Source organism: Perca flavescens, chromosome 5, assembly GCF_004354835.1.
Source record: "Perca flavescens isolate YP-PL-M2 chromosome 5, PFLA_1.0, whole genome shotgun sequence".
NCBI classification, from domain to species: Eukaryota; Metazoa; Chordata; class Actinopteri; order Perciformes; family Percidae; genus Perca; species Perca flavescens.
Window position 1 is genome coordinate 31,865,334 of NC_041335.1, and position 144,179 is coordinate 32,009,512.

A 144,179-nucleotide genomic window follows, 5' to 3' on the forward strand; every position below is an offset into this window, starting at 1 on the left:
TGGCTCCCAATGTGGGGCAGGCGGGCTAAGTTAGCGCGAAAGTGAAGTTGTCACTCAGAGACAGAGGAGGTGCAGTGCAGTGTGGGCCGGAGGAACGGTTTGCCTGCGCCTCGCCTCCAATCCAGACCATCTGTGGCCCCAGCTGGAGTGCCAGCGATGGTCTGGCACTTGTACCGCGCCATATTTACAGATCTAAACACAAATGGCTACTGCCTGATTGTTTCACGATTCATTAGTCAGACAAGCTCGGCTCTCGCGCCAGCCCAGCTGTTACAGAGTAAACCTTTGTCACTTAATAGGGCTGCTTATTGCCTCCCCATCAAACGTATTGATCTGTGGCCTCCTCCTTTTAAGGTGAGGTGACTGGGACAGACAGGAGGAGGAGACTGTGACACGGTGGGGTCAAGAGGATGTACAGAGGGTTTATTAAAACATGATCCACCAGGAGAGATGTGAATGAGAACGGAGAAAATCTACAATTGATTTTAAGCACATGGTGTCGTTATGTCCCTATGTTCTCAAAGGAACTTCACAGTTCACCCTGTACAAGATTTTACTTCCAATCTTGATTTTGGTTAAAGTTGTGTGAAATCAACTCTTGTAGTGTTTGATTGAAATACATTTGTACATACCTGCAGGCCCCAGGCTATGATGGCATATTTTGTGATTTTTTATTTGTTTTGTTTTTTCAGTAGGGCTTACTTGCCAACCATATCCGGAATTTGCACTTGCTGTTAGCATATATCCAATTGAGTTGGATGCCAACATTGTGATGCAAATGCACTCATATAGGAGCCTGAAGTCTATTTATTAAGCGGCTTTTTATAAAGTTAATTTAGCACATTATACAATATGGCCAAAAGTATGTATAATGTGCTAAATGGAAGGCCAATGTAAAAAGATGAGTGGGTGTACAGGGACACCCACTCATCTTTTTACATTGGCCTTCCCGGCATTTTAATTGTCTTATCCTGCTATGTTTTAAATAAAGTGTTTGTCTTTCAATGTCCTTTTTAGCCTAAATCACTGATTTGTACGTGTGTTTTATTTTTATTTTATTTTATTACCCTGTGGCTAATGCGCTATGTACAGCACTTTGGTCAGTGCGAGCTGTTTTTAAATGTGCTATAGAAATAAACTTTACTTACTTACTTACTTACTGTCCAAAGAAACTTTATGCTTTGGGTTTGTTTATGGTTCTAATGAAGGGAAATGTTAGTGCTGCATCATAAAATGATAATTTAGTGTATATAATAGTGTGCTTCCAACTTTATCGAAACTTTTTGGGGAAAGCCTTTTTTAGCATGACAATGTCCGCATGCACAAAGCCAGCTCCATAAAGAAATGTTTTTCTCAGTTCAGTGTGGAAGAACAAAAAAATTTACCTTTGAGGCCCTTTGGTATGTGCTTTACCCTAGTCCACAGTGCTGCGGAGAAGGGTCTGGCTAGTCCACACAGCATTACGGGATGGGAGAATAATGTGCTTTGGTCATATGCTCTGGTTTATTGGCATTTCTTTAAACCAATTATAATCGTCTTGGGCGATGCTAAGCGCAAAATAGCCTCGGGAAGGAACTTGTTTTGGTGGAACATGTGTACGTTCAAAAGTTGTTTTAGTCGTGTAACAGAATACTCAGATTGGACAGATAGTCTAGCTAGCTGTCTGGGTTTACCCTGCAGAGATCTGAGGAGCAGTTTACCATAGCTCTCATAAATCCACCAGAGTTTAAAATTACTACACAAAGAAAGTGGAATGTCCAAAAAGATTGACATTGGGCGGAATTTCCGGCGGCATCGGAGAAATCCTGGAAGTGAAACTTCGTGAATATAGACTATCTTTACTCTAACTACTTCTTTTTTGTTGTTGAGGTGAAAGTCATGTGATAGTCCGACCTGTAAGGTTGGTGTGAGGTTGAGCCCAGAGTAGCGAAAGCCCTACAGCGCCTGAACAGGAACAGCAGCCTGAGCAACATGTGTATCGCCACAAAATTAAAAGCTGTCCTCAAACTTACGGACTCATTCCTTTTAGAAGACAAAGAGAGGGGAAAAAACAAAGAAGGGCAATCCTCAGGTCAAGCGTTTTACACTGGTAAGTGGAAGAAGGTGTATTGATTTCACATTAAGAGCAGCGGGACGGGCTCCACACTATGAAAGTAATTCACGGATCTGGACCTCAAAGACAAGCTCAGCTATTGGCTTTCTGCCATTTTCCATCCTGCTCAGTAGAATCTATGAACGTTAGCGCGAGCGTGCGGCATATGGTGTCCTAAATGCCAACATTGATCCAAAAGAGCTTTTTGTGTGTAAATGTGTCACAGCTGATCACAAGGGAGAAGAGACTTGTTAAGGGTTCGAGGTGGGTGGGTTCAGGGGTCAGGTGGAGGAGGATAACAGTGGTGTAAAGAGGGAAACCCCAATGGAGCGATGAGGGTCGGATTTATCCAACACCGTGACATTTGTATTGACTCGCTGTCGTCCCTAATACAACATGCATGTACAGACATACTGTCTCTCTCTCTCTCTCTCTCTCTCTATGTCTACAGTAAATGACACATTTACGGTAGAATAAGCATTACACGTCTCAGAACTTTAAATACCTGATTTAATTAACACGTTATTAGCTAATTAGCGCATGTTGATTAATGCTCCTCAATGGCTACATTGGACATTAAAGTGGCAAACGGTGTAATTAGTCGCCCAGGCTGTAGTGGGTTTGCAGATGTGCGGAAGTAAGATGATTTTCAAATCAAACCCAAATTTCTTATTGTGATGTTCTTCTGGTTGTATTTTCGTTTATTTCCTGTTCGTTTGTTTGTTTAATGAACTTATTGTGTCTTAATGGGTCTTCCTATGTGTGTGTGCATTCTTTATATTGTTTTAGCAGTGGTGGAATAAGTATTCAAATCATTGCCTTAAGTAACAGTAACAATACCACACTATCAAAGTAATTGAATACTCAAAGTTTTACCAAAGTAAAAGTACAGTATTAGCAACTTAAAGTATCAAAACTAAAGTACTTATTGGGCAGAATGCAATTATTATATATTATTATTATAATTATTATTATTACATTTTTATTATATTTCATTTAGATCATTATTCTAGTAGTAGGACCCAATTTTAGAAAATAAAAAAGTATAATCTGAAAGGTAGTGGAGTAGGAGTATAAAGTAGAATGGCAATTCTCAAGTAAAGTACAAGCACCTCAAAATTGCTCACAAGTACTGTACTTTCTGTACGTTCCCCCACTTGTTATTCATTTTCCTACATATGTAGGTGTAATATGTGTGTGTCAGTATATGTGTATAAGACAAGGTGTTTATGCAAATGCGGGTTTGCATATGTGCAGGTGTTTGCACACGCATCCCTGGGAGTTGAGGGCGTGAATGCCTGTGTGTGTGTGTGTGTGTGTGTGTGTGTGTGTGTGTGTGTGAGTGTGTGTGAGTGTGTGTGTGACACACACAGAGACAGCTTAGACTTTGTACAGCTGCCGACCCTCAGAGAGGCGTGCTGGGGCAGCGTGAGCCTCCAGTGCATCTATCATCACGCTGACAGGGCCGCCGTCCCCACACACTGTTCAAAGTGAGATCTTCAGTATGGCTGCTTAGCAAATAATTGATGGGGTGCTTCCCAGTTTTTAAGGAGAGGAGCGGTTAGACGGCAGGCCAGCGACAAGCACTTTTAAAGTGATGCGTGAATCACTCTTTCATGACCCATAAAGCCATCTGGAATAACAAAGCACCCGGCTACCGTTTGGGTCTTTATTCTGAGTTTCCGAGACTCACCTCTGGAGTGGCTCTTTTTTTATTTTAAACAACGATGCTCTGTCCCTGACTACCTGGTTGTTTAATTTGTCTTCTCTTTCCACTTTATCCTTGGAAGGCATCTTGTCATATGTCTGTGAATAAGGATTGAAATAGGATATGTTTTTACTTCTGTCTATTTGTCTGTTAGCAAAATATCTATAAATACAGTTAGTGTCTGTGAATGAAAGATATCAAAAAGCTGGTGGACAAGTAGCTGTGCAACTTTGAGGTTTCTGCTACTAGATGCTTTTTGTATTTTTGACCAATAGTTTCTCCAGTTTGTTTCAGTACAGCTGGGAAAGTCTAGGATCTACAAGTCTTTTTTTGCATTGCATTTCAATGCTCGTTGATCAGAAAGATAAACAAACATTTATAAAACAAATGTAAATCAACACAAGCTTTTCATTTATCCAAAGTTCTGTAACATGTTAAGGCCGGGACACACCAGCCAGACGGCCGACCGTCGACAGAAAAGCCAGTCGAAATGATCAGTCGGGTCCCCGAGGTCCAAAAAACTGCCTCGGGACACACAGTGGTGACACCGACTTGAGAAACGTAATACATCTCCATAGCAGCAGGCGGTGCTACTCTGTATTGTTGCCCAAGAAATGAAAACCGGCAGCTGATTGGACGAATGCGTCACATGGGTTTGTTTTCTCCGGAAATTCAAAGTCAGACTGTCATGGCGGCTCGTTCAGAATATGATCTCATATTGTACTAAAATAGTTCACTGAAACATGTTTCTGAAAACATTTTAAGCGAGAAATAGGCCGTGCAGTTGCTGAATCTGTCTTCATTTCAGATCAACAAAGGTCAGTTTAGAAGATTTTCGTCAGATTTTGAGAGACTCTAGTCACACTCATTCTGCTTGCCATTTCCGGGTGAGTCCTGACTGCCCTGCCTCCAACTGAACATGTCAGGTCGGCCAAAATGAACGCCTTCAGCCCACTAAGACTGACGACGGCACAGGACACACCGAACAGACTCGAGTCACTGACCTCGCCAAACTGTCCAACGGCCGATTATCGGCCTACGAAAACCACAGCTGTAAAAAAGTGCAGTTGTCACACTTTGCCTGCAGGTGGCAAAAGAGTCGTGGAGCAGCATTTACTTACTTTGCCTGTAGATGGCAACATCAGCATGACTACGTCTGTAGACCTAAACTACTGCTGCTGCTGTTAATTTCCCTCTCCTTTAGGGAGTACAGGTTGACAGGTGTAGGAATGATCTGACAACAATGAACAGCCCCTCCCCTTGTGGGGAATCTTAACACAGTTTCGAATTTAAAGTATTTACTGGTAAGAAAATCAATAGATCTAAACTATCACAAGTTGCAACATACAGAACCCAAAAAGTTTTTTGTGTCCTGTTTCAGAAAAAAAGAATCCTCTTGGCCTGTATTGACAGAACATAGTGAACCGTGAAGTGTGATGCCTGTAACGTCTGCGTGCTGTCTTTTCACTTCCTGTTATTGTCCAGCATGTTTGAATGGCGTCTGGAGCCCACTGCACCTTCCCAGCAGATGGACTGCAAATATGGCCTCTGATTTATCTGGCCACTGATTAACTGTGAGAAAACAACACTCCACCAAATGTGTATGTGTGTGGTGGGTGGCGGTGGTGGGGCGGACGCTAATATATTCATGAAAATGTATTCATAAAAAATGATAATTGTGATCGAAACCCCTCCGTGGCTCAGAGGATGAGTCAATAAAAAGCAGGCGAAATTGACAGGCGCCTGTTATATGGACAGCACTTGCAATAACAGATGGGGGGGCAGAGGGATGGACTGTGCACGGGAGCCTGATTGATCACACCGAAGTGGGTGAGTGTTAAAATGTTACGCAACAAGCTTTTATTTCCTTCCTGTGCTCTACTTCATCATACATGATTATGATGATCACTTACTGTGAGAGGAATATTTTGTTAAATCTATTTTCAGGATGTTAACAACTCAGATCTTAACACGTTATATCATTATTCTATTGTTAAAGGGTTAATCTAAGGTAATTCCACTCTCTTCAAGTGGCAACTTGTTAGAAAAAACTAAACAAATCTTCTTGTTGTCTGGTAATATTAAACTGATCGCATGATGGAAGCCATAATACTGCTGACATACTCTCAAGAAAACTCCTGGGAGCCACTTCCTGACCTTGTGGGAGACAACATCAACTTTTGTGTTATGACTTCAGTTTTGCTTAGGAAAAGCTGCTATAGAAGGCTTTCGTCAGTCATTTCTGTACTTTGCTGTAAGTGCTGTAACTGACTCTACTTGCAAGTAAACCAACTTTAAGACAATTTCAGTGATTCTGTCCATCTCTTGATAAATAATTATCGTAACACAACTTCAGCTCAAAATGTAAACATTGACATGTATAAACTGACACAGGTTCATACTTGGAGATGAGTTTGGACTCTCTTTCCTCCAGAAAGGTTTTTTTTTTTTTTTTTTTTCACTCGTCAGACTTCAGCTCCCTCGTCTTGTGAGCGTTAAGCGGCGAGTTGGACAAGACTCAGACATAGATGAATGTCAGCCATTATCGCGGGCAGCCATTTGTGCTGGTATTTGACTCACTAATGATCGTCTTCCAGGCAGGGTTCATCAGCTTCAACGCAGACACACACACACACACACACACACGCTCTCAGACTCAAACTTGGGTCTAATTTGTCCCTCTAGTTTATCATTTCACGATAACAATCAGCTCATCCACGAATGCACACCCTCCCACTTTGCCTTTTAAAGCACTCAGTCAGTATATGTGTTTTGTGGAGGGAGTTGGCTACAGCTTTTGCAGTGCGGGAGGTAGATCAGTCCTGGTGGATCCTTGGCCTGGTCGGACTCCCTGTTGGTCCGTGGCAGCCTAGTGTGTTGGCAGGCCCACCTGGACCCAGCACCTGCTTCTGTCAGTGGACATGGCAGGGTGACGAGTATTGGGAGGAGGGTATTTGTTTATTTGCAAGTGCCTTAGGAATAAACCAACTCAAGCTGCACAGGGAAAAATCTTTATGTGAGAATAAACTAATCTTATCAAGCAACATCACAAAATTTAGTAGATCAGACTTATTTTCGCTATTAGGGTCATTTTTGGATTTATTACAGTAAATATATTATATATTGGACCTTTTGTGATTTTGGCCATCTGATCCAATAGTCACTCTCTTCTTTACTCTGTTTTAGTCTCCGAGATACTTTTTTTTTAATGGGAGATCAAAGAAACCAATCAACAGCCCTGATATACAATGTTTCCTTCATACTTTTATGCTACGTTTACACGTGGCCGGCTATTTTCATAAACGGACATTTCAACCTCTCCATTTTCAAAAATAACATTGTGCACAGCTGTCAGTTTTCAGAAAAGTGTTCGTTTACACGTACCCGTGTATATATGCCGTCAATGCCGTCAAGAGCACGCCAAACCTGTAGGTGGCGGTGTAACGAGAAGCTCAAGCCCACGTTAGCCAATCAGAATCCCAAAAATAGCAACAACAGCAACGAATCACTTCCTCTCTCTTCTCTTCCTCACTTCCTCAGCTGGCTTAACCGCCGTTTGTCTCACTTTACATGCAAACGTGCAAACGAAGTTTTCCAAAATCTCCACTCTAGCCGGAGGTTTTAGAAAGACTCTTTTTCAGAGGCGAATTCTCCGTTTGGGTGTAAACGAAGGGAAATGTCTCAGTTTTTCAAAATGACCATGTATGTGTAAACAGGGCCTTAAAGTAACAGTACAAAAAAGGATACTCCTTAATCTTAATGTGATAACAGAAAACTAATATACATTAAAAACTGATTAAGCAGCTGATCAGAGCTAAGCCTTTGGGTAGTTTAAATTCAAGGTGGTTCTTAATTAAGGCAATAACAACAGTTATAACATAGTTTCGATTGGTAGCTCTAACATTGCTTTCAATAGTAAATGTTGCCATGTGCTCACAAAACACTGGGGGTGATGAGAGGAGTGTGTGTTTGTGCGTGCGTGTGCGTGTGTGTGTGTGTGTGTGTGTGTGTGTGTGTGTGTGTATGTGTGTGTTGGCAGCACAGTCTGAGCCCTTCAGTAAGGTCAGCTCGCTTGCCCCACTCCAAAATATCCCTGGGAGAGGGAGAGAGAGAGAGAGCGAGAGAGAGAGGAGCGAGGTATATTATACCTAATGATGCCTCGCCAAGAGTTGCTGAGTGTTGGGCATGGGGCGAGAGAACAGGGGGAGATATATTGCCAGGACCCAGGAGGTGAGGGGAAGAGGAAAGGGGGAGTTAGTGAACCAAACTGTGAGTCCATGAAAGTAAGTCTAACTGCTCTGTCCGTACATGCAGACACACCAGAGACTGACTGAAAATGGCTTTCGAGAGTTTCTGTATGAATTTTCTCGCATCAAAGTCACTGCCAATAGAATTTATTTTATATTTTGTTTTTTTTCATTTCACCCAGGTAGTGATTCAGATGTATAGACACTAATGTGGATACATTTGAAAACACATATTTTTCTCTCTTTTTAGCACCCTATGTGTAATAAATGGGATTTTTACATCCCTGAACATGGGTATTTTAAAAACAGATGTATGTATGATTAGAGCTACACTATAAATTCAAATATTATGAAGTTGTTACAAAATTCATACATATCAGATTTCATGTTTCACAGTCTGGTGTGTGAGTGTTTGATGCATTTCTTTGTTTTTCCAAAAGCTGTTACAACACATTTTAAATGTTTTACCTTTTGTACCTTTTGACAGGTACTACATATAATAAACATTATGCAGAGATATAGCTAAAAGCTCATTTTCAGCCCCATTTCCCGGACAGGTGCCCAAATAAAATAAATAAATAGGTTTTATTCCCTTTCTCTTTCAGACAATCGTAGGATTCACTGCGGATCTGATTGAGGCTTTCGATGCAGCAACCCAGGAGTCACCGTTTCACTGGTAGGTCTTAATTATTGATGTAGCAATGGTGGACATGGCTTCAGTTTTACCCCAGAATGTGAAGCTTATCATGGTGGGAATAGTTTCACTTAGGGAAAGCCTCGCTTTTGCAGGAACGCCCTGATCACATTCACACAGTTACACATTCACACCTGGAAGCTGCCCAGTACAACCACAGTCTGAGCAGCTCCACTGGAGCGGTTGGGGTTAAGGGCCTTGCTCAAGGGCACCTCAGTGATGGTAATGAGGTAGCTTAAGAAACAACATTTTAGACCAACATGGGTTATTAAAACCTGCCACTGAAACCCAGACTAAAATGAAATATTTACTATATTATATACAAAAGTCAAGGAAACGTTAACAAAGTCAAATGTAAAAACATTGCATTGCAGGTCTCCAAGTTACCAAACTGATCTGCTGTTATCTGATGTTTAACAAAAGGCTAATATGAGTTCAATATATTTTGTAAACCCATGTTGGTACAATCCAATCCATGTACAATCTGTACACTCCAACTGCTTCAAATGAAACAACCAAATTAATTGTTTTATCGCCTTACAGAACAGTAGATTAAAAAAGCATTTTATGATCTCATCTGTGGCAAAATACGGTTTTCTGATCTGGCACCGCTAGTTAGGCAGGTTTAGGCACAAAACAACTTGGTCACGGTTAACAGAAACCACCGCGGACTGTCGGTATAGAAAACTGAGACTTTCTTGACTTGCAGAATTATTTTTTAAATTGATTGTACATCTACGTGTAATTCATGGCACAATCAAATACGATCAAAAATTATTTGTCTCCTGCCGTTTACTACCAAACATTTTTTCTGAAATAAGGTCTCATGGTGGTCCACCGTCCAAACAATACGACGTCACCACATCAGCATATTGTCATGCATGTTTCGTTTTGCCACTCTGCGATTCCGTAAGAATAGTTTGTTTTTCCCGTGCCGTCCAAAGGTTTGTCCATCTGCCATCTACTGTCTGCCTGATTCTATATGAATGCAGCATTAGACATGTGGTTCTCAAATAATGTCAAACTATTCCGTCCTTTGCTCCTAACAGACATCATACTAATATTCCTGCGGCCTCTAGAGGGCTTTGTCATTTCAACGTAAACATACAATGCTTTTGAAATATCTGATGCTGTCAGTTTTTTGGGGAGGTCAGTCTTGTACACACTCACACACATTCATATCCACAGCTGACTGAGAGCAGCTCAGCAGCGCTCCAACACAATTGAGATACATGAACAAATATGAATATTTAATATTTAAGTGTTGATATTAATTATTCATAAAACCGGCACTTTGCAAATGGATTAAATTAATTATGTTGATAGAATTAGACTAGATTTGGAGCTTAATATAATAATGTTTGTATTATATTTGCTGTAATGGATTCAGAGCCATCTCCTATTAATGGGATTGATGACAGTTCAAAGCCGCCAGGGTCATTTGTGCATCATCAAGGCTTTACATTAGTCAAGTTGGATGACATGTGTGCACGACTTTTAGAGAAGGAGAGAGTAGAGTAGAGTCTCCGTTCTACTGTAGTCCAAAACTTGTGACACTGTGAACAAAAGGATGACACATAATAGTGATTCAAAAGCATACAGTGTCAGGCATAGTGCAAATTCTCCTTCATGTGTCCTTTGTTAATGCCATAGATGAGGTTAATACCATTATTTTATTACACAGTAAAACCAAATTAGTGTTACAACTCTAATGTACCTCAAAAAACTGTACAATTACTTGCAGTTAATGACAGTAAAGATGTATGAAGCCCGCAAACCAGCAAAAGTAAGTGAAGTGTCATGAAGTCAACTATGTAACCAAATATAAATGACCTTTTACTGATTTTTGTTGGTTCAGGCTTAATAAAGACGAGCAACCTTGTTTGAAGTGCAGCAGAATATCAGCAAGCTAAAAGGGAATAGGGACATCTGTCAGAGAATCTAACAAAATATTTCAATAGACAGCTGATCTAAAAGAAGTCCTACTGCTAACTTACTTTGTTTTGTAATTTTACATTTTGCCTTTTGGCGGCAGCCATAGCATAGTCTGCAGGGACTTGGCTTGGGTTCAAGTCCCACACGGATCACAGTACGGAGTGTGGACTGGTAGCTGGAGGTGCCAGTTCACCTCCTGGGCACTGCCTTTGGGCAAGGCTCCAAATCCAATAACTGCCTGTAGTTACAAGTATGGGTAACACTGTACTTGAAGGTATCTACATAAGAGTGACATGACAGTGTCATGAACACATGACACTGTCATTACACATGAACCCTAATCCTAACCCTAACCCTAACTTGTCATGACAAAAACCGAATGACACTTACTAAAAGAAGCATTATGTCATAAACGTTTATGACTTGTTTATAATGTTTATGACACGTTCATGACACTGTCATGTCACTCTTATGTAGATACCTTCAAGTAAAGTGTAACCCAACTATGACCATACACTTGGTTTTAAAATGCGTCTTGGGCGAACGGTTCACTAAAATGACAATCAGTAACAATGACTACATTTACATGCATAACACAGCGTCTCTCTTTCAGTTTCCATCTGGGCAGTTTCCATCTTCAAAACATTGGTGTTGCAATATTTGCGCATATCTTTATTGATACCCAAGTCTTTCTTAATAAGTAATAGTTAGGGGTAAAAGTAGGGGTGTTCATCCTTCCGACCAGAGGTGTAGGCTTTTCTCTTAGATATGCACCTCTACCCCAGCCTTGCAAACTCTTGGCTAGTTGGTTTGTGAACAACAACCATAGCAATGCACAGAGCTGTCCGTAAGCTGTTAACATGCAAGAGAAACTGTAGCAAACTGCGGTAAAACACCCTGATTGAGACGCATATTTTGAATGTGCTGTATACATGTCCAAAGAATGCCTCTAAATCCCGAATAATATTGGCGGATCCCACATGTCTTAATCAAAAAATGCTAAATTTGGAAAAAAAGGCCTTATTCGGAATATCCAAATGGATTATGCTGTTTACATGACCTGTATCAAATTTGGAATATTGTCATATTAGGAAAAACAGTGGAATATTATTGTGCATGTAAACGTGCTCAATGGCATCAAATGTGAGGGTTTCTTTGTGTGTGTATTTTGCTTGTGTGATGTAAGAACTTTGCAACATCTTTCAAGCTGTGGTTCATGCTGAGAGCGCCTGACCTGCAGGGGGGCTGAGGGGGAAACACAGTAGAAGCCACAACATTAATTAGCCTATTAGACACCTCCTTTAACTTAGCAACAGCAAAATGTGTCCCATATCTGTCCTCCCTCCTCCTATCAAGATCACTGGTATTTGGGCTTTGACCTCTCAGGGCTGTTGGCAAGATAATAGGGAGACACGCTGCTTAAGGTCTTTTTCAATATTTGCCCCTAAATTGGGCAAATTTGAAAATGTAGAATATTAGCAGAAAGTACCAGCAATCAGCAGCTTCAATCTAAAGACATCAGCTCTTAAAAAACCCCATCAGTCAAACACTAGTTTCAAGTGGTCCTGTCCCTCCTTCCAGTCCTGTGCCAACACACTTACTCGCCTTTAAAATCATATTACATTTGCTGAAGCCTGCGTATAAATTTTCCCTGCGTCTCATCAGGGCCCCCCCGCTCAGTATGGCCTCTCCTCTGACTGATATTGGCTCATCATACTTAATCTAGGGTGAAATTTCCTAGTCTGTGCTAAATGACTTGCAGCCTTCACGAGAGAGGATATATTTATTTTTCTCAGGGCTAATGACCTGTCCCCCGGACCCACCCACTGATGGTTATTTACTAGGGCCCAGATGCTTGGGCTCAAAATGAGTGGTAATGTCAGCGGGTGCCATCCTTCATCGGGCCGCCTCTGATTGAATCCGAGTGATCCCATTGACATTGACTCTGTGACTTTTAAGGCCATTACCTTCCACCGCCCACAATGATCACCTCATCATCGCTTCCGAGCTGACAGCTGATTAGCAACAAATTACTGACAGGAGAAGGCTCTGACACCGGGTGCAAGAGGTTGGAGAGAGTGTGTGTGTGTGTGTGTGTGTGTGTGTGTGTGTGTGTGTGTGTGTGTGTGTGCAAAAGGGGGGGGGGGTGTTAACCAAGGAGTTAGATGCCTCCTCCTCACACACACACAGAGTCAGACACCCCATACACTCAAAATAATAGCTGTGTCTATGATGCAGCGGTGCCCTCGCCACTAAGCTCATGGTAATGTAATAAGTGTGGAGGGAAAACACCGGAGCTCATATGGTTAGCCCCTTCCTGCAACGAGTGCACAAGCAGCTGCTTCTCATTGGGGAAGAAGGAGCACATTTCATTTGTGTGGCTTTATGTTTGGACCTGATTTGGTTGATCCATAAAGTCACAGTGTAGAAAATGAATATTCACCACTAGGGTTCTAACACGTTTCATTCTTACATGTATACTTTTTACAAGACTGTTGAGCACCCCAGAACAACAACAAAAAATCCCCAAAAACTGCCTTTAGATAGAACTTTACAGATGTGGAATCAGCTCTTTGTGATGGTGTACCTCAAGGAACATTGTGTGGTTTGCTGTGGTTTAAGTTTAAAGATCACCTACTGTAGCTCTTTTACATTTTAAGGTGTAGCGAGCAGGTTAATTACATTTTAACAGATCCTTCTCAAGTTGTTTTATCTAAAACAAAAACAATATGGGGAACAGAAGGGGAACACAAATTCATAAATGTAATTTAATGAGTTAAAAATCAGAAATGGTTTATTTTACAAATGTATGCCCTTGAACCAAAGTTCATTTTTGTCTTGTTATTATGAAAAGTATTGACTGATTGAGTTGATCCTATGCCTGTATCAACAATATCTATGTAAAGTTAGCGGACATTAACTAACTTTAGACCATAAGTTACTAATCATACCAGAAAAGAAAGGCTGTAGCAGAAGAACCCCTGAGTGTATTTAACTGAGCATGTTCTATTACTTAGAAATTCAACTTTTCATTCATTTATTATTGCTGTACATCTTTTAGAACTGTCTTGATTCCACCTCCTGACAACAGGTCTCTAAATCCAAAAACCTGTCCTTACTTAAACGATACGACATGCTTAAATAAAGACAAGTCATTATTTAAATAAAGTTTAAGTTAACTAATAAGAACCTGTCATTCTTGGACTGCTGTTTCATCTTTCAGCAACAATATTCTGACTTAATGCCTTCAAGGATCCTCCAAAAAGGCTCCAGTCGGTCACAGACAGCCACTTCCTCCTGAGGCACAAACAAACCTTCCCTCGCCTCCTGGAGGAGCATCTGTCTGGGCCTCCAGCCCTCAAGGACCAGACAAGATGGCGGCAGATGAGCAGGGAGATGCTCCATTTGCTGCCGACAGGATCCATTTTTAATGCTTGGGGGCAATTTAAAGCCCCCTTTTAATTAGATTTTGGTCCCAGTATACCAGGAGTCATGGATGGGAAGTGTTTGAGTCTCACTGGCCTCGTAGGTGCTTTGGTTCTGGTCTGGGGACCTTAGTGAGATGCTGGAGTTGACGGCTGACCTCGGCACTGTGAGTTCTTTATGAAGTCAAAAGTGCCAGAAGGGAGGATGAAGGGAGGAGGTCCCCACGTGTGTCTCTCGGGGACAGATACACTGACTGAACTGGCTGGAAAAGCACTTTCCTGCAATTATAGAGGCAGAACAACTCACGCACGTCCCACCGGTGGATCACCATGATGGGTCAGGGCTGTAGACATGGAGAGATACTGACACGAGTGGATTGTTACCTCTCAGATGCTCACCTGAATGGATCCGGGTGCAGTAAAGTCATATAGAGCTGCTTAAGGTTTCAAATTAACAAATCATTGTGTAGAAAATGAAGGCAGCGATGACATAAAACATCTAAGAACTAGCTTTTGCATATGCGCCTGTTGAGTAACTTTTATTGGAATGAATGGATTGCAAACTTGGAACACGGTATTGAGTTCTCGTAACACATCCATGGTGTGTAATTTGGATTATCTTTTTAGTTGAGAGCATCTTGGTTTGTACTGGGCAAAGAATATATTTCCGCCCTGTACGATGAAGACAGAAGGGGAATTATTCGATCAGTGCTGTGGATTGTACACAGTTTACACAACATCGCAACAAGAGGATTCCAGTAGTTTAGTTTTGGGGGACTCACAAAAGAATGATCTAAAATTTAAGTAGCAGGACCGATATATATCCTGACTTTTAGACCATAGTACAAATCAAGCACCAAAAACACTGGATCCTACACTTCCCATAATGCAGTTCAAACTGATATATCCCTAATGACATGATCAGCGTTATTTTTTTAAGACTTGACAAAGCTCCCTCCAGAACCATAGAGGACATCAAAAAACTGTAGTAGTACTCCTCATAAACTGATCTTCATGTCTACATCCGATTGAATTCCCTTTTAAAACTCCCATAGACTCCCAAAGACTGTTTGTTTGCTTTTGTTTGTTGAAGAGTATTTTTATAACTTTTAACCATCAATTCAGTTTTCTACTGACAGCATTTTTCTTTCTTTTTTGTTGAATTGCTGTGATCTGTGGACATGGAATCTGTACAGTTTTTTTAATTAAAACCACGTATTTAATAGGTGAATGTTTTATCTAAATCATTAAATGGGCACATGTATTTAGATTTTGCAGAGCTACTTCATGGTTCAACTCCCCATATCTACTGTGGCTGTATGCTCATGGAGTTTTTTTATTGCATCATTATTGACAACTGTACAGACACTTTGGGTGTTTTCACCTTTATTTTCTTTCATATCATTGTTTCATATACAGTAATATGGTTAATGGACAAATCTTAGAAGATACCCCCAGGTTGTAAAATGGCTGAATTTACCAAAAGACGTTTTAGACCAGAGAATTCTTCAGTGTGTGATAGTCAATGTTTTTGCTGTAGCCAGAAGACCTTTGAGTGCAGTGTCAGCATTATCCTTGGTGCCATGCATCATCCTCTGTATCGCAGCGTCTCTCTGTTTTTCTGCTCCCTCCCCTCAGCCCGCTGTATCTGAACTCTGGCCACTGTGATGCATCATGGCCTCTGTTTGATCAGAAGGGGTGCCGTGGGCCGAGGTTAGCCCGGGCTTAAACCAGGTCTTCTCAGTCTCTAGCCTCTGAGAACATCAGGGCGTTTAAGACAGTGATGAAGTCTTCCCTCTGGTGGATTGGCTCACATTGGCGTGTCTGTCACTTAGCCCGGCTGACTCTCCCCTGTCTATCTCCTTCCATGTCAGGATGGCAGATGACAGCAGGGGCCACCGGGGGACCGCTGGCTCCCGGTGAAGCATCATTTGCTGCCCTCTGTGGAGAATCCCCCCACCAGCTGTATTTCAAGACCGTCGCACTGCTGTCACGGCAAAGACTCCGGCAACAAGGCGAGGCCTCTCCCATAAAACATCAAAAGCGTCTGCTGCAATGAAAACACAAGCGAGGGGGGCCTTGTCAATCTTTACAGCCCCACTTCTAAGTGACTGTAGCCCACCGCCACAACACACAGCTTCCACGCTATTCATTCATTTTTCATGCTGCGCGGTCGACGATCCAAAATGTGCCATCTATTCTGCAGCTGACATGTCCAAACGTCTGAGTTACCGTATAATGCCGCACATAACGGTGCTGTCTGTGAAAAGTTTTATGATATGGAAATATGCTAAAAGCCTCTGTGATGAATAGACCATGAATAGACATTATGGGGCCAGAAATAACGCTAACACAAGCTGAGTGAATGCTTTGTTGTGGACATTCAAAGCCTTTTTGACATTACACTAATATTTGAGTGACATGCCCTCATATTACTATACATGAAATACATCTTTAATAACTGTGGCAAACATTTTTAAACCATCTTTACTCTTTGACATAGTAAGTAAGTGTCTGTAGCAAGACTTAGTTGTTGGCCTTTTTATTTTCAGAAAAAAAGCTCATGTGGTTGTTTCAGATTTCACTTCAATGAGGACTTGTTGATTTGTTAGTATGAAGACACACACACACACACACACACACACACACACACACACACACACACCACTGATAACATGTATTCCTTAAAAGCTAATCCAAATTTTGAAGCCCCCATGAACTGACATCTGTGCAGAATGATGGCTTGTTTCCCAAGATGTGACATTGTTTCAGGATGTTATTAAAGTCACCATTTGAAGGGTTCTTTACACATCAACACTACATCAGCAGCACTGTATTCACTTTTCAATTACCCCAAGCCCAAGTCCTGACTCTAAAACAGCCATTAAAGAACTGAGGAACATCCCAAACATCCTCTGTAAGCAAAAATATCTTCACTGTGAAGGTCTTCAAGTCCACCTGGTTCTCACAGAGATAGAAGTACAGGAACAGACACACACACACACACACACAGACACCACCCCCACAGAGATGAATCCTGTATGCATTATGTCCAGACTGACACGTAAAGAGGCCCTAGATTAACTGCTCCCCCCTCCAGACTCTTTTATCCCCTCCGTTCCAGGGGCCACGCTCATTTACATAAACAGATAATCCTTGATAAAAATTTCCATTAGACAAAGGTGAAATGGATCAATTTCTGCTGCCAAGATAAATCTCACGTTTTACACCGACAGGGTCATTACACAAGCCACATTTCAGGAATAATGTATTTAAAAAGTCCGCCGATAGCGGCCATTTCCCGCTTTCCAATTACCTTAAAGAAAAGCTTATTCTGTGGACAATAAAGCACATTACGGCACAATATGATACAGTCCATAAAGATCAGCGTGTTTGATGAGAGGTTAGCGAAAGCTCAGCATATTTCGGAGGGGATGTCACAACCCCATGGTTATCGCTGACACCTCGCTGTGCTCGCCATGCAAATGTCCTATTACGCCAAGTCCAAATAGATTAAGAGGCCTGTTCAGAAATAAACTGTTTTTTCCTGTTTCTCTCTCTCTCTCTCTCTCTCTCTCTCTGTGTGGTGAAGGTGGGAAGAGAGAAAGATGGGAGGGGATGAAGATGGGTGGGTTGGTTGAGGTGGAGGGGGTGAGGTGGATTGACAGGACAGCGAGGTGATGCCAGCGGTCCGGGGCAGGGAGAGGAACGAAAAAACTCATTAGTTTGCTTCCACCCCAATTCGCCACTCTGCATTTGACCTCGAGACATCCACTTCTCTGCATGCCCTGCCCACTCACCATCCAACCCCCCCATCCCTTATTTTAGGTGAATCACACTGCAGGGTTTGGATGGCCAGGGAGTCGGAGTAAGGGGGCCGCCAGACAATGGGAGCTGAATAAGGCTTCCTCCACACTGCAGACATAAACATCAACTGGTTTCAAGATTTTTCTAGAAGAGTTTGTCTTTATCCTAAAATAATATACTCAGTGCTAGGGCTGCACAATATATCATTTTTTCCCATCGCAATATCAACTGGTGCAATATACGCATCGCGAAAGGCTGCGACATAAGACACTCCAAAAAAAATAGTGCATTAAATGTTAATCGGAAGTGTTTTGGATATATTTATATTCATATTAATATCTTGTAGGGGTGACCCCGAGTAGTTGACTATTCAATCGAGCTAAGAAGCCTGAATTCAATTTTGCAGTAGAATCATTTCATTCAGGCTGTATGAGGGTGCTGAATGTTTGAATGCTACTAATACAACTACACATTTGCATTTATAACATGCTAAAATGTTGAGCTTTACAGTTCATTCTGGACCTCGTAAAACCCATTGACATATATATAATGGACCAATAGACCCCGTTGCTCTGGACGGAGACCAGTGAAGGCTATTAGAAGCACTTTTCCGGTGATCTCTTGCTTTACTGCGCAGCCTCCAACTGACAGAGACAACGTAAATGTGACGTGAGCAACCTGTCTGAAAGTTGTAAGTCTTCTGGTAGCTCTGACAAGAGAAATCTCAATCATTCCCAATCTTACAGAGATGGAGAGCGTAGGTATATGTAAGGAGATAACATGCTACTTACTGATCACTAACATACTAGTTAACATTAGTAATTAAACCTAAACAGCTAATGGAAGTCCAAACTGCCTGCAAGCTTCTCCTGTACTATACGGTAATTCCTCTACTGTGCGACAGTAAGTCACTTGGTTATGACACAATCGTTAGCCTATTTTTACAAAAACAAGGTACGAGGTACAAGGTAATGGAGCCTTTTATACATTGTCGTGTTTCTTTAGAAATAAACAACGGACAAATAGAGTCTTTAAACGCTTCAGATGTAAAGTTATTCACAGTCAAGTGACGTAAAAAAAAAATGGCGGTCAGTGGAATGCTTACAAGAGGTGATACCTTTGTAGCATCTTAATGGCGCCATCGGAGGTTCGCGTTCTGAAGCGAAGCTTACCCCCTTGGTAAAAAGCAGTTGACCTACAGTTTTCTCAATTGTCAGGGAAGGTGTTCCTGTTATGTGACCACCTGTTATCACGTGACCAACATTTCAGGTCATGTGACCATGGCAACTGGGCAGACTTTATTTACTGAGAAAAGCTAAAAGATGTGGCTTAAGAAGTTCGGAAACACTAATGCCTAGTTCACACTATATACGACTTTAGCCCTGATTTTTTGAAGCTTGCCGTTGCATTGCAGACGCATCCGAGATATCTAGCAGGCTAAATATCTGATTGGGGTTGCCTGTAACAATAGGAGCTTTACTGTATGTGTTGCATTTTGCAACACAGGCAAAAGTTGTTGTTGCACTTAGAAAAATAGGCTATAAATAATAAAGACGTGAGGAAACAGGCTATTTTGTGAACATGCGTGCCAACACAATATCAAAACTAGAGACCTTCATGGGATTACACCAGCTGCAATGCCAAATTAGGCCAGGGGCGTGAAGTGTGGGGGCCAAGGCACCTTCCCCACTTCCTACTCCCTTACTTAAAGCACCCTTGCTCGGACCACACCCATCTTTGAACTCAGCTTTTATTTTGATCTTAACTACACACCTGTAAAGTTTTGTGGCTGCATCTTGCACGGTTGTGACGCTACAGACAGACAGACACATAAACACATGGCAAAGTACTCAAATCTTCTTCTGTGGTAGTTACAGCTACAGTAGGTGTCTCCAGGACCACATTTTGTCATGATGACACACAGACACACACAAACACACAGGGCCCTATTTTAACGATCTGAAACGCAAGTATGAAACGCAAAACGCAAGTAGCTTTGTGGGCGGATCTCGAGCGCTGTTGCTATTATACCGGCGGGATAAATCACTCTTGCGCCCAACGCAAATCTAAAATGGGATGGTCTGAAGTAGCTAGGTGTGGTTTGGGCATAACGTGCAATAAACCAATCAGCAGGCGCGCTTGTTCCATGGCGGATTGCTATTATTATGATTTGCCTGGCGCACGCCAGCGGGAGCTGTCCGAGATGCGGCAAAGTAATAAATGCCCGTCTTGGCCGGGTGGCGATGTTGCTGCGGCCCCTCGGGTGCATCTCCTCAAGTCTGGAGAGGATTGCTGCAGTCATGGAGCGTGGGCCTCCAAACGCACCACCTGCTCCTGTTGTGCCCCTTTCCTCCTCCCCCCACTCCATCTCCGTCCACCCGCTCCATCAGGAGCACATCGCGCATTACTCCCGGACCAGTTCATGCCGTAGTTCAACATCACGTCTCCTTAAGTCCTCTAATATTTCCTTATTTATGTCATCAACACATCCATGATTCATGGAAATGTTGTGTAAAACACAACAAGCCACAAAGAATGCTGCGACTTTTTGAAGACTGTACTGTAAAGTGCCTCCTGACCTATCCAAACACCTGAAGCGCATTTTCAGTAATATTTTCCTTTGTAATTATGTATGGTTTGCAAAAATGGGAACTGCTGCGTCCGTTTAGATGAGAGATACACTTCTCTCATCTAAACGGACGCAGCAGTTCCCATTTTTGCATACGCTACATTAAGCCAAGCATGCGCCCCTAAAATAGCATCTGAATAACGCGCTGCTGACTTTAGACTAGCGCCACTGACTTTAGACCAGGTTTTTCCTGGTCAGTGGCGGAATTGTTACCAAGTAACGTTTGCGCCGGAACACGCCTCCTTTTTTCGCTGAACCACCCCCGGGAGCGCAAATACATTCCCTATTTTACCGACGTGCGTCTGTGGAGGGAAAAGTCCGCTGTGCGTCAGGTGCAAAATAGAAACGATACATGCGTCGGTGTACAAAGGCAATTGCGCTGAGTGCAACATAGGGCCCACAAACTTACAAGTGGAAAACAATACCAGCGTCGCTGTCGCACCTGGTAACAAGCATTACTACATAGAAAGTTCTGCGGATTGCTAATGAAAAAATCCTGTCTCTCGCATGGTATATGATCATTTCACATGTCACTTCTCGTATCTGTTCTCTAACAAAACATAGCAGACAGACTCATCAGAGATACCACAACGACAGTGATCTAGCAACTTTGAAAGCCCTGTAATGTGGACCTGGTGATAAGAATTGTTAGTTAAATAGCTAGAATGTTGCTACTGCACTGGCAGACATTTTTACTTGTTGTAGGAAAATAATAGCTTAGAAATCTGACTTGCAAGCTGGAAAAACCAAACTCTGGTCAGGCCAATCACATCGTGTTATAGAGGAGGTGGGCGGGCTTATGGCTGCTGCTGCTGGGAACAGCGGTCTTCTGGAAGACTTGGAGTTAAGCTTTTCTTTGAGAAAAGAACTAAGAACGGCACAGAAATCATTCTTAAAAAAGGAAGATGTGTTCTGAGTTTTGCCGACCGGATACAGCAAAAGTTTAATCTATCAACTATAGCTTCTCTTCCTTCTTCGTTGCTCTGCCTGGTTGTAGCGCTATCCTATTGCGTCAGAGGGAATTTATCCCACCTCTCGGATTGAGCCCTGTCAATGGTGAGTTCCTAGACCCAACATCTTGATGTGTGTCTGACTTGTCAGGCTAGGAAAATAAGGCTTTAAATGGAAATTCAGGATTTTATCAGAGATACGCTTGGCCATGAAGTCTACTCATTTATAACAAAAAGATTTTGTTACAAACTGTTGGTGTGGAGTTTGAAAAGTTGAACATTTACCAGGCAGGGAGGGTGCATGAAAGACACTATATACAACAATACTAGTATAGGAGTCTTTTTGCACCACCTACTGTGGACAAGCTACAACATTAAAGTGCTGCTTACAGGTTAATGCATCAATAATCTATAACATTATGAAAACAGTCAGTCAATCATGAGGACTTCTACTTTTGTTAATTCGGGTACACTTTTCTGCTAATACTTCTGTCCTTATAGTATACTGTACCATACTGTAATAGAGTCATTTTACATTGCCATATTCAGTTAAGTCAAATACTGTAACAGGATTGAGTTGAAAACAAAAGAAAGAAGTGCAGTTATTATTGTTCATCTGGACTTTTTGACAGCACTGACAATATATATTATTTAGTGATAGTTTACATCCGTACAAGCCAAATATGTTCCCAAATTTGGATGTTTTTGGTATGAACACAGCCGTAGTGCCTGAAACAGATCCAACATGACCTCTCCTGCGGTGACAGGTTCAGGGCCCCCCCTCTCTCTCTCTCTCTCTCTCTCTCTCTCTCTCTCTCTCTCTCTCTCTCTCTCTCTCCATTATAGAGACAGAACAACCCTTCTGTTGTGAACAAAGTGTCTTTCTTTTGTCCTCGCTGGCTGGAAACCCAAAATGTCCTCTTTGCCTCCAACCTGAGGCAATCCTTAACTTCTGAGGTAATTATTTTGCATTAAGACGAGCAGTCATTTTTTCGTGGCAGCATGTGCTGTACCGTAGACTCGTAGGGTCGACATGCCTGCAGAGATGAGGGAGGAAACAAAAGAAATCAGCTGCAGAGATCTTCTCTGTCCCACCACCTCCTCCCAACCCCCCCAATGCCAGGAGACATGAAACCCATTATCTTGATGGGATCAGGCAGCATCCATCTTAATACTGGATTGCATATGATGACAATGATGATCCTCAGAGCAACATGCCACCAGCTAGAGAGCTTCCTGGTGGCAGGTTTGGAGCAAATCTCATGAGAAAAATCCTTACATATAGACTTGGCTTCTATCTCAATCTGGTTTAATCCAACTGTGAATTATTTATCAAATGAGATCTGTGTGTTAGTCTGTCCATCTACGCATCCATTTTTCATCGTCCACGGGTCCCAATCCCGTCATTTCCTTAATCATAACTACAATTATTGCCCTGATCTAATGCACTAACTTTTAATAAATCATACCAGTTAAAACAGCCCCCAATTAGTGTGCTATTTATTATTGGCCTGATGCAGGAGCCAGTTCTGGGGGTCTCACACACTGTGTTGATTTCTCTGTGGAGGACCCAGGCAGAGATACCGTACCGCCACCTGCTGCCTTGAGAGGGAAGTGGAAGTTTTATTTTCCTCTCGTCTCTGATTCATTGCTCGGCAGCTGCGAGTCTTTTGTTGCAGCCACACAGTGAAACAGCAAGTAACAACAACTGTGTTTAGGCTGTGATTTACTGTACTTAAGTCACTTAGTGGCTAATTCAGACATTTATTCTTGCTTCTTCTATTTTATTTGCTTTTAGATCATTTTGGGGGCATGTTAGGTCTTTATTTGATAGGATAGCTGAGAAGTCTTGAAAGGGAAGAGAGAGGGGGAACGACATGCAGTAAAGGGCAGCAGGTCGTAACCCGCTCGGATCGAACCCGCGTCCACTTCGTCAAGGACTGAGCCTATGTACATGGGGCGCACGTTCCACCAGATGAGCTATCCAGGCGCCCCATTTTAATGCTTTTAAATATAAAAAAGCACAGAATAAGTCAAATTATCCATGTAGCCAAGAGGATGATGAGGATGCTGATTAATTGAATTGAAAAATCTCTAGTTTGAGTCTGGCCATCTTTGTTACATTTGTCATTCCCCTTTTCTCTCTCTTTGCTCTATACTGTTTGCTAAAGTCAAAAATGATTTAAGAAAACACATAGCATATGAAAGAATATAAAGTGATAAGAAAATTAAAAAACATGAAAGAAATGTAAACACTGCAATTAATCATGCTGCATAATACTAAAAGGATGACTTGTTCTGCTCAGTGCTGAATGATGGGAGAAGAAAAGTAATTTAGCATTTTTTGTATTCTCATTTTTTATTTGATCCCTCCGCAAATCTAAGTAAAAGGGAAAAGAAACTAGGCAAAAAATGAACAAAAAAACCCTACTTTTTAATGCAAAATTAAAAGTGCTTGCTCGTGTCACATTATGTTTATATTTCTAATTTTGTATATTGCATATCGGAGGAGCCTACGAGCTAGATCAAATGTGCATATTTATGTTGAAATATTAATTCTAATGATGATAATATTTATCATTATATTTAACGTGGCCACATACTGTACATGCAGTGTGTCCTCCTCAGTGACAGACAGATTAGATTTATCCGTTTAATGTAGTTTCATCTGAAGCAGCTCATGTTCAGTGGGTGGCCTTCTGCAGCAGGCACAGAGTGACCTCCACAGGACGCAAACTGAACTGCAGCCTGTTGAGGCAAAACACCAAAATGATCATTGATGATTATCAACAGCTGCTCAAGTTCCTTCATTTGTACTTCTTAGTTATTGCAGCAACAAAATCACAAGAATCACAGAGTTAATCAGAAAATATTTGATTTATGTAATGGATACGATGGAGTTGTCTATGCTTATGTGTTGTATTGTTGTAGCTCATCTAATGTTTTAAGCCATCAACATGCTAGGGACTGCAGATGAAAATTAGCCTGCAAGGCTAAATCTGGCACATTTACATGTTGGACTTTGTGCTCATGTTGATTAATGTGCGTTGTGCCTTTTAAAATAAAGAAAATCTATGAGTGACACTGAATGAGAGTCTGTTAAAGCTATAGTGCCTAGTTTCTGTTGCCCCCCATGAGGAATTTTAAGTAATGACAACAAAACTGTCGGCGCCCCCTGTAATTAACGTCCACAAGTTTTGATACATTTCATGATAAATAAGAGACATTACAGATTACTGCAGTAGTTTCTAATGAATCTTATTGTATAGTTTGACTAAATAGCTACAGAATGAAAAGGTTTTTACTTTTAACAGTGCCGTACAGGGGTGGTTTGATACTGAGGTAGTGTAGTGTTGTGGTGATATAGAATATAATACATTTCTGTGAGAATGTTCAGCATTAATGACAAATGCAGATGTTTGCCTTCAGTGCTGCATGCTAACAGGCTTAGCATACACTGTGTCTCTCAAATGAATGACATGAAGTCTTTTAACATCTCTTAGGCTCTAAAAATAGTATACATTTTGAATTGCATGCAGCCAGCCTCCTACGTATGTGCATCATTTTGCACAAACTAGGATTTAAAACATAAATTACTATAAAGGTCTTAGCCATGACTTAAAAAAAGACTGAGGTCATGAGTCCAAATTCTGACAATACAGCCCCCAAGTCAAAAATCTTTTGTAAAAGTATTCTGACAATATTTTTTTTCTCCTATTTCATTACTGCTCAGTTATGATTCTCTATATTTCCACAACACTAGGGATATAATTCTGATAGAGACAAAGTTCATCGATTCATTTGATTTGTTTTGGATTTTTGCCTACAAAGAGATATTGAGTCTTTTTTAATTCTACACACCTTGACATGTTAACATATTAAATCTAAAAAAACATCAGAATGTGAATGCCTCCTCTGTTTTTATCTATTTAATTTAATATTTTAGCACCTTCATCCTAACCGTTTGGCCCACTTATCTTATTATTGTCTTCATCTCATGTATTCTAACCCATGACAGAGGACGTTTTTAAGTGTATACACTATACAGAATGACTGTGTGAAGCTACAGACAAATTGCCATGTGAGTGGACAATAAAGATGTCTAATCTACAGTAAAACTTAAAAGGCCTAAAAAGAGCTAACAGCAGAGACAATGGAGTCCTTTACCATAGTTTCATTAGTCTTATATTTATATTTAGTTAACAATGTACTCAAATTAATGTCCTTCTGCAAGATAATTAAAGTTGTAACAAGTGGTGCAGAAAACATGAAAACTTTCTATCTCATCTGTGTCTGAGCATTAGGGAAAGACAGCAAATATATGTGTTGTGATCTAAAGCTAATGTCTGCAAAAATACAATCAAAAATCCAAACACTTTAGTTTTCCACATCATGTAAGACACCTGCTCATTCAGTCACTCACAGCACTTCATCTCAAATATATATTTGAGCTGCTGCAGGATTATGTGGCCCCAGCCTGAAACAAGTTGTTTTAGGTGATTTATTATTAAATGTGGAGAGGTAGAGAAGTACAAGTAACAATCACACAATAAAAGTATTTTTTTGTTTTGAAAAACACATTTACACCATTACATCATTTTTAAAATCTAAATCTTCTTTGGAAAACTCAAGAAAACCAATCTGCGCCCCATGTAGCCCTGCAGAAAGAGGATGACTGTAACAGCGCATATGCAGGTCTAATCTACAGACAGTTGTATATTAAAGGGTTTATTTTGGTATTGTTCTGGAAATAAAAATAATAAAGTACCCTGCATACATACTCTTTGTGTCAAAAAGCTTAAACAGTTTGTCTGAGTGGTGAGGATGGGCTTACAATTTCTGATCCATTAAGGATTACTATGAAGTTTCGTCCAGCTGCAAAAAAGTGCAACACATTGCAGCAGTTGCTGCTTTTCCTGAGGCATTAATCTCATTCCCAGCAGCAGCTAAATGTCCTAAAACAACCACAATGCCCTCCTCCTTAATCCCTCCACTGCTGTAAAAATTGTTTTCGCTTTTCTTTGGGATCCAGAAAAGAATTACAAGATAGGGAACCAGATGTATCTTCTAAGACTTAAAAAAAAAAAAGTAAAAGGAAGCCTGGGGATTTAGACTAATGCCTTTCAATATTGTTATACAGATGAAACTTTCCCAAAAAAAAAAGAAGTACAAGGAGACTAAGCAACAATGCCATTTCATTCCCAGAAAGAGCTCAGTGGCCCAGATGCTACGAGGATAGATGCAGACATTATTGCTGGAACATTTGTTGATGCAACATTTCAGTTTTACTTCTTTTTTCCCAGTTTGTGATGTATTGGTCTACATATGGCCTCCAAGCAGAAAATGGTTTGTTTTTGTATGATATTTTGTGTCTAATATCAGATTGTTGATATTTTATCTATTTATGATTTGATCATTTTTGTGGACATCTCTGTCTTTTGGTCTCGTTAATCAGAGCTGTGGAGAAAGCAATCGGAAGGGACACCCGTCCTATTCTGGAGATCAATGCATCACCAAACTTTACTGGCAAGACTTTGTTCTACAAACAAGGTTTATGGTTTCTATTCATTATACTGGCTTTATATCTGGAACAGTCAAAAACACTTCTTACACTAAATGTCTCTTATTTATATTGTCTCTTTCGGGTGTTCATGGAATGCCAATGTTATCAGGCGTTGCAGATTTCGGTCCATCCATTTCAACTCCCAACAGACACACTTCTGGGCATAGTGATAAATCCACATTTAATATGAAAAGTAATATATTTTGAACTCCTCCCCATTTTTATTGTTTTATTTCTGGGCAGTGCAATTTCAGTTTTTAATTTAAGTGAAAATAAGTAGTTTGTCTCTTCTTTTCACAATGAATCAGCAGCACTACATGAGCAAAGTTTTCTCTTATGCGCAACCTGACGGACACACTTGAAACACTTGTTTCATGGATGAGCCGTCATAGCCCTGTAAGAACTTAATGAAGGGGTTCCTCAGGGAGCCCAACAATGCTCTATTGTGATCAGAATACCAATGAAATTCCTCCAAATTAGAAGCATGTTTTTTTGATTTGGTGAAGTCTTGACATCAAGGTTAAAACTGGGCTCACATAAAACCTTTGTTTCAACATCATACAATTACTATATTTCAATATAAAACAGGTCCTGACATGTAAAAATATAGTCACTGTATTGCTGACATGTGTAATATAAAAATCTAAAAAATATTTTTTATTTTCAGCTAAATTAATTATTATTTAATAATTAATTAATTTCAATTTTAACCTAGTCTAGGCTGCAAAATATTATATATATATTAGTGTTCACAATCTGTATAGAGAAAAACCTGATTTGATATGGTTTTTGGTATTGTTTCCTCATAAAGATCTTTTTGTAATGGCGGGTTTCTCAGGTTGGTTCTTTTCAGGAACATGTGAATAGAGTATTTTCACACTGTGGCAGTCTGACTTCACCCCCCGCTGTGTAGGAAGAGCAAAGAGCTGTCCCCCACACTTTGTGTCAAGGCCTAAAGCACGGTCAGCCAGAGACATCCAGACGTCCTCGATGTGAATAGAAGAGGATGGGAGAGGAGGAGAAACTCTGTGTGTCACAGAAGGGGGGAGGAAAAGGCGAGGCCGCATCAGACGACTGCCGAGCTACATCCAAGTGTCAGGGTCCCAAAATAGTGGCGAGCAACGACCAGACTGAAGACACCAAACAAACAACAGCTCTCAGATCAAGTAAACATCGGCTAACACACAAGACACGACAAACTGTGAAGCCTCCCTCTGTCTTCCGGTGTCGTTAATCAGAGCTGCGGAGAAAGCAATCGGAGGGGACACCCGTCCTATTAGAGGAGGCTGCAGCCGTCTCTCCCCTCCTCTGACCGGAGTCCCCGCAAACACTTTGCCTTCGAAAAAACGTTGACAAGCTCCCTCTGTGTGGTGCTGTGTGGACACAGAGGACAGAGTCTCGTCTCCAGCAGATGTCTTGTGGCGCAGACTATAAATAAAGCCAATGAGACCAGCCGGCCGCTGACGAGCACAAGCCGCCGCGAGGCCGTGTTAGTTTTGCAAAAGGCCTGTCTAGTCTTGGCACGGCAGGCGGGCTAACATTTGGCGGGCCCCGTGTTGAAGCCTGTGATGCCTGTGGGCTTTGTGTTTAGGGTTTGAGAGTAAAATAAAGATTCTAGCCCCTAAAGTTGAGGTTTTATCAAAAGTTGTTTTCCGTGTTGGGGCAGGTGGGAGAGGAAATGGTGGAAGCTGAGGTGCACAAAGCTCTATAGAGAGCATAGAGGCACCTAGGGAAACGGAAACATGGATGCAGTGGAAAACATGTCATGCAGTGTTAATTTCTCCTCTGTGCAGTATCATATAGCCAATTTAGCAAGCGTTTTAACATCAGTGAGAAGAAGTATAACATCCAATGTATTCACCATAACGTAATGTGCCATTAAATGGGGTGCAACAGTCAGAGAGGAGCGCACCAGTGTAGCCTTGTGTTTCATTGATGACCCTGACAATCCCAAAGGACATCGGTGGCCCGGGGGCCTGTCTGTCTCTATTTAAACCACTTTAACAGCCCCTTGTTTGGAAAGGAGAGACTTTCATTTGCCAAGACAGTGTAGGCACCCTCGATTAAGATGTAATGCAGTGCCGTTTTATTGCACATTTCATTGTAGGACGCACCCACAGTTAGTGCTTTAAGAAGGAAAATATCCCAGGTCGGCCATAACATGGAACACTTACAGCATCTCTGCAATAATCAGCACAAATGGGATATTTTGACACTGATAAAATGGCCGATACACAAATCACCTCCTGCTTTTTTGAAGAAACATTTAGAGTATAAGCAGGAGCACTTTAATTTCATGTTCCATTACACGCCGTCTAAGCGCACAATTACATTGAGGCACATTTCTCTACGTCAAGTCTGACAGAAAAATGGAGGAGAGAAATCAAAGACAAAAAAGGGCCAACGACAGATTGTCACAGTGAATCAGTGAGGAGTCAGGAAGAAGGTGGTGGGGAGGGAGACGAGGAGTCACCCTTATGAAAAACCTCCGTTAGAGTCCACAGTGCATATGAGAGGTGTGTTCTCTATAGGGCTGGGCAATATGGAGAAAATCAAATATCACGATATTTTTGACCAAATACCTCGATATCGATACAAAGATGATATTGTAGTGTTGACTATTGGTGCTTTCACAAAATATTTACAAAATGAGATTTTTGATCAGTAATGTGGATATAATGACTAAGTGGGTAAAGGCAAATAATAGAACAGTTACCAGTCTGGTAAGTTCAGAAAATGACCTAACTTTACTATAATGCAGCCTTTAAAACCAGTAAAAGACAACAGTTATGCCATATTAAGATATCCAAAATCGATATCTAGTCTCATATCACGATATCGATATAATATTGATATATTGCCCAACTCTAGTCCTCTATCATGAATGTACCAGGGTCTGGTTTGATGGCTGTAATTCACTGCAACAATAGGGGTGGGGTAAAAAAAACAGTATATACAGATACAGCATATCACAATATTTTCCGTGGCAATACTGTATCGATATACAGACGCCAAGTATCGATCTATAATTATAACACCATTTTGTAGCAATAAAATTGAAGTGAGATGAACAAACAGAGAAATGTATCTTTTTACAGATGTTGACAAAGTTTCCTTTTGGGGACATAATTTGAAATTGGGGAAAAAACTGAATTTGGAAAGAAAAGTAATAAATTGCAATATATCGCAGAATATTGCAATATGTTTAAAATCGCAATAATATGTTATTGTGACATAAGTATAGTGAGGTCTCTGGTGATTCCCATCCCTATGCGATAACCTGAAGGAAACACCTAGAAACTCTCCTATTAACCCTTTTTTACTTTTCTAAAACTAATAAGAAAGAGGAGGTGTTTGCACATATGTAGTCCTTATAGTCAAAGCTATAACCAGGAGAACTTAGACTGCATTGAATTTAATAGAAGAAAACTAACTTTCTCTTTATTGGAAAACATCAACATTTTGGTAAATATACGGATTCTCTTTCTTGCCAAGAGTTAGATGAGAAGATCAGTACTTAATGTGTGTTAAGATTGTTGCCGGAGCTAGGTGGCTATCAGCTTAGCATAAAGTCAGTTATATTTTACTTTTTTTTTCATCCATCACAGTTTATAGACAATGCCCTGGCCAAACATCCAGCACATAATTGTGTGCACACATTTTATCTGTGCAGTGAGGAATTATTAGTAACATTTTGGGTGGACTCATTTTTGGTTCTGGCAGCAAAACTGTCTGATTGTCTGCTCATGTTTCATAACTCAGATCTTATTCAAATAAATTGTAATATACACTGCAATTATCCTTTTAACTTGACATTCTTTTTGTGTGTCATGGTGGGGGTTTTGAAAATCGCTGTCCAGTTAGAGGATATTAAGATTATTGCTGCTTCCTTGTTATATTAACTGAAAAACATGGCAGCACAAGAAACACAAACACCAGGCTTTAAAACACCTAGAAACTTTTTTTACTTTTGTTTTTGTATTGCCAAGGGCAAAAATAACTTGGGTATGTTTTTTATAACTTGATTATTAATGTGGGGAAAAGAAAGCAAAAGGACAATACATATTGTACATTTTCCTCTATGTGTTGTCTCATTTGTATCAAACATTGCCAACTGTAAGCCTACAAAATCAATTAATAACTGAGCAGCGACTGCAGCAGCAGGAGATTCTTGTCGTTTTGCCCTTGCATGCATGAGTTACTATCTTAACTTGGCAGCTGACACTTTGCCAGAGTGGATGTGCTGAGAGGTGTATTAGAAGTGATAATAGAGAACACACTTCCAGTTGAAAATGAGGCAATTAAAGAGGGGTGTAAACAGCAGAGGGAGAACTGAGTGTGACTTCCCTCCTGAGGGAATCCTCCCAACATCTCTCACACCTGAGAGGTCTGTGGAAAACGCTTGCTCTGATGAGGATAGTGGATGACAGTTAGCGACAGGAGGATGTAACACAGTCGCACAGCGCAGCGGGACGACAGCCAGGAGACTGAGAGCTGCACTATGCGGGCCTACGTTTAAAGACATTTAAACATACATTTACACATTTTTAGAGCAACGTGCAGGTGGAATTTTCTACTAAATTTATAAGTAAGCTTTAATGAAAATTACCATTTGAAAAGTTAATGCAGATGATGCAGACATAATAGTAAAAAATCTGTTTTGAGCAATGCTCTCTAAAGCGCTTTTTTTTAATCAACATTGCGTTATATTATGTAACATTAGAGAGTCTTGTCCCTGCACTGCCTCGGCAGAATGTGCAGTAGTATGTGGTAATGGGTTTGTCCGGTCGGGACTTGGTGTGTTAGTCTTTTTTTTTGTAGTTTTACATAGCATTTTACCATTTGTCAACATGGTGAATTATTGTAATTGTGCAAGCTACACCAGCCTGTCAGGAAGTGGAGTCTGAAGTTTACAGAAAAAGGTGAAATTACTTCACTGCTGCATCTGTAACGAAAAACATGGCTCATTTTGAACAGGAGGATTATGTTCTTAGCCATATGAGCCACACCTGCGTATCCCAGCATACTTTTCGGTTAAATATTTTATAAATCATGAGACCTTGCAAGAAGCCTACAGGGCAAAACTTCAGGGGGTATGTAGCTGTTTTCACAGACAGAGTTGCTGCTTGTGACAAGTAGCCTAAGTTAGTAATAATGCTACTATTTATTATTAATTTTTGTTTTGTTTTTGAATAATGCAGTGTGCTTGTGAAGCACTTTACCACAAAGGTTACAGCAAGTTAGGAACATGACATCAAGCATTAGTGGACAAAAAAGTAAATTGAAATAATAAAACAGCCAGATAGGCTACACTTGGAGGGCTTCTTATGTCCTGATATGTAGGCTAAATGATAATAAATTATTATTAACTGGCTATCAGGGTACAACATTAGCAACATCCACCAGCCAAATGCTGGTAAAATATGCAAGTGGCTGGTAGATTTGGTTCACCAGCCAGAACAAACAAACAATGGCTGCTGGTAAACATTCAACATTTAACTGGTGGAAAAAAAGTTAAAAAAAGTAGGCTACATTTTGCACCCTGCTGGCTATTAGAGACCACCAACCACTGTAGGGAACTGTTTTGTTTAATTACGTTTACATTGCTGCACTCACTATAATGATATGCTTTGGAAATTTCCTTGGAAACTATAGTTCGATAAGAAAATATATTTACTTAGAGTCCACGCGCTTGCTTTTTCCAGGACTTTCAACAGCATCTCACGGTCTTGATCAACGGAGTTTGCTTAGTTGACATAAGTAAAAACTATAGACTGTAAAAAAGTTAAGGTAAAAACGGTGCATGCTCTAGCCAGCTCATGAGCCACCTATGTCTGGGTCTGTTCTTTTTATTCAGGCAGTCTTTTGGGACAGCGGAGGGGTCCGTTGCTGATGACGTCTCTGGTGATTTGGAAGATGTTGTAGCCGAAACTTGATACGCTGCGTTGTATATTAAATTAATGTTAATATATTTAAGCAAATGCGTAGTACGTACTATAAGCCACACAATGCAACAAATTGTACATACACAAAATTGAAAGGTGAGTTTGTTGTTAATTTCTTGGCTCTAAACAAAGCGGCATGTTAGCTAGCCATAGTAGCCTGTTCAGACAGACTCAAGCTGTAATTACCACTAGCTGCCAAACTGCTTAGAAAAGTCTTATTATTTTAAGATTGACTTGGTTAACGACAGTATTATTTACCACCAAAGGCTTAACTTAAAATGGTTTCTAGATCAGTTTTTTTGGGGGGTATAGTCGGCTTGTAATAATTTACAAAGCAGGCATGTTATATCAACCAAATCACAACTCTTATAATCAGGGATACAATGGCATCTATTCTAACGTTAATGTGTCAACTGTATTTTGGTAGGGAAAGACTGGGAATTAAATCGTTTCTAGAAATCTAAACTTAATTAAAAAGTGCTTGTTTCGGACGGTAATTGGATTAATGTTTGGAGCCTTGCGCTTAGCACGTACAACAAATGCGATGGTACTGAACGGAGTTTGGTATTAGTTGTTCTCCATTACAATCCACCTTTTAAACCAGCCAATTTGTGTTACCTAGCTAATATTACCTCATCTAGGTTCTTCATACAGATAATATGGAGAGAATCGGCTTTGCCCTGATGATAGCTTTTGCTATGTTCGCCACTTAAATATAAGTGTGTCACTTGTATTATTGCTCAACTGGACAGTAAAAACAACTCTTCCACCTGACTGGTATGTCAGGTAAACTTACAAGCAAGCCACAGCCAAACACGTAACGGCATTTAATTGACTTTTCATGTAGGATGCAGCCTCCATTGGATCTGATCTGATTTTTTGTTCTCAGTTTCAGGTCAGAGTAAAGCAGACTCCTCCAGCCCAGCCATGCCTCAGAAACCCCAAAAGAGCCCCCAGACTTCACACTACATTGAGCTGGGAGGTTATCAGTACTGGCCTGTGCTGGTGCCCCGAGGTATCAGACTGTACACCTACGAACAGATCCCAGTGTTTCTGAGGGAGAACCCCTACATCACAGATGGATACAGAGCCTACCTGCCTTCCAGATTGTGCATCAAAAGGTAAGAAGTAATGTTGCAATGCTTAATTGAGTAATCCTCAAAGGAGAAGTTGTGTTTTCTCTTGACTGCTGCTCAGGGAAGTCAAAGGGAGAGGGGAAACTTTTGTGGAAACTGGAGGAAAGGGCTGACTGACTGGAGGACTGAAGTACCTCATACAACCCCACTTTAAAAAGCCGAACTATTACTTTAAATATTGTTATTAAATAGGCAAATGGGAAACCCTATATGTATGATATATGTGGGTATCAACCTAATTTTACAAAATATGTATAAAGAAAAGCAACTAAAACAATAGAGGAACCCACCAGCCACAGTGGCCATGGAGAAAAAAAATACTTTGTTTTCTTGCAGTTGTAAAGAAATCATCCACCTCCTCTGTTGTTAAAATGTATGATTATATAAACACTGTTTTGCCTGCCTAAAATTCAGATTTAACTAAAAAAATGCAATGAAGCACTTCTAAAAGATCCCTGAGCCAACATCTAGAGTTAACTCTGCACTATAGATAGATAGATAGATAGATAGATAGATAGATAGATAGATAGATAGATAGATAGATAGATAGATATTAGAGATTGGCATGGTTTTATTTCAGTTAGTCTAATAGCTGGTTTGATTTGCATTGAAAGATGATTTTATGGAAAGTACCCCATACCAGTCTCTAGGTATGGTGAAGGGCATGTGATAATGGGGGGCTATTTTAATTCCAAAGGCCAAGGGAACTTTATCAGGATGCATAGTATCCTGGATCCATGAAATAACTGGCCTTTAAAAATAAAAATCTGCCTGCCTCTATGGGAATTTAACATAGGGGGGTGTATACGTATGCCCCCTGTATTGTAAGGATGAACATTTATTTATTTACGATACATTATTCATTCACAAAGAAAATTGGTGTCCTTTTTTAAAGGTTGAATTTTTTCCTAATTCTTTTCTAATTTAAGATTAATTTATTCCTCTTTTTAGTCAACTTTAGCATGGGTTCATAAACTTATGAGCACCACTGTATGCTGAATTTAAATACTGTGAGCTGTACAGTTGAGATGACTGATCTCAGTCTGTAGTAAAAGATGATTTTGTGAGGAGAATAACAATTTTTTTTATCTGAATGACTCTATCCTCTGTGCAGCCTCTTCATTCTGTCCAATGAGACGGTAAATATCTGGAGCCATCTGTTGGGCTTCCTGCTCTTCTTCTTTGTCGGGGTTTACAACATGGTCTCAGTGCTGCCGGCCATCGGCGCCTCTAAAGAGGACTACGTCATCTACTGCATCGGACTCTTCTGCTTTCAGGTACAGGACTATATTTTCCAGTTCACTTTAGAAATGACAGTTGGTAGAACACAACTGTCATCTTTGTTGCCATTAAAACACCATATTAAAGACCTCACCCACAACCGATTTACGATTTTTAATCGATTAAAGAAAAAAAGAAAACTTTCATTGCTTTTTACCATTAACACTTGTAATGATAAAGGCAGAGATTTCATGTGAGTTTCTGTAATTTTTACATTCAGCCAAGTTGACCTAGGCTGGGCTTGTTATGTTACAACCAGGTTTCTCCTTATGTTGAGCAGTGTGGTGATTTCCAATTCCAAATATCCTGGAAACTGAATATGTGACAATTGCATGGTGTTACCTTAATCTCAATGGTTATAGAAATACATCAGAGCTTATCCAAAATATTAGCAGTTCTTCTCATCAAATGAAAAATAATCAGTCCAGCACTTGGCTTGAACAGGCTTCACAACCAGAGTTTTCAAGTCCAATTTAAAAAAAAAAATAAAAAATACTATATATGTCAGTATTGCAAAATGGCACAATTTTGAGATGAAATAATTAGGACTTGTCTTGTTAAATCATAATATTTTCCTATTTGTTATCTCACATGCATGTCACATCCTTTGCTGCAGTAATGCCTGACTCTCCCCTTGTTGTCTCACCATCGTCAGCTGTGTATGCTGTGTTCGGTGGGTTATCACCTTTTCTGTTGCCACCGCTCAGAGAAGACCAGCCGCCGCTGGATGGCGCTGGACTACGCGGGGGTTTCCATTGGCATTCTGGGCTGCTATGTCCCTGGAGTCTTTTACACCTTCTACTGCAATAATGTAAGTTCACCTGCAGCCTGCAAGTCACTTCTCTGGTTTATCTTGATTTGTTCTCTCTGATTTGTCTCTGTCCCACTTTCTCCCTCTGGAGCTGCGTCCAGAGCTTCATTTTAAAATCCTTTAAGGAAACAAGAAGCTAAATGTTAAAGCTGCTCTCCAATCCTCTGTGACTCAATGACGCTCCGGCTCAGTTTAATTGTAAATGGCTTATTCTCCTTGTGGAGTCTAGATCATGCAGCAGATGACAGGCAGAGCAGACAAACTGCTCTACTGTTTTCATATCTTGTTTCCATATATTTACCCTGTACTGGCTACTCTTGGTAGTGGTCGGGGTCGAGTCATCTGTCCTGCCGGAAGCTGTGGTAGCTGTTGTTGAAGCAGTTCAGTCAACGTTTTTCAGGGCAATCGAAATCTTCACAGAGAGTTTTTTTTATTTCATAAATTGACTTGCAACAACCTGTACTGCTGCATCCGTATCATCCATGCTTGTTTTTCTGTTGCTATTTTACACGGATGTAGTTAAGTAGCTAGCAAGCAATGCAGGAAGATGGCATTGACGTTCTTGATCCCTCATCCGAAACTAAATCGGAGATGTGGGCGTTGATTCTGGAGACCAAACTGACACTTTTAGTCTTATTTCCTGAGTCAAGAATAAACTTTTAACGACAAATTTATGTTTTAGATTAGGGACTATCTGATTAGAGAACTGGTAAACAAGATTATGGGTCTGACCAGATTTTTGATACTTGATCCTGCAGTACAGACACATTTTGACTATTGAGATTTGAGAAGAATTGAGGCTTATTTACTCTTGCACTCATTGCAGCTTCATGCACATCATAGATGATGTAAATATGTTTATGTGTGAGCGTCCTTGCACGGATCATCACTAAAACGTCTAACCACCGTCCTCCCTGGACATTTTTAGCTCAACGTCCTCGGCCTGAGATGGCGTAATTGAATAAAGCTGAAGTGAAGCCCACAGTCTGGCTTTGCCGATTGACTCATTGTTCTTGGTGAATAAGCAACACGACACCTCTGCTGCGCTCGTCGTTTGGAAAACAGCCTCTGATGACAGCCGCCCACAACCATGCTATTATTTTTATTTATTTTTTTATTTTTTTTTTACTCCTGAAGTATTTGGCGGTGCTCTTTACTGTTCGCTTTCCCCCGCATATTGGAAGCGCCGGGTTATTTTGCCCCCAGAACGCAGCTGAAATCTGCTCCAGCCCAAACCAGATGGCTGCGTTCATGAAGCGGTCCGTCACTCCTGTTCCCCACCATATGACGTTCGCAAGTCTGGGAGCTGTCTCAGCGTAGGGCCCCCCCTGTCCTTGCCAAGAATGGGGCTCTGCTTCTGGGTGGCTCCACTCCTGTGGCACGCCAAGTCCCTACAGAAAAACCTGATTTTTATATTTAGCCAGTCAAACTCTTGTCTCGTCAGAGTGGTTTAGAAATGTAGATTTGGAGAAGAGAACGTGGTGTCTGTTTAGAGAAGAGCTTAAGAAATTTGGCTGGACCCGAGATGGGCCTTGTTTCTGGTGCAAATTTATTCACTGTGAAATTCAGCAGGACTCGTCACATGAGGACGTGTGACTGGACGGAGGCCTACATCCATACAAATGGACAGAAGGGACTAAGACGAGGCTGTCCAGACTGTGCACAGTTACTTATAGAAGTTTAAGTAACAGTGAAGACTCTCTGTAGGTTTAAGTATGATTTAAAAAGAGACCTTTGTTTTAAGCACCTACGTACATTAATTTTCACTGTTTTATCGAGGAAGTTTGTTATCATATGCCTTTGCAAATAAAATAGACCAACACGTAGAGATTAGACATCTAAAGTGTTCATTTAAAAACAAAAAAGAGGGGTAATTACCAAGTGATTTGGATCACAGAAAACAGTTTATGGCATTAACAAACAATTGTTTTCATTCTTGGTCTTATTTTCAGTCAATCGATCAGAAAACAGTTCTTTGAGCACAAGGTGAATTTTTATTTTTATTTATTTTTTCTCCGACCAACAGTCACAGAATATGGCATTTTTTGCTGGATACATTTTTGCTCTGTCAAATGATTGCTTTCTGTCTCTCCTTCCACTGTCCCTAATTATAAAAAAAAAATTTGAACTCAAGATATAATGCCGAGGAAAGAAGTACAAAAAATAATCAAATGAGTACCTTGAAAAGTCAAAGATCCTCCCCGAAGCTTAAAAAAAATGTATCTTGAATACAAATCATAAAATGTATTGCAAATGTGTAAGAATGGGTTTCTATGTGCTGCATGTTCACTCACAAGTTAAAGTTACAATCTCAAAGATCTCCGTTTCGTTCTCTTTGGCGACAAACAAAATAGCAGGTGTGTTTTTGGATCTTGCTTCCCAGAGAGCCAAACAATGTGGCCACCCAGTACTGCAAATACAAGGGCTTTCAACAGTGGGCTCAATCACCATTGTGTTACCTCGTTCATTGATGGTGACTTAACTGACATTTATTCAAATGAAAATCATCAAGATTATTACTTAAATGCAGAACAGCAGAACGCAGTCCAGTGTGCAAAACATCTATTACAGCATGTTGTACTCAACACAGATACACATTTTCATTTGACTTACATTCTGCTTTACTATCTTTTTTTCTTTTCTTTTTGAAAGCTCTTACTTTCCTTTTCTTGTATGTCTAAAAGGTTTTATTTTGACACAATGTAACACATGTAAATGAAATGGAAAAGCCTTAAAATGTACTCTCTTCAGGGGAAATGTGAGAATGTCCTAGTGAGAAGCATCCATGTGTGTACTGTGACCTGGAAGGGAGTGTGCGTCGCCGTGTACGTGGTGTGATTTGACCTTCGACCTTCCTGTCCCTTCCCTTAGTACTGGCGGCAGGTGTACCTGGTGACGGTCCTGGCCATGATCCTGGCGGCCTTCTTCGCTCAGATCCACCCTCAGTACCTCAGCAAGCAGTGGAAGCAGCTGCGCTCGCTCATCTTCTGCGTGGTGGCCGGATACGGCCTCATCCCCACCGTCCACTGGGTCTGCATCACTGGCGGCTTCTCTTCAGAGCTCGTCCAGGTGAGCGCGCGCTCAGTCTTGTCACCGTAACCATAGTCCGTTTATTTTGAGAGGTGAAATTTGATGTTGAGTTGAGTGAACAACATATTTTCGAGCTGAAATCATTTGTTATAAAGAAATATGAAGGACTAGTTTCGGTTAGAGCTGGGCAATATATCGATACTTAGATTTTGGATATCGTAATATGGCATAACTGTTGTCTTTTCCTGGTTTTAAAGGCTGCATTACAGTAAAGTGATGTCATTTTCTGAACTTACCAGACTGTTAATGTAACTGTTCTATTATTTGCCTTTACCCACTTACTCATTATATCCCCATTACTGATGATTATTTATCACAAATCTCATTGTGTAAATATTTTGGGACAGCACCAATAGTCAACACTACAATATTGTTGCGGTATCTATATCGAGGTATTTGGTCAAAAATATCGTGATATTTGATTTTCTCCATATCCTAACATGACACTGTCATGAACGTGTCATAAACATTATAAACAAGTCATAAACGATGACAAGTCATTTATGATGTTTTGTAACGCTTCTTTTGGTAAGTGTCATTCGGTTTTTTTTGTCATGACAAGTAAGAGTTAGGGTTCATGTGTCATGACTGTGTCATGACAGTGTCATGTCAGTGTCATGTCACTCTTATGTAGATACCTTCAAGTAATTAAAGTGTTACCCTAGTTTCTTTGTGGAGGTTGAAGATTCTGGAGATGCATTGATGTATGCTGAACTTTCTTTATTGACAGCTGTGAAAAGTAATAACACCCTTAAAATTCTTTGACTATAATAATTATGCAATTGTGGAATTTTATGGAGTTATTCTTGTCAAGTTTTCTTCCCAATTTCATTAGCACTCGCACTTGAAAAGACAGCTCTTGCTAATATTTTGACTCTGACAGCAGGGTGCTGAACCATGCTTCTCTAATGGATCTTGTAGCTGTTGGTCCACCCATAGCTTATATAAACATTTCTTCCTTTCAGGCTTTTGTTCCTCGAGTCCTGGGGATGTATTTCATCGCTGCATTAGCTCTCATTTTCTACGTTTCAAAAGTTCCTGAACGCTACTTCCCGGGTGAGACTACTTTTTGATTTTTTCTGTCACTTTGTTCTTCACCTCACAAATTGTAATAATAAATGATTTAAAAGCATAAATGACAAATTGTAACTGTCTGGAACAATGTCGAGCTCCATAGATGATCAGGAATGATCAATATTAACTTCTAACAAGTGAAATGTTAATAAAAAAAAAAAAAAAAAGCTGCAAGGTGTAGACCGCGTGTCAAACTCAAGGCCCGCGGACCAAATCTGGCCCCTCGCAGATTATGATCCAGCCCGCATATCTATTTAGGTTCACAATACATATTGGCCCACATAGTTTTTGCCACTTTTTCTGACGTTTTTGCCACTTTTTCTGACGTTTTTGGGCGCTTTTTTTCTATGATGGCTGAGGAACTTTTTCCTGACTTCTTTAGGACTTTATGTCTGTAAGTCACTGTCACTGTAAGTGAGAAGACTATATGACACATGCAGTCATACAGTCAAAGATATTTGACTTTTTTCAATTAAATAAAAGCACATCAATAAACTAAACATGTCTGGCCCTTGATGGGATTCTTATTTTCCAGCGTGGCCCTTAGTGATGTAGACTGACGATCAAATCCTACTTAAGCTCAAGTCTTTAACTCGTTATTAGATTTAAGTCTGTAAAAGTAACCCTTTTTATAAAAGACAAATGTTTAAAAATCTTTACATTCAGTATAGACCGTACTCCGTGTCGGCAATATGTAGCCAGAGTCAAATTGTCAGGACACTGGTTTTATTTCCTGCTCTTTTCCACCTGTGTGATGCTGCTGCAGGTCAGCTGAACTACCTGGGCTCCAGTCACCAGGTTTGGCACCTGCTGCTGGTGCTGATGTTTTACTGGTGGCACCAGTCGGCGTGCTTCATCATGTCGTACAGACACAGCCAGCCGTGCCTCGACGCATCCCACCACGCCTAGGACGCTGCTCTCAACGCTGGGATCCCTGACTCTGTCAAACTGTAAGCAGCACTATTACTTTATAGCTATAAAAAGATATTTTTTATATATATATGTTCATGTGGTCTTAAAAAGTATTAAAAGATGATAAATCCATTTAGCAACAAATATAGCCTCTACTTGAGGTATTCAATTTTGTCACTTGTTTTTAATACATAGCTTTTTCCAAAGATGTATGTCAAAGTTTGCTGTATAATACTTTTTATGACTTTACTGTACTGACATACTATATTATGACTTTTAATGACATGCTATACTATGACTTTTTATAAATTGTTGACATACTATACCATGACTTTTTATGACATGCTATGACTTTTTATACATTTTTATGACCTACTATACTATGACTTTTTGAATTTATTTTGAAATATTATTTACTTATTATGATTTCATCCTTTTAATTCCTTCATTGTTTTCACTCTTTAGGGTGGTGAGTGGCTGCACTGTATTCCAGCATGCGCAGGTACAAGGCGAGGAGACACCATGGACAAGCCTTCAGTCCATCTCGGTGTCCCCACAGATGGACACATCGGCACTTGTCTTCAGTCCACCTGACCTGTGGAGGAAACCAGTAGAGGGGCTGCAAACGGGAATCAGGCCTGTGACCCCCGGGATGAGAGGTGACGCATGTTGAGTTTGTTTTTAAGCTAAAATGGGACCTCTGGTTGAAACGATCCCATTCTTTACCATCTTCTCACCAGAAACTCAACTCAAACTATAAAATCTCCAGAATTTTCACTGCATCCCAATTTACATACCAATAACCGATGCAGCAGCAAAAAAACAAGACTCAAATCAGTAGCATTTCGTTTTTTTATACGAGATCATGTTTTCTCTAAGTGCCTGTTAGTGAAACATCATGTAAGTCTGGTTATGTAAAGGTTTGCTCTGAAGGCCCAATATCTCAACTAATTCACTCATTTTTTTAAAGGTTTATAAACAGTGGTTCTCAATCTGAGAGGCCCCCCAAAAAAAAAAAAATCTATTTTCAATATAGTTCCACTTCATGACGATGCTTGTTCTGCCTGTAGGCTTCCTTCATTAAGTGATCAAGTAAAATGACCTTAAAAGGGAAACTTAAATGTTTTAATGTCAACCCTCTGCACAGATGTTCAAAGTACGTGTGGAAATATGTTTTTACAGTGTTAAGAGCTGTGGAGCTCGACCCAAATAATTTATAATAGATTCATTTTCTAGTTGTACAAGTTGTTTGTGGTGAAACTGTTAGGTATTTCCTAACGAGAACAAGCAAAAACTAACCAGTAATTAATTCACGTTTAGATAGGAAAACCAAAGACCGCTGTGGAGCAAAGCTCAATATGCTCATCAGTTTACATCACATTTTGATTGTTAATTTTGTCCATTAGTGTGCACAGTATTGATGTGTCTCACTGCTGAGAGACAACAGATTGTTTTAATCCCAGGGTGTCGAAATGTACTTATTCTAAATACAGATACTACACAGAATCATGAGCTGTACAAGTACCTGCTCCTCCAGAATGTAATGTTTTTCTTTTCATGTATTGGGGCTGCAACGCCTCAGTTCATCTTGGCATTTATATCACATCTGCACAGGATGTTTAGAGGGGAACAGCCTCAGTGTTCACTACTGGAATGTAGTGTTTAAATCCAGTTTATTTAAAAACTGCGCTGAATCCCCTACGATATTAAATAGTTCCTCGCTCTCATATCTTCATTTTATTATTTTACAGCACTAAACGGTGAAAGTTGAGGCTTATTAAAATGGTGAGTGGTCAGCACGGCCTCTAGGTGCTGCTAGTAAGACTTTTAGACCTTTTTTAAACTGTGTCCCAATTCTAAACTGATACTTATGACTACACATGTTGACAGTGCATTACAAACTACATTTATTTCTTGAACACTAAAAGATACTGTATCGTTTAGTCTACGTAACATACATACTGTATAGGCAACTGACAAAAAGTTTCAGCTGCCTATATGTATCAGTGGCTAAACACTGATACATATAGGCAGCTGAAACACTACACTGTGTCTCTACATGTGTATTGTGTATACTAACTGAAAATGATACAAGGCTTCGGCCAATTTCACTTTTTTTGAGCGGTCTGGAGATGTAGCACCATTCACAATTTTCTTTACAGCAGTGAGAAAATCCTTTCCATTTAAAAGTGATGTATTCTATGTATTCTGCCGTGTTATTGTAATTACTTTCAAGTAAGAATTAGTTTGAAGTTGGGACACAGTTGTTTTTAAAGATTAAAGCACTGATTTAAAATTTTTAAAATCTGTATCCACGTGCATTGTAGTTCATATTGCAATGACTACTTTTCTCCACACTGTACATTCAGATGACTTTACTTTTTCTCTCTAGTTTAGTACTGTAGTAACAACTGTTTTTTTTAACTGCTTTTTCTGCCTGAAGTGAACTGTTGTTCAGACACAGTACTCTTCCTCCAGCTCACTTAGGGTGATGTGCAATGTTAAAGGTCAACTGGTTTGTTATTGAATTGCTTCATTCCAAAATGCAACACAACCATGGTGGATAGAAGTCGAATTTCAAATGTTAGTTTTTTACTTTTGACTCTTAATGTTCATGCATTTCTGCTTGTCATTGTATAATTACAATATCCAGTTAAATGGTAGCGGTCTCATTTTGGAATGAAAGTCTTTTGTGTGTAATATTCAGTGTTTAAGTTTTAGGCTGAGACAAAATGTTGTCTAGTGTTAAGATTTCAGATTGCTTTTGTTGTTCTGTATTTGAATTATTCATTGTGAACCTGCTCTGTACTGTCTGTAAACATGTTTTCTTTGATAAGCTCTAAGAGACATCGGCTGTGTGTCTAAGACTCGTTTTGTGGCAGAGGAAATTTTGTATCTTGTCTTTTCATACCTGAGCAATCAAACTGCTGAACTTGACTCTAAATAAAATGAACCACGTACTGTTTAAAACGTGTTAGTTTTAAATTCCACTTTACATCATCCACCTCAAGCACTGAGATGACTCTTTTTTTTATTGCATCAAACAGCAGTATAGCATGATAAATACAATATCAGATTTAACCTTGTGAAGAAAAAAGTTGTATCAAACAGTTCCATTGGTGAAAACTCGGCAACCTGCAGGTTTAATTTAAACAAATGGTCGTGGAGGTAAATGCAGTGCTTAAAGCCGTCGACGTAGAGCACACAGAGAACTAGTTCATGGGAAAATTCAATGCCGAAAAAGTGCATTCATGAATACAAATGACCTGATTACACATCACAGATTTCTCAGTGGGTGTTGAATTTTGTTTCACTTTATGAATACGCCAATTCACATTCCGCGTTAAAGAATAACTGGTGATATTCTTTATCGTTGTTATTGTCAACAAATAACAGGAAAAGACCAAAAGTAGTAAACTGATCCTACTAACATCTGATATCTTATTCCCCTTTCTACTTTATTTTGACTCTGTCCCGCATACACAGTCCTGCTGCCCCAAATACTCACTAGCGCCACAAATGTGGATTAATCCGCTGCTGAAAATAGTCCCCAACCAATGCACTATTTAGTCCTGTTTGGAAAACATTTGATTAAAAACTACAGTGCCCAGCTGTTTTAGAAACGACTGATCCTTTATTTGTTAATCAAATTATATATTTGTAGCATTTTTTTTTTAAAGGAATAGATTTGACATGTTTGGGGGGGAAAAAATGTATATGCTTCCTTGTTGAGAGTTTGATGGGATGATTGATACCACTCTCACATCTGTCCCTTTCATTGTGAAGCCTGAGCCAGCAGCAGCTTAGCTTAGCATAAAGACTGGAAGCACGGGGGAAATCAGCTGGCCTGGCTCCGTCAAAGGTAACAAAATCCACCAGCACCTTTCTTGGCCGAGTCTTAACCTGACCATGAGGTTTCCAGGAAACCAGGGGGACCCGAGGAGGTTGCTACTCCAGGCCAAGAAATAGTCTCTTACATAACCCCCTGTAAAAACAACACACATTTTACACTGATTACTAAGCTTTACATGTGCTGGTGGGCAGATTTTGGTACAGTTGGATACAGCCAGACTAGCCATTTTCCCCGTTTCCAGTCTTTATGCTAAGCTAAGCTACCAGTCTCTTGACTGTAGCTTTACAGTATGATCTTCTAAACCATCACTCAGCAAGAAAGTGAATAACTATTTCACAAAACATTGAACTATTCCTTTAAAATGGGAACCAATGCGCTTGGGGCGCCACAGACAGGAAGTCAAAGTGTTAGTTTTGGTCTTTTCCTGGGATTTGTTAAGAAAAACAAAGTATATACAATAAGGCCAACCTTTTCCTTTAACTAATCGTACGATTCCCATTTATTCCTCAGCATAAATTATTCTGAAAATGTTAGGAGCGCTTGAGCCGTGTTTCCATCAAACACTTTCGGTATATTTAAACTCGTACGGACATGTACCTAACAATTAGATCTGTTTTGCATTTCCACCGCAGACGGTACTCTTATATGTAGGCACTGTTGTTACCAGATGGTTACAGACGCATCAACCGTGGATGTAGTGTGTTGTTTATAGTTTTTACATTTCCTCACTGCTCCATGGCTGTATTCCCTCTTTACCCATGATACACCAATCAGTGGACTGCAGTTTTACTAGCTTCACCTTTTAGTATGGGATCATTGTGCTTGATTTCTTCGACAAAGGGGCAACAATAAAAATGGGGCAGTATGGAGCAATTCTATTGGTACCATCCCCAACATTTGATAATGGAAACGCAAAAATAACCGTTGTAATGTGTAACGAACTGAACCGGACTGCTTGGTGGAAACACGGCTTTACGTTGCTGAGAAAATGGCAGTACAGCTCGTGAGTTTTTGATGTGGTCAAAATCTGGTGATCCAATTTGGCTATGTGTTTATTTTCTTATTTCTAAAACAGAATGTGTTGAGTTAAAAAAAACTTAATAAAATAGAAAATTAATATTACTTACCTAGACGTTTACGGTTAGGAAAAAAAAGATAACAGTTCGGAGCCTAAAATTAAACCATACCCAATTAACAACTTTTAAAGGAAGTACAATAAATTCGATCCCTTCTAGTATTCAAAGTGTAATGCAACACATATGACCGCCACATTTGGTTGCGTAAAGACTACTGTGAACTGATGTATAGAGAAAGAAGTAGAGAAAGATCTAATAAGGATAAAACAAAGTGGTTAAGGTCAACTCCCGAACGATTCCACAGACACGCAAGGCCAACTGGGCCGACTGCGTCGTGGTTTCCGAGGTACTGTGCAGCAAGGCAGAGCCCAGCTCAGGTAAGGCTTTGTGGTGCTAAAAAACATATTGGTAGATCAGAAGGCAAGCCATAAAGAGCTTTTTGCAGCGAGTCAAGCGGTCAAACGTTAAGCTTATAATCACAGTACGATCTGAGTGAGTTTTCCGTTCCGGTTCAAATGTCTTTACAAGCGTTAAGATGCAGCATAAAAGGCTTCTCAGCAAACGGGTACAGCTAAAAGATATGTGGAAACATCACTCACACTCCACAGGATTTAGGTTTTAGGTATTCAAACAGAGAGATGTATTAAAATCTTCTAAAAAAAAAAAAAAAAAAAAAGAAATAAAAAGAAGTGTTAGCACATTGTTAGCTCATTGATTGGTTGAAGATGAAAAAAAGCTCAGGGGTTATTAATCAGCAACTGGCAGAGTGGGAAGACACAAGAAAAAGAAGTCACTGCTTTGTGGGAAAAGGTGCAGCTCCAAACGGGTCGAGGTCCACCGGCTGTGATGGCGTTGGCGGCTGTTGCTGCTGAGGTCCCCTGTGGCTGACCGTTTCTGTGAAGGGCACCGCCCCAAAATCATCCATGCTGCTGGTTCCTAGAGCGCCGTGAAGGGGGCCGGTCCAGGACTTGCCATTGGCTGTGCCCAGCTCGCTCTTGCCGTCGGCGAGTCCTTGATACTGGCCGTGCCGGCTGCCATCGAGAGGATGGAAAGGTTTGGCTCCAAACGGGTCTAAAAGGGCCTCGTCTACCGGCAGAGAGGCGCCTTTGTCTTTCCCTTCGGCCATGGTTATATCAACGCTGATGTTCTCTTTTGAGTCAGAGGTGCTAAGGAACTCGTTGCTGCTCTGCGAGTCTCTCCGGCCAACCTTCTTGTGTCTGCGGACTCGCTCAGGCGTGCGGTAAGTTGGCTTGTTGGTCTTGCGGCCTCCAGTCGGCGTACTGTGGTGGCGTTTGCCATTGCTGCCGCCTGCTGTGGCCTCCTGCTTGGTTTTTCTCTGGCGTGACGACAGCTTCTGGAGGCTGCGCTGTTTCAGCCTCTGCTGCTGAGGGCTGGCCGACTCCTCAACAAACGGCTGGAAGATGTCCTCTGCACTTCTAGAAGTGGTGGGAGGCGGCGCGGTGGGGCCCGGCTGAAAGGGAGAGAAGCCAAAAATGTCAATGCCGTCAGGGGAAATGGGCGGCGTTTGGCCCATGGGAACGTCACTGCCACTCTTGCCCGACTTGGAGAGGTTCCGGTTGAATGGCGCTTTGGTAAAAACATCAAACTCGCCCGTAGCGTGCTGCTCATGGCTGACTTGCCTGAAAGGCGCTTTGGCAAAGATGTCCGAGCTTTCTGAAGGCCCGACGGGCGAGGTTCCTCCGAGGAAGGGAACAGCACCAAAAACATCGACCGATCCCACAGCCGGAGCAGCTCTCGCTCCGCTGGGAGACTCGGGAGGGGTGATCAGAGTCTCGGCCGAATCCTTCGGAGGGCTCCTCCTGGTGGCGGCCGGAGCTGCTTTCGTGGCCAGAGCTTTCTTTGAGCGGTTCTTGACCCTGCTGGGGTCGTAGTCCGAGTCAGAGCTGTGCTTGTCTTCATCCTCCTCTCCCTCTTCGTCAGAGTCCATCAGCAGAGGCCTCTGTCCTAAATTCTCTGGCTCCGTGTCTTCACTGTGCTCGCTGTTCAGGCCTTCTTCTTCCTCCGGCTCTTCGTCCTCGCTGCTTTTTGGCGAAGGTGGGTCAGACTCGAAGTCGCTGTCAGAATCTTCACCTGGTCTGCAGTTGCTCTTTTTGCCCAATTTGTGCTCCTTGGCCACCGCCGGCTGCAGATCCTCTGCAGTGGCTGGGACGAGGGCAGCAACGCTGACTTCCTCATTGGTCGGCTCAGCCTTCATCTCATTGGGGCCTGCAGAAGCAAGACCCAAATGCAAGAGTTAAACCGGGCTTTCTGTATTTTTAATATTCTATGTGCATTTCAAGTTTTAACCTCATAAATTGACAAAATGACTGACAGAAGGAGAATCTTGGTGCCAGAAGTACAAGTTTTCATTTCCTATGTATGCAATATGTGGCATTACTGAAACAAGAATTGGTTTAGGTTTGGAAGTCCACAAATACAAATTCCAACAGTTTGTCCAATATTGAAGCAGAAGGAGCAGCGGAGGAGAAATCCTAAAACTCAATATGGTCTAAAAGCTGCTCTGACTTCTCTACTCTGATCCTGCAATAAGAAGAGCTTAGAGGCAGAAGAAATGAGACGCCCAAGATTCACAGTTGCTTTCAAATTTAAATCTCTTTGTGAAAAGATTCAAGCTGTCAGTCACTTCCTTCAGAGATAAAAAAATAAATAAATATAAATCTTTGTTTTGCAATTACTACTCCTTACTTCTGCATTTCTATAAATCTGTACGCATATTTGGCATTTGCTGGAAAAACTTGTGCCTTGTGTATAATTATTTCCAAGGAGATTTCATAATGATAATTTAGAAATTAGCCTAATTAGCGAGTGGATAGTCTCCAATTATATTGAAAATAAATTGTGCCATACACAAAGAGCCAATTTATTGTTCCCCATTAGTGGAAGCTCTATATTAGAAAGCAGAGAAAGGACCCCCTGCTGTGAACACGAGAATGGAAACCTCTTCACGTCTTCAACCGTCCAAACTGGCAGGACGTGAGGACAGATTAGCCAAAAACTGTGTTGTTGATAAATGAAACAAGGCAGCGATAAAAGTTAAAAGTAATAAAACATTAACGCAGGAAGCAGGAGGTGCTCTGCATCGGTCCGCTCCACCCGACTGCTCCCAGATTATAGCCTGTAATCACCTCTCGGAGTGAGACAATCTCACAATAGAAACATCTTTAATCACCAGAGAAGATGTCAGACTGACACACAGATTTGTTTTGTCGATGTTCCTTTGAGTGGAAAGCTGAAGGATTACACGCCGCGTCTGATCTTTTAAAGGCACCAATAAGTGGTGAAAACATGCATGAGATTGTTCCCTTGTCTGACGGAAGATAAAATCTGTTAGAGATGTCTGACAGCAGGAGCTTAGAGAAGTCTCTTCTCTCACGCAACAACTCCCACTGATCCTAGATTGATTTGATGAAGGTGCAGAGAGGCGAACATTTACAAGGCCGAGTGACTCGGATTACATAACTTCTCAAAATACTGGGAGATGAAGAAATGAGGACACTGATCAGCAGAAAGTAAAATAATAAACCTCTCTTGGATCAGCTTGGATCTTTTTCTTCTCTTTTACATCATCGCATTGTTGTTAAACTCATTGAATACCTGAAGTTGTTGGTCTTATTTCACTTAGATTCAACGGTAAATCATTGTTCATTTGTGTCCTTAATTACATGCCACTGTGGCTGGAATTCACCTACATTAAACAATTAAAACACATACTTAATGTATACTATAGCACATTTCCTCAACACATCCACACTGAATGCAAAAGCTGCTTCAGTTTTAGAGAACTGATCTGGGACTAAGGAAAGGATCTAATAACTATAATTATATAATAATAATTTTATTCCAAAAAGCCACTGGGGAAAACCGTCACTTTTAAAAATGTAGGTGAATTTGTTTTTACTTCAACACAGAGGATTTGTGTTTTTGAGAGGAATGAATGGAAGGTGAAATTGTACTCTGTCATACTGTATATGTAAAATGATTTGAGATAGTTCTAGATTTTTACAAATTGAATTTTTGTCACGTCACTGCAGAGGATTTATACTTCTACAAAAGGAAAGAGACATTTCAATTACACTCCACAGTGTATCAGACAATTAACTAAATCGGAGGATCCATTTCTAAGCCAACTTGTTTACTGCATGGATGTTATTGTATAGCGAGCTGCTCTGTACACTTAATCAAATAACAGCTCTGGATAGATATATTTCACCCTCAAAATTATAATTTCTACATCAATTATTCCCCGATTGTTGCCTTAAATTCATGAAGAAAATGTTTTTGTCACATGCCTCCACGGTGAACTAAGAATCAAAAAAAAAAAAAAAATCATAAAATATATGATGAATTGTAGTAATAGGGAGCCACATGTACTGAACAAATGTCTCTTCAAAAATTCAAGGTAACACAGGGGGAGTAATACAAATGATCATTTTGAGGGTGAAGTATTCCTTTAACCTTATTATTCTAATGGAAATTCAATTTCAACATGAGAACTGAAAATATTTTAATTTGCTTCAAACCTATGTGGAAATATTTCTAAGCCCAAAGAGTAATTCTTTGCAGTATAAATAAAGTTGTACTTTGCATACATAATTGAGGAAATCTTAGCCAAAATCAGTTGGGGAACATAAAATGCTGTCTTACTAATAGCTACAGAGTTCTTTGCCATCTTAGGAAGACAATCTGATGTTTCTACTTGAATGAGCCATCTTTAACTGATCGTGTATTGCAAATTTTGCAACAGCACAAGTGAAATAACACTGTAGACAGAAGGAGACATTGAAGTGTACAATTACAGGCAAATACAAAGAAACCTGCAACCAAGCATGCCAAGCATCTCAAACAGTGAACTGCTTACGTTTTAAAGTGCTCATATTATGCTAATTTTCAGGTTTATAATTGTATTTAGAGGTTATATCAGAATAGGTTTACATGGTTTAATTTTCAGAAAACACCATATTTTTGTTGTACTGCATATTGCTGCAGCTCCTCTTTTCACCCTGTGTTGAGCTTTCTGTTTTAGCTACAGAGTGAGGCATCTTACTTCTGTTCCATCTTTGTTGGGGCCGCACGTGCGCAGTAGCTCGGTAAGGACTACTAGCCAGTCAGAAGCAGAGTATGAGGGTGTGGCATTCCTAGCAGCTAGGCGAGCATTATAACGTAAGTTACAAAGTGACGCACATTTGTCACGGAAGAAAAAGGCTGGACTACAATAGAGCTGTTTGGAGCAGTTTGTGAACAGTGTTTTCTGTTGGAGATGGTAAGTACCTTTGGGGTGGACTTTGGCCTTTTTCACTTTGTAAACCTATAACATGCACAAAAAGAGATATACAACAATAAAAGGAAAGGGAAAAAGCCAAAAAAGCATAATATGAGCACTTTAAGGTTTCACACACCTGTTTGTGCAGGACAAACCATCACCATCACCTGCCTCGGTGTATATTTAGTTTGCGTTTGATTGGACGAGAGAGAGCTCAAACAAAGACAGCCATGTTAACAGGAACATCTTGCACATGGTGTAGTGGTGGAGAGACTAAACTTTCCAATACTTAAAAAAAAAGAACCAAGGTGAATATTGATTTTGAAGGATTTTTTTTATTTATCAGTAACATTATATAAAGAAATACATTCACACTCACAGTATGATACAGGACCTTTTACATAGTCTGTTGCAAAAACAAGAGATGTATAAGACAACTTATTGATCTATAGTTTTTTTTTTATTCTTTCTGCAGGAGAGGTACCATGAGCTGCTGATATCGAGTACAACTAAAGAGTTGTGGCTTCTAATGAGGAGGAATTTAAATAGAAAAGTTCCCAAAGTTTTAGTGATCTGTTGTGGGGCTTCTAGCAGGGTGTAAAACTGACAAAGAATGCTAAGAAAGGGGAAAAAAAAAAAAACATATGCCAAGACAGAAGATAAAAAGCACAGAAAACTTGCAAATGTAAACAATATACAAAAACATATTCCTCTCCTACCTCGCACTTTGAAGAAAAAAAAAAAAGAATATTAAAGTGCAGTTAATGTCTCTGGTCATCTTTTACTTTTCATTTTGGCTTTGATGGTTCGCCTGTCCACACTATAGATCCATCCACCAATACACATGAACAAGATGTTTCTGAGTATGGCTGTTTTACTGAATGAAAAATGAAAAGGAAACCAAGCAAATAAAACTGAACTGAGAATTTTTCCACAAAAAGCCCAATTACAGCAGGCAGTGATATGAGCGGAAACATGAAGTGGAACATTAACTGTTCCGCAAACTTACCTTCAGCTAAACACGTGAATTATACCAGTTAACATATTTGTACAAAAATGTGTATGATTCATGTCTGCATGGATGACTTAGATGGGTCACCTTCTCACTTGCTGTTTTAAAGGCGGAATAACAGCAGCACAGCGAGGGTTAACAAACATACAGCCCTTTAGGATTGTATGGATTCAAAATAAAAATAAATTCACCATTTTGACGGATATCACAACTCAAGCATTCCTTTTTAGCATTCCAATTTACATTTACACCACTGAATAAGTCAGTTGTGTTCAACAATTATTTTTTTTGTTTTTAAATAACACGGTTTAGAGTACAAAGTTGTGTCAGGTGCTCATGAAAGTCCTATGAAGCAGATCTACTTTATGTGGGAATTATGCTCTAACATCAGGTACTTTACCAGCCAGCATACTTTCTGATAATAGTGCATTCCATTTGTACTCTGAAGTCGGATTTTCCGAGGTCAAAGTCGGAAACACGCCCTCTGACCTCGGATTTCCGAGCTCGGAACTCAGGCAACCACCGAGTACCCGGAGCTAAAAATCCAACATGGTTGCTCAGTGTATAAACAGTTGTGAAAGCTGTAGTAACATACTGTTATAAGCACTTCTGGGTTATTTGTGTCTCACTAAATCAGTCGTACACACAGTGCTATCCAACTTCTATCTGTGGCCAATGTTATTACGCTGTTTGTATGCACACAAAAAAAACAGCGTAATGCGTTACTGGTAATGCCAACAATGGCTAACCGGATTAGACCTAATGTAAACAATGAAAATGAGGCTTGTAAATGGAACGCATTCAACTCGGGCGTGGCGTCGTTCCCAGCTTCGGCTTCCAAGTTCCGAGGTAAAGGGAATGCACTAAAAGACTCCGTCTGTTGGCTGGTTACCTGAAAGGGTCGAGAATTACACTCGTCAGTGCCGGATACGTTTCCATTTACCTGCCAGCTGGTTTTAAAGTGTTTCCTTTGATCCAAACTTTGTAAAATTGAGGAAAACAAAAATTGCTGCTCAGTACCACTAAACATTTAGTTTTTCAGCTAAATGTAATCTGAGACCAAAAATAAATATATGCAATCATTTTATACTCCGTGAGGGAAAAAGAGCTTGGTTAGCATTGTCTGCCAGGTAAATGAAAATGCCACACAAAGGCACTTTGTATCTAGAAATGGAAGCATCTTCCACTATAGACTTTTTTATTTATTTTTTATTTATTTTTTAAAAGACGGTGATGCTTAATAATTGTAATAAAATGAGATGAATTAAAATGTGCAGTCACACCATCAGCAACTTAACTAGGGTCATACAAACTAAGTTTATCTGTCTAAAGACCCCTCTACTTTATGCAACGACACCTATCTTGCAGGTTCATTGCATGTCATACTGTGAGATGGTTCTCATAAAATCTTGGTCGCAATCCGTCAGATTGTACAATATACATTTTGAGGTCTGGTAAATTTTAGTGCTAGGATGTAAATAGGAATATAGGAAATAAATGTAAGCGAAAAGTCATCCATATGCACTGCTCTCACTATTTAAGTTCCAGCAAAACAAAACAAACTTTGGCCATAGTCCTGGATTTATTTTACATGCACGGCTGCTGGATACTCACGGGATCACAAGATCACACGAGAATTGTTCAAAACTAAACAATAAAAATCACTAAACAATGGCAGACATGATAGACAGATGGTTCAGTACCTGCCCTTTTTCAAACGGTTCTGTGTTAACAAACCATCTGATGCATCAGGTTAGGATTTATTCGGAGCATTCTTCGAATACATTAATGGCCGGGGTGCTGGCACCAGATAAAGTATTTTGGGTCATTTCAAGTAGAAGTGGGTCGTAGCAGCAGTCACATTGTGGGAATTCCGTCCAAACTTTTAAACCCCGTCAGAAAATCGACACAGGCTGTCTTTGGTCAGCAAAGCGCCAAATCAGCTGACTGAAGGTCTAAGATTTCACCACGTTTCTCAAATAATTGTCTACTTTTGGTCAGAAATCGCACAGTGTGTCAGAGCCTTTTATATACAGAAGCCCAGTTAAAAACGAGAAATGACTTTAAATTACGAAACTTAAGCTCCTGTTAGAGCAGCTCTGCCTTGGAGAATTTAGTTATCAATGCAACTAAAAGACAAGCTGATCAAACACTGGTGTTTGATGTCGACCAAAGTTCACCCAAATAAAAACGCAGACACACTAAAAGAAGAAGAAAAAAAAAACCTGACTGATGTCTGATATTTGCCAGCGGTGTGTTTGCACAAGGATATTTAAAGGATCACTGCAACCTAAACAACCAACAGACACTGTGATGGTACAAACACAGAAAGCTAATAGGCTGATCAAAAATGTTAATTTCCTCAAGTCAGCCTGTAGGAATCACACCCAGTCCAAACAACATGGGTGTGTTTGACCCTTCTGGGTTTTAAATTCTGTACAAAAGTCCCTTCAATTTTTTGGTTTTTTTTTTTTTTTTTTTTTTTGGTTTTCCAATTTCAACTCAAATAGAATTTTATATTCATTATTATAAGTAACAAGTGAAGACAATAAAATATTTCCACACCTACATTCAAGTGCTTAGAGGGTTATATTGCATCATTATCTCGTCTTATCCTACTCTAAACTGTAGCCACTGGACTTGCTGGACTTGCTCCCATCAAGCCAGCGTGTTTAAGAACACAAGAGATGAATTTACTGTAGAAGAAAAAAAAAGAAATTAACTCTCCCTCTGTTCTAGAAAATATCTACGTGTTTTAGCGCTGATACCGTTAAATTATTAAACATAGTCTGAGTAACAAACAGCGTTTCTAAATTTTCTATCAAAACCCATTCACATTTAAGGAGCAGGAAGAGTACAGAGGCACAAAAGCTTATTGCTGCCACCGACGTAATATATGTAGAAATACTGCATTTTTATATTCACATTATACCAAGGCTTTGGTCTCTGTCGGGGTTAAACCTCACGCAGTCTAAGTGGTTAGTTAAGCCGAATGAAAACAGATTATCAGGAGATATATATATGTATGTGTGTGTGTGTGTGTGTGTGTGTGTGTGTGTGTGTGTGTGTGTGTGTGTATGTGTGTATATGTCAGAGTCGACATCGACCCCCGCAGTTAAGTGCAAAGTCCACACAAGAACATTTGAGGCTTCGTCCCAACAATAAAAAATAAATAAAAATAAAACAATTAGAATTCTGTGAGGAATCTTTGCAGTTTCAATGGCTGAAGAGGGGCGATGGCGTTTTAATGTAAACAAATGGCAAAGAGCCACAACTTTGGAAGTTCAAGTGTTGTCTTTTTTTCCCCCTATGGATCTGATTAGTACCAGGGCTGAGTGATGTTTGGGTTAAAATGGTATTCGACAGACATTGTAGATGTGTACATCATAATGTTATTTTTTTTTAAGGTTTTTTTAGAGAGTGAAATAGGACTTTATATGTCCCATGCCATAACCTAGGTTATTATTTTACTTTTAGTTCAAGTGTAATATAACATAATTAGTTTATAAATTAAGATAGTTAATAGTCACTTGTTAACTGTTTTTTTTAAACCAACTATAAACATTATTTGGGGGAGGAGAATTAGCACAAAGCATCAGATTCCAAAAGCTACATCCACGTATTAACCCTTTTCTTTTGGTATGAAAGCAAAATACAACCCAAAGAGGCAAACTTCTTTAGGATGCAAGCGGCAAGTAAAATCAAGTGTTTAGCATTGGCTGAACACCTAATAAAAGGAACTTTACTAAAATAAGTATTTGTTCCACATGGTGCTCTTAATACGTTCTGTGAAATTCTATTCTCAAATAATATATATAATACATAAAAATTCAACAGCATAAGAAATCAACAACAGTATGCTTAGGATTCATGAAATGTGTTCGTTCAAAGCTGTTTTTTTTTTTTTTTTTATTAGATAGCCTATTTGTTCATTTTTTAAATGTATATCACTGTGCAATTTTGGCATCACTCAGCCCTAATTAGTAGCAGCCATGTGTCCCGATGCTCAGCCTCGTTAGGTTCATATTGCTTTTAGTCCCGATGGAACTACAGCAAATGTATGCACTTGTGTTCCTTGTTGGACACAGTGAGTTGGAAGTTTTTTATGCACCGAAAGAAAAGAAAAAAATGTAATCCTATGCAAAGCTCCTTACCATGCACGTATACATTATATTGAGAGCCCTATGTGTTAGTACCTTGTTCAAGCCATTTGATCAAGACAGGGGAATGTCTGGCAGAGTTTGTGCCTTGCTTCACCCAGTGAGCTACAGACGAGATTTAAACACTTCTTCCAGCTGACATGCATAAGGGTGTGTTACAACAGGGCAGTTAGAAATGACCACCACCAAGCCCAGTGTTAAAGGCCAGAGCTGATTGCAGTGAATTAAGAAAGTGCTTTAACTTCACTGATGCATCTGATGTTCCTGCTCTTCCTCTTAATTTAGTCACAGAAGATCCTCAACTCACCTTTTCCTTATAGTTTATACTGAAGAACTAATCTGCTGCTGACCGACATTGGGAAACTAAACAAAACCCTAACTGATCATTGGTTTATAATGCTCCACTGTGGGGTCTGTGTGGCATAGGAGCTTGGAGCAGAAGAGCTGGACAGAGGGGCAGGAGAGGGCAGAGAGGGAGACAGGGGGAGGGGGGGGCAGGTGGCTCCACAGTGTTGGGTCTTCTCTGTAGAGACTCCTCTAAGACTTGCCTGCGCTGGCCACGAACGGGACTGAGCCAAACAGGTCCTCTGGTGGCAAGGGCTTGGCGAGGGTAGCAGGCTGCAGTCGGTCTGTTTCCACACTGGCTGTTCTCTCCAAAGGCTTGTCTATATGTAGGAGGGGAATAAACTTAGATCATCTAAGGCTGTGACACCAAGACATGTTATTTTTTTTAAACCACATGGATCCTGTTGTAGACTAGTAAGCATTCAGAGACAAGAAAGCACTGTCCAGGGCTGCACAAATAAGAAATTGTTAGTGTCTTTAGAAATGCTTAAGCAAAATAAACATAGCCGTAGATGGATACAAATGTCTCTCTTTCACAAAAGTGCGTTATTGGTCGATACAAAAATAGCAAAAACGTAGACAAAAACAAATTCTCTATCCTTAAAACACATGAATCTGCAAATACACTAAGCACTTTCATAAAATGTCACTACAATCCGTTACATGTTTCAGATATAAATAGTTGACAAACACTATAATGAAATCATTGAAGGGGTCACTTGCTTGCTCTGAGCATGTCAAACTCGCGGTTGATCAGCTCCTCCTCGGTCAACTTGGAGAAGTTGTCCTCTCCGAAAGGGTTCCAGCGCGACATGTCGGGGGGGTTAGTGACTGTACTGCTGCAGCTTTGAGAGGGTGGCGTGATCCCATCTGAAGCAAGCAGAGGGTTTCTACTGTGGAGACAGTACAAACAGAGACAACCTGTTATGGGTAGGATTCACCTCGAGGACACATTACTGTTACAGAGTAGTAAGGCTGTCATTTGGGAAAACTAAAATGATACCTTACTGTGGAAAAACAAAGTGTTTGTGAGTGGTCACTGGGCTATCAGAAGACTAAGTACATTTGGATTTAAAAAAAATAGATCTATTTCTATACTGAATTAGGCAATAGTGGCATACAAATGTAATTAAAAACCTTGTAGAAGGAAAAAGTATTAACCTGAGCTTTCAATGAGAATGTGTAACAGTGAAAACTCTTGATTCTCACTGATGATTCTACTGTGTTATTTGGCTTTGAAAAAGCCATGGAAATGTACTTAATTTTCCACCATATAGAATGAGACATGCATGTCCAACAATGTGATAAGTTCAGGGTACATTACCTGGGGTTAGTGTATGAGGGATCCACAGGGGACGGCCCCCCCATCTGCCCAGCTCCAGCAGAGGGCGTGGTTGCGTTATAGGAACCGAGCGGAATCTGGAACTCAAGAGGGGAGGACATATAGGGGGGAGGCTGCTGAGCGGGGTGCTGCTGCTGCTGAGGTTGATTATGTTGATGATGATGATGCTGCTGCTGCTGCTGTTGTTGCTGCTGCTGGACAAAAGCCTGTTGGTACTGGTGCAGCTGTTAGGGAAGGATAAGAAGGAGAAGAGGGGGAAGGGAATGAGGGACGGACCTTTGATTTCAATGGTGCACAATGATGGCAACAAGATGATGAAATGTTGTTAGAAACCAGTTCTGGATTTGGAAAGCTGGGGACACAGTGGAGGGGAGGGGTGAAGGAATGAAAGTCAAACAGGACACCAAACTGAACAAATTAACTGAGTTCCAAATGCAATAAGGATCACCTCAAACACTGGCTGACCATTTTAAAGCTGCATTCATTGACTTTTGGGGAGGTATAATACCTCCAAAACAAGCTGACTGATAAAATGTCTTAACATAGTTAGCTGCTATGGATAGCATTTTAACATCCAGCAGAAGCAGAGCAAGACTAGCATTCTTTTGGAGCATTCACTTAAATATCAATAAGTATTCTCTCCTTATAGCTATGGTTTGTTCTCTGCCAGTTCCTTAGAAAATATCAGACTGCTTAGCTGCCAAATGTTCCACTTTCTCAGTCACCAGATTTCCCCTGATGGATCTGGATCTGACTTCTTCAAAAGAGGCTCTGTCTCTACTAGAGAACACACATTTAAAATGTGTTCTCATACTCCAAGATCTGCAGCCAACCTATAACGTGTGTTTGGGACCACCAGAAGTTTCTAGCAGTACTGTTCGGGGACTAAAGCTCAGATATATAACATAGCAGCACAGTGCAGATCTTTGAATATAATGTTTTTATGTGAATTCACTTAAGGAGATACAAACTTTTAAAGTGCTCATATTATGTTAATTTTCAGGTTCATAATTGTATTTAGAGGTTATATCAGAATAGGTTTACATGGTTTAATTTTCAAAAAACACCATATATTTGTTGTACTGCACATTGCTGCAGCTCCTCTTTTCACCCTGTGTTTTGAGCTCTCTGTTTTAGCTACCGAGTGAGGCATCTTACTTCTGTACCATCTTTGTTGGGGCCGCACATGCGCATTAGCTCGGTAAGGACTACTAGCCAGTCAGAAGCAGAGTATGAGGGCGTGCCATGCTAGCAGCTAGGCGAGCATTATAACGTGTGTTACAAAGTGACACACGTTTGTCACGGAAGTAAAGGCTGGACTACAACAGAGCTGTTTGGAGCAGTTGGTGAATAGTGTTTTCTGTTGGAGATGGTAAGTACCTTTGGGGTAGACTTTGGCCTTTTTCACTTTGTAAACCTATAACATGCACAAAAAGATATGTAACAAAATAAAGGAAAGGGGAAAAGCCCAAAAGCATAATATGAGCATTTTAAAACTCAAAATGAACCTTTTAATATGGTTAATGTTTCTATTTTTTTCATGCTTCGGACCAGGTTCTTGTTTTTGTATATCTTAATTTTGCTTTGCTCAATTTTAACATTGCTGCTCCACCCTCTCCTTTTTCCATGTTTTGTCAACAAACCATTTGTGTAAAGCACTTCTACACACACCGCTGTTGCGCTTTTAAAGTACTGTACAAATAAAGTTGATCTGTTGTCATTACACCATATTACAAATTTGCAGTCACTTAGCAAAGCTTCCTCGTCACAATAAGGAGCAGGTCTAAGATCACAGAGGAAATGCTGTTTTTGAACATTTAGCAGGTACCCTGGGAATAAGAACAGTGATTTTTAGAGGTGATCTCTTCCGCTGTCTGTGAACCGCTTCATATGTCAGGATGCAACATAGAAGAAATTGCATGATTTCACCCTCTGTTCGATCCCCTCGTGGCTTCGCTCAGACCAGATTGCCTCTGAAATAAAACAGATGGTACGCGTTCGGTGGGAAACCGACTAAAAATTGCGCCACCCTAGCAGGGCGCATTTAGAGGACCTGTGTTTGTGTGTTTGATTCAGTAGTCGCGTAAATACTAGTTTTCTGAATATTTGGACAGAGTCTGTAGGAAGTTTGAGCGTCTGCTTCCAATGCTGCTTGGCACAGACGTGATGCGACTAAAGAGGACTGGCTGCCAGTGTTTGGAACAGAGAGAGCATTTTTAGGCCATTCTGACATTAAATGAAATATTCAGCTCAGTGTTATTTCATGCTGTGTCTCCATGTGTTTCGCTGTCATTTGCTCAAACTATTTATTGCAGTTTTGGATCAAATCTTCTGCTCTGAAATTCTGTCATGATTCTGAGCTAGAAGCATCCTTGGATGCTTGGATGAGCTTAAAGGCAGGGTTGGTAATGTTGAAAACCTAGCAAGATTTGAAATTAGCATTGCCTCGGGGCTCCACCTAACCCCTGCCCTCAGGCCTCGGACCCTCACACAGACGTGCACGAGCATCGCTGTGTCACTGATTCAGAGCAGAGCGGAGAAAGGAACCACAATTTACTTCACGTCTTATTCACCGGTAAGCAAAAAACTAACATTATCATACCGAATGTTTTAAATATGACTACTGACGCACATTGAGCTCAGACTCATACAAGAGAGGGGTAGAGTACGCGCAGTGGGGCAAGGAGGCATTTCATTAGTTCTTTCCAAGCAGACCACAAGGCAGTGATTGGCAGGCTTTTATACAGGATTACAGCAGCTACAGATTACATATTTTTTGCTCCTTTTATAGAGCCCATAAGTTATTTATTGCTGTCTGGGTGTAAAGACCATTTCAAACAATATATAAAAAGTGTATATTGGAAATAGTTACCAACCCTGCCTTTAAACGCAAACAAAAGCAAGTTGAATTTGATGGATGTCCATTTAAGCACATACCGCAAATCAAATTCAAGCCTTGGCAGCCTTGTTGCCAGTTTCAGAGCCCTGAGAGAACTCACCATAGCTGTGTACTGTGCCTGGGCCTGTGCCTGGGCGACCTGCTGCTGGTATATGGGCTGCTGCATCATCATCTGCTGCTGCCGCTGCTGCTGCTGCTGGAGGAGGGCCTGCTGCTGCTGCTGCTGCTGGAGGAGGAGGGACTGCTGCACAGCCTGTTGGTACTGAGGAAGGGTTGTAAAGGGATTCAAAACATTTCTCTTAGTGACAGTTCCAGAATTACTCAACCTAGAGCTGGACGATGTGGGAAAAAAATACAAAAATAAAAATCACAATATTTTCGACCAAATACCTCAATGTTGAGATTGATGAGACATTGTATTGTTGACTATTGGTGCTTTCACAAAATATTAACACAATGACAGTTTTGATAAATAATTACCAATAATGTGGATACAATGACTAAGTGGGTAGAGGCAAATAATAAAACGGGTAGTAAGTGTGGTAGATAATTACATCGCTTTACTGTAATGCAGCCTTTAAAACAAGAAAAAGACAACACTTGTCATATGACGATATTATGATATCCAAAATTTAGGGTGATATCAAGCTTCATCTATCGATATATTGCCCAGCCCTAACTCAACCGCCAGAAAAGTGGTTGAGTTGTCCTGTATGTCGGTAAAGTGGATGTACCTGGATGTATTGGAGTTGCTGTGCATTTGCATGTTGTTGCTGCACTGCTTGTTGTTGTTGTTGTAGTTGTTGTTGATGGTGATGTTGTTGTTGTTGTTGAAGCTGCTGTAGACGCAGGTCACCAGGCTGGAGCTGCTGCAGGACTCTGTGTTGCTGACTGCTGGGCTGGGGCTGCATGGATGGCTGCCCAGAGCCAGGGGTGGGAGCTGAGTGGGTAGGTATAGATGGATGGATGGATTTATTACAACACAACATTGAGCACACATGCACACACATGTCAACTTTATAACTGAAAGCCTTAGTCTAGATCGATGGAGTTTCATTTCCGGCATTGCTCCAGTGCCGCTGGAAATTCTGCTGGATGTCCCTCATTTCGGCTGGATGTCCCTCAACTTCCGCTTTCTTTGTGTTGGCATTTTAAACTCCAGTGGATTTATGAGGACTTAGCGCCATTCAATACGATTGTAATTGGTTTAAAGAAATTTCAATAAAACACAGCTGTTTTTCTCCCATGCCGGTAGCTGTGCAGACTAACCAGACCCTCCTCTGCAGTGCTGGGGAGGAAGGTCTGGCAATGTGAGACTAGTGAAATCTTGCAAGTTGACTTTTACTACAGTACTTTGGCTTTTCAGCAGCTTGGTCATCTTGAAAACCTGAAACATTTAGCATTTTCAAACGTGCACTAGTGACACATTTAAAATAATCATACAATGGATAATACTTCTACAATCTATGATAAACTTGATTTCTTTAAAGTTTTGTAGGTATACTTTAGAAACCTTGCAGAAATGCCATTTGTTATACTTTGTCAAAAGTTATAACTTTAAACAAACATTTGGTTTACTCTCCTCTAATACATGCTGTTCAACAGCATTCCAACTATTGTTATTTGGTTCTTTATATACTTCTTCTCTCCGTAACTTCTGCATACTTTCAGCTATTTAAACCATTCAACTTTTCAAATGTTCAGCTCTTTCAGCTAATGATGGGACTTCTTCAACTTTTTTTTCTACTATTTATACTTTTTAAAATGTTAAGCTTTTTAACACTTTTTTTTTAACATTGAAGTGAATGAGAGCAGCCTTCAACTCCTTAAAATCTTCTTCCGCTCCCAAAATTTTCAGCTCCTTCATACTTTCAGCTACAGACGCCAAACAAACTTTAAAATGTTCACAAAATATTCAGCTATCAGGCTATATGTTTTCAGTTTGATATCTTTAACAGTTTTTGTTAAAAAGCTGTTTAAGTTTAGTGATCATTTCAGGAAATTTTATCGATTAAACAGAGTGTGTATTGCGTGAGCTAGAGTGGATGATGTCATAGCTAGAGGTTGAAGCTTCGAAAAAATTATCATCTTTGTCCCTTCTCAATAAATTGTTCTCACGCCCACAATATCTACTTGTCATACACAATTTATACATCAAAACGTAGGTATTTTTGTCTCAGCCAATCTGCTCAGTTTTGTGATACGCCTTTTACTTTTGGCTGGTTGAGCTTCCAAATTACAAGAGGTCCATATCTTTCTCCATTGGCTTCAATGTTAAAACTCCTGGATATTTCCCAGCGAAACACCGAACGAACCACTTTTTGAAATCGCTGATATGACCACATTTTTACGTTTATCCATATAAATTTTATACAGATACGTTCACAAAGGCCTTGTGGCGCTTAGGATGACGTCATTTGACTGATAGCAGTTATCGTTTTGCCACTGTGAGGCTTTGTTTGAGAGCTCGCTCTCAGGGACTCTGAATAGCTGAAGCACAGCACAGCTGACAGATTCAGCAGGTGTTGCTCATCAACTTGATTACAGACATCAAAGCATGTTTATAAACATATCCACTGGCCATGCGTTACCATGACAACACTTTCACAGACACACCCTGATACTACAGGCAGTAATATGAACAGTAGTCTATACAGATACTACAGGCAGTAATATGAACAGTAGTCTAGATCTGTTGCCTTCCACTTCTGTCTGTCTCCTAATCTGTCTCCCTCCCTCCCTATCTCTGTCCCTCCTCTGTTTTTTTGTTTTTGTCTCCCTCCTCCTCCTCATTCTCCGTCTCTCGCTGTCTCCTACCCTACTTCTGTCTTCCTCCCTCTGTCTTCTTTTCCTCCCTGTCTCCTTTTTCTTTTCTGTCTCTCTCCCTCCCTCCGTCTCTCTCCCTCCCTCCCTCCGTCTCTCTCCCTCCCTCCCTCCGTCTCTCTCCCTCCCTCCCTCCGTCTCTCTCCCTCCCTTTTTCTTTACCTCTGCCTCTCTCTCTCTGTGTCTCTTTTTCTTTACCTCTGCCTCTATCTCTGTCTCTTTTTCTTTACCTCTGCCTCTCTCTCTGTCTCTTTTTCTTTACCTCTGCCTCTCTCTCTGTCTCTCTTTTTCTTTACCTCTGCCTCTCTCGCTCTGTCTCTCTTTTTCTTTACCTCTGCCTCTCTCTCGCTCTCCCTGTCTCTCTCTTTTTCTCTCTCCTCTCTTCATCCCTCCCTTTCTTTCTCTCTCTCCATCTCTTTCTCTCTCCCTCTTTCCTTCTCTTTCTCGCTTTGTCTCTCCCTCTCAGACCTCGCAGCAATATGAACTTTAGTCTGTCTTCTCTCTTCTATTCTCTTGTTCTGCTCTGTCTGTCTGTCTTCTCTCGCTCCCCCTCTCTATCTCTCTTTTTCCATCTGCCTCTCTCTCCCTCTCTATCCGTCTCTCTCTCTCTATCCCTCTCTCTTTTTCTTTCTCCATCCCTCCTTCTCCCTCCCCGTTTCTACCTCCCCCTCTCTTCCTTTCTCTCTCTCTCTCTCTATCACTCATTCCCTCTCTCTGTCTCTTTCTTTCCCTTTGCCTCTCTATCCTCTCCTCTTTCTCTCTCTTTGTCTCTCACTCTCTCTCCTCTCTTTGTCTTTCCCTCTCTCATCCCCCTCTCTCTCATCCCCCTCTCTCTCTCCCTGTCCCTCTCTCTCTCTCTCTATTTCCTTCTCTGTCCATCCCTCCTTCTCTCTCCATCTCCATTTATTGAACCAATTTCCACTTTTTCAACTATTCTTCAGCTTCAGCTAAAGACCTCACAATGTTCTACATATTTTGTCATTTTTCAACTTTTATAGCCAACAATTCAGTTTAGCGTCAACTTTGAACTTTTTAATGATTTCCACTTTTTCAACTATTCTCACTACTTCAACTTCTTCTTACGGATTTGAGCTATTCATCCAGTTAGCTTTAGCAATTCAGCTATTCAGCATTCCCACGCATTTTCTGCAGGAAATGCATTTTCTAGTTTCTTTTACTTTTTTTTTGTTTAGAGATAAGAACATTCCTTCAAGATAATGTAAACTTCTAAAGACATTAAATATGAATCTCACTGATGTTCAACAAACCTTTCTGGCCGTTGCTGACGGGTGCTGAAGGCACAGTCATCTTGACAGGGGTGACAGTGTTTGCAAGGGGCAGGACGTTACTGGTTGCCGCTTTTGGCCTCTGTCGGGGAGCAATTGATGTTTCAGTCGGGCCCACAGCGTCTGTTATCCTGGGAAGAAGTCAAAAGTTGTTATACAAATAAAATCATGTCCCTCAACATGTGGTGTATGTACAGCAAAGTTTGTACTGTGTGCTATCCTGATGTGGAATGTGCTGTTCTGCCCAGATACATGTTAAAGTCAGCGAAAAACAGTGATCTTAATTGATTCTTTTTAATTAGCCTGGGGGAAAAAAAAAAATTATTCTTTTCAGCATAGCTCAAGAGTTTAATTTTATTGTACTATTTTGTAATTTATTTATCAGTCCTAGTGCTAGTTTGTATATCATAAAAAAATGTAAAATAATAAAAAAAAAATTACCTGGCTTTTGTCATGCTTTTCCTAGCTGCGACCTCACTAGCTGTTAGAGGCTCTGGTAGCGACGTAGGGATGGGAGAGTTCTGGAAAAAGGAGAGGAGAATTATGTTAATAAGCAAATGACCGCAAAGGGCTAAAACCACACAAATTGCTTCATTCCGGTGACTTACAAAGAGATTTGGCACTGGACAGTCTTTTCCAGCTAATTTGAAGGCAAAGTAGGACACTTGGTAAATGTCTGGTCTCATCTCCTGGTCTGGTTCGAGCATATATCCTGAAAAAGACAGAGGTCATTTCATACAGCATCAGCTTATGTATTGTGGTTGATGTGCATCTTCTCTATTTGGTCACTTGGTGGAGCTGTTGGTCACATAACAAAAAAGGGAAGCTCCGCTGCAGTATGTACTTAGTGAAGTGGAATGACTTGAAAATGATAAATCACTCCCAAAACATCCGAACAGACACATGCAGTTTAAAAAAATAAAAAATAAAAGAAGAAATAGAAGAGATTCAAACTAGCGATAGAAAGTAATTCTGAGGTAGTAATTAAAACATTAACCACAAACTTACTGATTAAACAGTGCAGCTTGAAGGAGAATTTGGAGTTATCTGGAACGATAAAGGTTCCGTCACATATGGCAACTTGACTCTCCCCAAATGGAAGTGCGAAGAAACACAGCTTGTACAACAAGCATCCAAGTGCCTGTGGAGAAAACAGAAACAAACAGTCTTGAAAAACACCTGACACCCTCACTAACTTTGAGGGCTGAGTAGCACATTAAATTGTCAATGCCAGTGCCAACATGATACCAGAGGTTTAGTACCGTATTGTATTGCACAATATACTTTTAAAACAACCTTTTGGAATTTAATGTTTTTCCATAAAACCCTTAACAAAAAAGCCAAACATCAAACGCATCACAGCTTAATTAGCAATGGAGCTATAAAGGCTTAAACAAAATGAGGGCTGGGTATCTTTGAAAAAAAAAAAACTACAATACCATTACCAATACGAGTACCCTTAAAGTGAAACCGATACCAACAGAGTACTTCATTCGGTACCCATCATGTGAATGGAAGCATCTCTGCACGCTGCCATCTTGGTCAAATACGCCGCACTCGACCTCCCCACACCACGGACTGTATGGGTTGTAGCTGCTGCGGTAGCGGGCCAATCACACGTTGCATTAAATCGAACAACTCTTGTGGTGACTGGCTGCAAGCTAAACCATACAAATTTTACATTTTTTCTAGATTTGAGTACAAAGAGGATTGAATGCATATTAAGTGCAGAGAGGTTTTGATACTATTTGGTACTGGGTTATTTCGGCCGATAACTTAAAAAGCTATCGAGTACTGATACCCAGCCCTAGTTGTTTTACAATACACATATGATATCTTTGCTTTTTACAAGGCTAGAGGCATATCACAAATACAAAAAATATACATGAAAAATATACTTCTACAACCACAATATGTCAAGTACAGTCCATCCATGTGGGAAGTTAAGTCCTAACCCTGGCAATGTTGTTGCCATTTTCTACCCACTGAGCTACACAGGCCTGCTAAACAAAGAATTAATGTTCCTTATCTCACTGCTTTTAAAATTCAGGCCAAGAGTCTGCTCTCCTGGCAATATGGCTGTCCAAACAAATCCACATGCAAAAGTGCTCTGCTCCCAAATCATATATGCAGTTGCTGCTATATTTGGCTCTGGCAACTTTTTGTTGATGGTGCAGTTGGAGATGAAAGAGACTTTGGAATTAGCATTAATGGAATGTTTTTCCTTTAAGCGCTCTATCTGAAGACAGATATTCTTCACAGTCCTCCGCTCAACGAGCTAATCCAGTCTGATACTAAACTCCTAATCTGAGTCAGACCGCACATCCTCCAAACCCAACCCCCAAATGCATATGACATCTGTGTGAGGCAACAATGTATAAAACAACAGACTTTTAAACTTGTGGCTAAACATAGAACAGGTAGTGAGAATGCAGGGGGTAGTCTACAGGAAGGAAGTGTTTTTGTTAAACGTCCCACAGAAGTTCCAGCAGCCAGAGTCCTGTTTAAAGCTTCTGTCTATACATCTCATATACCCATCACTGCAGACTGACACATTTATCCTCAGTCGCAGAATAAAGTAAATATAAAAAGTCTGGTTTCAGTGGCTGGAAGTTAGGCAATGTGTAAGTGATTATACACTTCCCATACTGCCTAAAATTCTGGATCGGGTTTCGGCAAGTTCGTAAGGCGTATGCACCGATCCGATATCACATAATTTAGCCCTGAAAATAATCAACTTTAAAGTAGTTTCACCTGGATAAAACGGCCAATTGACTTCCAGATTTGTCTGCTAGCGGAGAGCGTAACAGTCCGTCAGAGCTAGCATTAGCAAAATGTCAGCAATTTGGCACTATTTTACACTGGGAAATCCCACCAGTAAAACGACGTGTACAGAATGCAAGCTTCAGTATGGAGGGGTGACACTAGTGTTGCCAATTTTAGTTGCACTACCGTTTTATACCGTTACTGTGAATGGACAAATACTTTGTAGATCTATAACATGAGACATGTGCGTTGGAGGGGGACAAGTAGGTCAAAAGTAGCAAAGAAACTCCTGCACACAAACGTTGCCAGCTATTAAATTTATCTTTGCAAGTTAGCAGGAGTTTCTTTGCAACTTTTTTTTTACTGTTACTGTACCAAAAATGTTACATGTCTTATTTTACTAAAAGCAGCTGCACTTTTAAAAGGAATTGTTGAATTGTCTTGATTCAAAGTTGTAAAACAACAGAATGTGAAAAGGTCTGTGCACATGTTTATAATGCACATGTCCCATCAACAGCCACATCTTTATATGCTGGTTGTTTTAACTCCCTGGGCGCATCAATTTACACCACTCCTCAAAATGGCTGCTGTCCAAGCACTTGTTCCTTGCCTCTCTATCTCGCACCTTCAAAAAAAAAACGCAGAGGCCTATTTCACACGAGCTTATCAAGGTCGTCAACTGTGCCTAATTATCTCAAAGGGAGGGAAAATAGAAGAGGACAGGCAGCAAGGAGAGAGGAATAGGATGAGGTGGAGTGTTGTGAATGATGTTGCTCAATGTTTTATGAGAGAAAAACACTGTTGGAGAGCTGATGGAGGCAAACAGCCTGGGGCAAGCCAGGAGACCGACACAGACACAGACAGAGGGACAACAATGAATCAAAGCAATTCAGTTCAATGTATTATAAAAAAAAATAACTCCAAACATTAGAAGAAACGATTGAAGACCTTGATATAACCATAACAGCATTAGGGAGTTTCAACATGGCAGTGAATGTGCTAAAATGAAAAGTTTGAGGCGCTCTAAATGCAATTAAGAGAAAATGTTATAATTTCCAAATTTCCAATTAAAATCCAACTTAAATTTGATAGTGTCATCCAGCCAATCGCGCCGTTTTGGTAGTGAAGTATAGGGTCCACTCAGTCATCAGAGTTACACCCGTTGGGACAAACATCCAACAGAATCTTAACGTGCAGAATTCTGCAGATACATTCTACATACGCACAGAAAGACACCAACAAAACACATCTAGAGCAGGATCTGGCAGATTCCCACTGATAATTACCATTCAAAAGCGAACGCTCAACTTTTTTTTTTTTTTTTTTTTTTAAAACAAGCTGAAATCCAGCCCCCGAGGCACCCTCCATTTCAAAGCACTCCAAATTCAAGAGCTGAGCCCAGAAAAAAAAAAAAAAAAAAAAAAAAAAAAAAAAAGAGTCCCTTATGTCAGTTGGTAGAGAGGTTTACTGCCCACTCTGACCCGCCTCACAACAACACTGCTCTCCAAACACCAAGAGAGAGACGGGGAACCTGTCAGGGCAGAGTGACGCCCAGGACACAGCCAGGACAAACCAGCATTGCAAAGGTCATCACAAACACATACAGAGAGAGAGAGACAGACACACACACACACAGACAGAGAGAGAGACACAGACAGAGAGGGAGAGAGACACAGACACAGAGAGAGAGAGAGAGAGAGAGAGAGAGACAGACAGACAGACACCCCTTACCCATATATCAGCCTTAGTGGTGATGGGTTTCCCTGCGTACAAGTTAATCATCTCTGGCGCTCGATATGAAAGGGTCGTGTACCTGTGAGAAACAACAAGAAGGAGAAGTAAGTAATCAAATGTATTTATAAAGCGCTTTTCACAGATAAAGTCACAAAGTGCTTTACAAGGACAAAAAACATACAAGAGTACATAACACATTAAAATGACAATACAGGAAGAAGGAAGAAGAAAGAAGACAGTGGTAGGTCAAAGTTAAAATGACTTGTTCCCTAATTTAATGCCATTTTATACATCTGCTTCATCACATTTTTAAAAGGGAAAATGCATTTTTTTTTTACTTTAGTGCATTCTTTGCCAGCAATAGTTATTATTTTAATATATAAAACATATAATAAACTTATAAAATATGATGTGAAAAGTGCTATGTTAATGCATCATTAAACCTTCAAAAGTGGATTTTTTTTGGCCACTTGGTGGCAGCTGAAACAAGTTCCATTTCATACATTCATAAACATATTGATCTAGCTGATTTTAAATTATTTCAATAACACCATAATAGACATTCTGAACGCGGGCATTGTGCATTATTAAGTATTTCTATTTTTGATACTTAAGTGTATTTTGCTATTCCTTCTGTAGTTTTGCTACAGGAGGCTTTTACATGTAATGGAGTAATTTTACATTTTGGTATTGCTACTTTTACTTAAAACTATTTCTTTCTGCACTGCTGCACACACAAATGTGTGCTTCCGTTTCCAGACAGAAAAAAAATTACCAAAATCTTGCAGCAAAGGTTGCTTAGTTCACTTCTCAGTGTAACAGAGAGAGATAATAATCAAAGCAGCTGGTTATGTTTGGAATGAACCCAGCTGGGTTATAAAAATGTAAGCACTGTCCGAGTCATCACAGTTCAGAGGCTTTCTGTATGACCAGTCATGAAGGAGAGTTTTACACACGACCATATACTGCCAATAAGCACCACACATTGCACTTTATTGCAGCTATAAATGTCGGTAAGTTAACAGGCCAGATTTGAATGAACTTCTGTGATTTGATGTGTTTACTTGTATAGTTATGCAATTATATGCCAGTAGAGCTCTTTGATTGGGGAACAGAGCTATTCTGATCTGCAAGCTCACTCATTTGCTTTGTGGTTGTTTAGGTACGAGTATTCTCACGGCCTAACAGTGTTATGAGTAAAGTGTGATTACCACAGGTTGATTTGTTGGCCTGGGATGTCCAACATCATAAGACTACCCTGTTAAGATAAAGGTAACAATACCTTCACTTCCAATAAATCTACCAGTTGATGGCCATTTTCAACCAGGAACTGAGGAGAACAGCTCCATTGCTCCGCCTCATCCCAAAGGTTCCTCAGACTTTCAGAAAATACTCCTTTTTTGAGGGGTAAAAAGGCCCCGGAAAATGTCCCTAGAACTTAATTTAGACCCTTGTCCCGGCGGTCGAAAGGCAGCTAATTCCTCAGATAGTTCTTAGTTCCGAGAGAAAGTTACTACGGTCGAAAGGTGGCCTTACAAGTCGCTTTTGTGCTTTCCTGTTTGTGTTTGAACTGCACCTGAAGAACCATGAAGATGAGGACAATTAGAACAATTACAAGGCAGCGTTAACGTGCTATTCTTTGCCATTTTCTTCTATGTCACGGTGTGATATTTGCATGAATGATGAAAAGGAGACGCTTTTGAAAATAACTGCATTAAAACAACAAATTAAGTTTCTCTAAATTGCTCAAGCTCACACTTAGAACAGCCTCTCATTTGCCTCATCCTTTTTTTTTTTTGGACTGGTTAAAAAGTGGGCTCCATAACTCTGTTGAAACGGCAATAACATTACAAGAAATTTCCATTCCACAATGCATGCTGTAACAATCTTAAGGCAACTTTGACCAGTAAGTTAAACTCAGAAGTGCAACCTCTTCCATGATAGATCTAGGGCCTATCTCAGTAGCAGGGAGTTTTTGGGGAGGCAGGAACTAGAACGGAACACATGTCTGTGCGGTCAAAATGCAGGTTTACTTCCTGAGACTTAAAAAAAATGGTCCTGGGTTTCCCCCAAAGTTCCTGTGGTGCCAAAACAATAAGTTCCAGCAGCCAGGACATACATTAAAAGTGGCAAGTAAATATTAAGGTTTTACTAACTACTGTACTGAGTGACATGCAGAACATACGTACTTCTTAATTTCGTCCTCCACGGCCGTCACTCCATCTTTATGTGGCAGCAAAATCTTGTGAGTGGAACTGCCAAAATCACACAACACGTAATTTCCCTGGTCGTTCAGCAGGATGTTTTCCACCTGGTGAAAAAACAGACCAGAGGTTTTAGACTTTTTAATAAACTAAAAAAGCATAACTAAAAGATTGAAATGAACGACAACTACATACACACACCAACAACAGAGTATAAATTGACAGATGCAGTTAAATGTAACTTTGTCTTGGCTGGCTGATTTGAACGCAGCGTCACTGATCATCTAATAACTGTGCTGCAACCCCAGAACTTTTGGATCTGCATTTGCTGTTATTTGTCTGTTTTATTATAAGTTTCCCCTATAACAGCTTTTTATGTGTAGAACTGGTATGACAATGACCAAGCAGCTCCTTCTCCATGGACTGCACCCTGTATAACTTAATAAAGGCTACACTGTGGTTGTGATTGAGACACCATCCCATTAAAATGACTTCAGCTGTGACTCTGATGAAATAGTTTGTGGCAGACAGATGAACAAACTAACAACCAAGCCGAAGCTAATCCCCACCTACATCACAATGGGCATGGACGACAATTAGTGGATAAAGTTGCTTATAAAAATGCAAATATTCCACCAAACTGAATTAATACACAGTGATGGAGTAGTAAGACAAGCCTTCATTACAGTAATTCTCATCAAAGCTGTTCTATGGTCCCATAAACAAAAGGCAAATTTCAATAACAAGTCAGTCTGAAAACAGATGTTTTGTGTTTGTATGTTATCAGATGTGTTTCTATTCGGGGAGTCAGGCTTTGTTCTTTTTTTTTAGAAAACTTTTAGGGCTGCAAAGAAAGGTATGAGGAATGATTGAGGAAAGGCTAGAAAGAAATGAAGGCAGGTGGAGGAAAAATGGGAAAAAAAGTAGCAAGGAAAGAGGAAGCGGCAGAAAGAGGAGACTGGCTGAAAGTGCAATAATGGCATAAAATGTAAGAAGTGAACATCTGAAAATAGAAAGCCATGCTGTGACACAGAAGAGGAGGAGAGACCAACAAGTATCAAGAGAAAGATTTCAAACTGTTGTAGGAAATGCTGAGCTAATGAAAGCAACAGTGTCTCAATACTCTTGACAGCTCTGGGTTAAGGGGCTTTTTTTGCACTCTCACTTCCCCTGGCGATGCGTGACTGGGCCTCCGTGGTCTTTTGTGTCCCTGCGATGTTATGTAAGCCATGTAGGCTGAACAGATAGATACAGACAGCGAACAGAGGACAGGCCTGTGAGGCTGAAGGGACTGCACTGTTTAGAGGCTTGTCCAACTGGACAGAATACAGCAACCCACTGATGGGGCACTGAGGAGAATTCAACTAGGGTGGGAAACTACCACCGGCCTCCAAGCATTAGCAAAACGAGGGTAAATCTGGATCATAGCCACTCTTGATTTGAAAAATCTATTCTGAAAGCCACGTAAGCTGAAAGTTAGTGAGGAATTTCAAGATGTATCAGCTATTGTGGCCCTGTACAAAGAGTAAGTTTGGTGCAGAATGAGAAAGAGGGTGCACGGGCAACAGACGAGGGGGGGGTATGGGACAAGAGGAAGAAGAGGAAATAAGAGAGCAAGCTGGCATAGGAAGCAGGGAGCGTAAGAGGAAGCAGGAGTTAGAACGAGCTGTGAAACCAAAGTCTTCTTTCTTTCTTCTGCTGACCAAGCAGATTGACATCACTTAAGTTTATACACATTAGGGCTGGACAATTAATCAAAAATGTATCAACATCAAAATTCTGAAGCTGTTATCAACGTATTTTTCCCATAACGATAATTTATTCCTGTTGATAGGCCTACTTTCTCATTAAAAACATTCTACCGTGTGTGTAGTCACGTGACTTCGCCCGGGCCAGTCAGCCACATGGAAAGCATTATGAGGATAACTCAAACACAGAGTCCGAGTCAACTGAGCAACTTGTGCCCCCCAAAAAAAACGCAGTGTCTGTCATCTGGAAACATTTTGGGCTTCAGAAAAGAGGATTTAGAACAACGTGATTAATTATCGTTCATTTAACGTTATCGAGGTAAAATGTGCAATTAATCGTGATTTAGATTTTAGGTCATATCGTGCAGCCCTTATAAACATCATCTGACACTACATTTGAAAAATAACTGTTCAAGTGGCAAACCACAAGTTCCTCTTTTTGATTTTGTTGACATCTTTGGAAATCCATTGCTGTAGATTTTGTGCAGGGTTAGGGTTAGGCGTTTCTGTTGAGGAAGTTTGTAGGTGACACGCTAATCTTTTACCGCTCATGGTAACTCCCCAGATATTCTTTTACTTCTTTTTTTCCTATTTTGTTCCTTGCTTCCAGGAATATCATTTTTTTTTCCTTTTTCAAGACCAGCCCAACCTACTAGGTGTTAGGTGAATGGTTGAAGTTACCCCGGTGGACGAGAGGGTCGCCTCCCTACGCCTGCGGGTTGTGGGGGGGAAAACTCTGACTGTTGTTTGTGCATATGCACCAAACAGGAGTTCGGAGTATTCGGCCTTCTTGGAGGCCTTGACTGGAGTCCTGCATGGGGCTCCAGTGGGGGACTCCATTGTTCTGCTGGGGGACTTCAACGCACACATGGGCAATGATGGAGACACCTGGAGAGGCGTGATTGGGAGGAACGGCCTCCCTGATCTAAACCAGAGTGGTTGTTTGTTGTTGGACTTCTGTGCTAGTCATGGATTGTCTATACTTGAACACCATGTTCGAACATAGGGATGCTCATAAGTGTACCTGGTACCAGAGCACCCTAGGCCGAAGGTCAATGATCGATTTCATAATCGTTTCATCTGATCTGAGGCCGTATGTTTTGGACACTCGGGTGAAGAGAGGGGCAGAGCTGTCAACCGATCACCATCTGGTGGTGAGTTGGGTCAGAGGGTGGGGAAGACTCTGGACAGACCTGGTAAGCCCAAGCGTGTAGTGCGGGTAAATTGGGAACGTCTGGAGGAGGCCCCTGTCCAACAGACTTTCAACTCACACCTCCGGCGGAGCTTTTCGTGCATCTCTGTGGAGGCTGGGGGCATTGAACCCGAGTGGACAATGTTCAAAGTTTCCATTGCTGAAGCTGCGGCGAGGAGCTGTGGTCTTAGGGTCTTAGGTGCCTCAAGGGGCGGTAACCCACGAACACCGTGGTGGACACCGGTGGTCAGGGAAGCCGTCCGACTGAAGAAGGAGTCTTTCCGGGATATGTTATCCCGGAGGACTCCGGAGGCAGTTGCAGGGTACCGAAGGGCCCGAAGGGCTGCAGCCTCTGCCGTGAAAGAGGCAGAGCAGCGGGTGTGGGAGAAGTTTGGAGAAGACATGGAGAAGGACTTTCGGTCGGCACCAAAGTGCTTCTGGAAAACTGTTCGCCACCTCAGGAGGGGAAGCGGGGAACCATCCAAGCTGTGTACAGTAAGGATGGGACACTGTTGACCTCAACTGAGAAGGTAATAGGGCGGTGGAAGGAGCACTTTGAGGAACTCCTGAATCCGACTAATACGCCCTCTATGTTAGAGGCAGAGCTGGAGGATAATGGGGGATTGTCGTCGATTTCCCAGGCGGAAGTCACTGATGTAGTCAAACAACTACACAGTGGCAAAGCCCCGGGATTGATGAGATCCGTCCAGAAATGCTCAAGGCTCTGGGTGTGGAGGGGCTGTCCTGGTTGACACGCCTCTTCAACATTGCGTGGAAGTCTGGGACGGTGCCAAAGGAGTGGCAGACTGGGGTGGTGGTTCAAATATAAAAAAAGGGGGACCAGAGGGTGTGTGCCAATTATAGGGGTATCACACTTCTCAGCCTCCCTGGTAAAGTCTACTCCAAGGTGCTGGAAAGGAGGGTTCGGCCAATAGTCGAACCTCGGGTTGAGGAGGAACAATGCGGATTCCGTCCTGGTCGTGGAACAACGGACCAGCTCTTCACTCTCGCAAGGATCCTGGAGGGAGCCTGGGAGTATGCCCAACCGGTCTACATGTGTTTTGTGGATTTGGAGAAGGCGTATGACCGGGTCCCTCGGGAGATACTGTGGGAGGTGCTGCGGGAGTATGGGGTGAGGGGGTCTCTACTCAGGGCCATCCAATCTCTGTATGACCAAAGTGAGAGCTGTGTCCAGGTTCTCGGTAGTAAGTCGGACTCGTTTCAGGTGAGGGTTGGCCTCCGCCAGGGCTGCGCTTTGTCACCAATCCTGTTTGTAATATTTATGGACAGGATATCGAGGCGTAGTCGGGGTGGGGAGGGGTTGCAGTTTGGTGGACTGGGGATCTCATCGCTGCTCTTTGCAGATGATGTGGTCCTGATGGCATCATCGGCCTGCGACCTTCAGCACTCACTGGATCGGTTCGCAACCGAGTGTGAAGCGGTTGGGATGAGGATCAGCACCTCTAAATCTGAGGCCATGGTTCTCAGCAGGAAACCGATGGAATGCCTTCTCCAGGTAGGGAATGAGTCCTTACCCCAAGTGAAGGAGTTCAAGTACCTTGGGGTTTTGTTCGCGAGTGAGGGGACAATGGAGCGGGAGATTGGTCGGAGAATCGGCGCAGCGGGTGCGGTATTGCATTCAATCTATTGCACCGTTGTGACGAAAAGAGAGCTTAGCCAGAAGGCAAGGCAAAGCTCTCGATCTACCGGTCAGTTTTCGTTCCTACCCTCACCTATGGTCATTAAGGCTGGGTCATGACCGAAAGAACGAGATCCAGGGTACAAGCGGCTGAAATGGGTTTCCTCAGGAGGGTGGCTGGCGTCTCCCTTCGAGATAGGGTGAGAAGCTCAGTCATCCGTGAGGAGCTCGGAGTAGAGCCGCTGCTCCTTTGCGTCGAAAGGAGCCAGTTGAGGTGGTTTGGGCATCTGGTAAGGATGCCCCCTGGGCGCCTCCCTAGGGAGGTGTTCCAGGCACGTCCAGCTGGGAGGAGGCTTCGGGGAAGACCCAGGACTAGGTGGAGGGATTATATCTCCAACCTGGCCTGGGAACGCCTCGGGGTCCCCCAGTTGGAGCTGGTTTATGTTGCTCGGGAAAGGGAAGTTTGGGGTCCCCTGCTGGAGCTGCTCCCCCCGCGACCCGACACCTGATAAGCGGACGAAGATGGATGGATGGATGGAATGGTTGAAGTCATTTATCAAGCAGAAATGATGTGATGCTTTTCTCTATCTCTGTAAATTGATAATATTTCAGTTTTGGACTGTTGGTCTGACATAAAAAGCAACCTGAAGATGTCACCTTGGAAATTGTAATGGGCTTTTTTGTTGAGATTTTCAAAAAACACAGATAATCATTAGTTGCATCTAATGGGGGTGGGGGAGGGCAAACGTTCTCCCTACCTTGAGGTCTCTGTGGATGACGGGTGTCTTGCATTGGTGCAGGCGGGCTACGGCCTCACATGTGTCACAGAAGATGTGGAGGACCTCAGCCTCACTGAAGCCCACATTCAACCGCTGGTTCATCTGCTTCACCACCTGACCCGCTGCAGGAGAAAGGTGGAAGGACAGTTTTAGGACTCGGGTCATCAGTTCAGGCTGGGAAACCAAGTACCAGCCAGCATATTTGCAAACTAAATTTTCCAACTGGGATAGCTTGCAGTTGTCTTGTATACATGTGCTTACATTCACAGCCTCAAGGTGAGACGATTAAAACTCAATATTTCCAATACAGCAAATGGTATCTAAAGGCTTAGATCTTTAGCTATTATCAAAGTAAGTCGGCTACTTTTTTTGCGACCTTAAAAATACGCCATTAAAATAAAAAAGGGAAAGGTCATGTGTCATTTGAGTCCAGGACGTAATCTTCTGCTTTTAGCTTACACTCATGTTTCGAATAACGTGTGCCAGAAAGTGTAGGCAGACAGCAGAATCAATGTTTCAATCTGTTTCTAAGTAAACTAAATATGTCACCATGTAAAAGCTGCATCAATTTGATTATTTTCAGTAACCAGAGTGATGTTTGCATGTAAAAGCGAGCTGCCAGGATAAATAAAGGTGCCACACAAAAGGACAGAGGCAGCAACATACCATTTAACTATTAGACATTAAAAAAGCCACAGGCCACTTTAACTACATAGCCTGATAAACCAGATGTAGATAGTTGGCGAATGCTAGAATGTATTTATTACCCAATGTGCAGTGAAGTTGGCTTTACTTTTGGAAAGCATTGCTGTGTAACTTCCAAGTGGTGATTTGATGAAGACCAAACATCATCCAACATCTTAACTACAGTGTGCGACAAGGACCAAAAACATATAAAACTCACATTTGCAAGAAAAATACATTTGTGGTTAGAAACCATTCTTTTAGTTTTGCTTTAATTTAAGGTTTGCTTTTATTTTGTTTATTTTTCCCAAAGTAATCCTAACTAACCCAAATTAAAATCAGAAGTCCGATATTTGAAAACGGAAACTTCAATGCAGCTGAATTATAAGAGTATAAAACATGGTGTTGTGTCATGGTTTCAGGACGTGTGTATTTACAAACCGAGAGGCTGTACAGTACCTTTACAGTATTCCATTAGGATCAGGACCTCCCAGACGCTCTCCGACACTGCATTGATTGTGGAATCCAGGTAGCCGACAATGTTTTTATGGCCTGACAGCTCCTTCTACATATGGGATGAAAAGATGGAACTAATCAGGACAGAAAGTCACAAGAGTATTCAAGAAGAAGAAGCTTTCCAAAATATAATGGTTACGGACATAGCTCGAACTACAAAAGCCTAACACATGGTAGCTTTTGAGGCATTTACAAAGGATATATGTGGATTGTTTTCACACATTTTGCCCCTTTCAGTAAGTGCTGATGAGCATTCATGTTTGGACTTGTATAGTATCGCTGCTATATTTGTTCAGCACAGGGATGCGGCTAGTCAATGAATAATAATAATAATACAAACTTAAATTCTGCCTTATTGCAAGCTATGACATGTGGATATACCTCCTGGTTTTGCTATGCATGAGCAGTGTTTATAAATCTATGGAAACCACATCCAATTGCAAACGACCACAGAAAAACTGCTGACGCCGATAGCTTCCTCAGAGAATGCATCCCAAAAGGTAAACATCCAGCTGAATTTAGTCTAGTCTCGTCTTTGCAGTCAAGCTACTGTTTGGCAAGATTGCCTTTTGTATTCCTCTACGTTCCTATGCCATGAAGAGCTCTGAACTCCACCTATCTTTCTTAACTTGATTCATTCGCTGGATTAAAGCATCACAGTGTTATATTTGTTGGTTGCTAAATGCCAGCATGACAACACAGACTTGCTGTGTGTTGTGGAAACTGACACACCTAAGGCAGCGTCCCAACGGGCCAGAACTGTGTCAGTGTTTAAGGTCAGCTGTGTGGGTGAGTATTACACAGCTGACGAGGCAAGTAAAACGACACACAAAGCTGGCCAAACAGCTCAGAGTGAGCTGTTCACTGACACACTGGGGTCAAACGTTCAAGACGACACATCTACTGTTATCCACGTAGTACATGTCTATGTCTGCTAGTTTAAAGAATAAATAAGAATAACTTTGAATGACATAAAACACCTTGAATTATCTGCTGTAATCGTGGGAGTTCCAGCTCTTTGTAATAGATCAAACATATCAGCCAATAGACCAGGTGCATTAATACAATGTCACCCAGCACACAGCCAAAAGGCTTTTGCTCTTGCCAGAATGGAAATGCTGGCAAACAGGCTGGGTTAGGAAGATGGAATGAAGCCACTTATACGCACCTTGCTTTATGAGAGCATGCATCTTTACGAGGGCTTGTGTCACCATTTTAAACAAAAGAGTTATGTCCTTAAATTAAATACCTGAAAACTGAGAATGCCCTCATGACATTTTCAGATAATGAGCACAGTGCAAATTAGGCCCTCTGTGCATAAAAAGGGAGAGAAATCGGGTTTCCAGCCAGGGAAGGATTAGAAGGAACACTGTTGACAACTCAGCCGAACAGAGGAATAAAACGGTGTGGAGATCAGCAAAATGACAAGCTAATTCTTTTAATTTCAACTCTAATAAGCTGTGTTCAATTCACATAGCAAATTTACTTTTCAGTAAAAGTTTCTAATTTAACAAACAATACCACCATCTAGAGCTGCACTGTGTATTAAATGACAGTCGGCACCTTTTTTTTAATTTTCTGGCGGCTAAAATACGTTTAGCTGCTGCCCCTCACAGCAGTACATTGCTTATCTCCCGTTTCGGTACTCCGGTCTGCTTCTCTAAAGAGGGGGCATGCCGTCCGCCATCTAATAGACTGACTATGGATAACTACCTCATAGAACCCCATTTCAAAAGATCCGAACTAGCCACTTAAGCACAGGTAATTGAATCTTGATTTCCTGTCCGATGATTAGTATTGTGTAAATCAATACACACAACCAATGAACATATTTAATAAAAGCTCTTGCAATAAAGACAAGCAGGAAGAATTCAGTTGGGTTAAGAGACAACCTCTCCAACCAAACACTGTGATGCCGTTCTCACCATAATAGTGATCTCTCTCTTGTAAACATTCAGGTCTGGGACGTTGTTGACGTACATCCTTTTGAGAGCGCAGCGGACACCGCTGTGCGTACGAGCCAGAAACACCACGGAGAAGCCCCCTGGAGAAAAAGAAGATATCAAGTTAGCATTACATCGCATTATTAAAAGTATGTTTCACACAAAATTGCTCACTGACTAATCACGTTAAATTAGGCAATGGTTTACACAAGACTTAAGTCTCCACATTTGAAAAACAGACTTTGGCTAATGTTCCTTCATGACAGCAACGGTAGTGAAGACATTATAGGGTTAGTGTACTGTTGCAAAAAATGTACATGATTAATCAAATTTTCCATTACAAACTCCTTTTCCCCCCCAAACATCTAATTTCTCACAGTGTCCAATTTCTGTTGCACTGACCATGATTATTTATTGTCTGATTGTGTTTTAATTTTGTGTTTTTAATTTTTTTTGTTTTCTTTTGCAACACTCAGATAAATAATAAATCAAACCGAACAGACATTACATGCCGAAGTAGTCTAGTTGTGCAGTTTAGAGGACAACAGTGGAAGACTGTAGGTGCTGCCAGGTGTGAATGTGGTACATACAGGATGCTGACCTTCTCTTTAAACTCAATGTAGAAAAACATGTGGCAAATCAGGATTTATAAAAAGGCATCCAAGAGCTGATATTTCAACAGCAGCTAACTGGGATGATTTCATGAGCAAGTAGGCTAAGCGCATTTAACTTGCATTGGACTAGTCTGGCATTGCTAAACCTTCCTCCACAGCGCTGCAGAGGAGGGTCTGGTGAGTAGACACAGCATTCTGGGATGGGAGAAACACGTGCTCTGGTTTATTGGCATTTCTTGAAATCAATCACAATTGTGGCGCTAAGCACCGCACAAGCAACGATTGCCGCTATAAAATGGCCTCGGGAAGGAACTTGTTTGGGTGAAACGTGTACATTCAAAGGTTGTTTTAGTCGTGCAACAGAAAACTCAGATTGGACAGATAGTCGAGCTAGGTGTCTGGATTTACCCTGCAGAGATCTGAGGAGCAGTTAACCATAGTCCTCATGAATCAACCGGAGTTTAAAATGGCAACACAAAGAAAGAGGAAGGTACGGCGGACATCAGGCCGAAATGAAAGCCATCCAGCAGAATTTCTGGCGGCAGCTGAACAATCCTGGAAGTGGAACGTCGTGGATATAGACTAGCATTAGACAGACTTCAAATGGGGTGTAATCCTGGAGTAAATTAAGCTATTGGCTTTACAATATTTACAATTATAATAGTTTTACATCTATGGTATTGTCACTGTCCTGTGTGCCTCTCTGGAATGGACTCCGTGTCATTCGGAGGGGGTCACTGAGTGGTGGGCATCAAAGTCTGAGACCGAGGAGGAGAAAAAAAGGATCAACAATGGCACACTTGTTGCATAAAAAGTCACCTTAGGTCAGTTGAAAAACAGCATGGATTTGGATTGGGAATGAGCACACGTGGAGGGGAGCTGAAGTGACCAGTGGGCAATAAAGGCCCTCGCTGAAGAGTCCATCAACATTACTTTTAAATAGATCTCAGAGGCTGTGTTGTTGTGAGGACAGTGAAACTGTACAAATAAGTAATTCAGGTTAAGCCGGTGTGTCCCTGTGTTGACAGTAAACAGATGGGAGAGACAACAACAAACTGAAGTGTAGTGCTTGCTTATATGTAGTAGACATAAGCAAATACTGCAACAGCATTAGATAAGATGAGGTAAATGATGCCATATTGCAGCAAAGGGATAAACAGGCAGCTGATATTAAAGCAAGGCAGATCATTGGTAGGGCTGGATATCGTTCAAAATCTTTCGATCCGGTGCCAATTTCAATACCTCAGTTTCGATGCCGGTTCCTAACGATACATTTTTCCGATACCATATATTTTAAAATCCATTTCAACATCAACAAAAATACATTAAACACAAAGCTTTTATTTTTCACCTTAATTGTGAATCAAAACGGTTATCAAAATTAAAAAATTCTGGTAAAACTGCTCACTCAGAGTAACATTAATAAAAGTGCCTTGCCTTGCAAGCTCAGCCTGTCAGTCAGTATTGAGGGCAGAGAAACCACTGTTGTGTCTGCTTGTCTAATAGGAAGTGTAACGTCAACAGCACCGCGACCGCTTTCGGCTCGCCATTAATATCATATCGCAGCAAACGCTGTCTGCGTGAAGTTTTGAAAAACTGTAACCACACTTGAAACCAACAGTGACTCTGTGACTTCAACAAAACTGCAGGCAGTTTACTCCGTCCGCATCTGTGTGTGTGTGTGTGTGTGTGTGTGTGTGTGTGTGTGTGTGTGTGTGTGTGTGTGTGTGTGTGTGTGTGTGTGTGTGTGTGTGTGTGTGTGTGTGTGAGAGAGAGAGAGAGCTCCGCTCTGTGTCAATATGCAGAAAGGACAGATAAGATTGCACTTGCGCGCTCAGACGCTTTTGGAACCGAAATTTAGCACCGAAAGATAAATCATTTTTCTTTCTTTTTTTTGGTGCCATAAAAAGTATCGGTACCCAGCCCTAATCATTGGATAGTGTAAATGAGAAACGACTACGAACCGCCAACAAAGTGGTGGTTTTTGCCTCGTTTCAAAAACATCTAAGATCCAGGTGATTTTTGATGCCACTGATCCAAAGATTAGCATGTCTACTGCTGACACTCACAAGGTTAGCTGCATATAGACAATTTTTTTAATATATATTTTTTTAAACTAGACAATAAAAAATACAAACTGCTGATGAAACAACAAGCAGCTTATAAAACATGCTGATGCTGCTGAAATGGATAACAGAATGATATCAAATAGCCATTACAAAAGGAAACAAAATAGAAGAACATAGTTTTGTCAGGGAATTTAAATACAAAAAAATAATTTGAATTGTTAAAATAATGCAACAGAATGAAAAGCTGATATTTGCTGCATTTATGAATAGAGCTACCCAGCAGCTGTATCCGCAGACCTGCTGCCTTCTCAAAAACGGATAAAACTGAAACAGAAATTCTGCCAAGACAAAGTACAAGAGCGAATGCTGTTTACACCTGCTGGATGACACTGTTCATCGATTTGCCTTGGCCTCTCTGTGTGGTAAGGTAAGCTTGATGGTCACTCCAAACTGCTGGGACAAGCTTAAATTGATTTCCTGTAACGAGGTAGCTGAGCCATCTGGAGACTTGGGAGAGTGGGAGTGAACTTCTTTAGGCAAAAAACGGAATCATATGACAGTCTTGTGAAAGACTTTTAAAAACAGCAGAATGCAGCAGGACAAGCTACAAGCTGAAACTCATATGTGATGCAGAGTCTGCTTAATGTCCCTGCCATATTAGGAAGAAAAATAAATAAATACCGATGCCGATGTAGTAAAGACCAAACTTTAGGCAAGAATGGAGGCAAGAAGATGTGGGGGTTGGATGGTTAGGATGACAGATAACAAGACTAAATCCATGTGCTCAGGCAGTGGGCCTAAAGAGCAGGCTGTTTAAGCATGCATGGACAAGATACAAAAGAACAGCTAACCTTCGCACAAAAACAAGACAAACTGGAGAGCTACACTTAACACTCTGACAAACAAATTAATTCCCACTCTGTTGCCTTAGAGCAGACTATATGATACGCGTTGGCTGAGACTGTTGACATGTTGACTTGGAATGAAGTGAAGTCAGATGAGGTATACTGATTATAAGATTATTTCAGTCTGAGAGATGCGCCACTGGAGCGAATAATCTGCTCGTCTCTTGTCTAAGACCCATCTCCAAGGTGCTCCAACTACAAACATCTTGTTATTCTCTACAATATACTACAAGGTCAAGATTTGTTTTGGTCAGAGAAGGTAAAGTCCGCACAACGGCTTAATTCTCCGAAAAAATACTTTAATAGTGCAATTAAGGCACACCACGTTTCGGCCCACAATTTGGCCTTCCTCGGGTCAGCTTAACACCTGAACAAGGCCAAATTGCAAAATTCTGGGACAAAACGTTATTTTTCCAGAGCGTTACGCCGTTGTGCAGACTTTACCTTCTTTGAACATTCACTTTTTTGTCCTGCACAAGCAATTACATAGATGTGTACAACATCGTCTTTTTTGAAAAAGATTGGTTTTGGAGCCTCAAATGTGGCAAAAACCATGTAGTGTATACAGCTACAAAGATTAATCGATTAGTTGTCAACTATTAAATTAATTGCCAACTATTTGATAATCAATTTATCGGTTTGATTCGTTTTTTATGAAAAAAAAAGTAAACAATTCTCTAATTCCAGCTTCTTAAATGTAAATATTTTCGGTTTCTTCACTCCTCTTTGGCAGTAAACTGAATATCTTTGAGTTGTGGCCTGAACAAGACATTTGAGGACATCATCTTGGGCTTTGAAAAACAATGATCAACATTTTTTTTTTTTTCTGACATTTTATTATCGATTAATCGAGAAAATGATAGACAGATTAATCCACAATGAAAATAATCGTTAGTTGCAGCCCTAGTAGTGTGCATTAGACTTTACAGAATATACACGCATTCTTACACTGAATTGTTGACTATCCTTCCTGTGATTCCCTGACTCCAGCTGTTAGCAGTCGGTCATTAGAAACGGACTATTTCACAGATCCTGGCAGCCGGCGTTGTGCCTCCGGAGAGGAGGTGGCTTTTGGAAAGTTAGGAGAAGACCGAGGCCTCGGCCCAGGCCATCCTACCAAACGCTTCATGTCTGCCTGCTGGTCTGCTCTGAGACTGACTGAAGCCATATGCTCCAGGATCAGATTCTCACTAAATCACCACCCTGGGGCTTTTGTTGCCTCCCATGACTATGCCAGCCACGGAAGTGGTGCACTATTGAGTGTATTATTCTCCTGAGTGGCTCCTTTAGAGGGGCTTTGTGCTCGGCATACCAAGTTCCTGGACAAATAAGGGACACCAAAACAACACAAAAGGTCCCTGACTGTACAGAAGACTGGCTTCAACCAATCACAACAACAAAGCTGTCTGTAACTTACCGACAGTAACTACACAGATGCAAACAATAACATGCTACGTTAGACAAAGGACTTGAGTGAGATGTGCAAATAGACTCAGAGAAACAGACTGGGACTCTCATTTAACCACAGAACGGTTTCTCTAATGAAACCGAAATTAGATAGATCCCAAATTGGGAAATGTCAGTGTTACGGCAGCAAAATATGAGACACAGAATATAAAAGAAATAATAAATTGGATGAGAATACAAGAACAAATATTTCAAAAATAAAAAGGAAAAAAAAATACAAAAGGAAAGATTGTACAAACATATATACAACTTGGGAATACAATTGACAACCTAATAACAAGCCTGACATCAACAGCTTAAAAAAATGAATAAAAAAAAATCATAAACGCAGTCTACAAAAACAAAGCAGGGATGTTATCCTATCTGGGAGGTCACTTATTTATACACTTATCTTATTTTCTTTTTTTGTTTTTTTTTTAAACCAAATCTTAATCCCATTCAAAAGCTAGCGTTTTCATCACAGGACAAGTGGTCCTCAACCTGTTTGGCTTACAAACCTCAGAAAGGTGACTAGGAGATTATGATTAAGGATTCTTTCTTTGAAGGCTTTTTATTTAATTACTGGCCTTATCCAATAAGGTTGAGATGTAATAGCCAATTCCAATGTGGGTCCAAAATACTTGAATTTTGAATCTCTTTAAAAGTCTTTTATAAAATCTTTCATCTTTTATAAAATCTTTCCTGTCTTTTTAATTAGCAGAAAGTAATTTAGCTGAGCAAATATGTAATATATATAGAAAATAATTATTAGAAATTAGTTGAATGTCTATCCTTCATTGTGATGGCATCCACATACAGCCCCTTTAAGTTACACAGACTGTTGAAGTTTCTGGTGCACAGAAATGTAACTGAATCATTTTAAAAAAAAGGTCCCATGGCATGACAATTTCACTTTGAGGTTTTTTAACATTAATAAGAGTTCCCCCAGCCTGCCTATGGTCGCCCAGTGGCTAGAAATGGCGATAGGTGTAAACCGAGCCCTGGGTATCCTGCTCTGCCTTTGAGAAAATGAAAGCGCAGATGGGCCGATCTGGAACCTTGCTCCTTATGAGGTCATAAGGAGCAAGGTTACCTCCCTTTCTCTGCTTTGCCCGCCCAGAGAATTTGGCCCACCCATGAGAGAGAGACATCATGGCTTTTCAAACGAGCAAAGTGGCAGTTGATCAAGGCCACACCCCCACCCTCCGCCTTGCCCCCCCTCTCTCCTCCTTAATAGCTACAGACACAGAAATGGCACATCCTAAGGAAAGCTCATTGTGGGACTGGCTCTAGTGGCTGTAATTCTGCACCAAGGCTGAATTTCGGGAAAGAGACTTCAGATACATTATTAGGGGACCACTAAGGTCTATATAACAGCATCCAAAGAGCACCATGTCACATGGGACCTTTAATGTATTAAAGCAGTGCTGATGGGCATGTCTAACGCTGGTGCTCAAAGCCCATTAGTCACATCTAACTGTTATTGTACCTCCCGCTCATCTGTTAGCTGGCTGCACTGTGGAGAGGAGATGGAAGCACTTCACCGTGAGGACATGGTCAGTTGTCAGTGACAGTTGGGAGGAAAACCCCAAATCCATCAGGCCAGGAAGAAAGGGGGGTACTGACATTATAGCCTTGTACTGGAGAATTTTCCCCCGGCCCTGCATCCAGCGCTAGGGACCCTGAAATCACTGCAAAGCCTGACTAACTAGGACAGTCAGAGACAGCCCACATGACAGCCTGTGGAAGAGGCTTGAAAGAGGATCTCAACAGCCTTTGCGAAACAGATACTCAGCATACCTATTGATATAGGCAAGAAAAAAAAAAAAAACTTCAAAACTGGAAGAGAAGTGTCTCAGCAAGTGAGGATTAGAGGATTTAGTAACATGCAGCGAACGGAGATGATACGTTTATAGTTTCTGCGTAGGCACAAGGCACAGATGTTCTTCCTCTTAAGCATGAGGTCATCTGTGATAACAGACCATTCTCTTACCGACAGTCTTCTGTTCATATCTTTCTCTCTGTCGATTTCCCTCATTTCATCCCACAGCTTTATACTTAAGTTGGCGTGGCGTCTTAGCTTGTTAAAAAACTACAAACTAAGAATGTAGTTCAATTCAAAGTGCCTCATTCAGCTGCAGAGCTGCTTTGAAGGGGGGAGAATGCCATTTCTTTTGGAGCAGGCTTAGGTATTTCCTCCTGGAGGCCCTCATTGCCTAACATAAAGCCACAACACCTCCCCTACAAGTCCTTACAGCTTAAAACAACTTAAAGTAGACTCTGGTTCGCACTACATTACAAAAAGTGTGAAGGATATCTCCCCTTCAGTTCAGCTTGCAATAACGTTTAAAATAAGTAAAGGTGGTTATGAACACTGGCATGTCTTTTCTCTTATGTGAGTGATGAAATTGTTCTACTTGAAATGATGAGAAATCATGTGAAATGTAAGTGTTGTACTTTGAGAAGCAATTCAGTTTTTTATGCCTCCTTCACCTGCAATCTCCACTTGGTCTTCTTCTCCAACTTCCCCACAAGAGATTGTTATTTCATAAGAATTAAACTTGGACAGGGATCACATTTTGGGTAAACTCTCTAAAAAGGAACAAACCCTAAAAAATTGTCAATCCGTTCACTGATCCCAAATGAATAGGGTGAATTACTTCAATGTCATTCCCAAATAAGATGGCAGTTATTTTTCCAGCATGTTACGGGGCTATTTTAAGGCTGCAGTGACAATGAAGCAGCCTTACATTCAGGAACATTAAACATATTTAACATGAAGACCAGGACCAACTTAAAGGAACACGCCGACTTATTGGGAATTTAGCTTATTCACCGTAACCCCCAGAGTAAGACAAGTCGATACATACCCTTCTCATCTCCGTGCGTGTTGTAACGCTGTCTGACGGCTCCAGCATTAGCTTAGCCCAGCACAGATTCTGCAGGTAAAACAACGTAACATGACACACAGCCATCTTCTAACAGTAAACAAACCGGGAACTATATTCTCAGACAGGCTTGCTGCAAGCATATCACTCCGCCCAAGTACTATATTCTTCCGCCTGAGAATATAGTTCCTGGTTTGTTTACTGTTAGAAGATGGCTGTGTGTCATGTTACGTTGTTTTTTGTACACGCTGTGACTCTACAAATCACAACATGTAAATAGGAACATGTTGGTTTTATTTTGTCACTTATTCGGAGCGGTAGGATTGCTGGAACCATTCACCTGCATGTTCTGTGCTGGCCTGATGCCGCTGGAGCCGTCAGACAGCCTTACAGCACACATGGAGATGAGAAGGGTATGTATCGACTTGTCTAACTCTGGGGGTTACGGTGAATAAGCTAAATTCCCAATAAGTCGGCGTGTTCCTTTAAGTTCCCGATACAATTTGATTACAACTAACACACACAGACACAATTGCATAATAACTACTTATGGCTTAACAGACCCATGCACTTATCATTGTTGGTCATTCAATATAACACTGACCTAAGAATTTAAGCTATTAGTGTGATAATCAACCAGTCCAGTTTGGTTGACAGAAATTAACCAAATGGATTTCTTGCCATGCTGTGCCGGCAGCTCTCACCAATTACCAATAATGACTTTTTGATCTCCAGCGCTTTAGCAAATCCTTGAGATTTTGTGTCATACAGACTAATGCAGGATGGACTTTTGATACTGTAATGAACAAACACGCCGTTTGGTAACTGTGAAACTGGTGTTACAACAAGCCTGCAGAGCCAAACATACGTTTCAAAATGTAAGAGAATAAAAATGTCTCCGTTTCATTCTAGAAATCCATCGCAGACCATCCACACTGAGATCTTTCACATTCTCCAGGCACTGACCAACATCAGTTTGCACTCATAAAGCCCTTGTAAGCCACTTTAGGTTAACGACTATGTGTTAAAAACACTGCTTAATCGGTTTCTCTCGAGTCCATAAAAGTTGCACTGTAGCAACATTCACAAGATGCATCAGTGGCATAGGTTATCAGCCTAAAAATAGGCATTCACTTGCTTTTAGCAAGCAGTTGAGAGATTCTGCACTCTGAGCTTGTTGACTGAACACCACACCAGCATGTCATCTTTTCCAGACCTTTCAAGGTAGAAATCCTGCATTGATTTTTTAGGTAGATACTGCTCTCGGAAAATGGGCAAATTCGGATTCTAAATTTATAGCAAGTTCATTATTTTCCAATATTTTTGTATGAAACAAAGATAACACTGCACTTTGCTTATGTCACACGTGTTTTTAACCCTTTACCAGCATTAACCTACAAAACCTTAGTTTCCTCTTCCTGCCAAGTCAAATATGCATGGCCATACTGTAGCAAGGAGATAACCATGGTTGTTGCAGGTCAGATATTTTTAAACTTTTAGAAGTGATGGTGGAACTCTGCCAAAACACAGAGGAGCTAGTGGGATGCTGCAGGCATACTGTCCTAAAATGAATGAAAGGTGTATTCATAGAGGAAAAACAGCTGAAAACCTCAATCTGGCAAATGTTCCAACATCTAGGAGTGTGATTCGTTCAAAAGCATGCTGATCGCATTTCAACGTTACCAGTTTTAGAGGAAACACATGTTTCACTCGAACTGTTAAGAGTTCAGTATGCATCTTAAATTTGGATCATGGTTTGCTCGTCATATCGGCTTGTTGATGAAAATGTGGTCAATGAAGTAGTCTTTTTGAGAATGCAAAATTATTCAGAATGGAACCCCATGGAAAAGAGTTTATGAATTTGAAGTATCTTATGAAGCTCTGTGTGGAAATAAACCTTTCTGGAAAAAATATTTCTTGTAAAAGGATGCTCCGTTTTCTATTTCTATTCAAAAGACTCTCCATCACGTTTATCTGTGTTTTAAGCCCCCAACGTTTCCTTCTAGGCAGCGCTGCCTGGAAGGCACTAGGATTTAGGCAATGGTTATGGTTAGGTGCCTTAGGAGACGCTGGGTGCTTAAAACACCATCGAGCCTCCATCCCACTTACCTCTGCTCTGTATTAAGCACCACGCTGCTCTTCCTCAAAAAAGGACAGGTCACTTTCAGCTGGCAAGTGCCTTGTACATCTGCTTAGTGCCACTGCAGCATTTGAGCATTACAGCATTGCATGAACAACCTCTGACAATCTATTTCTTTCCTATGATATAGTACTGTCCAAAATATGTAAATCTGTTTGTCACAATTATGGCACTAAAAGATTTCCTGTGGAGTTTTTCACCTCTCATAGCGCTGTAGAGTTATTCTTTTGCACACCTACGCTCATGCACATGCACCGGTGACACTACGGCCAATGGTTTCACACTATTCCACTGATCCACAGTTGGCAGTAACATGACCAGAAATGCAGGAATGGGGGCGCCTGGGTAGCTCACCTGGTTGAGCATGCGCCCCATGTGCAAAGGCTCAGTCCTTGCTGCAGCGGCCGTGGGTTCAATTCCAACCTGCAGCCCTTTGCTGCATGTCACTTCCCCTCTTTTTCCCCCCATTACTTACAACTATCCTGTACAATAAAAGGACTAAAATGCCCCCCAAAAAATAAATGAAAAAAAACAAAGAAATGCAGCAATGCACCAACAAAGGCAGTGAAGACTGCAAGCAAACATGGATGTAAACCATGGCTGGATTTAAAAAAATGCTTTGCAAATGTTTATGAGGAAAGAAATGCATTCAAAACATTTACACACGTATACAGAATGCATTTTGGTGAGTAGCACTGAATGTAAACACAACTTTTGTTTGTTTGCAAGAGAACTGTACAGGGCACCTTTAAGGAAGAATTCATGGCACTCTGCTTCCTAGATCAGCTTTCTCAACCTTTTTTTTTTCCCCAGTCAGGCCACCCCTAAAAAAAAAAAAAAAAAAAAAAAAAAAATCAAAATCTCAAGTCACCCCAGTCTAAAATGTATTCAAAAACTAATACGACGGCCAACACACGCACATATGTGGTTTTAACAAGGGGGTAAGCTTCGCTTCAGAACTCGAACCTCCTATGGCACCATTATGATGCTACAAAACGATCACCTCCCGTTAACATTCCATTGACTGCCATTCATTTTGACAGCGAATAACTTTACATCTGAAGCGTTTAAAGAATATTTGTCCATTGTTTATTTCTAAAGAAACACGACAATGTATAAAAAGCTCCATTACGTTGTACCTCACGTTATGGCTCCGTAGCAGACGTTTTTGTAAAAATAGGCTAACGATTGTGTCAAAACCAAGATATAATATAATACAGAGAAATTACTGTATAGTAGCTACAGGAGAAGCTCGCAGGCAGTTTCGACTTACATTAGCTGTTTAGGTTTAATTACTAATGTTAACTAGCATTTTAGTTAGCAATAATTAGCCTGTGCCCATGTTATCTCCTTACATATACCTACGCTCTCCGTCTCTGCAAGATTGGGAATGATTGAGATTTCTCTTGGCACAGCTATCAGAAGACTTCCAACTTTCATACAGGTTGCTCACGTCACATTTACTTTGTCTCTCTCAGTTGGAAGCTGCGCAGTAACGCTCAGTGCTCACCGGAAAAGTGCTTCTAATATCCTTCACTGGTTTCCGTCCAGAGCAACGTGATCTGTTGGTCCAGTTTATATACAGTCTATGGGTTTTACACCTAGCTTTATGATTTAGCTTTAATATAATTTAACCTTTTTGTAACATCATTGTTATTTAATATTTATTTTATGTTTCTCATACTTGTGTTGTTGCTTTTTAGATCTTAAAATTGTTTTATTATTAGCAACCTGTTTTTATGACTGGTATTATCCTATTTTTATCTATATTAGACGCACCCCACTTGCTCAGGCGCTACCAACATGTTCTGATTTTGACGCCACCCCTGACAAATTGTGTTCAACACTTTATAGTACAACAACTTAGCCTTCATAAAATAGAGTCTAAAAGTGGCAAAAGAATAATTACAAATCTGACCTGACATTTAATGCCGGCTTTCATTACATTACTACATTTTTGATACCCAGCCTTAGGTTCTATATACATTGAAATGTTGGCTACAATGGCCAAAGAATAAAAATGGGTCAAAACTACAAACAATACTGTCTGTTGAAGGAGGACATTGGGAAGAGGCACAATAAAATTAAACAGCAAAGCACCAGTCACAGTGAAGGTTTTCAAACAAAGAAAAAAGCCAAAAGAGGAAGTTGGCCTGTCAGCATTGTAACCACCACAAATCTAACTCTCCCATCTCCCCATAACCCACACCTTAATGTGGCGTGTACAATAACTCCTGCCTGGCAAGGGAGAACTGCAAACACCACTGCAGACTCTTTGTTGTACGAGTCACAATACTGTCAAGCTGGACTACATCTCTCCCTTCTTATTCAGTTTTCATTCTTCCACTATGGCCTTTGTGTAAAGTACAGGAGCCTTGACTGCAATGAATCTAATTTCCACCCCGACCCAGGTGAATGATGCAAAGCTCTTTACAAGACAGATCCAAGTGTGTGAAGAAGTCTTTCTGATCAGCAAGTCCATAAAAGGTAATATGAGGAGGTGCAGCGATGAGTGTACATGTTTTTTTCATCCTGGCCTTAGTGAGCTGGAAGGTTCTGGCAGTCAGCTCACATACATCTTTCCTCAACAGTGTTTACAACTGAACTGACAGACACAAGTGGCTGTGCTTTTGGAGGCTTTATAATGAAATTGGGGAAAGAGACAGAAAAAAAAAAAAAAAAAAAGATACATTAGGGTAAAAACACAACATCAGTTGTGAGTCCAAGTTCAACACCATCCTGACCTACAAAGAAGAAAAGAGGAGGTTGATCTCTAAATGTGTTAGATTATCTGATTATGTCTTTGAGGTACCTTTCCGAGATGCAATGCATTATCTGACAAGAAAACTACATGTCCATGTTCATAAACGTACACAGGTTTATGTTCATTACTTTAGACCATATAAATGTCCTAGCTGTGGTCTAAATTAAACAATCTAAATAGTCAAAAGCGGCTAAAAAGGGAATAAAGCCAATAACCGTTTTTATCCTCTTTGATAAAAGTTCCCTTTGTCTCATCACAGTAACATGAAAACTGTTGGGGCATATTGGGATCATCGTTTTATGGTGGAAAAAAAAAGTTTTGGAATATTGGATTGTATGAGTTTGACAATCGACTTGTGTGGACTTCACCGGGAACACCGGAACTAAACGGAGGTATGTGCACTGGTTGAATTAGCAAAACTTTTATGCATTTCTTTCACATCTACTGCAGTCATAGTCACTGTGTTCACTCGGAAGGAATCAGTTCACATGGCTAGGCACTTGTAATACAGCTGTCAATCTTCCTCTATAATACCATTCGAATTTCATCTGTTATTTTTTTTTTTTAAGTATTGTATTCAAATAATACTTTAATATTCAATGCTCAAATGCAGCCTGATTATTAATATGTACTACACTACTCAGGCTTATTCATGGACAATGCCACTTTAAGCATGTGGTGGTTGTTACACATTCTGTCCACTAGGGACTTCTAACATTAACCTGGCCTTGAAGGGGAACCTATGTCATGGCTCATTGTATTTCTGGCACGCAACTTTGTTTACATTCATTTTCCACAACGAGCACAGAGAGCGACAAACACAAATCAGTAGAGAACTCTATAATGAAACATTATCTAACAAGTGTATTGAAGCAGCTCTGTTGTAAAGGTGAACAATGCTCGCTTAGCACAACGCCATCATGTTAGAAAGCACAGCCGAAACGATTGGTCATAAACTAGCTAGTAACAATAGGGTAACAACATAATGCTTTAACGGTTTCTTGCAGACTGTCACGTTACTGAGAATACAGCTATTAGAATGTAATGTATGAAGTTGAAGCTAACTGACAGCTGTAGGGCAGCTAACATAAACTTTAGCTGTCTCTATTAAGCTCCTATAACTCGTGAAGTAGTTAGGAAACACAAATGAGCTAACTAACATAAGCAATTTGGCTCGGTGGATGATGTTGTTAAAGTCATGTTAAAACTATTTCCCACCCTTCTTCTGATTCCCAGCCGCAGCCTCTCATTCCCACTTTACCAACGTTACTCGGTACGTAACGTTACCTCTGTGATCTAAAGACCTCACAATGCCTTGCGTTTCTCAGTCCCGCTTACTTATTGTTCATCAGACGTGACAAAAGCATTTTGTTTTCACATGTGGGTAGGCCAAGGTGAAAAGAGGGAAATTATCTATCTAAATTTAAAAAAAAATAAAAATCACATTTGAATAGTAATTTCAGCATTAGAATAGTATTGATTTTTTAAACTATTTTTACTACTTTTGGAATGTTTCAACAGCCCTAACTTGTAATGACATCTAGAACATGTTAAGAGGCTAAAAGCATGTTTTAAACCTGCCCCGTTTCAGCCGCCTGGGTGCAAAATACAGTAACTTGGTGTAGGCAACACCGATTTCTTTTAGTTTTTCTCGCTACTAACTCACTCCATGACCACAAATAACATAGCTATGGGTTGAAATCGACCGGAAATAATCGGGATTAATCTGCTTGGTCCACTTTGCACTTCCCCATATGCGTTTCTCAAGTTAGAGCAATTTTAGTTTCTTTATAGGGTTTTTCCTGCATAGAACGTTTTGGCGCCCCCCAAAGAGGTTTTTAGCCAGCGCCAAAGGAAAATCACGGGCGCCGAAAAGTCTGATTTTCAACAGTCAGCCTCACTCTAATCCACAGCTGCTAGGCCTATATTTTACACATGCGGCTATGAACGCTCCGCTGTGAAGCTAGTGCTAATGGGATGTCAGTTAAGCGTGATTTATGCTTCTGCGTTAAATCTATGCTGTGGCTACGTACTTGGTGGCACAGACCTGTTTCTCATTCTCTATAAACAACATAAAATCAAGAAGAGGGTTAACTTTTCCTGCTACAGATTTCCCACCGTGGTCAGAAAGCACAGGGGAGACACTTTGTTTCTCTCTCTATGCCTCTAGAGTCGCTCTACCACACACACATGCCGGCCATGCTATTTTCCTAAAAGATCCAGGCACACACCAAGTATAAACTACAGGCCAATTACGTAGGCTACGGCGAAAGCTCTGCGTGAAGCCTCCGCAGAACCATAAATCACACTTTACCGTCCACAGTCAGGCTGTACCGGACTCTCCCGTTAACCATGATACCCCAGGGGCTGGCAGCCTAATTTAGGATTCTGAAAGATTCTGTATAAAGTTGGGTTCTTCTAGCAGTTTTTCAAACGGTGCAAAAAAAAAAAAAAAAAAAAAAAAAAAAAAAAAAGTCTCTCCAGTGGTGCTGTTGTGGTGAGAAAAGGCCAACAGGTAGAGACTTTTTAGCACTATAAATTACTCACCACAGGCCCCTAGAGCGTAGGTACAGCAACACTTCCAACAGCCGGTTTAATTTCAGGCTGTAGAGACAGCAGCAATTTAATGCCTTATACGTGTAGATTTAAACTTTGATGAGTCACACCTGCTCAGTCAGATGCACACAAGGTGTGGCTTATTAACTGACAATCAAGTCTTGCAGAACACCATTTGATGATGACTATATCCATGTTTGTAGGATACTGAATGAATGTATATCATATGTAAAAACTGAAAATGAACAAACATCAAATGGCCTAACCTTTTTGTTGCTCCGATTTGACATTTCACCCAGAAAGAAATTACTCCAACAAACTGATCAACACCAACTTGTTTTCAACGGCCACGGTCATTAAGGGTGAGGCAATCATTCATCACTTCTGACTTGTCATCAAATTGAGTGCAGTCATGCCAGAGTAAAGTGAACTCACAAAAGCCTACGAACTGTGATGAGCTACGATCTGTACAACCTGCACTTAGTCTCTAGAAAAACGGACCTTGACTAGGAACAAACCAGGAAACTTGTTTGTTGTTTTTTTACACATTAAGGCTTATTGACACTAGACCTGAGCATTACATTGACTCATTAGATTCATAATTATTTTTCACACATTAAATTATCTTCTGGTTATCAGAATACTCATTTCCATGTTGACATCAGAATGACAACAGGCGGCATTGCATTAAAAACCATTATGTAAAATATTTTACCACGTGGGCTCGGGAACACCTCGGAAAACCATTGTCATTTAACACAGTTCGTCGCCACAAGTGCAAGTTAAAACTCTAGCATGCAAAGCAAAAGCCATATATCAACAACACCCAGAAACGCCACTGGCTTCTTTGGGCCCGAGCTCATCTGAGATGGACTGACGCAAAGTGGAAAAGTGTGCTGTGGTCCGACGAGTCCACATTTCAAATTGTTTGTTGGAAATCATGGACGCCATGTCCTCCGGTCCAAAAAAAGAAAATGATCATCCAGATTGTTATCAGCGCGAAGTTCAAAAGCCAGCATCTCTGATGGTATGGGGGTGTGTTAGTGCCCATGGCATGGGTAACTTGCACAACTGTGAAGGCACCATTAATGCTCAAAAGGTACATACAGGTTTTGGTGCAACATATGCTGCCATCCAAGCAACGTCTTTTTCAAGCAATGTCTTTTTCAGGAACGTCCCTGCTAATTTCAGCAAGACAATGCTAAGCCACATTCTGCGTTACAACAGTGTGGCTTGGTAGTAAAAGAGTGCAGGTACTAGACTGGCCTGCCTGCAGTCCAGACCTGTCTCCCATTGAAAATGTGTGGCACAATATGAAGCGCAAAATACGACAACGGAGACCCAGGACTGTTGAGCAACTGAAGTCGTACATCAAGCAAGAATGGGAAAGAATTCCACCTACAAAGCTTTAAGTGTCCTCAGTTCCCAAATGCTTGAGTGTTGTTATAAGGAAAGGTGATGTAACACAGTGGTAAACATGTCCCACCTTTTTTAGAATGTGTTGTAGGCATCAAATTAAAAATGTATGAATATTTGCAAAAAACAAAGTTTATCAGTTAATATTAAATATATTGTCATTGTAGTGTATTCAATTGAATACAGGTTGAAAAGGATTTGCAAATCATTGCATTCTTTTTATTTAAATTTTACACGACGTCCCAACTTCATTGGAATTGGAGTTTGTAGAGGACAACCTCTGACCGAGTGACAAAAAAAGTTCTGAAGGAACTGGCAGACTAGAAAATAATTTGTTGTCCACAAGAAAATAAAACATTGGAATGGTAGAAACTTTCCACTCTGTTACTCAGACTTAGAATTCTACAGTCCTTTGTTTATCATAGTAAGGGAGTTACAATGCCAGGATTAGTGAATTTACAATGCATACAATTCTGAAGTACACCCATCATTATTCACAGACAAACCTCAAGTTCAAAGAGCTGCAAGCACATTTATAAAAGTTGTCCTTACGCAATGTCAGTACAACCAAATATAAATAAAAGACAAGACGTATTGACTCGTCCCAGTGCACTGCTGCATTTGATTTGAATCATGCTGCATTAACAGTTTAAATCCACTAAATGTAATCCTAATGATACATATGGGTCTCAAATAGTGCTGAGAAATCCACACTGATCAAAGACATAAAGCTGTCACTGAAAGTAAACTGAAGTGAAATATTGTACTGGACTTCCACATCAATGTCCTTCTGTTTGGCAGTCTCCCTGTGACCCGAATTCACTCCCACATTTGGCTCGACGCCCTCCTCACAACGGGCGATGATGAATTGGGAGAAAATAATTAATTTGCAGTTTCACAAAAGAGAGGAGGGGCGGCCGCGCAGAGAGGCAGATACAGAAGGCCTCAATGAGCAAGCACAAAGGCAGCGATGCCAATCACGGGACCAAGTGCTGCGTCGTACCAGCATTCTTTCTACGGTGCTAGAATAAGACAACAAAGGGGCACAATGTGCCTATTCATCACCAGTACAGTATGCTAATAATGTAGATGGGATGCATTCTCACCCCCTCCCCTGGCAGAGAGGGAGGATCAAAGAGGTCATTCAAAAAAAAAAAAAACATTATCAAAAGTAAAGACCTGACCTGCACTGCAATGATTGATGGCAGTGACTAGGGAAGCAATTAGACCTGCACTTGTTTCAATGAAATTACAGTGTTATTGTAACTGTTGGCAAGTCTAAAGCATTTTGGGGTTAGCTAAAGACCTTTCCAACTAAGGGCTAAGTGCTAGTCAAATACTCATCCTTTCATTTATCTACTTTAAAGTGGAATTGTATCATGATGATATTGTGTTATTGTTTCACAAAGCTCAGCTATCCAAGCAAAGTATCATTAAACAAGACTAAAAGTCTACAGCCAAGCTAGCAGCTCTGTAAGGTTGTATGTGCTTTGAACTAGACGCTAGGTCAGCATGCTAACGTGCTCAAAATGGCAATGCTAACATGCTGATGCTAAGCAGGTATAATGTTTACCTTGTTCACGATCTTAGTTTATTATGTTAGCATGCTAACATCTGCCATTTAGCACAAAACACAAATTACAGCTGCCAATGAGGTCATTAGTTTCCAGGTATATTGTCATAAGTGAAAAGGGTAATTTTGACATGATGATCTATCAATCTATCCTTTGGGGACCACGATTGTCTGTACAAAATGTCATGGCAATCCATCAAATATGTTAGGCTGTGTTAAGAAACATTTGAAGGACAAAACTGTCCACCATAAAAGTTGAACCTAGTTTGCTATGCTGTTTATTAGTCTAAACCAGAGCAAAGTTAAAGAGGGCCCTCCAACATTGCCGAGCGCTTTTCATTTTATCTAAACCGTGTCAGACCCAAAAGCTAATACCTGCAGATATCTACAGTATATTTACTTAACATTTGGTTTTAGCTTTCATTTATGGTAATCTCTATAACAAATCAAACACCGCAAAAGAAATCCGCAACAAAGACCTTATGAAATGTTTCAAGTGCAGTAGCACTTGAAACATTTCAAAATAAAAAGTACATTTTATTTTGTAAATTTCTAGTCGTGAGAGGCCAAAAACTTGTTTGGTTGAATGCATGGCGTTTGTCCAGATCACAAGTGACAAAAGGACAAGGTGAAAGAGCTTCATGTTCACTGTGAAGTTAGCAGCTATTTGCATGGAAACAGTGTTTGCGTTTCTCGTGTTTACATGATCTGTGGCTTGTCATGGCCAGGGAGTCCCTGCAACCAAGGCCAAACGTCTTACACTCACAGAGCGCCATTATAAACCCCAGCATAAACATTTCAAGATTCTGCTGACAGCAAGCAAAGTCATGTTCAGACCAAGGTTATTATAGATTTGCATTTTTCATTAGTTTTTATTTTTTTATTTTTTATTTCGTTTTGACTTTTGGTTTTCAAATTCAGTTTAGTTTTAATTAGTTTTTAAAGCGGGTTTGATAGTTTATTTTTTGAAAATGCTTTGTTTTAGTTTTTATTAGTTTTAGGCTTTTTCTGTAAAATTTGTCAGGGTCAAAAAAGGTCAGAAAAAGTATTGTGTAATAATAACTCAACAAAAACATCATACAATTTTAGAAATATGTATTCACAATGTAGTCAACAATAAGTTCAGTACATAAAATGTAGCCTACATATGGTCATAAATATGTAAACAGTCTACACAAGATGCCGCAGTAAGTGCAAAATGTGTAAGGGACGTGTGCCAGCAAAAAACCTAAATAGCCAACAGACTAAAGAAGACATACATGAACAGGTGTTTTTAACTTTGGTTCGAGTAAAGTGGCAAACTTTTTTTGAAGTCAATCGACTCACAGTTGTGTAGACATCCCAGTATCAATATGCAGACCCTCCTGTGGTGTTCTCTGTCCTGCGGTTGTCTCCGTCATGCTGCCTGGTCCTGTACCCATACATCCATGCCCTGTACCCGGGTTAGCTTCTGTTTCGGGGAAAGGGGGCTTTGTGTTCTCCTTTACCTTTGTTAAGGTGAGCTAGGTCAGCCTTCTTGTGTGCGGTTCTCAAATGTACTTTCAAATGCTTGGGATTTTTCCCTTTAATAAATTGTGCACATATTGTACCACCTTCCACTGCAAGGCAATTGTTTTTATCTTTAAAAAAAAAAAAAAAAAAAAAAAAAGGTTGAAAAACGCCACACGCGGGACACAAACCCAGCTCTCCCGGGTGAAAGTCCTGTGTTTTACCCACCCACCCTCAGCAGACTTATGTCCTTTAATACTACTCACAACGGCGAAAATTCAAACGCATTATAGGTCAATGGCGGCCGAACGGCGTTGACAAACATGCTAAAAAGTGATTATGCGTCTTGATATCACGCCAAAACGGCATGCGAATTGGCGTGTCATACATACGCCACTTTATGAGATCAGTCTGATGAAAGACATTGACAAAGACGAAAACTAAGGACATTTACTCGATAATTTTATTTTAGTTAGTTTTGCAAACAGGCATTACAGTTAGTTTAGTTATTGTTTTTTTGTAATGCCTCGTTTTTGTTTTTATTTCAGTTAACGACAATGTATTTCCCCACCTAGTTTTCGTTATTTCGTTCGTTTTTGTTAGCGATTATAACCTTGGTTCAGAGAAAAGGTTTTGTTTTGTGACAGGCGTGTGTCACTTAAAATGCACAGAGAATACTCAAGAGGACCGGTCAGCTGGGAGTCAAGCTTTCTATGAAGAAGGTTAGAGTGACACATGAATAGACACCAGGAACCACTACGAAGCACAGCGTCTGCAGATCTGATGCTTAGAAGATGGATTTGACCCTAACAAGAGGAGGCAGTGATGAATTATAACCTTTGCTTGTAAAACATCAAACATAGGAAGCGAAACCACTGAGCCAAGGTCTTCCTGTTAATTAGAAAGAGGCGCTGACATTGTAACATGAATTTACCAACACATGCAAACTGTTTGCCTTGTACCTACAGTGAGAGGCAGGTACAACAGTCATGTAACATGGTCATGGTCTGGTGAATAAATAACAGTGACATAATGGCTATTATGCAAGTTAAGCTGACAACAAGACATGTTCCAGAGGCAGTTATCTGTTGAATTGCTTAGGGGCTGTTTCAGCAAATAGCTTGATTAAATATTCCGACTGCAGGTGCACAACAGTTTGTCTGCCTTTTTACAAACAGTGACTTCAAGCATCTTAAACAAAACCAACAGAGGTGTATTTACCAGAAAAACTTGGGGCTTTTTCTGGAATAAAGGAAGTGGAACTGATAAAATTAAGGGTCAGTCAACCAACATGAACACTCGGTTATCAATTCATTAGTACACCTAGCTATAACTCATGTTGTCGAATACAACGGTCATGCAATAAATCCTACATTTATAAAAAGTTAGATTTTTCAGTTTCTGTTGAATCTGTTAAAGAGAGGGGTTGATTTAACAGGTCATTTTGGAGGCTGCAGTTTGGGGTGTTGTTGAATTATATTGCGTTATTCTGACAATTGTTTTCCACCCCATTTATATCAATGTGGGTAGGCTAGATAACAGAAACACCTCTCTTCCTGAGGGCAATGCAGTTCAACAGCACTGCAAACTACATCCTCCAAATTGATCATAAAGTTGACTCAGTACCTCTCCAAAACAGTTTCAACAAAAACGAATTATAACCTTCATAATGATTTATTGCAGGACAGTAGGAGATTGCATTAGTTATAGTAAGGTGCACCTATTAACCAGCAACTGAGTGCAAGTGAGAAGGGGTGATTTCTGTGAGAAAAAAAAAAAAAAAAGGACTATACATTAAAAACTAATTAATTAAAACTTAAAACCATATTTCAAAACAGTTAGTAAGCATCTATTTTGATGTCCCCAAACTTTGTAAGGCTTTTTGCTCAACAACCAAACCCATAATTAATTTCCACACATAAAGGCCCTGACGTGGAACCCCAAACTATAAGCGTTAGTGGAGAAAAGGGTGACCTGCTCACAGATGCATCCTGTTCCTACATGTCATTTCTGTGTTCCTCTTGGAGACAGCAGCAGATAGAGCTCAAGAGAAACCACAGAGGCTAAGGGGGAGTGGAGGGAAATGACTATGTTCCTACTCAATGTAGGAACTGTCTAGCTTTGCAGATATGTCACTGGAAAAAGAAACTGCCAACCACATGGCGTCAAGAGAACTTTTGAGCTTGACAAAAGTCTAATTTTGAATATATTTGGACAAGATGGTGTTTTGACCAAAGATACCAGGTATATTTGTTCAAAACCTGATCATTTAAACATGTTTTCATCAGTTTCTCTTCTACAGAAAACTATAGTTGTGTGTTTGGCTCTGAGCAAATCTCATGCTGTTCATTAAAGTGATGGTTCGGAGTAATTTCGCCCTAGGGTCCTTTGCACCATGACCTCGAGCCAAACACCCCCCCAGAAGCTTTTTTCAGCTGGGTCTAATATTGGGAGAGTTAGCGTAGAGCAGAGTTATCAGCTGAATAGCTTAGCGCAGGGGCTAATGGACCCACGTTTGTATCTCGTAAATGACCCCACTAATAATGCCCGAAATAATACCAAACGTCTACAGTAGCACATATAGGTTATGTACTCATAAAACGATGGATTGTAAAGTTTGTAAGTACACCAGAAGTTTATGAACACTTGCCTGCTGGCTTCTGCTCTCTGCTGTTGTTGCTGCTGCAGTAAGACGAGTGCTTAGGGACGTCTACAAATTACAACACCGAAAAGAGATGCAACAAAAATATTTTTTAATTTAACTTTTTTTTAACTAAGTGTTGTAGTATAACTACCAGGAGACAAGTAATAACTGAGGTAAGTTTGGAGACATTACCTTATTTAATCATTAAATTAATAAATATTTTTGTTGTATCTCTTTTCGGTGTAGTAATTTGTAAGACGGCCTAAGCACTTCGTCTAACTGCAGGTAGCAGCAGCAGCAGCAACAGAGAGCAGAAGAGAGCAGGCAAGTGTTCATAAACTTCTGGTGTACTTACAAACTTTCCAATCCATCGTTTTATGAGTGCATAACCTATTTGTACTAGTGTAGAAGTTTGGTATCATTTCGGGCATTATTAGTGGGGTCATTTACGAGATACAAACATGGGTCCATTAGCCCCTGCGCTAATAAGCTATTCAGCTGATAACGCTACTCTACGCTAACTCTCCCAATGTTAGACCCAGGTGAAAAAAGCTTCTGGGGGATGTTTGGCTCGAGGTCATGGTGCAAAGGACCCTAGGGTGAAATTACTCCGAACCATCACTTTAAACTGGCACAGCTGCCAGATAACAGTTAAGCATGAGTCATATAAGTTACCCAGTGCCACACACTGTCCAGCAGCAGGCCTGATCAAAGTTGTGCACACTGATGAACCTCCCTAGATGTCCTTTGTGAAAAGATGGAGAGGATACTAAACGACACAATTTGCCTTATCTGGTAGGATCAAGAAGACAGGAAGAAATTGCTCAATATGAGCATCAGTTTAAACTGTGGCTTTGCCTTGTCTGATTTTAGCATGCAAAACTTTTTGCCGAGGAAGAACTGCTGCTATCATGACAGCCAACTTTACACATAAAACCTCACGTTATGGCAGATTTCTGCAGTTGGCTCAGATTGGCTCAGCAATGTGCATCGGAGTTTAAATGTCATTGTTCTCATCTGGACAAAAATAAATAATAGATTGCACTAAATGAATAACACTTGCAATTTTAAATACAATCTTGTAATCATGCCTGGTGTTTTCTGGGCCACAATGGCAGGTAAATCCCAAAAATAACCTTTACACGCCAGTTTTCTAGCATATTAGGTCTTTAAATAGAACAGGACTTCCATATGATGGCTGGTTACCTGCCAAGTGGTTCCGGCCACTAACCCCCAAACCTCAGTGAAGAATTAGCAGCAGTTGGTTGGTGGTTAGAGGTCCTGTTGCTGAATGGCCAGCACATGATGGGACCCACCACTGACAGAAAAAGTTAAGTTCTCAGCTCCCTATATACTAATGCATCCACAAGCTACCTATGTAAGTGTGTATTTACATCATGAATTGCAAGTGAAGCAGTGAAAGCAATTCATTGATTTACTATGGTTACTGTCAGAGTAGCTTTTTCTGTTCTTGCCTTTTCTGGAGTATTTTTAATGGCCGTGAATTTGAGAAAGAAAAAAAAAAAAAAAAAAAAAAAAAAAAAAAAAATCACATCCAGTTGAGTGCATATGCTGTCCACCCATAAAATAAAATGGGTAACTTATATTTTTATACTGAATCACTGAAGACCAAATTTGTTTCAATTTAATGCACTTTGTTTTTATTTCTTTCTGGATTCTACCCTTTCTGCCTTTTGATGCTGTAAATATCACATCATATGTTTTGCTTCTGATTAAGCATTATGTTTCACTCTGAAAAAGTCTCCAAATAGCTATTTACTTGAGCAGAATTTACAGCTAGCACTTTTACTCCAACCCAATGAGGAGCAACATTTTGCTTTTGGTGTCGGACTTCAACGTATTTCTAAATGCAGCAGGCACTGTATGTCAAATGAAATATACAATTATATGATTGACTGTGCAACGTGTTATCAATTTCTAAATGCAGCAGGCACTGTATGTCAAATGAAATATACAATTATATGATTGACTGTGCAGCCCAGACACGCACAGACTCTCTCTTACCTTGGAACAGAATAATGAGCAAAGGTCACAATGTAACCGTGTGCTCTAGCAAAACCAGTCACAGCCACTTCACATGATTATATGATGACACAGACTCATGACTGCTTGCAAGAAGGGGTGTGTGTGTGTGTGTGTGTGTGTTTTTTTATTTTATTTTTTGTGGGCCAGTGAGATCAGGTTTGCAGTTTGACTCAACAGCACATTTACAGTGTTGAGTTCCTCGAGGAGACACAGTAACAAAACGTCTAATTTATTGTAATACATTCGTGAATATTGATTTTATTGTTATTATTTTGACTAGCCTTTACCAGTAATGTCTCATTAGTATCACCTTATTATATAATAAAGAGCATAAAAAATGTGACTTTCCTGTGAAGAAAAGACCCTTGTGAGCAATTAGCCGTCTAATTGGCTAAGCTGGGGCAGCTCTATAAATCAAAGGGTGTTTTTAATTAATACACGGATAGGCACTAAACCATTTGTGAAAGATCAGCTGTTTTGAGAAACCTTTTCTGTTTCCACACTTCCTCATTCTCTGCCTGTACATAGAGGAGAGTCTCACTTTAACAGATTTGAACACAGGGTTTTGTGTCATTAAGGAAATGTCTAAAGTTTCCAAGAAGCCTGTCGACATCCTAAAGAGCTGTACTGGGTAGGCGCAGCCATTGCATAAGACATCCTTTATGTGTTTATCCAGCAAGCACTGTTGTTACTGGTTTTAAAATGGTATGCAATCTAACCAAATTAGTTTAGGTTAACACAAAACTGTAGGGTCTCTCAGCCAGTCTATGGAGAAATTAGTCTGCTCGTTTCATATTTCCATAAAAAAAAAAAAATCTTCATCATGGGACAAAAGCAAACTGCAGAAGAACTTGTGAACATGTTTAAGTGTTGTTTTTTTAATGGCAGGATCTTTACATGCTGTATGTTGACACAGGAGGCTTGAACAGTTGTTACCCTGGGGGCAACCCCCCAATGGAGAAGCTGAAGCAGGATGTAAACTACAGCTGTGTGGGGAAAAGTTACTTTTTAAAATCCAGCTATGGACCAAATCCCTGGTGCCAAACTTTAAATACCAACGCGTTCATCGCCTGGAAGAGGAGAGCGACCTATTTCAATAACTCTGCATGTAATTTCTAGGGGGAAATAAGCAGATGTGCAGATGTTTAGTGAGGGAAAACTGAGCTTTTACTGTGGAGTGCAAACCACTTACCAACCCATAAAAGGAACAAAGCTGGAGGAGTTGCTTCACTGCTGTGTCTGTGTGAGTTATTCTCTCCAAACAAAAGATGACGGGTGTGTCCCAGAACATATTGTGGTGCTTAATGTGAAAACATGTTTACTGAACCAACACCGTAATGCAAATCCTCTACTGTACATACCCTCTGCAATAAGCTCGTCCACGGTGACTTGATAGCGGCCGACGGCAAACACTTTCCCGAAGTAGCTGCTGACTCCGGAGCTGGAGCCGGACGCCCCTCCGAGCCCGCCGCTCTCGGACTTTGGCATTCTGGAAAACTTCTTCATCCTTTACTTTCTCTTTCAGTCCGGCCACCAAATGCAACCCCTATTTTCTTCCTAGACCGCACAGTCCAATTTAACTCGGTTGTGTCCGACGTCCCTATCTACTTATCTGTAGTCTTTTCTTCTCCTGCATGCTCCGCGTCTGGTTCTTCTGGAGGGACTATTAGCTGTCGGGTGATACGACATGAAAGTACAGTTACTATACGGGCGTCACGGTCGTTTGACACAACCACGTCGGTTTCCAAAAGCTAGCACCGGTGACAGTGTCCACTCACGAATGGCCCAAAAAAAGAAAAATAACTAGGATATGTTCGTTAGCTAATGTGGCACATTACTGTAGCTGGCTGCAGCAGTTGCTAGCATAGGACGCTCCGCCAACAATGAGAAGAGGGCAGGGGAGCGGCACAACAATGCAGTTGGCACCGGTGTTGATATCACCTCCTCAGCCGGCAACGGATCCCTCCCGGGAATATATCCAGCCTTCCAATTAGCCTCGGCGCCGTTATCTTCACACACCGCGACTTGTTCACTTTACTTGGTCGAAGCGGCTAACGTTAGTTAGCTAGCTCACTAGCTGCGGGAATTAGCGGCTAACGTGCTTCGCTAGCAGACACAGCGATTCCTCCACAAGCCGAGCCAACCCGAGTGCAGGTGGGCTAACAAAGTAGGCGACCAAGAACCTCACACGCGTCTCTTTAGAATTCCTCCCTGCGAAGACGTTTTCATGAGGTACACCTGTGTCATCTCCACTCACCTCAGTGTCATTTTCGGGGAAGCTTCGCTTACGTTAAACTTCTCGTGACTCCCCAACGGTAGGCTACAAAATAAGTGGGTGGTTTGTTATTTACCCAATAAGAGTGACAACCTAACCTGACGTGGCCCCGCCCCCTCCTATTGTTATGATTGGTGTAAGTGAAGAAGGTATGGAAGCCCATTATTGTCCAGAAGAGAGAGAAAAATGGATGAATGAAGTTCTGCATTTGACCAAATAAATATCAAAATTATGAGATATGTCAAAAATATTGAGATAGTAGACCTTTGTCAATACAGACTATGCCAAGTTCATGTTTGCATCCTTGGGATTTGAACACGGGAGTCTTGTTCTTCTTCAGTCACAGTATTCGTGCTCAAAACACCTGTAAATCTGTTGTGTGATAAAATAAGACAACACATTGAAACACATACATCCACTGTACCTGTAAAATAATATTATATATTTCTATTGTTTGTTTGCTTAACATGTAAATAGTATCAGTCAAATATTAACCTAAGCACCTGTACTGTAAAGCAACCTATTACATTAATTATTCCATATTTATTCCAGCGCCCTTTGCACTCTGCACCATTGCACTATTGTCTTACTGTCTATAAATGTCATTGTTGTTTGTTGGTTTTATATATGTATATACTTTTATATATAATTATAACTGTACATAGTAGTCAAATGTTTATGTTCTGCCTTTGTCCAGCTTTGTTGTCCTTGTATTTAGCTGTATGTCTATTTCTGTGTATGGACATAGGGAGTAACTAATGGCTGTTCTCCCCAGGATGACGATGGATACTGAGGAGCTGGGCTGCTAGTGACCGAGATGACCAATCGGTCTCACCCTGACGAATAGACCACATATTCAAAAATCTAAATGGTTGATCTTTCCCTAAAATATTTGTCACCTCCAAGTCCGTACAACAGCTCCCGAAGCATCCAAGACAAAACAGGCAGAGTAAGAACTGATGATGAAACACAAGTCTACATTTATTCTGACTTACCACAAGTCCTTATTTCAATGCTGTAACATTTTAATGAACATTTTCCTTTTCTTGGTGGCAATGTGCTTCCATAAGAAGCACCCAGACAATACTCATCTATTGAGTGGTGGCGTGAATGAGGAAGGAGAGCAGACAACATGCTGGAAAGAATGCAGTGCATGGAGAAATGAACAAACCTCAGGCTACACTAGAGTAATGTGTAACATTTATCATCTTGTTCATTATTAAAGATCCTTATCAAAACTGTGTCTTTGTTCTGCCTGTTAAATATTGCTGATCTATTACTTCTTCAGTAGTACTACTTCACCCCACTCCCTTTGACTTTAATGATCATCCACAGTGGAAAAAACAATGTCATTTTTCACAAGTGAGGAAGTATGACAGCTGCTTCTGTGAACTACAGGCTTTATGCACAAAGGCATGTATGTGTGTTGGCTGGAGAATCCACCTCATAATGCTACACACTTTCATTCCTTTGTGGTCCAACTCAAGTGCAACATCACCCAACTGTCATTATTTAACCTACTAGAGATTTAAAAAAAAAAAAAAAAAAAAGAAAGAAATCTACTTCTGCAAGTAACTGGTCACAATTACCACATTCAGGTCAGTGGTTATGGGGGGAGCACATGGCTGAGATAGGGATTACATAAGAGATGAGGAGGAGCAGAGCAGGATCAACCCCCATGTCTGGACACATCCTGTTTCTGGAGGGGGGGATCTTTCCTCTCTGACACACTGATTGTTGTCTGGCTGCATGTGAGGTATATGCTGCCACCTGTTGGTGTTTGAATACACAAATGTACATAAATGTACAGTACAGTTAGATCATCATTCAGCAAGTAGATGTATTAACAAAAATCCATCCTGCTGGAGTGTCTTTGGGCAGAAATTTGAACCAGTTCTAAGGCTGACCTCTGACCTCTTGGAAGTTTAAGGGCGCTGCTAAGGGGAGTCTCCAAATTGGTGTTAGCTTCTCTATGAGTTATTGGCTGAAGTGAACTGACCTGAAACTTCTTTGTTTGGCTGCTACTGTCATCTGTTTTCATCTCTTCGTTCCTAGCATTTTCCTACTGTCCCAACCTCCTCTTTGGCCTTTGACTTTTCCGCTTCCGCTATCAGCTCCATCTTCAGCATCCTTCACCCGATACATCCTGTTCAAACCATATCAATCTCGCCTCTCTTGATTTATCTCCAAACTGTCTAACATGAGCTGTCCCTCTAATACAGCATACCCATTCCTATTCCTGTCTATCCTCTTGTCACTCCCAATGAAAAACTTCAATTCTGCCACCTGTCTTTTCATCAGTGCCACCGCCTCCACCATAGTGGTGAACGATCCAATATTATCGTTAAAAGGTGAAAATATCACTACATATCTGGAAGAGCTTCGAAATTAAATTGTCAAATCATATTTTAGTTGCTTTTTGTGAATATATATAAATGTAACTGATTGTGTTAAATGGTCTTATGTTTCGTCTCGTATCGTTCGCAGGCCCCTGAATTGAATCAAAATCGTATTGTGGCAGACTTTGTGATATCAGTATCATTGTCCAAAGAATCTATAGAATATTGTATTGTGATAAAATGTGTGGTTTACACCTCTACTCCACACCATACACCATAGCTGGTTTTACTAGCATGCCGTAAACTTTCCTTTTCACTCTTGCTGGTACCCTTCTGTCGCAAATCACTCTTGACACTCTTCTCCACTGACTCTATTCTGCCTGCACTCTCTTCCACACTCCCAGTTACTTTGAACAGTTGACCCCAGATATTTAAACTCATCCACATTTGCCACCTCTGACCTGAAATGATGATGTGGTCAAGTTTACCAGACCTGGAGCGAAAGTTTGTCTTGGACACATGTCTCACATGGTAAATATAACAAAAACTACTTAGATAAATAAGCCATTTGCTATAACTTCTTAAACCAGTTGTTCCCAACTTGTACAGTAGGTCCAAAACCCAAAAGGCATCTCAAGATGAATCTAAGGGGTCACAAGATAATTACAAGGATACTAAAGGCAAAACTCGTACACAAAATGATGTGCATTTTTGAAATTTTCAAATGCCGCCCGAGTCTTGGTGGAAGTTTTAGAACAACAGGCTGTACAGTAGGTGACACAGTCATAGAATCGCAGCAATTACAAGGGAGTTTGCAGCTTCGTAGAAATGTGAAAGGGACATTTAAGGGAGAAATTGACTGTTTATGGTGTTGATGACATTCCTGTGTCCTCAATAAACCCCCAGGAAGACTGTGGAGCTGGTCTATGCTGGACTTCTGAATGGAACTCTTCACATGGGAAGAATATAATTGAGGAAATTTCACAGACAAGCTTACATTTCCTGGATTCGTGTCAGAGGGGATAAAAGCTCTGCTCTTGAATTCTGGTCTGTTACACTTTACACTTGGCATCACACACCAGTTTGGAGTCTGAAGCGCAGCGAGCGCGGATGAACTTGGCCTACATTTCTTATACTTTTCCCCTGTGAGTGTCATTTTCTTCGCTGGAGCGCCACTGTGAGAGCACACATTGTCACAGACGATACAGTCACAAATTAGAGGCTTCATGCAGTCTGATACAAAGAACTCCAGTAATGCAAAAACATAAGTCTTTACTAGTATGATAACAAAGCTATCAGTCTATGTAGGCATGTCTGAGGGAATGTGATTAGGGCATGAGAAAAATGCAAGGTCACTAAAATGTCAGCATAGGATTAACATAAAACACAACAGCCATTTAAACAACACTATCTCAGTTTTACTGAGCATGCAGGAGAAGAAAAGACTACAGATACTAAACCCAACCCCCCATTTTACTTAAAGCATTAAGGCTTTTCTCCCTTTTCGGATTCTTCATTTTTCAGTTTTCTTCAAGAATTCAAGGCAACTTGGCGTGAGTAATTGAAATACAAATGAGAATTTAGTGTCCGTATAATAAAAAGAAACATAGGTTGGAACACAGTGAGCCTCCTTTAAGTGAAGGATTACTCCCCCCCCCTCCCCCATTGAACCTATTTTAATGGGACAAGGCTGCACATTATTTAGGCCAAAAATCATTTATTAATGACTTACAAACATTTTTATCTGCATGAATAATTGCTTATTGTGAAGTGAAAACATTTAAAAAAATGTTTAGCAGTCTACCTAAATAGGTCACACAACATGGCTCGTGAAAACAGTGTTTATAAATATTTTGTGTGCTGTTAGCATTCTGTTTTACTGTCATACTGCACGCACACACACACACACACACACACACACACACAGGGGATGTGAAGCTGTCAGAATATGAAGATGTATAAATGTAGGCCCGCAGCCTCTCTTCCTGTTTTCCTTCAGTTCAGATAAAGAGGGAGGTGCGGGGGGTTGTTGCGGGGAGCAGAGTGGAGTCTGGGTGATTACTTCGGCTTTAATGAAGAAAATTGCTTTGCCTTCAGGCTCTCATCTACCTCAATAGTTTGTGAGTGTGTCTGGCCTGAGTTTAACTGTCGGCTCCCTGCAGGACTGAAAGACATAAAGACAAGAGGTGCCCCAGAAAGACGCTGAATAGATTTCATTTGGCAGGGGTGAGAGACTGTAGCTGATGTTTTTTAACAGCATAAATAAAATATCCAGGAATTTATGAAACATTATATTGCCTCTCAGAGGGTTCATGTCCAGGCAGAACTTAACTTAATAAATGTTTTAATACCCATCAGGTTAGATTAATGTATTGGTCTGTAATGGGTTTTTTCAGCTCATTCAGAAAGCTGCTGCTAATAGTCCTAACAAAGTCCTGCTGCTTGCCTATCCTGCGATGACTTTCGACCCAAATAAATCGCCGATTGTTTTTTACCACATGAACCCAGCCTCTTAGGTCATCACTAGTAGTAGAAGGCGCTCCCACAGTGTGAACTAAACATGAAGAGGCAGCATTTAGTTACTGAGCACCACAGAATACGAACAAACCTCCAGAGGACATAAGACCACCTTTAAATCAAGGTTACAAACGTTTATGTTCTGCACTGAACACACACATAACACACTTACCGTGAACCCTCATCATCATGAACAATCTTGCACTCAAATCTTGTATTGTATGCAAGAAGTTCTTCTACTCTGCCACTATTATGGGAGTGAAAATCCAATAAGAAGTTTTGACCTGATGGGGACGCTATGGGGAAACACAAAAGCCACCAAAATCTTAAAAACTAAGGCTATAACATTACTCAAAATTAAAAGCCAGATCAAAACATAGACATAAACACGTGTTGGGGGGGGGGGGACACCAGAATTTTATTATTTTAGATGGAAGTTAATCTTTTAATCATCCAAGGATACAGTATGCTCTCGACAGGCGTTCCCATTTTGCCAAACAAGTACCTTAAGTTACTTTCATTTGCCTGAAAGGAACCAGATATTGTTTAACTTCATTGCTTCTTTTTTGTTGTTGTTTAGAGCAGATGTCAAAGTTTTTAGCAGCTAAACTTTACTCTTTAGATTTACAAAGAGGAAAACAAGCTGTGATCGGTTCTCGCAGCCCGAGACGCCCCTCAGGCTGCTGTCATTCTGCTCCACTTTCCCAATAGCAGACCCTTTCTGATGGTTTTCACACATTTCCTACACATATATAAGTTATACTATTAGTACTAAGTACTAAGGGTCAGAAAGGGAAGTTAAAAAAATAAATAATAATAATTAATTACTGAGCTATGGAAAAGGGGTATTAAATAAGTGTTTACTTCTTCCTACTCCTTTTCAGACATATCTATGTTGGTCAATGTTTCTAATGGTTTATTGAATGTTTCGCTTATTGAACTTATTTGTACATTTCTTTGATGTTTTGTTTGGATTTATTTTTGATATGTCTGAAATTAATTTCTTCTTCATTTATACCTTTGAGTCCACTGTTTGGTTCAGGGGTTTCAATCGTCAGATGTGCCTGAATTACTGTAGCTATGTGTGTGCAGATATCCTCTCTTTTCACAAGGCCGTGCTGCATCATTAATCACAAGGCTGCTGCTAATGAGTCGTATTGATTTAAAAAATAAAACTGTTCTTCCATAATGGATCGATTGAGCCCGTTCTAGTATTGTGCATTGTTTTCCGTTTGCAATTCTAAAGAATTATAACAGCACCGAGGTCATCAGCATCCAATATTTCATTCCTATTATAGATTATTTAGTTGCATCTACTGTCAGGAAACAGCTCTGACCTTTGACCTAAGAACCTTTGTCTGTTTTCTATGTGCTTACTACGCATTCATTCTTCTAATGAGATCCGTGTTCTACGGAGAGTGCAGAGGCCCAGAGCGCATTCAGCCCAGTGTTCCCCACCCAAGTCAGCCAGCGGATATACATATAAGAGACTGCTAAATGAACACAGTGTTCTAATGGACAATTGTTGATTCTTTCTGAAAACAATGGATGTCATCTGAGTCCATTAAGAAAAACATCAGATGCAGCCGTGGAAAGTAATGTGGTTTTTTTTTAACACCATATTTTTTTTTACATCTGTGGACCTGCAGACATTTACAAAGCTGCTGCTGCTGCTGAGTCAGTGCTGCCCCCTGCTGGTCACTTTGATGGACTACCAGACCGTTAGTGTGTTGGCTAGTGAAGACAATTCTAAAAACAAACAATTTCACTATATATATATATATATATATATATATATATATATATATATATATATATATATATATATATATATATATATATATATATGAAATTGTTTGTCTCCCTGACAAATCTGTCTCTTATATGTATATCCGCTGGCTGACTTGGGTGGGGAACACCCAAGTCATTTTTAATTAACTATTAAAAATTAACTATTTTATTTGTGGAATTCAAAGGTTCAGCAGACCTGCTGTGCACTTTCTACATTATGCAAGCAAGTAATAGAATTTTATAATTAAAATTACTGTAACTACTACAAAAGTATGTAGCTATTTGTAGTAAACTTCAGAGGAAATATTAAATTATAAAAAAATGCAGGACACAGTAAATAGTCTCTTAATGCTGTTTTATGTGAACAACTGAAAACCATTTGATTGATGATAAATCGACTGAATAAATAGCAGTAATGATTATTTTTATTGATGCATTTATTAATTTGTTGCATTTAGCCTAAATGATAACAATTTACCCAATCAGAAAGTCATAAAAAAAAAATTATTATACTATAATACTCTGTTCCCCTCATTTGAAACCCATTATCAGAACTTACATATATCATGTTTTGATTCATTGGAAAATAACAATTTTAGCCTTCTGATGCAAATTAAAACAGTCACATTGATTTAATAACACAATGGACAAACATTACACATATACACAAGTGTATCTTCTTTTATGGAGATTTTCAGCAAGGATAAACTCATTAATATCTTATAAAAGCCACTTTTTACCGTGTACTTTCTGCAGTATTGCTTTTTTTAAGTTTGCTCTAGCATTTGTTTTGGTCAATATCTTCAATATTGTAAGAATTATTCACTGGCAGAAGAAAAATAACACCAATAAAGCATGTATGCTTGGAAAATTGCTAAAAAAACATGTTGATGTTAGTCATCTCCTCCACAAATTTGAAGCAGAGTCTTTTCATATTCCCCTCCGCAATCAGACTGAAACAAAACAGAATTGTATATTAAAACTTCAGCCGACGTTTTCATTTACAAAAAAAAAAAAAAAAAAAAAATCAATCTTTGATGATCTGCATGCCTCTCCGGACTTTTCACTGTCCTTCCATAATTTCACATGATGTCTGTCTTTCAAAGCTGTCTGTAAAACAAGTTATTAGGTAGTAGTTTGAAGTTGAAAGTAAATTAGAAGCAGTGGTGTAGTCTAATGTATTGTAGTGGGTATACTATACTATCTATATATTGGCCTATATGTAAGGGGGGGAAAGGGGGGGCATATCATAGTAGGGGGTCTGGGTGTCCTTTTGAGCGTCAGCAACTTCATTTATGTTGCATTTGGATACGCTTTAATGCACCAATTTACGGTGGAAATACCTTTATTTAGCCTATGCGAAGAAAAAGAACACAGATGACAATTCAAAATATATCAAAAATATAATGGAAAGTATGTAGTTGCGTGTCATTGGGCATTTTTAAGAGGGTATATGGAAATCCTGGAGCTTTCTTAGTGGGTATACTGTGTATACCTGCATATCACGTAGACTACCCCACTGATTAGAAGTATCAGAGAACGACAGCATGAGTTCAAGAGGAGGCAAATTTCTTTTCAGCCTATTGTACGGTAGAACTCAGGCGTTAGTCGTCTCCTCCACAGATGGCGTTCACACACTCCCCATAGCTGTCCGACAGATCTGACTGGAGGACGCAGCAACACAAGCCAGGAGAAATCAATCACACTGACCAGCAGTGTTGGAATCTAACTAAGTACATTTACTTAAGTACAATTTTGAGGTACTTCTACATTACTTGGGCATTTCCATTTTATGCTACTTTATTTATGCTATTTATTTTATTAGCTTGAAGGTAGTCTGGCTCAATGGATGTACATTGCTGGGACAGAGCCTGACATCCGGTGAGTGAGAGGCACGTCGGAAGTCCCTCCCCTCTTGCCCAGGACGGTTGTTATTGGTTTAAAGAAATAGAGCGTTCAGAAGACATATACCTCACCAATAAATAAGTTTTTGAGTGTTTTCTAAATGGTTAATAAAGTCTCATTAAATGTTATTCCAAATGTGAGGTAACATATTAGTTGTGTGTAAAATGAAGAGGTGTTCAGGCTCCTTTCCATTTTCCAACAGCCCTAGTTATCTAGCAGATCACTTTGTCTCAGTACAGTCTGGCTCTTGCATTATATATATATATATATATACTGTATATATATATATATATTTGGCTTCACAGATATCAAAGTGGCTTGCCAAATAAAATAAAGCTGTTGTCAGTTGCAATCTGTGAGATCATCCTTCAAACTCTGATGACTCATGAAACCGTAAATCAACAGAGGCCAGAACCAAGCAGATCAGGCTCCGTCAAATCCTCTGTTCACACTCAATTTGTAGTGAATTAATGTTGCTGTACTGTAGACAAAACCCATGCAAGGATCCTATTAATGACATGTACTGGGATGAAGCTAGTGCAACTGCTAATATTAAATACTAAATATACACTTAATATAGATACTTTAATTCAAACTTTGATTAGAACAGTTCCTCACCTTGATGGCAGAGTGCAGTGAGTATTTGTAGAGTTTCTTGAACTCGGCTCTGATGTCCAACAGATCGATCTCGGACCGGCTCACCATGATCCGGATCAGAGTCCGCTCGTCTGTTCCACCACCCTGATAAAACACACACACACACACACACACACACACACACACACACACACACACACACACACACACACACACACACACACACACACACACACACACACACACACACACACACACACACACACACACACACACACACACACACACACACACACACACACACACACACACACACACACACACACACACACAAGTAAATAAATCAATAACAGTTTGATTGACATTCCCTTTAGTGCACAAAACAACTTATATACAGTATATTAAAAAAGGAGATCTTATCAAAACAACCCAACACCAGTTTGATATTTTCTGGATTGCATTCACAACAAAAACATCATTTTGGAAAATAATTGAAAACAGATATTTCTCATTTAGCAAATGAACCCATGATGAATAGTATGTAATACATACTGTATAAAATGATGTAGTATGCATTTGCAAAACATGTAATGTCTTTTTTGACATGACCGTTTAAGTAGCTTAAAATGTCCAAATAATTCCTTTTGTGAATCCAGCTCAAGTCCGGTAATAATTCAGCAACCATACAGTAAATGGTGGGGCATCTATACATCTATATGCTGAACAGCTTCATATTATGGGATAAGATAAGATAAGATACATTTTATTGTCCCGAAGAAAATTTGTCTTGGACAGACAAATGATATCTGCTTTTTAAAGAGTTCAACACAACATAGTGCATACATACATACACACACACACATACATGAAGTACAGACACTGATGATGTACTTTCTTCACATAACTTCTTAATATAACTATGTTGCTATGAACTGGATATTGTTTGTATAGTGATCTGCAACTGAAACATACATATGCAATACAAACCTTCATGCTCCCGTACAGGCGTTCAGCAAAGTAGGCCGGTACGCTCTTCACACATTTCACTGAAGGAGAAGCACAGTTGAATACAACGTGGTTGTAATGTGGTTAGAAACAGCATTTATACAACTCTTTTTCTACAAGTGAAAGAGAAAATGATATGACCGTGTACAGATTTGTTTCTCTAACAAAGTAAATTCACTCTCAATGTGGGGGTATACACTACATGACCAAAAGTATGTACAGTAGTCAACCCACAATTGCTACCATATGTGACTGTTGAACATATTATAAAAACATGGGCATTAATCTGCAGCATTCTGTGAAGACTTTCCACAAGATTTAGTCCACATACTTTGGGCCATATAGTGTATATGAAATTAAAACAATTAAATGTTTAAGCGCATACCGATCGCCACCAGTAGCTTCTCCAGCTTCCCTGACATCTCTCCTTCGATGCTTTGCTGCAGAGTCTTTCCACTGATGTTCTTGTATTCAACAAGCGCTACACAGAAGAAAAAGTCTCACTTTACATTTCCGATCATTCTATATTGACCATCTATTGTAAGAACTTCATTTGAGTCCAGATTAAACACATTATAAGTTAGGCGTGACATACTTTGTCTCAGTTGAGGTATACTTCTCTGGCAGAGGATTTCAATGAATTTAGATTCATCAGTGCCAAACTTCTTCTCCCCAGCATTGTAAAGGGTCTGTGTAGAACAAAAATAATAATATACTCATCGCAAAGAGAGCCAGTACAGTACATCGAAAAACATTTTCCCTTTGAAACCAATTCAAAGTGCATCATATACTGTACCTTGGCGTCTTCTTTTGCCTTCTCTGTATTTACTGTGGTGTCCGCGGCCCTCTTGCCCTGGAAAAAATAAATAATAATAAGACCAGGCACTCTGTTCCCCTCATTTTAAGCCTTACACCCCTTTTCAAACACTCAAACTAGGCGCTGAAGGAAAAATTGTGACTGATTCTGCTCTGTTCTGGTCCAAGTGGCCAGATTTGATCTGACTCCAAATTTGGTCACTTCACCCTGCACCTTTAAGTATAACAAATCTTTAGTAAATGATATTGCAAGCAAAGTTTATATATATATATATATATATATATATATATATATATATATATATATATATATATATATATATATATATATATATATATATATATATATATATATATATATATATAGACATTCTGTCTCCTGAGAAGATAGCGAAATGCGTGGTAGCCCCGGACTCGCTCTCGTTCTCTCCTCCTCTCCTGGCCTAAAGCTTGTCTGTTACTATTAGATATTTTATTAGGGGCATTCTGTTCCAAATGTTTATCAGGAGCACTTTGCTCCAGTAATTCTGCAAATGTCTTATCTCACACATGCCAGACAAGAGGAGAGAGGGAGGCCATCCCAGGCTACAAGACATTCTATTCTTACACAATATATTCTTCAACACCCTCTTTTTCCACAGCAAAACGCTGTGGAGCCTAACAATAGTCAGTGTAAAACAGTAAAAATGGGCTCCCTCTTTTCAGACCTAAGTACGACTCAGTGGCAATTAGCAACATTAATAAATGACCAAAAAAAATAAACTATGATGATAATAAAATGATGATCTTATATGTAGTTTTTAGCCGCTAGTGTAAACTGCATAATCCATCGCTCTGTCTATGACTATACCAATGTTTACATTTATTTCGTGGAAATCTCTAAATCATTGTGGAACAGCAAAAACTTCAAAACAAACTTATTATAAATCACACTACACAAACCTATGTCTTGCTTAAGGCTATATTGACTACAATATTGCTGAAAATTAAAACCACACTTGAAACTTATGTTTAGCTTTCAGTTATATTAATTCAAATCAAAAGGCCTACTTCTGGCCACGCGCAAAGTAGCTTTGAAACAAAGAAGGGAGTCTCTGACAGCAGAGAAAAGGATAGAAAAACAGATTGAGATAGAAAAGATGGGGATTGCAGAGGGGGGCACTGGGTGGTGACAGATGATTTTAGACCCAGCGTGATTATACTCCTTCCTCATCACCATTAGTGGTTTTACATTTCCAAAATCCTGTTGTGCAGATAGTCCTTGCTCAAAACCAACAGAACTTGTTTATTATCCCTTTTATGTTTAGTAATTATGACTGTTAAAGTCGAAGAATGTGATGAAGGGACTTGTCGTTTTGTGCAGTTCACCCTCACCAGTATAGATATGCGCTCCTTTTGCCATTTTTGCCTATTTTCCTCCATTTTCCTTTTATTTTTTTAACTATTATTTTCATTTCATTTTTATATTCATAATTGTGTATACATATTAATTTCTGTCAGAGGAAAAGAATTAAAAAGGGAAGAAAATGTGATATGAAGCAAATGGGAGCAGATTCCTACAAGGACAATCAAGAACGTGTTAGTTTAATTCAAGCTGTGAGGTTTTACTTTATTATCTCTCCAAATATCCATCTAACTCCACACGGTCTTCACTTCACAGGTCTTATAATTCTGTATCTGGACACACTGTTCACAGTTGTTACTGTTTCTATTATGATGACAAACCTCGGCCAGGAGGAGCAGCGCTTTGGAAAAGTCTCCGGAAACTTCCCCCTTCAGATCTTCAGTCAACTTCTTCTTTGTTTCTGTGGAAGAAAACATCCAAAACAAACTCATGATTCAGATATTTGAAAAGAAAACCAATCCCAAAACAAGAAATTCCTACTTTCAAAAAGGGCCAGACAATAGGTGAAGGGTCTTAGGAATTAAGGCTGTTCAGTTGCAATCTTTACCGTTGAAATAGGCATCAGAGAGAGCTTTAATTTGCTCGTTGGATCTGGAGGCAAAGATTTCAATCAAGACGCTTTCTGTTGTCCCAGCTCCCTGCAACGTCACGCAGTTACGTTACACATGGAGCTCACTGTCTGAATGGCATTTATATCATGAACGACAATTAACGAACAACAAATTATTTCAATAATAATTAATGATAACCCGTCTTTACTTAAAGGAGAATTCCGGCCGATTTTTACCAGCAACTGGAGTTGCTGCTGCTACGTCCAGAGCTCCCAGTTAGCTAAAATGCCAGTTGTCGGGGCATCTTATAAAGCATGCCTTTGTGCCTCTTAACAGACACAAATGCATTAAAATGTCTGCGCAACATGAACAGGGCCCTTATGTTACAACAAGATGCGTTTTCAACTCCGACATCGTGAAGAAATCGTTTAAATTCAAAGTTTGTACGGTCACCTGTCTCGATCCTGCCGGTAGCTAGCTCGGCCTGCTAGATTCAGGTAAAAATCGGATGCAATTCTCCTTTAATAAGATTTTTTCACCAGGGAACAAACATCCCTTATGTTATGAATAAACTAAACTTAACTGAATCATCACTTGATCTGTGTGTATATACTTCACACAGTACATTGTATTACTAAATGTCTAGGCTCCCTGCTTAAATATGCCCTAAATGAACTGTTTAATTATTGATACAAGGACAACAGCATTAAGTAACACTTTGGGTTTCACTTTAGCTAAACCAATTCCATTCACATTTATTTTTATTACAAAAGGTTTAAGTTTAAGATGTACAATTAAGGGGTTCTCTTTCTTACTGCTTCCATTTGATGCACTATATTCAGTTCCAACTCTGCAAGCTGTATGTATTAATACATGTTGTTGAGCAAATAGTTCTGTCACCATCAACATGCATTTGTGAAGTTAAGAAACACCAACTTTTATGGCCCGGATCACTTCATGGCAGTCAAACGCCGCAGGAGTGGTGACGAGCGCCACCAGCAGCTCCTCAAAGTTACCGCTGGTTTCTCCTTTCACGTCCTTCACCAATGGCTATATGACGTAAACAAAACCGGTTTTACTTTTCAAACAAAGGCACACTCACTCACACACACTGTATCCAAAGGCTGTTTACCAGGCATGTTACCAGAGCACACACAGTAACTGGGGCAACTATTTGTCATGTTAAAGCTGCACAAGACAATATATATATTTTTTTTAAATCAGTTTGACCTTAAATCATAGAAAGGGATGCTCTGGTTGAAATATTCACAATAAAAAAAAAGAATATCAGGTGTCAGGGAGTGTACACAAGAAGTGAACTGCAACTGCTAACAAGGCATCTTTATGTTATCTGTTGATGTATTTGTCCGTGCATGAAACTAACATGAAAATAAATCTCCCTCATGGGACAATAATTATCTATATCTATCTATCTATCTATCTATCTATCTATCTATCTAGCCAGCCACCTGCCTGTAATCTGCAATCAAGCCACCTTCACTCCACTCTGCATAAAAGCCTGGTTCAGCTCCCCACTCTTCGCCAGATCGTCCGTTTACCCACAGTGGTATACTGCCCCGGCTCCTAAGAATCTTCACTCTGTTACTTTGTTCTCGGTTTCATCCTGATCCCATCTCCGTGTCGTTCCTCAGACCCTGTCTCCAGCCATTTCCAACCTGCCCTCACCAGCCTCCAGGATTTCCACCTACTGACTCTCTCTGCCCAGCGCCACTCCAGTTAAAGGCTCTGACACACCAACCAGACAACCAACCGTCGGCAGAAAAGGCAGTCGGACTGATCAGTCGGCTCCGGTCTCTCAAAAAAGTGCCTCGGAACACACCGAAGCGGCGCGGACTTGAGCATACGTAATACGCCTCCATAACAGCAGGCGGCGCTAATCTGTATTGTCGCCCAAAAATGAAAACCGTAAATGATGGAACATCTCTCTAGACCTCGTAAACACAGAGCACGCTGTCGTCAGTCCTTGTTTTCATCAGAGAGGGTTGATAGTCAAGAAGGATCGTTGTTGTCATTACTCGTTGAACGGAAGAACATACGATGGCTAGTAATAAGAAGATACTGGCGTTGTCAGCTCTCGGGCTTCTTCTTGTGGAAGAAGCACCGATTGGCTAGTCAAGGGCTAGCACTCCACCAATCAGATAGGTCATTGAGTCCGACTGCCCACTGGGCAATTCAACAAGTCAAATCGGCCCAAATGGATGCAGACGGCTCCTCCGACTGACAACGGCACGGAACACACCGAACAGTCTCGAGTCCCCGACCTTGCCAGACGGTCCGACGGCCGATAATCGGGTTGGTGTGTCAGGGCTCAAGACTGCCCCTGTATTTTTGATGAACTTTTCTGGAGCAATAAAACTCTTTTTGTTCACTTCTAAGTTCAAGCTTCAGAGTCTTCCGTCTGCCACGTGGGTCCAATATAAGAACACTCGTTATGACAGATATCTTACTTTGCCAGTGTCTTTCTGATAAGCTTCACAGATGAGCTGCCTCTGAGCGCTGCTTCGATGGGTCAAAACGTCAATCAAAGTCTTCTCATCGGTGCCTGAACATTTATAAAAGAAATGTGAGGAGGGACATGAATAAACATGAACAAAGTATATACATACACATTTACCACATCCATATTTGGTAAAACAGGCCGCCCACCAAGAGCCATGTTCTGCCTGAGGTTTCTGCCTGTTAAAAGGACATTTTTTCCCGCCACGGTCGCGGCAAATGAAATTATTGGGTCTCTTGTTTGTTAAATTATAGAATGTGGTTAAAACCTACTGTAAAGTGTCCTGAGATAACTTCTATTATGATTTCACATTATAAATAAAGTTGAATTGAATGTTTACATACCTACACATACTGTGATGTACTGTAGCTAACATATGTTTGAGGTTTAACTATATGGCTACATGCTGATGTTTTACCATGTAACAAAAATAGCATTTTTACATGTTCAGAGTCACCATGTTGCTAGTGGTGCTAAAATAGCAAGTAAGGCTTCTTTGTGTACAAAATTGCCCTGTATTGAAATATATAATTATGATTATTATGAATACTTAATTTAGCATATTACTATCGTAAATTTAGCATACTAAGTTAGTCTCAAAATTGTACAGAGACTCACTGTATTTTAGTTTTAGAGGTATCCTTGTCATTTACTGAAATGATGTTCATTTGTGTATCCTGGAACGACTACATTTATACAGGCTGATGTGTGTGTGTCTGTGTGTATTTGTACCAAGTCCTTTCATGGCCTTCTTCAGAGCCTTAGCGTCGCCTCCTGCATTAAAGTTGGGTATGGGCTTAATGGTTCCTCTCTCCCCAGTCTGAGGAACAGACAGTTTGTATTGTTTTTCTCTTTCTTTTGTTATTTAACAGATGTCACAGTCAAGCCTGAAATGTAAAGTTTTAGTTGGACCTACTTTTGCTGCGAAAGAAGAAGGTGAACTCACAAGAGACTCCAAGTCATCCTGCAGAAGGTTAAGCAGTTTTGTTTAAAATGTACGATCAGTCAAAACCATATCATAAAATAAATACAAAAACACAGAACTTGGCTCACCCATAAAGACATGATGACAACAGGAAGTTCCTCTGTAACGAAAAATAAAATACAACACATTCTGAAGGTTTCTTGTTATGTTATGGTGGAAAGCTCTTTTCATGATGTACTCTAACCAAACCCTCTTCATAAAGCAGCACACATTCAAAATTGTTCATACTATGGCAATATATTATGTTTAGTACTATTGTGTCAGTTTACCCTGTATACTGTTTATTATTCATTTTAATGAGTTAGAGCATGTTTAGTTAAGGCATTTTGTGAGTTTACAGTTGTCTTGTTGCTATGTTACAGCATATTTAATCTAGAGCCGCAACGATTAATCGATTAGTTGTCAACTTTTAAATTAATCGCCAACTATTTTGATAATCGATTAGTCAGTTTGAGTAATTTTTTTTTTTTTAAATTCTTTGATTCAAGCTTGTTAAATGTGAATAATGTTCTAGTTCATTCTCTCCTCTGTGACAGTAAACTGAATATCTTTGAGTTGAGGACAAAACGAGACATTTGAGGACGTCATCTTGGGCGTTTGGGAAACACTGATCCACATGATTCACATTTTCTGACATTTCATAGACCAAACAACTAATCGATTCATCCGAGAAAATAATCAACAGATTAATCGACTATGAAAATAATTGTTATTTGCAGCCCTAATTTAATTTTAGATTTAGACTTAATCTTAAACTGAATTTTTTTTAAATAATAAATAAATTCTGAAATGAAATACAGAACAAAGCGACGTGACTTATCCCCTGCACTGTGCCCGAGACGCAGGCCACGCGCATTATATGACCCAACCCTAAACTTCATATTAGGCCTTTTATAATGACTGCGCTGTGTTCACTTGCCCATTGTCTTGAGTCGTAATAGCCTAATCCCCAGATTGCGACCACCAGAAAGGACACCAGCTGCGTGTTCTTGCCTCTAATGACTCCCTCCGCTGCGTGCCCTCCATCAGCTGACGTGAGGCGGGGCAGACGAGCTTCATAGTCGAACATAAACTCCTGCTGGCCAAAGTTGTGGATCGTACATTTCCTTTACTTCATTGCGTTCAGCCGAGGCATGAAACGAGCTGAACCTGTTTCTTGACGATACAATCTTCTGACACTTAACTGATCTGCCCAGTTTTTTAGACAGATAGTTACTTAAGGTGTCAGCTTCAAGATCAGGAGCAAATCTAGTGGCAAACACTCACCAGCTTGGTTTTGACCACTTTAATATTACTCCCATCACCGGTTCCAACTATTCCGATCTGCTTTCTCTCCCTTCTTTCTGGTTCACGAGTGTTATAGGGTTTTGGCTGTGCACGCCCCGCAACAGCAGTCGCGTTATTCTGCATCTGATTTAATCGTCGACCATCTTTCACAACTACGCTCCATTTAGGTGACTGTGATTGTGTTTGTGGTGGCATATTCATTTCCGCAGTTACCAGTGGTGTACCTAGAGCCAGGGAGGTGGCAGATCGTTAATCTTCCTCCAGACCAGAATCGGCGGTGTGATCGATCAGGAACTGGTTCACAAGGCCTCTCCAAGTCGGCCACACGCTGGTCCACAGCCGCAGTAACCGCTCGTAGATCCTCACATACTCTTACTTGAATTTCCATAATCTTTTTCATGTCGGACACTTCCTTATTTAACTGATCAATCCTGCCAAGGAGTGCTGATGCATCAATAGGCTAGGCTGAATGTAACAGGTGGAAATAACCCTTTCAGCCTCATTAGTGAAGCCAGCTGCAGTTTTACATCACTGTCGACATTTAAGCAAACCAAACAATAATCACAAACTATAGGCTACAGATTATATCCAATGGAAATAATATAAGAGCCAGGAGGAAATTAAAAAAACAATTTAAAAAAGACGCGACCAAAGCACACATAACTAATTTAGGGCTAACCTGCGTAAAATCTTGCCTAATGATTAGTTCATGAGGAAAGTATCACCTGTGTAATAACCTTTACTAATCTGTTACACCAACACACAAAACAAGTGCACTGTAAGACAATACATTAGTTAGAGTTAAAGAGACCAAAGAAAAGCTCACCTGATTTGAGTTTGAACCGGAAAAGTGTTTCGCCACACCTTCAAACTCTGTGGAAACTGAATATCAACCTGCAGAGTCATCTCACCACGCCCACTACTTTTCCATATTCAGTGTATTACCCATTACCTAGGGTTGGGTACCACTATGGAACCGGTTCCTACGCAAACAGTAGTATTCGGACCGGATTAGAACGCAAATTTCGGTTCCGACAGCGGCAGACTCTTTTTTTCTTTCTCCCTTTTCCTGCCGAGTGGCGCACGTGCCCGCTCGCGGTGTGAAGCGCGTGTCCGCGCTATTCTACGACATGCAGCATGTACTCCACAATCCCTGCTGATAGACGGCTTTTTGTAGCCTACACACTTTGAAACGGACGTAAAAATATCACGCTATCGTAAATGTAGGCTACTTTTAAAATGGCACATTTTCCCTCTGGGCTCACCAAAACGGACGTAAAAGCTTAACCATTCGCTGGTGGCAAGTGTAAACATATTACACTTGCTCTGCTAGTCTATCGTTCAGGACAAGACCCTGTAGCCTGGTGGTGGGAGAGGCAGGACAGCCTCCCCAAATTGTCTGCCCTTTCAAACTCATACCTGGGTGTGTACAGACCTCTTGGACACCGTCTGAGAGAGTTTTCTCCTGTGCAGGACATGCCATAAGTCAGGAGAGGTGTAACCTAGTATATTGCCAGAGAAGGCAAATATGGTAATTTTTCTGCAAAAGAACTGCTAAAGTTTGAAGTTGGTTGGCATACCAACTCAATATTTATTTTGTTGTTACTTGTTAATAGTGTTACTGTTATTTGTTAAATTATGTGTTAGGTGACTTAGGTTTACTTATTATATATTTAAGTACTTTAAAACGTTAACCTATTGTTAAATTTAAATAATTTTCAATAATAAAAAAGCCTTTCTTTGATGTAATTATTCAGTTTTTCAAGAATCAGTTTAGGAATCGGAATTGTTTTAAAAGTAGGCGACCGGGGTCAGGGTACTAAAGTATAATCCGTTTTTCGTTTTAAACCAAAAATGAAAAAACGAAAAAACGGGTCGATGTTTCGTTTTTGGTTTCAAACCAATAACGGGAAAACAAAAATATGACCTCCGTTTTCTCGTTTTTCCAATGTCCATACAAATTAAAAATTAACTCGAAAACTGCATGTTTTTCAACTGTCGTTTTTTTGTTACTCATTTTTATAATGTGCATAATCATTGAAAATCTGATGGAACACAGGTCTCAATGTTATATTGGTCTTACGTGTTACGATCAAAGTTGACTAAAACAAATCCGCTCTCGACAGGAAGTAACATTAACGTGTCAAAATAAAAGTATGAGAGCTGTAATAACTGCCAGAAGAACAATGTACTTTAGCTTTTGCCTGTAGCTTGTCAGATTAAGCTACAGTTAATTATTTAGGGTTATATAAAGTATTTTATTGAGCAACATTCATTAATAGCCACAAAGGGAGTAAGAATGGATATTGTTGATATTGTTTTTAAATAGATATAAGATTATAATAATTTATTTATTTATATATCACATTTTAAATAAAATCTGCATTCCCCTAGCATTATGTGTGGCATTATTGACTACTTTTACTCTAATCTTACATCAGCCAGTAAAAAAAAGTATAAAGGTCTTTTTTAAATTGCTCTGCAGAGTATTGTACGTGACATGGTTGACCACATTAGTTGCCAATGAACATGTCATTGTGATGAAGAACATAAATTAACAAGTTAAAGTGTACTGGAACTCTCATTCTGGTCTGGTCTCCTCCGGCCCTGCAGACTGGACCAGAGTTCATGGTGAGCATGGTAGCCCTCCTCACTGCTGGGCCTGTGCCTGGATCATCCAGCTCATTCTAAGCCCTTGAAACAGTAGTTGGCCAATATTGGATAATAAAATATAATACATGATAGGTATTGTGTGGTTGAATTACAATAGTAAGTATAGTGTAAAAATAAGTGGTCAAGTGGTTTAGCCCTTGTGTTGTCTCATAAATTGGGTCATTATAAATGTTATTGGCATAACTAAATTGACCATTTCATAAAGCATGAAGTAATTTATCACTCAATTCTGGGTTACCCCTTTTATCCAACTTCATTCCACTCATTAGTTTTACACTTATTTTTTGCATTTATGGTCAACAGACCTCATTTACATGAATTATACCTAATTTCTTTGAAAATGAGGATTATATGATTAGTTGTTTTGGATTATAACAGACTGGTATAGTCAATTCACTTTTATTTATAGGATCCATTCATAACAAGAGTTATCTCAGGACACTTTACAGATAGAGTAGGTCTAGACAACACACTATAATTTACGAAGACCCAACAATTGTGTGTGTGTGTGTCTGTGTCTTTCTGTCTGTCTGTCTGTCTGTGTCTGTGTGTGTGTGTGTGTGTGTGTGTGTGTGTGTGTGTGTGTGTGTTTGTGTGTGTGTGTGCATGCACATACTTGTAAATATATCTTCTGTAAAGCTCAATAGTGCCTCATTGCACTACCAGGTCAAAATTCGCCCGGGAAGACCATAACTACTATAAAATTAAATAAAAAAACCCAAATGTTATGAAAGTTGTGAATATTAATTTACTTGCAAAGAGCATGGAAGGGAACAAAACAGCATCTAAACTGTTTTTAAAAAAACCTTCATGGCTACACTAATCATTCATAACCACGTACACATTATTATTGCTTTAAAACATAACACAAATATCTACGTAAAATGATCCCAATCTGACACCTGCAAGTTAACTCCAGGCCTGCATCCAACCTTTGTGTTACCATGTCTTTGTCTGGGTGATATCGGCCTGATGATCTTTTCAGATGAAAAGATTCAGTGGTTTCCATCTGGTCCTGATGAATGGAATCTCTTTATCACATGCAGATTATCATGATGGAGCTCGGCGTTTTCCTTTGGGTAGAAATGCAAAAACAATTTATAAAGAGGCACACAACAAAGTGCACAGCATGGCATTCCAGTGAGCTAAGGCAGAGTTGTGTGTGTGTGTGTGTGTGTGTGTGTGTGTGTGTGTGTGTTTAAGTAACCCTTGATAAATCTGCCTATGTACACACTTAAGCTCACACATCCCCACACATTTAACAATTATACTGTACATGAACTTAATTTAAAGACTTAAACATGACACTAAAGTATAAGTTGGAGATGCAAAGCTTGTGTCTTAAAGCTTGCCAGTTTAATTCCGGAAACAGCATGATACATCTGAGCATACTTCCATCATTACCACAGCTGATGTGCCCTTGAGCAAGGTACATAATGCCCAGCTGCTCCTGCTGCAAACAGCTCAGACTGTTCTTGGACTCGGCAGATAAGGTGTGAAGGTGAGGAGAGGTGTGAATTTTAAAGAATCGTTTGAAATTTTGGGAAATAGGCTTGTTCACTTTTTTTTGTGAGAAGATAAACTATTTTCATTATGAGTGACCCCTAGGCCGATCCGGGCATATTTCTTTTATCAGTATTTGCTCAAATAAAGCCTTTAAGAATCCAATCCTTTCTTTACCGTGTACAAAAGCCAGTCACCTTGTACAAGCAGGAGGAAGATGTGCGTTTGGCAAATAAAGACTTGTTTAAGACGGAAAAGACAGAATTTAGGACTTTGATATTAAAGTCAAAACTTGAGACTCACTTCTGACTTCCAAAACAGTGAGTTGGTCCCATCTTTTGAACCCGAGCAGTTGTGTTCCTGCTGATCAGTATTCATGCTTAGTGAAGCTCAGTGAGGTGAGAAAAATCTCCCTTCTGGTTTCAGGTGATTGAAGCGAAGCATGTGTAACACTGATATGAAAAGGCTCAATTTGGTGTCATAAAGCAGATTTCCCCCTCACAGTCAATGTGTTCTCATGCTTTTTTGAAAGAGTTTCCCGTATTTCAGATGCATTAAAGGAACACGCCGACTTACTGGGACTTTAGCTTATTCACCGTAACCCCCAGAATAAGACAAGTCCATTCATACCCTTCTCATCTCCGTGCGTGCTGTAACGCTGTCTGACGGTTCCAGCATTAGCTTAGCCTAGCACAGATCCTGCAGGTAACTGGTTCCAACTAGCCTACTGCTCCGAATTGTGACAAAAGTGACAAAATAACGCCAACATGTTTCTATTTACATGTTGTGATTTGTAGAGTCACAGCGTGTACAAAACACAACATAACATGAGACACAGCCATCTTCTAACAGTAAACAAACTGGGAACTATATTCTCAGACAGGCTTGCTGCGAGCATATCACTCCGTCCAAGTACTATATTCTTCCACCTGAGAATATAGTTCCCGGTTGGTTTACGGTTAGAAGACGGTTGTGTCTCATGTTAAGTTGTTTTTTGTACACGCTGTCACTCCACAAATCACAACTGCTCGGGTTCAAAAGATGGGACCAACTCACTGTTTTGGAACATGTTGGCGTTATTTTGTCACTTATTCGGAGCAGTAGGATTGCTGGAACCATTCACCTGCATGTTCTGTGCTGGCCTGATGCCGCTGGAGCCGTCAGACAGCCTTACAGCACGCACGGAGATGAGAAGGGTATGTATCGACTTGTCTAACTCTGGGGGTTACGGTGAGTAAGCTAAATTCCCAATAAATAACAAGACAAATTATTGCTATTATTTTATTATTATTATTATTATTATTATTATTATTATAATATATATTTTTATCAGTAGGGGCCCATAGAGGATGGCCAGTCCGTCACTGGGCTACAGTGAGAACAGAGGTGTCAAAAGTATTCACATTCATTACTCAAGTAGAAGTATAGCTAGATACTAGGGTTTGAAAAGACTTTTGTAGAAGTTGAAGTATCAATTCAAGCTTTTTACTTAAGTAAAAGTGTAAAAGTACTTGTTTCAAAACTACTTAAAGTATAAAAGTAAAAGTAATGTAAGGCAGAGATCTTCAACCAGGGGTCCTCAAAGTCATTGCAGGGGGGCCTCCAAATTATTGTAAATTTTTGAGTCTTTTTATTATCTTTGAGTCTTTTAAAATTAAAATGCCTTAACATAATTCCAACATATTATTAGCAAATATAAATTCCCACTGATGATAGGCTTATTGGCCTATAGGTAAGGGAGTCCCTAAGATATCAGCCCACAGATACAGTTAATCCTAGATTTACTGTGCCACATACAGTATGTAACATTATTGTATGTAAATATTATAAAATCATGCCAACAATTAATATTTTAATAACTTATGAAAAAAGGGTATGTAAGAACGCTTTAGGTTGCCCTAACTGTTATTGTAGGCCCAGTTTAATAGGCAACTTAATTTCATACAATATTTAGTAGGGGGTCCCTGCTACATCTCACTTTAAGTTAAGGGGTCCTTGGTTTAAAAAACGTTGAAGACCCCTGATGTAAGGGGGAAACAATGCTATTAAGGACAACAGCTTAACCCCAAAAGGTTAGGACAAAATCATATGACTGTAATAATGTAATATTAAAATCATACCTGCAAACTCAGAAGGGCTGAAAAAGGTGACACATGACTGTGTCTGTGTTTTTCAGACAACGGCAGCTACAGTCTGGTGTTACAATCTTCTCCAGTGAAATACAGACACACTTTTACACCGTTTAGCTCTCAGCATTTTAACCGTGTTTACTCCCGCTGCTAGCTAACTGTAGGCTAACGTTAGCTGCTGCCAACTGTAGTGTTAACTAGCGTCCCATGCTGCGATGTTTCAGTTCCCTCTAACGTCCGTTTTCGGAGCATCAGAGAGAAGCGCAGGCATCTAAGTGGCACCTAAATAAGGCACCGAAATCCACGTTGCTATTTGGTCCGGTAGATAGCGGTCGTTAAAGCACCGGTGGCGTATTAGCAGGTTTGATGGATCGCGTACAAACCAATAGGGTGTCGGAATGACTATGTTTATACTTCTCATCCAACCACAATCACATTCACTCTCTCCGGATGGAGCGATCTGGATAGGGTTTTTTGTGTGTGTGTTTTTTGAACAATGACGAGCCGGAATGAAAACAAGCCGAACTGAAATATGAGTAACGAGGCTATTTTTAAAATGTAAGGAGTAGAAAGTACAGATAATTCAGTGAAAATGTAAGGAGTAGAACTAAAAAGTATGCTGTAAAATAATTACTCCAGTAAAGTATAGATACCCAAAATTTCTACTTAAGTAAGGTAACGAAGTATTTTTACTTCGTTACTTGACACCTCTGAGTGAGAATGATAATATTAGACATTATTTCTACTATTAAGTAAGAATGATACAAATAATAAAAACACTACAATGAAAGCAGTGTTTTTTCTACGACTAGCTAGCTAGCTATCTCAAAAGACACCTTCACTGTGACACAACAATACATTTTTGTTTTAGATCAACAACCCACAGATCATTTTAAAACAGGACGTATTTAGTCATAGTTTGAGAAATAATCTTTAATTCACATGTGATCTGTGATAGAGGCTGCAGAATGTCACAAGGGCAGGGACAGCAAACCTCTTAGTCAATTCATCGCCATAGTCAATCACAGACAAAAAGTAGAATCAACAAGCTTAGAAAGAAAATCATGACTATTTCTGCAATAAAAACCAATCATCACATTACAAGGCATGTTGGAAGTTTACATTTTTTTCTGCATTAATAACAAAGCAAAAAAGCTGGTCACTTTTTCAAATGCCATTTATTAAATAAAAGTGAAAACAGATATAAATTGGTTATAAACACCCAGACATTAGACTTTCATTTGACCTAAAATGTTCTCACTTTAATTGGGGCAGCATAGATTAAACATCTGAAAAGCGATGTTGGTGGGCTTAATAAGCATGTTTACATAATGTTTACATATTATATAATTTCAGCATGCTTGACAAGCACCAATGAGAGGTCGCAAACCCACATTGGAAGGGAGAGGTGGGGAACCGGTGGATGAAAGACCTCCTCGCTGAATACGCTGAGAGCTTCCCACAAATCTCCTGTCACCTCGAAGCCAACATCAACAGGTGCATCTACGGCCAACGAAGGTTCGAGGATCGCACCTTCCAGGAGATGTGGGAGCTCTACAGTCAGTACAATAAACAAAAAGACAGGCCAGGCGACTACAGCGAGGAGCAGAGGGAGGTAATACAAAAGGCCTCCAATTCCGTGAGGAGATGGCTCAACACACCAGTCACCCACACCACCAGCGTGCAGATGAAGAGGTTCCGGAAATACATCAGGGACAAAGAACAAGTGTTGATTTAACTATTTATTTGTCATGAAAAAGGAAGAGCGAGATAGCTAATGACTACAATTTGATATAAGGAAGGTAAGTGAGATTAATTAATAGAAATCAAACGAGAATTCAATCATAATACAAAACTATTTGTGCTGTACATGTTTTGAATGTAACCTTGGTTTGTAGTCAAATACACTGGTCTATTTAAGACCAAGGAGGACATCTAGTGGTCTTTCTATAATCTTACAACTCTGAACCTTCCTCTACCAAAATGGAGGCTTTTCATTGGTTGGGTTTTTTGATTGGTCTGTTTGAAAGCTTATAAGAAGGTCTCTTCCCGTTTTGGAAATTGATTGACTCCCTGACGAAGGCTTGTAGTATGTAGTAGTAGTATGATGACTAAGCCATAAATAAAGGCTTTGTATTTTTCTAAAAGAGCGTGCCTTGGAGTTTCCTTATTGGTTTCTACAAAACTACTTTGTTTGATACATTCTTAGACTTGCACAGGTCCCAAAAATCACCATGTATGGCTATGGGCGAGAGTAGCAGTCAGTCTCAGGGTCCCCGGGCAACAGAGAAGACCAAGCAGCAGGTATTCGCTGTGCAGTCAAAACAGCCTGAGTCCACTGTCCGGCCCACAAAGTCCCCCTCCAAAACCAAGGGTCAGGATTGCCCCCATGGAATCACCTCTCAGTGACTCCACTGTAAGTGATACTCACATTATATGCAAACAATGTAAATGAGAATTAATTTTTAAAACATGTTTTTTAAATCGTTTTTTAGGTTTCAACATTACTATGTACACGGCAATAACCAATTGTTTTGTATGCATTATGTGTGTTGCAGGTGGAGATAAGAGGGTTGGGTGCGTCCATGGGAAAGCCCCAATGGCATTCCATCTGCCGACATCACCTGGTTAAAGGAGGACCCAGAGAGAGGGCTGTTCACGCCTGTCCAGGTGTACAAAGACATCACCGGTCTTCTGAGAAAGTGACGGGTGATGAAGTCGGATCGGATCTGGTTCTGCCTGCCGGAACCTCCTGGATATGTCAGGGGGGGCTCTCCCAACTCCACAGCTCTTCTTCCGGAGTCGTGTTTTTGTGTGGCGCCCTGTTGGAGTTTGGAGATGCTCCCTGAAGTGTCCTCGGGGTGATGAGTGTGTGGGTAGGGCACAGAATGTGCACCTGTACATGTCTGGCCATAGATATATACACTAGATGTCGCCTTGAGGTTCTAAACATAAGTCAAAACCGCCGCCATCTTGGAACAGGGGTCCGAAGTTTTCCCGCATTCAGATCAACGCTAAAGATGCCGGACTTTTGTACTGCTTAATGATGTTCGATAGAGGAAATGAAAAGAACAAACGGCAATGGATAACATTTAACAGGTGACAATGTGTTTTATGATATATATGCCGCCTTCGACCAGCAATCTGAGCTCCGTGGCCGGCCGCAGCGTCTCTTCCCCCGGGCAAAAACACTGCTTCGCCTCTTTGCTGCGCGGGTCCCCGCTGATCCAGATCGGACCAGCCAAAGACGGGAGGATCTTACACATAGTCCGGGAGGATCTTACACGTAGTCCAGGACGACCTGTATGTCGATATCGGCGGGAAGTTCCACTAAGTTTGCCGGCGGCAGGCGGACGGAGAGAAGCTACAGCGGGGCAACAGAGACAGTCTGCGGCTGCAGGATCTGGAGCTCAGTGCCCGTTAAAATGATATTCAACGCATAAATACATACAAAAATAAATAGTGGAGGAGTGAGCCTGGACATTTCAGACTGTTTAAACTTCACTTTGAAGCAGAAACTCTTAGTTCAGAAGGGTGAAGTTTCCGTTTGGACTCAGATCTGTGAACCGATCATAATAAATATTCTTTGTGTTAACACATTAATTAGTTTCTTTGTTTTGTAGTCGATAGTTCATCTTTTAGTTTACTTAAGTGGAAGCAGTATTAAGTGGAAGAATGAGACTATAAACCTAGGCTTACAGGCACTAGGCATTACATTTTGAACAAAGTAGATTATATTAATATCAAAAGCTTAATTTTTCTCTGGACTCGATCATAAATACATGTCTGACCTTTGGAACGAATCACAAAAACTAGAAAATCGCATTTATGACGATTTATGGTGATTTTATTTCCGTTAGCTAGCCCTTTACCTACATTGACGCTGATACATTAAAGAGGAGTGACTCCCCTGTGATGGCGGCTTTGTTGACTCATTCGTTCCAATGAACTGACGTAGTCAAGGCGACATCTAGTGTATATATCTATGATGTCTGGCTACCACACCTGGGTAGGCCTATTCTAGGGTGACCATACGTCCCGGTTTGACCGGGACAGTCGCAATTTTGAAGTTAATGTCCCGACAAAAGCCTGTCGGGACGCTAAAATGTCTCGGTTTTAGGAGAAGCGGCGTCAGACGATTTTGCTGGGGCTTGAGCCCCGAATGTTTTGAGTGTAGTCCCAAATGTAACTTTGTCCAGATTATTGTTCCGAGGCGAATAGAACGGGCAGCTACATGCAGGGTCCGACCATGTTGTGTTTGTAGCTATCACCTAGCAACCGTCTCTCCGTGGAGGAAAAGCTGTGAAAGCCGGGTGAAGTTTTCGGAGGAATCCTAGCCAAATCAGTGTAATACATTGATGCCATCAACACAAAGTTAAGGAGCGCAATACTAATGATTTAGTTTGAAGTTCCTGTGACGTGATGTTTACAGTCTATTGTTCAGACTCAACCACACGGAGCTCTGAAGAAGACCTGTGCGTCTCTTAGTGTCCACTCTCTCTATAAAATGCAGCGCAGCCTCAGGTTATAACGGATGCGCTCTGCTGTCGACATGCTTCGGTAGATGTGTTGCGTTTGTGCTCCGTGTATTTCTGCAGTAGATTCGGTTTTCCACCTCCACTTCCCTAGCTAAACTCTTTGTCTCATTCAGACACCCAAACAGGGCTGTGTGTCTGTCAGAAGGTCTGAGAGCTACAGCAATCACGTAAAACCAGACTATGGTGCAGGTAGATTTATGAAATAGTGACTTTATTCTTGTAATAGCCTATTATAACTTTATTTTTCTCAAAATCACGACTCCTCCAAATCACAGAGAACACAGATATACTGTATTTTGAATGTGCACAAAGTTTTGGACATTGCTCAAACACATCTGAAATATTACAGTCCAGGGGTTTATTAATACATTAACAACAAAAGAGCAAAACAGGAGGGAGGAGTAAATGATGCCTAGGCTACATGTGTGCTGACTCAGTTATAATGAGAAAAGTCCATCCAAAGGAGAATACATATTTGAAAGCAATACTTAATGCCTGTTAGCCTTACTTCAATATATTCCATTATGTTTTTATATTTGGATTGTAATCCATTTTTCTCTTTACATAACGATATTTGCAGCATACATTGATTCAGAAAAAGGTAGAAATGGGTGCATAAAAATTCACCAGAATGCAGGAAATAAAGTGTTTAATGCTCAATTTTCAATCATTTTAATTCTTTTGGTGTTATTGGAATAAATAACACTTCAAAAATCTTTTTTAGAAAAGTCTCAACATAAATCTCATTCTGAACTGAAAAAGGCTGTTGCTGCAATTTTGTTAATTTTACCGAAAAAAAACAAACATTTATTATTAGATGAGGAGCCTATGATCAAAATAATGAAGTTACTGTCTATGTCTGATCTCGGCTGGCACATGTTCACGAGTATTGTATATCTTATCTTAACAGCCCTAACCCTATTCTATCTACTAACTATTTTTGGTCATGACCATAACTTTGATGCCAGAACAGTTGGTTTTCACATGAAAAAAACACTGTTGCAAAAGACCACGTTGTTTTTTTTGTATTTTCTTCACAAACATTTGACCTGGGTGAAACTCAATCGGCAGAACTTCTGCACGAGGTGAATATTTACAACAAATGATAGTAGAGAGATAAGCAGATTTTTATTTTTGAAATTGTGTTGTTTATTGTTAAACATAAAACCAAGCTAGGGAGATATTAAAAATGCCCAATTACTGCATGGTTTAAAGGAAAGTGGGAAGAAACCGGAGTACCCGGAGTAAACCCACGCAAGCCAATCACTGGTATCTGTCCTACAGAGGCCAATCACTGGTCTCCGTCCTACAGAGGCCAATCACTGGTCTCCGACCTACAGAGGCCAATCACTGGTCTCCATCCTACATAGGCCATTCACTGGTCTCCGTCCTACAGAGGCCAATCACTGGTCTCCGTCCTACAGAGGCCATTCACTGGTCTCAGTCCTACAAAGGCCATTCACTGGTCTCCGTCCTACAGAGGCCAATCACTGGTATCTGTCCTACAAAGGCCATTCACTGGTCTCCGTCCTACATAGGCCATTCACTGGTCTCAGTCCTACAAAGGCCATTCACTGGTCTCCGTCCTACAGAGGCCAATCACTGGTATCTGTCCTACAAAGGCCATTCACTGGTCTCCGTCCTACAGAGGTCAATCACTGGTCTCCGTCCTACATAGGCCATTCACTGGTCTCAGTCCTACAAAGGCCATTCACTGGTCTCCGTCCTACAGAGGCCAATCACTGGTCTCCGTCCTACATAGGCCATTCACTGGTCTCAGTCCTACAAAGGCCATTCACTGGTCTCCGTCCTACATAGGCCATTCACTGGTCTCAGTCCTACAAAGGCCATTCACTGGTCTCCGTCCTACAGAGGCCAATCACTGGTCTCCGTCCTACAAAGGCCATTCACTGGTCTCCGTCCTACAGAGGCCAATCACTGGTCTCCGTCCTACATAGGCCATTCACTGGTCTCAGTCCTACAAAGGCCATTCACTGGTCTATGTCTACAGAGGCCATTCACTGGTCTCTGTCCTACACTATACACTTCAAATGCACTCACCCAAACACAAAACCATTGCTATAGTGTAAACAATAACGAGTGTCTGGTCAAACGTTGGAATGTAGGAGAAGATTCTTTGGATGACACTTTGCTTCCTTGGTTTCATCAGTCGGTCTCTGAAGAAGGAGACAATACATTTGTCAACTGCTGGTTCGTCTAGATTCATTGAAACCAGCACGTCCTGTGCACAGCCCCACTTCTTGCACATGTCCTTTAAAATGGCCTTGCTGAGTTGTTCGTAAGTGTCACCGGTGATTTGGAAATCTTCTCCCTCGACTTCAGCCCATATCTTTTCGAGCAGGCGTTCAATGATGGCTTCTGAATTACCAATTGTTGTGTTCACCTTTGCTTTGTTAAAGGTCCGCAAAACCAGCTTCTGCACGAGTAGCCTGACAGAAAAATGTTTTTTCTCTGCCTGTGCTGTTGAACTCTGCGCAGGCCTGGCAGCTGCCTCCTCAGATACTGTAGGTGTAGGTTTTGGCGTAGGTGTAGACTTGGGCGTAGGCGAATGCGTAGGTGTAGGTTTGGGTGTATGCGTAGGTGTAGGATTGGGTGTATGCGTAGGTGTAGGTTTGGGTGTATGCGTAGGTGTAGGTTTGGGTGTATGCGTAGGTGTAGGTGAGGGTGTATGCGTAGGTGTAGGTGAGGGTGTTTGTGTAGGTGAGGGTGTTGGTGTAGGTGTAGGTGTAGGTGAGGGTGTTGGTGTAGGTGAGGGTGTTTGTGTAGGTGTAGCGGTGGGTGACAGTGACTCAGTATTCTTGAAAGCCTTTTTCATCTTGTCACTGTGGATGCCAGCCTGTGTGCACAGCCACCATTTGATCAATCCGAGGTAACGCCACACTTTACAATGTATTTCACCATACACTGTATCACGGGATGGGGAAGCAGACTGTGTCCTTTCATTTGATCCTGGGACAGTCTCTGGAATCCTCCCCTCAGAGACGTAACTGTAGAGGAGACCAGTAAGCTCTTCTTTGAACACCTGGTCTTTACCGTTGGAAATATCCCGCAATTTACTGTAAACAACCTCACTTCCAACTTGGTGTTTTACACCATCTTTTGCAAACAGAGAGTCAACATCAGTCACAAAGGACTGCACTGACTTTTCACTTTTAACTCTGGAGTCAGGGTGGAATTGGTTGTCTAGTTGAGTCGCCATTCGATGTATTGACAGTTTGGCAAACTGCGTGGCAAAAAAGATTTTTATCTTGCTCCCCACTCCTTTTAAGGACAGTTTCTCTCTGGCTTCTGGGGTGATACATGTCCCTCTGGCTTCTGGGCGGAAACACATCCCCGTGGGTTCTGGGCTGGTCCTTGTCTCTGTGGGTTCTGGACTAATATTTGCAGCATCTTGCTCTTCCAGACTGTTAACCTCCTGAACAATTAACTGCGTAATGTCCTCTGCAACAATTTGAATCTCCCATGAGGTGTCGGATTGCAGCTGATCATAGTCTGAGTCGGTCATTTCATCCAGTAGAGGTTCTGTGAGTCCACTGACCTCATTTGTAATTATTTCCCTCACAGCCATGGTTGTTGCACTCACAAAGTGCTGTGATGCTCTGGAGACCTTGTCCGGGGTTTTTGATTCCACAGATCTGGCTGCTGACTGGCAGCAATCACTATCTGCCTCCTCTTGATCTTCCATCTCTTGTTGTCCATCAGCAGCCTTCTGTATGGAGATGTCCTGTCTCGTTCGTGGTTTACGTGGTCGACGTGAGCACCAAACATTTTTCATCTCGCCCATAAATGCTTTCAACACATTGAAGGCATGTCGTACCATCGCATTAAGTCTGTGAGGGGGAGTCACGCGCTCACTAAATACAGGTTCCAAAGTGTCCGCACTATTGCTGATAGCAGAGTAAATGCTTTGTGCAACCTCTGTAACAAACATGTTGTTTAGTAGATTTGAGCTGTCACAGTGGACAGGGTCCGTTACTTGCAGAACCTCAGCAAAAGTCAGATGAAGTGTGTCGCCCAGACTGGACCGAACACGCTCCTCGGTGATTATTTGGCTGTACTTATTCTGCAGAGTTGCCAAAATGGATTTAGACACTAGTGATATTAGGTCCAAAATCATCTCCGCCATCAATGTTGATGTGGCATCATCAGGTGCACCTTGCTCCAATAATCTCTGCTGTTCCAGTGTGATCCTTTTAAAAAAGGACTCAACCACTGGACGAACATCTTCCACTCTGATCGTAGATATCTCCTCTGTCTGGGAACTTTGCATTTCAGTCATGGTGATCGTTAGATTAGATCGGCCTTATCTAATTTAATAATTACCATTAATGATAGGCTGTGTTTTCTGAATGTCTTGTCTTGTTTTAAAGGTACTGGTTTGTCAGAATCTTTTTGAGCAGCTAGGAGTAAACCGATGTAGCGTAAACCATAGTATAGAATGATTTCCCCTAATGTCTGAATCTGTCTTATAGGCAAAATGTCATGATGTCATTCATCAAAGGCATATAAAGGATGAAAGGCATGATGTCAGATCAAAGGACATTCCAGCTAAGCTCCGCCCCCCAACATGGAATGCAGCTTAGCAACCGTTGCTAGGCACCAGTCACACTCTCTGACCGCTCTTTATTCTATTTCAGCTGGAGGAATTCGATTCTGTTTAAGTTCTCAAATAATGTTTTTGTCTTTTTATGTAAATCTATGAACCTGTCCAAAAGAAATGGTGCATGAGCCTTCACTGTCATGTCTTCTTATGTCTGAAATCAAAGAATCCTTGTTTTAAAATAAAACACGAACGAAAAAGTTAGTTATGAGTCGTTTCTGTTTTAGCTCTATCTAGCCTAATAGTCGCATAGACTAGCCTACAGTGTTGCAGTTTCATCAGCCAACATTTTAAGCAAGCTGGGTGGATCATCCTTATAAAAACTATAATAGCCTGAAGGCTATGTAATGCCATTTTATTTAAAAAATGCATACATAAACAACACTTTAATTTCATAATGTCATTTTCTCACATTCTTATTTATTTCCTTTTCTATCTATTTCCACTTATATTCAAATAATGGGGCATGGCTATCTTACAGACTCAGACTAAAAGCAGCTACATTTCTGTTTAATAAAACATGACTCAGCGTTCATAAACATTAGATTTCAGATCATTCATAATAGCTGGTGGTTCAGTTCAAAACTGAGAGAGAGATCGGCACACAGCTGTGTGGGACACAAACAGCAGATCGTTTTTGGTTTTTCAGAGGCAGTTCCGCCTGAACCCCACAAAGAAGATCACATATGGCTTTGTTGTGGTGACAGGTTACAACAACTACAGTGACTTTGTAGCTACTTGTGTTAATGTTCGTATTTAGGCCTATGTCAATAGTGTATGTGTATATTGGTTTAGATAAGCCAAATTGCCCTTCTGGGTCATTTATTAAAGCAGTGCTCTATTCTATTCAGGTCCCCACCGTGCAGCGCTTTTTGAGGAGGAGTTAACGTTACGTTACGAGACTGGCAACGGATAGTAACTTAACGTCATGGACCCCTATGCACCGAAAATAATAAAGTTTGGCTATAAGGATTACACATCTGACCAGGCAAAGAAGAAACGAACGGCAGTTTGCAAGGTCTGCACTACAAATATTTCCGACGTCAACCACCACCACGTCGAATTTCATCAGACACTTCAAATCAGGGGAGATTCGGGTTCCAGTCCCCATAGTCAGCTGGACCACTATTTGGACGTTTGTGATGTACAGTTCAGTTTTGGGCCATGAATAAGCACACCCTCCCCTCTTTGTTCAAGGTGGCGGTAAGAGCGAATAAAACTAGGCACACACATACATACACAACACAAACTGCTCGCTCTCTCGCTCTCTCACACACACACATGCAGATGTAAGTATCTGAATAAAGCTAGGCACACAACACACTGCACGCTCACGCACATGTACACATTCACTCACCAATATTAATAACTTTTCACTCACTCTCTCTCTCTCAAACATGCACACATTCACTCACAAATACACTGACAAATATATACTATTCATTCCATGTGATAAATACACTCAGTCAATCTCTCCAAATTACGCAAAGGTGGTGGGATTCAGCTTCTCTTCAAAAAAGAATGTTTTTTTTTTCTTCTTTAAGAGAAGGAAAGGTTAAAGAATGTGTTTCTGTCCCATAAAAGTGAGACATGTTTGAAGAATATTATTTGACTTAAAAACCATTATACTTGAAATGTTTGAATGAATTTCATGATTTGATGCCATGTTTGAGGCATACTGAACAAATATGTATGTTGATTGATTGTTGGCCTAATATCAGTTTTAGGCTGTACTTTTTTATCTGTATAAATTTAAACTGTTTAGATGTATGTGGCTTGGACGCAATGTCTTTTGAACATTGAGTAGGAAAAAATGCAAATAAAACTCCAGCAGTTCATAACCACTGTCTTTAGCTTGTTTAAAAATGGAAACTTTTGTATGACTTGACTTGTGACTTGCTTGACCAAAGCTATGACTTGACTTGCTCGATTGTCACAAAAAATGACCTGGACTTGCCCATGTGTGACTTACTCCCAACTCTGCACCTGCCTGGTGCTACCTTCAGGGACGGCTCAGACATTTCCAATATCTATATTTAGATGGGCCTGCTTCCGAATATAATGAGATTTTACATCATTCTTTATTTGAAATAATATGTAAGTGACTTTATTTTTTGTTAGGCCTTGTGCATCACTTGGGACATTTGGGCATTTTAATTGTTCGATCATTTTGGCTGTGTTAATGGATATGGCATATGTTTTGGCAAGGGTTAGTTTTTTTCCCCAAATTTTGTAAGTTCAACCTCAGCTCCTATAATAAGACCAATAATAAACTGATACTGTTAAAATACAAACAATGTTTGATCCTACAGCCATTAACAGCATACAATCATGCATTCTATTATACTGGGCTGTCAATCTAGAGTTCTGCCTTTTCAATTTTTATGTTTTTTTTTAATAAAAAAAAACATAAATGTAAAGGCAGAACTCTAGAACAGTAACATTATGTAAACAAACCGGCAAGGGTTAAATTCTGAAAATGAATGAATATCTGAAAGTGAGGATGAGGACTGATGTTGGTTAAAAGATACACAACCCATTTTGTTGAGTGGCATCAGCAAATGCACAAATGCTCACATTTGACATTTACGTGTACACAAATCAGTCTATTTTCATCTTCACAGGTGTCAGATTTCATTTTTCATTTGTACTTTTTCTCCAAAAATGAAGTGATTGAATCTAAAATCCTGAATAAACATTTAATACAGGACGATCGTGGGTTTCAAATTACTTTTTTATTACTAAAAAAGGCACCAAATACAGGCATCACGTAGATAGTATCATAGTTATTTTCCACAAAATGATAGCACCAAAAATATATTGTTATTTCCCATAATGTCCTGTTCCCGTGTTGTTTTGATAGGCACACAGTTGAAAGAAGACAGGAGGTGGGATCAGAGAGACGAATGGAGACAAAGACATGTCAACATCTCACATGTGAAAACATTTTTTCTTTTTTTTTTTCAGTGCTCTCCAACCAGTGTCATACACTTAAAAACATAAACTTTAACATCATGGGTATATCAGTAGCGCAGCGTAACATAATCATAATCATCATAAGAGGGTAACATATTAATACATAAATGAGAAAAAAAAAAAGGGATTTTATGTCTTGGGCGGAACGAAGGCAGATAGACATACATCTCTTATAAAATACATCTTTTTAAAAAGTGATTATTTTCATTAGGACAGTAGTAAGGCGAAAGCACTCAGTCATGTGGACGGGATCAAACCTTTTATCAACCGGCGGTGTCTGATTTATTACAATCGCATGGAACTCTCCACTTTCTTTGTCATTCTTGGAAAAAGAAAAAACACTTTGGATGATTCGCTTTGAAATTCATGAGGAAAAATACTGCATGGCACTTAATATTGGCAGCTATCAGAGTACAGCACGGACAAAAAAATATATATAAGAATTTCTGTTAAAACAAGAATTATGTTTGTTCAACGTGACAGTACAAACGTCTCTAAGTAAGGCTTGAAACACGCGTTTAAAAGCAAACAAACCTTCCTGCTCATGAGGGAAGGATTAACAAAAAAGTAATGGCATAATTGCACTTGAAAAGGTATCATTCATTTTTGTTATTATTT

The 144,179-nt window shown here is 40.4% G+C and overlaps 4 protein-coding genes across 7 annotated transcripts in view; 1 reads left to right on the forward strand and 3 right to left on the reverse strand.

The window, feature by feature from the left end:
* Positions 1–32,851: 32,851 nt before the first annotated feature.
* On the forward strand, positions 32,852–44,269 carry paqr3a (progestin and adipoQ receptor family member IIIa). Its single transcript, XM_028578648.1, has 8 exons — positions 32,852–33,091; positions 33,885–34,116; positions 35,246–35,408; positions 36,068–36,223; positions 39,095–39,292; positions 40,279–40,369; positions 41,154–41,337; positions 41,765–44,269. The coding sequence occupies exons 1-7, from the start codon at positions 33,031–33,033 to the stop codon at positions 41,294–41,296; spliced, it is 1,044 nt and encodes a 347-aa protein (XP_028434449.1). The 5' UTR covers positions 32,852–33,030; the 3' UTR covers positions 41,297–41,337; positions 41,765–44,269.
* A 43-nt stretch (positions 44,270–44,312) lies between these two features.
* bmp2k (BMP2 inducible kinase) lies at positions 44,313–107,462 on the reverse strand. Of its 4 annotated transcripts, none has more exons than XM_028578645.1 (16): positions 106,492–107,462; positions 80,564–80,682; positions 78,582–78,687; positions 77,418–77,560; positions 72,066–72,187; positions 69,874–69,955; positions 66,385–66,517; positions 65,985–66,088; positions 65,818–65,897; positions 65,359–65,507; positions 62,002–62,207; positions 61,368–61,529; positions 58,351–58,592; positions 57,750–57,916; positions 57,230–57,346; positions 44,313–48,454 (listed from the first exon to the last, which is right to left on the reverse strand). In XM_028578645.1, exons 1-16 carry the CDS (start codon positions 106,634–106,636, stop codon positions 47,019–47,021), a joined length of 3,513 nt encoding a protein of 1,170 aa, XP_028434446.1. In that variant the 5' UTR covers positions 106,637–107,462; the 3' UTR covers positions 44,313–47,018. The 4 variants fall into 4 exon arrangements, with proteins under 4 accessions (XP_028434446.1, XP_028434445.1, XP_028434447.1 ...); XM_028578644.1 differs by having other exon boundaries at positions 57,750–57,919; XM_028578646.1 differs by having other exon boundaries at positions 57,750–57,919; positions 107,388–107,431.
* Positions 107,463–115,536: 8,074 nt separating this feature from the next.
* anxa3a (annexin A3a) lies at positions 115,537–125,941 on the reverse strand. The gene is made up of 14 exons (XM_028578932.1): positions 125,335–125,941; positions 123,903–123,934; positions 123,766–123,813; positions 123,582–123,669; positions 122,800–122,894; positions 121,268–121,381; positions 120,328–120,418; positions 120,101–120,180; positions 118,356–118,412; positions 118,155–118,248; positions 117,945–118,040; positions 117,542–117,600; positions 116,576–116,698; positions 115,537–115,716 (listed from the first exon to the last, which is right to left on the reverse strand). Exons 1-14 carry the CDS (start codon positions 125,519–125,521, stop codon positions 115,657–115,659), a joined length of 1,224 nt encoding a protein of 407 aa, XP_028434733.1. The 5' UTR covers positions 125,522–125,941; the 3' UTR covers positions 115,537–115,656.
* A 17,360-nt stretch (positions 125,942–143,301) lies between these two features.
* Positions 143,302–144,179, reverse strand: part of fras1 (Fraser extracellular matrix complex subunit 1) — a 259,913-nt gene continuing 259,035 nt past the window's right edge. The window contains exon 73 of the mRNA XM_028577114.1: positions 143,302–144,179. This exon is cut by the window's right edge and continues 1,198 nt beyond it. The gene's annotated coding sequence lies outside the window, so the exon portion shown is untranslated.

Excerpts from the sequence above, each read along its gene's own strand:
- paqr3a (XM_028578648.1), top strand. The coding sequence starts at position 33,031 with ATGCGTAGTACGTACTATAAGCCACACAATGCAACAAATTGTACATAC. Across the intron at positions 34,117-35,245 it reads TCCAGATTGTGCATCAAAAG|CCTCTTCATTCTGTCCAATG; the intron begins GTAAGAAGTAAT and ends TCCTCTGTGCAG. Across the intron at positions 39,293-40,278 it reads TCTCTTCAGAGCTCGTCCAG|GCTTTTGTTCCTCGAGTCCT; the intron begins GTGAGCGCGCGC and ends TCTTCCTTTCAG.
- bmp2k (XM_028578644.1), bottom strand. The coding sequence starts at position 106,636 with ATGAAGAAGTTTTCCAGAATGCCAAAGTCCGAGAGCGGCGGGCTCGGA. Across the intron at positions 66,089-66,384 it reads CAAGCTGCACTGTTTAATCA|GATATATGCTCGAACCAGAC; the intron begins GTAAGTTTGTGG and ends TGTCTTTTTCAG. Across the intron at positions 61,530-62,001 it reads AGCAACTCCAATACATCCAG|TACCAACAGGCTGTGCAGCA; the intron begins GTACATCCACTT and ends ACCCTTCCTCAG.
- anxa3a (XM_028578932.1), bottom strand. The coding sequence starts at position 125,521 with ATGAAAAAGATTATGGAAATTCAAGTAAGAGTATGTGAGGATCTACGA. Across the intron at positions 123,935-125,334 it reads TGGCTCTAGGTACACCACTG|AGGAACTTCCTGTTGTCATC; the intron begins GTAACTGCGGAA and ends TTTTCGTTACAG. Across the intron at positions 123,670-123,765 it reads CTTCTTCTTTCGCAGCAAAA|ACTGGGGAGAGAGGAACCAT; the intron begins GTAGGTCCAACT and ends TCTGTTCCTCAG.